General features: G+C 39.8%; 1 protein-coding gene across 3 annotated transcripts; it reads right to left on the reverse strand.

Annotated features, from left to right (window-relative positions):
* Nucleotides 1-64850: 64850 nt before the first annotated feature.
* TMCO5A (transmembrane and coiled-coil domains 5A) lies at nt 64851-121153 on the reverse strand. Of its 3 annotated transcripts, XM_030931136.1 has the most exons (14): nt 121066-121153; nt 120405-120496; nt 119293-119442; nt 118767-118890; nt 118341-118391; nt 117515-117586; nt 114696-114752; nt 114174-114233; nt 113647-113711; nt 112490-112547; nt 108239-108279; nt 104818-104884; nt 66404-66473; nt 64851-65315 (listed from the first exon to the last, which is right to left on the reverse strand). In XM_030931136.1, the coding sequence occupies exons 3-13, from the start codon at nt 119430-119432 to the stop codon at nt 66456-66458; spliced, it is 753 nt and encodes a 250-aa protein (XP_030786996.1). In that variant the 5' UTR covers nt 119433-119442; nt 120405-120496; nt 121066-121153; the 3' UTR covers nt 64851-65315; nt 66404-66455. The 3 variants fall into 3 exon arrangements, with proteins under 3 accessions (XP_030786996.1, XP_010356745.1, XP_030786995.1); XM_010358443.2 differs by lacking the exons at nt 64851-65315; nt 66404-66473; nt 104818-104884 and adding an exon at nt 86617-87715; XM_030931135.1 differs by lacking the exons at nt 64851-65315; nt 66404-66473 and having other exon boundaries at nt 104498-104884.
* Nucleotides 121154-127201: the final 6048 nt, after the last annotated feature.

Consider the following 127201-nt stretch of genomic DNA (forward strand, 5'->3'; position numbering starts at 1 on the left):
TGAGTATTGTTTTAAGATGCTAACTCTGTGGTAGTTTGTTATGCAGCAATAGAAAATGAATGTAAGGTCGGATGTGGTGGCTCATACTTGCAATCCCAGAACTTTGGGAGGCCAAGGTGGGCGGATCACCTGGGGCCAGATGTTGAAGACCAGCTTGGGCAATATGGCAAAACCTTGTCTCCAAAAAAAAAAAAAAAAAAAAAAAGATACTAGCCAAGCATGGTGGTACATGCCTGTAGTCTCAGTCTCAGCTACTGGGGAGGCTGAGGTGGGAGGATCACTTGAGCCCAAGAGGTCAAGGCTGCAGTGAGCCAAGATTGTGCCACTGCACTCTGTCTAGCCTGGGCAACAGAGTGAGACCCTGTGTCAAAAAAAGACAGACAGAAAGAAAGAAAGAGAGAAAGAGAGAGGGACAGAGGGAGAGAAGGAGAGAGAGAGAAGGAGAGGAAGGCAGGAAGGCAGGAAGGCAGGAAGGCAGGAAGGCAGGAAGGCAGGAAGGCAGGAAGGAAGGAAGGAAGGAAGGAAGGAAGGAAGGAAGGAAGGAAGGAAGGAAGGAAGGAAGGAAGGAAGGGGAGTATAGCTCATTTCCAGAGTTTCAGTGCAGCCCGTAGTTGTACTGTGCAATTTGCAGTGTCATAAGAAAAGGTTTATGAGGAGGCTTTATTTATTTTTAGTTTAAGTATTATTATTATTATTATTATTATTTTGGAGGCAAGATCTTGCTCTGTGACCCAGGCTGGAGTGCAGTGATGTGATCACAGCTCACTGCAGCCTCAATTTCCTGGGCTCAAGTGATCATCCCACCTCTCAGCCTCTCGAGTAGCTGGGATAACAGGTGTGAGCCACCATGCCTGGCTAAGTTTTTGTTGTGTGTGTGTGTGTGTGTGTGTGTGAGAGAGAGAGAGAGAGAGAGAGAGAGAGAGAGAGAGAGAGAGAGAGAGAGAGAGAGGACAGTGTTTTGTCATGTTGCCCAGGCTGGTCTTGAACTCCTGGGATCAAGTGATCCTCCCGCTTCGGCCTCCCAAAGTGCTGGGATGAGAGGAGTGAGCCACAATGCCCAGCCTTAGCTTAAGTTTTAAAAATTCCATTTGGGCTCCTGTCAGTTTTGTTGGGGACAGTCTGTGGCAGATACTGTTGACTGACTAATTATTCCTTGCTAAAGGGACCCTAATTTTTTTCCCCCAGTGCAGATCCTTTGATTCCATGGAAGGCATGCCCAAGTCTAAGGTGAGCAGGCTTATGATCCAATTCTGGCCAAAGAGATTTAAGTAAAAGACTGTTGAGGGGCTTTGGGAAAAATTTTATTTCTTGATATAAGACACAGAAGCTGAGAAGAAAAGCTCTGCATCGCACTGTCACCTGCTTCCTGCCTTCCAAGGTGATGTGATGATGTGCTGCAACCATCTTGTGACTATGAGCAGGAGGCCCTGAGAATCACAGAAATGCTGACTAAGGGCCTTGATGCCTTGGAACCAATGCTACTACTCACACCTAGATTAGAGAATTATATTTATTTGTTTATAATCTATATAATTAAAACTGGATAAAACTGGATATTTTTTAGCACAAAAACCTGATTGTGTGAGTTAAACACCAGAGGATTTAGAAGAGCACAGGATCTAGCTGCAGAGAGACAAGGATTCTTAGCCTCAAAGACTGTCTAGACGAGATCTTTAGCTGTGGTTACTAATGCAAGGAATTGACCAGACACACATAGACAGAATCTACTAAGTTTTTGAGAGGACCTTTATTGCTAAAGATACTCCAAGCCTCACCAACAACTGCATGTAATTATTGAACCCCAAAGGCAATCTTTAGCTATCTGAATTTGTACGAACATGCAGGGGTTGCTAACATTCGAGAACTTTCTCTTGAATGCTCATTTCAGAAACAGGCATTAAAAATAGTGATTAAGGAATATCTTTCTAGAGGGAAGAACCAGAGGCTATGGAAGAAAAATCTGGAGATTTTCATCAAGAAAAGAACCAGGAATTGTCAGATTGACTAATAAAAGACTGTCTTCATTGAGAGGGCAGGCATTTCTCACTATGCCTTCCTAACAGGATGAAGTATATGCTAGCAAATATTAAAAATTTAGTCTTTTCCAACAATTGTATATTAGATGTGTTGGAAGCAGGAAACCTGATTTTTGGAGAAAATTTCCAGACCTAAAAGAACTTATCTCTGGACCAAATGAAGATTGAACATTGCCTAGAGATACTACATTTGGAAGTGAATGTAGTAGTTAGAGGAATGTCGTAGTTTTCCTCCCTTGGGGAGAAGGGTAAGTACACCTAAAAACAGCATATGTAGGAAGAAGGATGTGTGTGGATGTCAGATTGCTAAAGGGCTGGACTGTGGCAGGCACTGTGAGCTGGCTACCTAAAAGCACTACTTACCCAGCTTTCTTCCATGTTAATGATCTTAGTCATCCACCTCCACACTCCCTGCTCACCATCCCAGCACTTTTTGGACAGAATTCCCTTGATTTCAGGAGCAGTGAACTTAGTCATAAAGCCTGGTGTGAGCATGTGATCCAAATCTAACCAATAATACAAAAGAAGATGCCTTCTAGAAGTTTCTGCAGGTAAATGGTCCCACTTTTGACATGTTATTAAATTGCTAAACTTACAACAGCAATCACCTAAGTCTAAATTTGTTATGTGAGATGAAAGAAATCCTTATTTAAGTCACTATTTTTGTTTATTTTTATTTCTTATAGGCAAATATTTCTGTTACAATTAAAAATTTATATTTTTGTCATTATGTAAATCAGGGAGTTGCCAAATTATAGTGTGTGCATCCAATCCAGTCCACTACCTGTTTTTGTAAATGGTTTTAGTAGAATATAGCCACTCCCATTCATCTATATAGTTGATGGCTGCTTTCACACTACCACAACAAGTTGAGTAGTTGCAACAGAAACCACACGGCCTGCAGAACCTAAACAAATTCCATCTGACCCATTATAGAAAAATTTGCCAACTCCTGCTCTAAAGAGTCATACGTAGAAGTCAGTTTAAGTGGAATAAAATATCACTTGTTTTAATAATATTTTAGTATAGTCTTTCCCAAACTTGCCAAGCATGTGAATCATCTGTAGCCTTGGTCATACTTACGTGTTTCAAGATCCTGACCTAAGTCTACTGAATCAAAATATTCAGTGGAGAAATCTGGGAATCTGTATTATTAACAATTTCCCCACAAGAATCTTTTGACCAGGCAAGTTTGGAAAATGCTGTTGTAGATTAGTGTCATGGGCAGCTGCTTATTTGGCCCACCATTGAATTTATAACTAGCTCCTGCCTGTAATTCACTGCAAGACTCCCAGTATGACCAGGGGACTGAATAAGATTCTCTGAGATCACAGAGACTTGCTTATGAAATGAAATACAGTGAATAGGAAGATTTTGATGTAGTAAAAGTTGCATCAGCTCTGGAAATGAGAAACCTGGGTTCAGGTTCTAAATCAGCCTCTAATTAATTATTTGATCTAGGGCAAGTTTCTCTCTAGAACCTAAGATTCTCAACTGTAAAAACCTCAGTAGGAGGGGATGTCTCCAGGTTGCCTTTTTGGAAATATGAATGTCAGACTCAGAAAGTAGGAAGTGCCTAAGGAAGAAAGACAAATATAGTTTCTCTGTTTCTTGAAATTCTTGTCTTCTTGATCAGGGTTCCTCAATCCTGGCTGAACATTAGAATCACCATAGAGCTTTAAAAACACCAGTGCTGTAGGTCTCACCCAGAGAGTCTAATTTCATCAGGCGGCAGGAGAGCCTAGCCATTAAAATATAAGCTTTCTAGGTGATTCCGTGTGTTCAGTCAGATGGAGAACCACCATCTAGATGGTAATAGATTCCTTTTTTCTATTTCCTAGTCAAGGGTTATATATACATACTAGTTTCACCATTTGTGAAACACAATAAATAAGAAGAGAAAACAAGATCAGTAGTTCTCAAATACTGGTGAGTCAGGAAGGCTGCAAAAAATTATGAGGAGAGCCTGTTAAAAAATATAGCTCTGTAGGCTCCACCATCAGATTCTGCTATAGCAGCTCCAGGGCAGGAAATCTATATATTTTTTATTTCCTCAGGTCCTCCTAATACTCAACTGGTTTGGGAACCATCGGGCACAGTGATCTCTGATGCTCCTTCCAACTTGTAGGATGTGAATTCCTGTGTTTAGTTATATAAGAGGTAAGTCACAATTTTAAGAATATTTTAAAAAGGCAATTGGTACTTCAAGATTAAGATATTATAAAAGGGATGTTATCAAGCAATAGGAATGGGCCTGAGTGAGGTACTAGTTGATAAAAATTTGCTTACCTGTTTTACTGTCACAGAAAGAGCCATAAGGATGTGTCCACACAGTTCAATTATTTGCCCTCGGGAATACTTGAAAAGGTTCTTCCTTTGGCCTCTTTATTTGCAACTGTAAGTTCTAGTTGAAAAGAACTAAAATGCTTCTCTCAAATGGGTTAGATGTAGTTTATCAAACTATATATTATATACAGCAAATTGCAAATGAAATAAAGTATGGCTACAATCTGGTCTTGTATTTACTACTAATCCCTTTAAATTCTGGCATTAATAATTCCCCGCACTCATTCATTCTTTTGTTCATTTATTCATTCACTCAATAACGAATTTAAAGTTCTAACTATGAGCCAGGAACTGCTCTAGGCCCTGGGGATACAGCCGCAAACATGAGTCTCCTTCCTTTCAAAGCTTACATTCTACTTGGGGAAGTTGTTAATAAATAACTAAAGTATTACATGGTGTTAATTGTTAAGGAACATAAGACAATGTAAGGCGATAGAAAGTGGCGGGAGCTGGAGGACAGTGTTATTTTATATAGGTAATCAGGGAACGCTGCTCTGTTATGGTAATATGTTAGCAGAGACCTGAAGAAAGTTAGAGAAAAGTCATGGTGATATCTGGGGAAAGAGTATTATACAGAGGAAACAGCCAGTGCAAAAGTCCTGTGGCAGGAAGGTACTGGGCATGATCTGGGATCAGCAAGTGGCTACAGTGGCTTGCATGAAGTGAGTAAGGGTGAGATGTTGGAGATGGGTCAGAGAGTAGCAAGCCGTCATCGTGGGGGCTTGACAGGCCAGTTTTAAAGGCTTTGTATTTAACTCTGAAAATCAAGGGTGGATCCTGCATTTGAAGCTTATAATCCTGAGGCTTTCTATAAGTAAAATAATACAAAATTAGCTACAAACCTAATATTTATTTGGAATGAAAAAAATCACAATAATATCAGTTTTAAAAGATACTACACATACCACAAAATCCAAAAAAAAAAAAAAGAACAAACCCAAACCATAATAATTTTACTGTGACACCTTTCTGTATTACTTTTTTCTCCTTTGTTTTTTCTTTAAAGGTATAAACAAAGCTAATTGCATTACTTTTTCCCTCTTCATTAGTTTACACTAAAATATCTTAGATTATTCATATTATTTTCTAACATCATTTTTGATAGGAAGAACTGAAGATAATTCAATCTTTCCTGTAGCTTGTTGGTACAAGATTTATCTTTTTATTGTTGATTTCATGGAAAAAATTTTCTTTAATTTTATAACTCATTATTGCTAATGATATGTATGTTTTTTAGAATTGTTGTCAATTTGAGAAAACTTTTCTCAACTTTCTTTCTTTATATGACCATAAGATTTGTAGGAATTTTCTGTGTACTAGCTTCTGGCTGCATGTATTTCAACCCCCTTTTTTCCTCTACTAGCCACATATTTCTGGTATGATGAAGACAAGTTCCTATCTTATAACCTCACGCTATGAACTTTAATGTCACAATGTAGATTGGTACAGAGGATGACAGAAATATTCCTGGAAGCCATTCCAACACCAGGAAAATTTTTACACTGAAGTAACTGTGAACCACAGTAATACATCCTACTAACCCAAACTAAATGCTTCTCTAATTCAACTTCTCCTTCCCTGGGCCTGCGAGTGTCTATGTCTATTCTCACACCACCTGACTTAAAGAGAAATGTGACAGAGGGAAATAAGAAATAAAGAGCTTTGGTAAAAATATCTCATGTTTGCAAATTAAAAAAAAAAAAAAAAAAAAGACCACATGAGCACATGGCCAGAGCCCCTTCCAGGGCCTTGGAAGAGCTCTGTGCAATGAGGGACCCTGAATCTGCAGATTTATTAGCTTCAAGAACGATCAATGTCCGGTGAAATGTGAAGTCACTGGAGGGTTTTGAGCAAAGTATTAACATGACCTAATTTCAGTGGTGAAAGGATAATTGTGTCTGGGGAGTAAAATATAGGGGAGCAAGCCCGAAAGCAGAGAGATCAGTCAGGAGCTGAAGTTTAGGTTGCAAAAGAAAAACAAAAACGCAGACATAACTCATTCTGTGTGTTCTAGGAAAGCTGACTCGATTACTCATTAAGCTATTGATGTGTTTCCTAACAATTCATGCCTGCCTGTGTCAGCACTGTTTCCTTTCTTAGCTATTGTTGAGTCAGCAATTGTAAAGCATTCTCTTGATCTTTTCTCTTCTCAATGTCTTTCAAGTTCAAGTTTTACCAACAATATTTTTGTTATTATGGCGGTTTCTCTTCCTATTTGCTGCTGCCTAGATGCCTACGGTGCTGGGTAAATGATAGGCCTTTACCTACACTATTTCAGTTCACCGTCTCAGTGCAATCTGTGTCTCTGGGTTGAGAACTTCCCAGGAGAACTCTTTCCTGTTATTTAGAAACCCTTTAGAACCTGCTAATTTATCACTTCATATTATTGTATATCCCTTTGCCTGATGAAGAAATATCCAACTCACATCTTCAAGACCTTTAGAGTTTAATTATTGTATTACATTTTGGGGGAAGTTAACTTTATGTTGTATTGCGTTAGAACAGGGATTGGCAAACCCGTCTTGTAAAGGGCCATCCAGAAAATATTTTAGACTTTGTGCACTGTATGGTCTCTGTCAGAACTACTTAACAATGCTATCATAGCAGTAAAGTAACTATAGACAATTATGCAAACAAACGAGAGCATGGCTGTATTCAATATACTTTTATTTACATAAACAGGCCTCAGGGCTGGATTTGGCTTGCAGGTTGCAGTTTGCTGACTCCTGCTTTAGAAATTTCCTCTAGCTGTTTCATGTTATGTGTCCCAAATCTTAATCTCACATCACCCCATGAGTCTAGAGTCTCCATCTTTAAAATAAGGACCCTAATATATGTCCTGTGTATTGTATAGCATTGTTATAAGGGTCAAATGAGACATTAGTTATAGAAATCTGCTAAAATTTTAAAGTGGCGTATGTCTGTGTATTTCTTTTTTCTTTTCTTTTCTTTCTTTTTTTTTTTTTTGAGACAGAGTCTCACTCTGTCACCCAGGCTGGAGTGCAGTGGTGTGATCTCAGCTCACTACAAGCTCCGCCTCCTGGGTTCATGCCATTCTCCTGCCTCGGCCTCCCAAGTAGCTGGTACTATAGTCATCCGCCACCACGCCTGGCTAATTTTTTGTATTTTTAGTAGAGACGGGGTTTCACCGTGGTCTTGATCTCCTGACCTTGTGATCTGCCTGCCTCGGCCTCCCAAAGTGCTGGGATTACAGGCGTGAGCCACTGTGCCTGGCCTGTGTGTGTATTTCTTTCTCTTCCCTACCACTCTACAACACATTTCCCTGCCTCCCACTGCACCTAAAACACATATATAAACCTTCAATCACAGAGGAAAATGATGGCTTGTTATCTTATTCTTCTCCTGAGCTTTATGGTGAAAACTGGCTTCCCCAAACATCGCCAAACTACCTGTAATGGCACAAAGCTGAGTTTGTACTTACCATGGTAAGAGAGTCCATAATCTAGATATAGTCTTAAAGGAGCCTCAGAAGAGGGAAGGCAAAGTCAGGAAATTTATTGAAATTTTAGGGACTCACCTAGATGAAAGTGGGTCTTTCAATGCAGGGCTTGGTTAGAGTTGGATATGGATTATGATATAACAGGTCAGGGTTAATGGACACAATGAGGTGAGGATTCTGAGGAGGGTTTCAAAGAATCTTGGGGTATATATTATCATTTAATGCTTTCTATTGAAGAATCGATTGGTATTTCAGGAAGTTGCTGGAATAAAAAATAAATTCATTTGTAGCTTTTATTTTTATGAGCAAATTTCCTGGAATAGTAAAATCATATTTATGAACACATTGAAGCAGTAAAGTCATGTTAATATAGTCAATAAGCTGTGTGGATGTAGATGATTTTGATTCTGTCTTAAAAAGAATATTGGAGACCTTCTGTGAGAAAAAGACAAGGAAACATAGATGGGATTGCAGGTTTTACTTAGAAAAGAGAAGAGAATAACTAGTAGAAAAGAAGACAATGCTATAGAGAAGAGGGGACGAGGGGGCCAGGATGTAAAGGGTTTCTCAGCCAAAGTTTAAAGAAAATTTTGAAACAGAAGAGAAACTTTGGGGGACTAGAAGCTAGGATGTAAGTTATGTCAATAATGTCAAAAGTCAGAGAAGAGAATACTAAAACCTATCAAATATAAATTGTTTTCAATTAGTTGTTCTGGCTGCACAGTTTTATTTTCATGTGCAAGTCTGTGTGAAGACTGAAAAATACGTGGACCTGCTTTTGAGGAGTTTACTTTTTTATTAAAAGAATACATTTTCTTAGTAGAAAATTTTAAATGTGTATATAAATAACTAGAAGAAAGACAGATAACTCTTAATTGGGAGGTGAAACTCCAATGAAAATGAATATTAGTAGTCAAAAGTCCAGAGAAATAAGAAACCTGACCTTCATTAAAAGTAAATAATAATTTCTTGGTGGAAGAGGAGTGGAGTGCAGACATGGGAGAGTGACAGAAGAGAAGGGAGAGGATAAATTAAGAGTGTGTTTGGAGGCTGTTGGCTGTTTTGTGGGAAATTGTCAAAGGCCATTGCATTTTTAGGAAACAAAATGTTGGTTTTAAATCTTAATTTTTTTTAGTTGCTGTGATATTTCAGAGTTTAGGTCAACAACAAAGTAGAGGGCGTAGTACCCAGGACTGTTCTCACTTCTGATACCAGCTAAAAGTTCAGGGGGTTCCCAAAACCATCCTCAGTTTTGATAATTTGCAAGAATGACTCACAGAACTCATTAAAGGCTATTCTACTCATAGTTCCGGTTAATTACAAGGAAAGGATACAGATTAAATCAGCCAAGGGAAGAACACATATGGCAGAATTTAGGAGAAGTAACAAATATGGCGCTTCTGTTGTTTTCAGCCCATGAAGGGAGGACATATCACTCTGCAGGCACTGATGTGTGGCAATACCCATGGAGAATTGCCAACCAGAGACTGATGTGTGGCAATACCCATGGAGAATTGCCAACCAGAGAAGCCCATCTGAGCCACAGTGACCAGAGTTATTACGGGGGCTCTATTTAGTAGACATGATTGAATGATTGCATACATATTTGATCTCAGTCTTCAGGTTGATTGTTACTGTGTTACCCACTTTAATGTCACATTGTTGATCTATTGCCAGCCCTTATCCTAGGACCTTATTGTTGTGGTCACCTCCTGCCGTAAATCCCATTGTTAGACCATCCAGTATGACCTAAGGCCACCAGGCAAACAAACACCCTCCCGTCAGGAGGGCCCATGGCATAGGCCAGATCATTTCTTTGAGAAAAGCCAAATTCTTTGTTATACAGATACAAATCCCTTTTATTACCCCTCCTTTGATAATGACTTCTTCACCCATACAAAGAAAAAAATCATTCACAATCCCATCAATTTGACTGAAACTTTGAGATGTTTTGGATTTGTGACCCCACCCAAGTCTCATGTCAAATTATAATCCCCATGTCGGAGGAGGGGCCTGGTGGGAGGTGACTGGATCATGGGGGTCAATTTTCCCCTTGCTGTTCTCATGATAGTGAGTTCTCATGAGATCTGGTTGTTTAAAAGTGTATAGCACCTCCCCCTTCCCTCTCTTCCTCCTGCTCCAGCCATGTAGGATGGCCTTCTTCCCTTTTGCCTTCCACCATGATTGTAAGTTTCCTAAGGCCTGCCCAACCATGCTTCCTGTACAACCTGTGGAACTGTGAGTCAATTAAACCTCTTTTCTTTATAAATTACCCAGTCTCGGGTAGTTCTTTATAGCAGTGCAAGATCAGACTAATACACACTTTAAATATTTTGGCATAGATTCTCCTAGATATATCTTAGGTAGTTTAGGTATAAAATGTTAACTCACCTTTTCTTTATTGCTCTGCAACTTAATGATAAAATGGATAGCTATTTACATGAGTTAGAAAATGAATCAGGAAAACACAATTGTCAAATAGGAGAGTTAGATGAGACCTTAGGCTTCATCTAGTCTTTTAGAAAGGTGAAGTGGTTTGTTCAAGACCAATGGAGTCAGTGAGACAGAGCTGAATCAAAATTTCAGGTTCAGTGACTTTTCTCTTACAACAAACGGACGCTCAAGAGACCTTGTTTTGGGACCAAAGGATGTTACTGAACGTTTTGAAAATAGGGTTGCTTTGTTGATAAATGGCAAGAAAACTCTAATGCCTTTTTGATTGATTTCATTTTACCCCAGAATTTAGGATGTTTTCCAGATCCATATGTTAAAGTTTGTCAAGAAGACAGCTACTCAACTGCTGGCATATTTTTCTGATTAGCTGAGTTACATATGCTGCTGAAATAGTCAACTAGATTTCATGTTGTTGATAGAAGCAGCATGGGATCTAAAATTAAACACTATCTGTACCTCTCTAGCACTTTGGAAAATTTTCCGTTCCGTTCAGTGCTTCCTTGTCCTTCTTAGGAAGCTATTACATTTTATGTTTTTCAGATTCAAATCTGGAACCTAGTTTTCAGCTGCTTTCTTATTCCCCATCTCCAAAATTTCTAAACACTTAATTGACTTCTTTGTATGTGGGTGTGTGTCAGGGTTGGAGATTGTCAATTAATGAAAAATGGTTTAAAAGGGGGCCAGGACTTACTCTTCTGTCACACAAGCCTGTGAGTTGCGAGGGGAAATAAGTGGATGCACTCATTTTCATGAGCCAGAGCAGCATTGTGGATAGATGTAGTAGGTAAAAGATTGCCAGGTCTCATCTCATCAGATGGAAATGACCTGCTGTTCCAAACCATTTCCACTCTATTGACTAGATTTGCCTTAGCTATGACATGAGCAATGAGCAAATCATTTCGGTTAACTGGAGATCTGTTTTAAAAATGCAAAATGCAAGCATCCCTTAGGGGAATTTTTGTAACTTAGAGCACTCTCAGTTTGATTTTGTCTTTTGTATACTTAACTAAAGTCAGCTGCAGTGAAGAGATACAATTCTGATGAAATACACTTGGAACTTGACGTGGGGTCAGGCATAGGGTAGGACATCTCAGGTATTCAGGAATGCCAGAGAAACTGGCGATCAAGGAGGAGGGTTAGGGAAATGGAGATGAGGAGGCCCTTCGTTTCTTCATTTAGTGTAGTTCTGAAGTGTGAGCTTAATGGAGCATAAAGATGGAGTATTTGCAGCGGGGTTGACACATGCCTTTTCAACTACTAAGAGGAAAAATGTTGTAAATATTGGTAAAGTGATAGAAAAGGCCAGAGAGAGAGAAATCAGTTATGTACATTATGATGTACAAGTTTTAATTTTATTGATTCTCTAAATGCATAGAAATAAATTTTAATCTAGAAATACACAAAATACAAAGAAACTTCAATGGTGGAAATTTTCAATGGGAAATTTTGGGGTGCTAGAAATTTCGCTTTACCTCATTGGGGTGTTGGTTACAGGAACGTGTGCATCGTCAGTAGTTACTGAAGTGGACCCTTAAGATATGTGTTTTTCTCCATGGAAAGTATTCCTCAATACAACTAGTTAACAGCAGCAACAATGACAAAGTAGTTGTGTCAGTCAGGATCTTGGCAGGAAACAGATATCCATTCAGTTGGGTAATTTGAAGAGTTTAATAAAAGGCCAATTTATAAAAGGGTCAGAAGGGTGTAGCACCCCAGGACTGGAAACCTGAGTTCCCAATAGGGAAGGGATCTGTCATCAGAATGTGAAGACAGAGAATACTGCATGAAGAAGACCATTTTGCAGAAGCTGGAACCTTTGGTCAGGGACTCAGCCAGTACCTAATAACCCTATGGTGAGAGAACTGGAGGAATAAAAACCCTAACCTCAGACTCTTTCCTCTTTCCTTCCTACCAATCTCCCCCTTAGATGAACCCAACTAGAAGCCTGAGAGCAAAGAGGCCCAAAGATATAGTCTATACAGATCAGCCTGGCAGGGCACAGAGCAGGGTGGAGAAGGATGGAGAGGAGATTGGAGGGACAATCAGAAGATATCTATCAGAATGTTTACCATTTTCCTGGAGTCACTTCACTCCAAGTGTGTATGGTAATTCTCCAAAGTGTAAATAATGTAAGTAAGACAAGATTGCAGTACTTAAAACATTATACTGAAAGTTTGGGGATAACAGGGTTTCCAATGACGCAAAAGCACATTTAAAGCCTCACACCAGCTATCAGAGATCCATTAGCCATGCTTCATGCAGGGAGTTCCCACTGCCTTCCTCTCTCTTCAGTCCCTAGTCATGTCATGGTGAAAGGGCCCGTCTACTTTACCAGTGGTAATTTTCTTGACCTCTCTTCCCAAGTCCAAAATCTGATCCACTGAATGGATCCCCAGTCAACTCCCCAACAGAGAGGGATTCTTTCCCTTTTTCCCCCCTGCCTTTTTTTCCCCGCCCCCAGGATGATCCATAGTGGCAATATCCATTTCATCTGGGGAAACCACTATCTTCACTATAGGCAGTGGTCTAGCCATAGTATATATAGCTTTTATCAGCTGTAGCGTGGTAGTGTCTTGTGGTCCAAATGAATTGGATCATAAGGAGTCATGTCAAGGCTGAGAACATCAAGAAAGCCAGGCAAGACTAGGGCCTAGAAGAAGGGAACATGGGCCAGGACTGTTATGCTAAAGGTCTTTGGGTAGGTATCCAGGGGCCTCTCAAAAGTCCCACATGGACTGAATTCCACTTGCCAGCTATGTGGCCTTGGGCAAGTGACTTAATTACTCTGAGCTGTAATTTGTCTCTCTTCCCTTCCTTTCTTCCCTCCGCTGCCCTCCCCTCCTTTTTTCCCTCCCTTCCCCTTCCCTCCCTCCCTTCCCCTTCCCTCCCTCCCTCCCTTCCTTCCTTTTTCTTTAAAAGTAGGGATATGAAATGTACATGAAAACACTTTGTAAAACTGTGTGGTCCAAATGAACATAAGTTCTTCCTTTCTAGTAATTGTCCATCTTTTTCTGTTGTCACAACATTCACATGTATAATGCAATGTCATGCAATAATTTCCAAAGGCAAAGCAAGGATTGGGGATTTGGGAATATGTGCCCAGAGATATATTGTAAGTGGGAGCTTGGTTAGTTGAAAAAGCTTCTCATAGAGATTTTAATGAGGCTGCTCACCACATCACCCTCAACTGGGTCATATGGAGTTGAGAGTTGCTTTTGAGACAGAGGTTACAAACTCGTGTGGGTTGAAAGGTCCAGAAGATATAGCTTGTTTGGCTTTCATAGAATTGTAAAGTTGCTGAATTAGTTGTCAAAATTTTAAAATCAGAAGATTTCACATGTACAAAAGCCTTATCGTATTTCTGCCTTCTCTTAATACAGAATTTCTGGCAAAACCAAGTCTAGATTCTTCAATGCCAGAAATCTACTGGAGCTAAATAGTGGCTCTCCCTTTAGATGCAGCATGAATCCTCCAGCTGGTGTCACCTATTTGTGTCACGTGCCCTCTTGGTAATTGGGTTTGCCATCCTTGGTGTACACTATCATGCAATTGTTGATACTGGAACTGAAGGGGACTTCAGAATGTCACAGGGCCCTGACTTTGCTTTTACTCAGGTCAGGATTTAGTTTCTCTGTTTAACAGCAAAAGCCTCCAGGCTTAAATGATCTCCCTGGCGGGGCTAAACGGGGACAAGCAGGCGGTGGAGGAAATGGATCAGATGGAGGTCAATTTTCTCCCAGTGAAGGGCTTTTGCCTACACTCATGTGTGCTCTCACCAGCAGATTATAATTTCTGAAGGCCCGCCGATGGATCCATTGTGAGGAAAGGGAATCCTTAGATGAGAGAGGCTCCTGGAACCTCCCTGCAAGGTTCCACCAATGGAACACACACCAGTGCTCTCGTGGGTGACCTTGAACCTGGACGCCCAGCACTGCCTATCAAGTGCTAGCCTCACAGGAAGGACTGTGAGCTGGGAGCCTCCAGCGTCCTTGACCCCCTGGCAGGGATCCCAGGCTGAAGAAACCCTCTGTGTTTTGTTGTGGGATGGGGAAGAAAGATAAGGCTGGGGAAGGAGGGAAGAAAGGGAAGAAAAGCAGGGATAGAGAGAATACCTTTTTTCTTTTCCTCCAGAAGTTGAATTTTTGTGTGTCTGTGCCACATGTGTGCAGTGAGATGTTCATTTTCTTTCTTGTTTTCCAGTTGTGGGATTGGTGTGTTGCCCTAATGCTGCTTGTTTTGGCTGCCAGAGGAAGTAGTGACAAAGGAAGTGGGAGAACAAACCATTTTGTAAGCAGTCAGCCTGAGAGGAACAATAAAGCAGAACTGGAGACAGGGTGTTGGGCTTGAGATTCTCTGAGACTGTTCGGCACCGGCATCCCTGAAGCTCTGGCCTGGGAGAAGGAGTGGGAACGTGGGGGTATTTTAGAGCTAGAAAAGGTTGCAGTGATCACTCCAGAGAGATGTGTCGAGCTATGCTTTGCGATTGTGACTGACCGGCTTTGGTTAGATACCTTCTCTGGGCTCAGCTTCCCCCTTGCTCCTCCTCTCCCATCCTTCCACTGTGTCAAATACTGGGGCAACAGGCATTTTCCAATGAGGAGATAGTCGACACCAGGAAAATGTCTTTGTTTAGTGGGGGAAGTTAAAAATAAGATTAGGATATATGACTATGAAGAGGACCCCATAATGCGAATGTTCCAGAAACATTGGGTTTTATCCTTGGTCATATCTTTAGGAATTTTAAAAACATATTAGCACCCAAAGATTGTTAAAATTCCTAGTGATTGTTCAGTGGAATCTGAAAAGAATCCTATTTCACTTTACGTTTTTCTCAAGACTAGCTAGGAGTGAAAGGAGACTTCACATACATTCAAGGGATGGTGCCAAAGAGCTGGAGCTCGATTGAGAATGGTCACTGCACAGATAGTATCCTAGGGATGTGGTTGGAGAAACCCCGTTTGCCATAGGTTTCTTAGAAATTGGGTCAAAGCATGTCAGAACTGGCTAAGGTGCAGTCCTTGCTCAAGACAGGACAGAATGGCTTACCCTTTCATTTTTCACCAAACGGCTAAGAAGATGGATAAAGTCCCTACTTTAGATGACTGCTGGGGACCAGGAAGCAGTAGGACCTTCACTTAAGCTTAACCTGCTCCCTGGGCCTCTGGGAATGAATGTGCCTAAAATGGTGATTTTTTTTAAAAAGGATATTCTGCCGCTAAGAAAAAGGCGTATCTTTTTCTCTGGTGAAACCTTAGGAAGTCACCCAGATATTAGGTAACAGCACTGAATGAAAAGGTGTATTGTTGTATTTGAAACCCTAGATTGCTTCGAGGGATATAACACACTTTTATTTTTTTCCTGCTTCCATTAAGTGATAAGGGATGGGAACAGAGCAGGCACCAACTAGAACACTAAAGAAGTTACAGGAAATACCACTGCCTTGTAAAACTGTAGCACGTCTGCAGCAGTTAAATGACTCAGATATGTAAAGCCTCTGGTTAGTTACTGTTTCTCAGGATAAAACCTTCTTTCCGTGTGGGTCTGGGCAGTGGGGTAGATGGAAGTGCTAGGTAGGTTGGATGGAAAGGGAACTTATAAATGGGCATGCCAATCTATGTGTAAAATACATCTCTGTACTAGTATCAGTTTAAATTTATCTGTAAACTGGTATTAGTAGGTGTCCTTGTCTGGCTAAGATTTTTGGCTATATTAGTTCTCTGGATCCCTGCTAAACCAGTATCTGGAGCTGTTGCCTATTACACTACACAGGAGAGGATAGCCTTAGTGCTGTCTGTTAAGCTTTCATATTCTAAAACCCAAAGTAATTTTGGAAGTTATTGTTTTAGCAAACCATACCAATACCTATTTAATATTTGAATTAATGAAGGAAAAAGAAGAGATCTTCATCAAAAAATGTGGAAATGGATTCTGGTCCATGTTATGGCAAAACTAAATTATTTTTGCTGGGCCGTTGGGAAAACCACTTGTCAGCTATGTACAGTACCTGATTTTCACCTCTCCATGTCTGTACTATGAAGGGATCTTCTTGCAGCATAGATTTTCTGAGATGATCCCAATTTTGGATATTTATAGTTCTCACACATCATTTAAATGCCAGAGAAATGTGAATATTTCAATATTTTAGTATCTAAGAAATATGTTTTAGATTTAATTTTTTCATGACAAAACTTGTGGGTCTTTTTTGTTTTTAAATAAAAAATATTTACTGAGATATAATTCACATGCCATAATAGTCACCCATTAAAAATTGTTAGTGTTTTCACAGAATTGTGCAACTATCACCACAATCTAAATATGGAACATTTTATTATCCCATAAAGAAAGCTCTTACCCGTTAGCATTGTTCCCCACTTTTCCCTTCCCACAGCCCTTGGCAATCACTGTTCTACTTTCAGTCTGTAGATTTGCCTATTCTGGACATTTTGTATAAACGGAATCATGCAAGCTGTGGTCCTTTGTGACTGGCTTCTTTCTTTTAGCATAATGTTTTTGAGGTTCATCCATGTTGTTGCATGTCTCAGCATTCCATTTCTTTTTATTTCTGTTTAATGTTCAATTGTAAGGCTATACCACATTTTATTTCTCCATTCATCAGTTGACAAACATTTGGCTTGTTTCCACCTTTTGGCTATTATGAATAACACTGCTACGAACACCCACATATACGTTTTTGCATGGACATATATTTTTACTTCTCTAGGGAATGTACCTAAGAGTAAACTTACTGAGTCATATGGCAACTCCCTTTGCTTGCAGAAAAATGGGACTGTGATTCCTAGAGAATGCCAGGACTTGCAGCCTGGTGACCTCTTCAGTGTCTATGGAGCCCTCATGATCAAGACACCATTGTGGAAGTTGTAGCTGGGATAATAAGTATCCCCATTATCCCAGCCTCCTGATGTTTACTTCTTTGTCCTATCTCCTCCCTCTGACCTGGGTGGGAACTGTAACTTGCTTCTGACCAGTTGAGTATGACAATAGTGATGGGATGTCACTTTGCTGATTATGTTACATTACATAGGGCTCTGGTAGGCTAGCGACTCTCCTTGTGTCTTGATGAAGTACACAGTTAGGCTGGAGAAATACATGTGGCAAGGAACTGTAGGTGGCCCCTGGAGCCTGAGGACAGTCAGTGAAGAGCTGAGGCTCCAGTCTTGTAGCTGCAAAGAGATGAATTCTGTCAACAACTGGGATGAACTTGGAAGTGGATTTTTCCCTAGCTGAACCTTTGATGAGAATGTGGCCCAGCTAATGCCTTGATTGCAGCCTTTGAAACTCTACGCAGAGGACCAGCTAATTCATGCCCAGACTTCTGGCCCATGTAGACTGAGATAATAATATGTGGTGTTTGTGTAGCTAAGTTTGTGGCAATTTGTTATGCAACATAAGAACAGTCATACCGAAGTCGAGGATTTGGTTCCATTATATAATCTGGGCTGGATGCCACTGGGTTTACTTGTCAAGGCAAATATTCTCTTTACTTATCAGTGTGATTAGCACAAAAGATAAACGGCCATAGAAGTTCAGGTATGTGCTTGGTTGCTATAGAGTAATCTATACCTGTGGGGTATACTCTAGAATGGGAAAATAAGGATGGCAGAAGTAAGAAACAGAGTTCCACTCTGTCTGCTTGAGTCATACAGGAATCTCTACAAATCCTGTTCCAAAAAGGGTCACTAAAAGATCAGAACACAAGAGGAATGATAACTTATATAATGAGAGCTACTGTTTATTAGGGACTATGGGACTGAGAGGATATGCATGAAATTGAGGCTGCGGCCTGATATAGCTTATGTTCTACTGTAGTTATAATTTACCTAGCTCGGTGTGAAGCTATAAGCTTGATCTTGACATTAGTTTTCTCTTACACTTCTTAGCCAAATAATAGCAAAACAAGCCCAGCCTAGTGAACAACACTTGTGTTTTTGGAACTTAGTTAGGATGATTCCATTTTTCTTAGTCATCCTTTTCTATATTTAACAGCCCTACACTCAGAATTTTAACTTATAACTTATTTACATCTATTAAATTAAATCTATTGTGTTAAAACCTGCATTTTTTCCACCTGCCTCTAGACAGATGGAAACAGCTGATGATGAGAATCTCTTGACTGTCTTTGCCATATCATTTCATCTTGTTACATTTAATTCCTGACTGACTTAAGTGAGGAGAGTAAGGTGGATCTTATCCTGTAGCACAGGAACACATGTGGAATGTCCTCCACTTCCTTGGTGATCTGACTTTAATTTCAAGCACTGTAGAGATGACTCAGTGTGCAGCAACTAATATGAAAAGTCGTGCTGCTTATCACATACAGTGAGTAACTACCCAGACTCACCTCAGATGACTTGGAAGTCTCCTAGTTGGGAGAATGAAGCAATTTACAATTGATGGGAAATGAATGTCTGAAACCCAGTAGAGTAAAAGTTTCAAGCATCACTGAAATTTTCATCTTCCATATCTCATACCAGTAGACACATAACAAAGCAAAATTTTGTTCTGCTGAGGATGGAATCAACTGTGGTTCCCTGTATATTTACAGCAGTGCCATCGTCCCATCATAGGAAACAGAGGCGAAATGGATCGAGTAACATCGTATGTGATGTTCTTCATAGAACATTTTTGCCAGGAAACAGGTAAAGATGACTTGGACACAGTAGGAAGAGACTTTTCCATGAACAGGGTCTCGTCACTTTTTTTCTATATCTATAAAAGAAAATGTATAATTACACTCTGATGGAGCAAATAGAATGGTGAGGAATGTTTATATTTACATAGTTGATTTCATTTACTTTTAACAATTATTATTATTATTTTTTTAAATTTTTTTTTTGAGACGGAGTCTCACTCTGTTGCCCAGGGTGGAGTGTGATGGCATGATCTCAGCTTATTGCAACCACTGCCTTCCGGGTTCAAGCGATTCTTCTGCCTCAGCCTCCTGAGTAGCTGGGACTACAGGCGTGTGCCACCATGCCAGGCTACTTTTTGTATTTTTAGTAAAGTTGGGGTTTCACCATATTGACCAGGCTGGTCTTGAACTTCTAACCTCATGATCTGCCTGCCTTGGCCTCCCAAGGTGCTGGAATTACAGGCGTGAGACACCGTGCCTGGCCAATAATTATTTTTATTTACTGTTGTCAGTAAAATATTTTCACCTCTCTGTGATGTGGGACATTGTGTGGTGATGTTGCCCTACTTCTCCGTTCTATTGCCCACATCTCTAGTTCTGCAATAGAAACCCTTGATTCTCTGCTTATTGGTCTGCACTTACTCCTCTTGGCTATTAGTAGGAATTTTCTGGATGGCAAGTACTATCTTGGCTGCTCTTCCTCTTGTCCAGGTCCTTGGCCCCCGTAACTTGGGAATTTCACTCTACTTACCCTTGGTTCTACTATCATAATTCCAAATGCTTCGCAGATCCTTTTCATAGAGGCAATATATGCTTGTTAATTTGGACCCAAACAGAAACGAGCTAATTTTACATTACAGCTATCAATTGTAAAATGTTCTGTAGATCAAGGTTTTAAATAAATAAGTGTAAATGCATACATTGTCATTAAGATTAAACCAACATAGAGTGGATTCTAAGCATTTTGCTGTTTATTTCTTCCTCTTAGGCTGCACTAAGTCGTTTTCATAGCATTAGCCCCACCTATTTCAGTTCAGTCAGTGCTGTTACTTGTTGTTCATGTGTTAAATACCACATTAACACCTCGTTGGTATTTCCACAAGTAACATCAATGACTGAGCTGATTTTCAGCCTAATTTACTTCTCAGACTTTGACTCTGTTCAGCACTATTTACCTTTTGAATTCCCCCTTTTAAGTGTCTCTGCAAATGCCTCTTAAATGAGAGGTATGTTAGGAGGTACATGCCCCAGTTGTTCTTAGTTTTACTCAGAAGTGCTCATTCTTGCATTCCTTTAACAATCATGCCACCTCGTTTTGTGCCAACCACTGTGGTGGGTACCGAGAATACAAAGATGAATAAAACTCTAGTCCCCAACCTGGAGGAGCTTCTAAGGATGGAGAGAGTCATGGAAGCACATAATTATACCATGATATAAGTCCTCTAGCAGGGATAGGAACACTGAATCAGCCTGCAGGAATAAGAAGGTGGCGTATTAGTTGGGTCTTGACGGATCCATGAGGATTTATCAGATCATTTAGGTACATATGAGGGGGTAGTGGCTGCAGAAATAATTTAGAGACTGAGAAACAACATGAACAACAGTATGGAGGCATGAAAGGAAATGGCTGGTTTGAGAATAGTGAGAAGTTGGGTGTGACTGAAATGTAGTGTGTAGTGTGTTTGTGTGAGAGAGGTAGAGAGAGAGAGAGAGACAAAAACAGAGAGAAAGACTCTGGGTGATGAGCTTGGAGTGGGAGAAGTTTGGAAAGAGAGAGAAGGATGTTGTAGGCTGGGTGTGGAATTCTGCCTTGATTTTGTACCAATAGGGAGTAGTGGAAGTCCTAAAACAGAATAGTTACATGATAAGAGATAGTACATGTAGCAGTGTATAGATGGGACTAGCATTGGAAGAGATGGAGCAGAGGGAGGCTCTATTAAAAGTCAGTTAAGGCTGTCTGCAGGAGACAGTTCCAAGAAATCCTCCACTAGTAGACCTGGGTATGAAGCTCTTGCAATTGAGCTGGAACTTAAACTAAGTCACTTGGAGGGGAATGCAGAGGAAGAGCTCCAACTGAGAAACACTTCCGAGGTCCAATTGTCAAGATTTTGTGACAGATTGGGTGATGGAGGGGAAGTGAGGCTGACTCCAGTATTCTCACCTTGGGAGACCCATTGGCTAGTGGCATTATTAATAAAAATTGAATACAGGAGAAGATAGAAGTTTGGCTGGGAGGGAGGAAGGGAAATAGGGTGGTACATCAAACATATCTGGTGTCTGATTCATATTCTTTTGGCATCCTCTCTGTTTTTGACCATGACTGGGGCAAACCATTCTAGGGCAGCTTCAATACACTTTGTGCTGAGAGCATCTTGCCTCCTGTGAGTGCCCTGGTCTTCATTTCATGCCTTGGGGCTTTCTGAACCCAAGCAAATCAAGTTTGAGGGGGTTAACACTCCCAGTACAACCATCAATCAATAGTAGAAGGAACTAAAGGATAAATCCTACCACTTCCATCCTTTGGGTGGTCAATCTCAAGGTATTCTGTACCTTTGCAGAAACTTTGGCAGAATCAAGCTTTCTTGCCCAGAGTGGAACTTCCATAATACACTTTTATGGTGGCTCTTCTTCTTCCCTGTCTCAGCCTCTCCACTCACGCAGTTCTGCTCCCTAGAATCACCTCTCAAGTTAATTACTTGTGTGTAAGTTCTTATTTTAGGTTCTACTTTTCAAGCACCCTAAGCTAAGACAGGTGGGGAGGAAAAGATTGGTTTGGTTTGGGATATGTTAAGTCTGTGGTGTCCAGGATCTCTGCTTATAGTTTAGGCACTTGATTAAATGGTACATACAGAGGCTCGCATCCTACATGTCTAAATATTAAAAAGTTATAAATCAAGCCAGCACATAGTTGAATAAAATGTTATATTCTCCCATGTACTTGCATGTGTTTGAATGTAGAATTCTTGGGCTCCTCTGAGCTTCATGCAAGAATGTAGCTATGTGAAAATGCTCCGACCCATGGCCTATCCTCCTTTCCTTTTCATCTCTGTCTCTATCATGCACTATGTATCAATACTCCAGTCTGCAAGCTCTATCCACACTCCCAACAAAGACCCACTCTCACACCTTGGGATGTGTACAAGGTGGTGCAGCTTGCCCTTAGGAGAATCAACCAAGGAAGGAGGACTGTGTAGGCTCTGGACGTGGATCCTGGGTACCTGGAACATGGTTTAGAAGTGAGGTCATGGACTCTGGGTGGGCAGGTTCTTTTGTCCCTTATGATCCTCATTATGTGGGGAGGGTCACACCCAGAGGAGAGCCACATGGGGTCACTTTAAAGTATGGAGTCCAGAGGACCCTTTTGGTCATATTTAGGCATGGTATATCCATTGGGTATCCTGGTGGAGCTGTCTGGTAGGCAATTGGTAACACAGATTTATGGCTTAAAGAAGTTGGAACTTCATATAAATATTTGGGAGTTGGTAGCATATGGATTGTCATTGAATGATGGGAGTAGATGGATGTAACTGGGAAGATAAGTTGGAATGAATAGAGAAGTTCTAAGGATAGAACTCTGGAGGTGGTTGGGGAGGTGCAGCCAGGGAAAGAGGCTAAGAAGCAATAGCCTCTGGGAGTAAGTTAGAATGCATCGTCTTGATATTTTAAAGGAATCCTATTCTTTATAAGTTAATCCTTAAAGCAGCATGATTAAACTTATGCATTTTCTCCTCTGTGCTCACTCAGTGTCCCAGGTATACAAATTCTTATTATATAGCTGCTCACAAGCAGTCTGAGACTTTGACGACAGGGATTTATTTTAGGACTCTGGTGCTCAATATCTTACCTGTTGCTGTGGCCTGAATGTGTCCCTTAAAATAAATATGTTGAAACTTAATTGGCAATGTGATATTAAGAGGTGGGGTCTTTAGGAGGTGATTATGTCATGAGGGTGGAGCTTTCATGAATGTGATTAGTGACTATATGAAAGAGCTGGAGGGAACTAGACAGGCCCTTTTTTGCCCTTCCATCTTTTCTGCCGCCTAAGGACACAGTGTTTGCCCTCGGTGGAATATGCAGCAACAAGGCACCATCTCAGAAACAGACAGCAACTTCCATGAGACACTGAATACAATGGTGCCTTGATCTTGGACTTTCAGACTTCAGAACTGTGAGAAATAAATTCTCATTCTTTATATTAATAAACTACTTAGTCTTGGGTATTTTGTTATATCAACATAAAATGGACTAAGACTTGGAGGGGGACCAGGTGCGGTAGCTCATGCCTGTAATACCAGCACTTTGGAAGGCTGAGGCGGGTGGATCACTGAGGTCAGGAGTTCGAGACCAGCCTGGCCAACATGGTAAAACCCTGTCTCTACTAAAAATACAAAAATTTGCTGGGCGTGGTGATGCACACTTGTAATCCCAGCTACTCGGGAGAATTGTTTGAACCCAAGAGGCAGAGGTTGCAGTGAGCTGAGATTTTGCCACTGCACTCTAGCCTGGGTGACAGAGCAAGACTCTCTCTCTACAAAAAAAAGAAAAAAAAGAAAAAAACCAAACAAACCAAACCAACCAACCAAACACAGACAAAAAAAAAAAAAAAAAAAAAAAGGAGGGATAAATATAGTGCTTTTGTGAAGCATGAATACAGTATTTAGAGAAAGGCTATTTTGTGATTAAGGAGGAAATATCTCAGATCTCAAATTCTCCTATGTTTCTAGGTGTCCATTTCTTTAACGGCAATATGAGGTAAATTATATCAGCATTAGTTTATTTTGAGAATCAAGTAAAATAACAGAATAGCACTTAGACAAAATTAAATGTTCTATATAAATGTAATTAGAAAGGCTGATTCTAATGCTTTAATTTTGAAGAATTTTAAATAGAAGCTCAGTGCTCTGGAAGGGCTTTCATAATCATCTTATCTGACTCATTTTTCACCTAAGGAAAGAGAGAGTGCAGAAGGGTAAGAGTCCAAATTTCACAGCAATTTTATGACGAAGATCGGCCAACACAGTCTACTTCCACTATTACAGCTCTTAAAGCATACCACTGAGTGCCCTCAGAGAGAGAAGAGGGAGGAAAAAGATCCACAAAGCATACAAAATGTGTGGCAAAACAGTCCATTAGGGAAGTAAGACAGAATGAGTTTTGTGATGATGTGGTTTCCTAACAGTGCTACCCTTGGTTTGCTGAGCAGTCCTCTGAGAATTACGGACATGGCCTCTGTTGTAGCCAGGTTCTGAATGAATTAATGCCTGGCTACCCACTGGGACACTCATGGAAACATCGAGGCATTGTCCCTATTGGATTTTATGTCAGTGGAAAAGACAGAAATTAACAAATAATTATAAATTACCAACTGCATGTTATTAAGTATATGATTAAGTATTAATAACTAAGTGAAGAATTACTGTAGATTATGAACTTTATGAGGACAGAATAATTCCTGTTTTGCCCCTTTATGTAGCAGAGCATTTGCCACACAGTTGGCATTCCACAGCTAGTTACTGAATGATATAATAGATGTAAAAAAATGCCAGGAAGGAAAAAATGCCTGCTGTCCGTAAAGCAGGTGAAAGATGACCTGATCTGGTGGGGCAGATGGAGAAATCTACTGAGGAAATGCTATTTATGCTGATATATAAAAGCAATTGTCTGCCGGGAGTGGTGACTCATGCCTGTAATCCCAGCACTTTGGGAGGCCAAGGCAGGCAGATCACCTGAGGTCAGGAGTTTGAGACCAGACTGACCAACATGGAGAAACCCTGTCTTTACTAAAAATACAAAATTAGCCAGGTGTGGTGGTGCATGCCTGTAACCCCAGCTACTCGGGAAGCTGAGGCAGGAGAATTGCTTGAACCTGGGAAGCAGAGGTTGTGGTGAGCCAAGATCACACCATTGCACTCCAGCATGGGCGACAAGAGCAAAACTCCGTCTCAAAAACAAAAGCAATTGTCCTGGTGAAGAAAGGCAAAGAAACAGCCTGTGAGAAGGGCCCCAAGCAAGAGGGAGCCTGGCATAGTTCTGGAATTGGGAAAAGCCTCACAAGGGGCAGTGGGCTATGGCAGGTCTAGAGTGCTATTTATTGCTGGATAATAAATTTTTCTAGAGCTCAGCTACTTAAGACAGAATCATCTATTATCTCGTCATTTCTGGAGTCTGCTATCCTGGAATGGCTTAGCTGGTCATTTTTGGCTCAGGGTCTCTCATGGGGTTGCAACCAAAATATTGTTTGGGGCTGTAGTAATTTGAAGGATTGACTGGGGTTGGATGATCTGCTTCCACAAAGGTTCCTGTGTATGACTGTTGGCCAGAGCCTTCAGTTCTTCACTGCTGTAGAGATTTGCTTCCTCACCACATGGGTGTCTCCATAGGGTTGCTCATGACGTGGCAGCTAACTTCCTGTAGAGTAAGCAGTACTCAAGAGAGAGAGGCGGAAGACATGATGGCTTTTATAACCTGAATGCAGGAGTTGTATGTCATCACCTCTACTGTGTGCTGTTGGTCACACAGACTAATACTGATACAATGTGAGAGGGACAAAGATGTGAAGACCAGGAGGTGGGGGTCATTGGGGGGCCATCTTGGAGGCTGGCTACCACAAGTGGTAATGGAACAGGGACCCAATGGAATTGAGTTTTTAGGTCATATTAAGGGATTTAGACTTTATTCTATGGTTAGGGAGAAGACATGGAAGGATTTTAAACAGAGTCCATCCACAGGACTGGAGATTAGGCAGGACTGCTATCTCTGAAGGGTGCAAGGGAAAGCAGAAAGATGGAGGCATGTCTTAATTTCTAAAGCCTGGGTGTTTATATGCTAATTCAGCCAATATTTATGGTGGTGCTTTGACATGGCAGGATATGTATTGGATGTGAGGATGCAGAGGTGATGAGATATACTTACACATTTACCTTCTGGGGCTTACTGTCCAAGGGCAGACAAAGGGAAGTAAGTGGGCAATTACAACCTCAGTACGATTTCCATCATAGGGTAAAGTACAGGTTTCTATGAGGTCATTTCGAAAGGCACATAACTCATTTTGGGCAATCAAAGGGTTCCTTGAGGAGGTGCCATGTAAACAGGGACCCAAAGGATGAGTGGGCAACAGGTTATGTTCTCAGCATGAACATAGGCCAAGAAGTGAGAAAGAGAAAGACTTGTTTGGGGGGAAGTGCAAGTAGTTGAATGTTTCTGGAGTGTAGATTGGAGGTGGGTGTGGGTGGAGGGGTAAGCAGTACAAAGTCAGTGTGGTCATCAGGGTCACATCAGGTTGAGCCCTTTATTCTTGTTAAGGAGTTTGAACTTTATTTGGGGAGCAGGAGGAAGTTACTAAAGGACTTTAAGAAGAGGGTGGATCATTTAGAATGATGATTACTCTGGCTGCAGCACAGAGAATAATTTGAGAGCAGCAAACCTGGAGGCTGGGAGAGGAATTTAGAGGCTATGATAATAAGACAGCTGTGAACTGATAATGGCTCAAACTGTGGTTAATGAGAATTGGATTCAAGTGAGGTTTAGGAATTAAAGTGAATAGAATCTGGTGATGATTCTGTTGGGAGATGAGGAAGTCTAGGGTAATGCCTAGGATCATGGTTTAATCTTTTTGAGTTCTGGACAGTGACCAGAACTGACACAAAATTTGTTAGACAGGGATAGAACGATCGGAATTGAGGTACAAAGTCTGGAATGAGTCTCTCTGATCCAGTTACTGGGAATCACCTACAGGGCTAGGAGATAATCAGTAAGGTAGATTTTACTTTTAGTCTTCTGAAAGTTATGTCACAGACACTGGAAAGAAGGGAGCCTACAAATGTAAAAGACTGCTTACCATGGAGCCTGGAGAACAGGAAATTAAACATTTCCTAAGACGTATGAACATTTTCTCTATCCATAATAGCCACAGCCTAGAAGGCAATGGAATGAATCTTATGAGGTTTTATGTGGTGGTGAAAGAAGAGTGTATTATCAGCTGCGATTTCTTACCATAACCATTGTGCAACAGCAAGTTTGCTGCCAAAAAACCCCAGTGCATCCTATTTAATGGTATGAAAGCCTCCTGTTTATAAGTGCATGCCACTTATCCTATACTTTTTCTCTTCAAGTTTCTCAGTTCTGAGAAAGTTGAATTAACAACATAATCCACTTTAAAATACTAATTTTGGTTGGGCATGGTGACTCACACCTGTAATCCCAGTACTTTGGGAAACCAAGGCAAGTGGATCACTTGAGCCCAGGAGTTTGAGGCAACATAGTGAGACCCTGCTTCTACAAAAATTTAAAAAATTAGCCAAGCATGGTAGTACATGTCTGTGGTCCCAGCTATTCTGGAGCCTGAAGTGGGAGAATTGCTTGAGCCCAGAAGTTCGAGGTTGCAGTGAGCCATGTTTGTGCCACCGCATTTCAGCCTGGAAGACACAGAGACCCTGTCTCAAGATAAGTAAAATAAAATACTGATTTTGTGGATTATGCTGCTTAGGATAATGAACTATCAGCAGTCAAACACAGTGTGTGTGTGTGTGTGTGTGTGTGTGTGTGGTGTATGCATGCACACGTTTGTGTGAACATGTGCACGTGTGTATGTGTGCCTGTATGTGTGAAAGTGTATACGTGTGTGTGAGTATATGTGTGTGTATGTGTGTGTGTGTGTGTAGACTGTATACTTAATAGCAGCCCTAATGACACCCAACCGGCACTGAGGGTCAAGAGTTAAAATTATGTTAAACACAGAGAGCCAAATAACTTTCCATGTGCCTCTTTTTGCTCTGCACTTTCTCCCAGATCGTCACTACTCCCACTGGCCTTTTTATACACCCAAGCTAGTCTGATTCATCTGCTTCTCTTTCCTCCTTGCCTCCTACAGAAACTGCTAAAATTATTTTCTATTGAGTTATAACAGCATTTCTCTAGAATCCCAAGCTCCACCTTTAGGTTCCATTGAGTATAGATTCAAAGTTGGGTCTTCATTTTAGATGATTTTTTGTGACTTTCTTGTTTTACTTTTTTGTTTGTTTTAATGAGGTCCTTTTTGGTCCTTTCTATGATCTCAAGGAAGTAGTTTTTAGAGTCTAGCAGGGCTCACTATTTGGCACCAAGTGCACTGGAGATCCTTTGCAGGCATACAAGGTGTTACCTTGAGCTGCTTGCTGCCCTGTCCTCTGCCCCTTACCTACTACCACTGCTGCTTTTCAGACACCATCTGCCCTTGATTGTTAATGCTTTTGGAGGAAGCCCTTTATGCAATTACAATTATCTTGACTTTTTTTTTTTTCTTTCAAAAGTCACCCTGGAAACAGACCCTGTGCTACACCCTTTCAAAATATTTGTGCTTGAGACATTTCATGGAGAAATTAATCTGTGAGCAAAAAGTGAGTTGGCACAGATAGATGCATTTGCTGAGAATGACTGAATGGAACATCAGCACCAACTGTGCCAGTCACCTAAGGCAGATTCTTGTTTCGGGGCAACTGCCATATAATGAGTCTTGAGATCAGCTGAATTAATGTGGAGCTAGTAAGTTACATCTGCACTCTTGAGGTCACTTGCACAGTCTGTTTCCTGTGAAACTGGTCACTTGAGACATCTTTAACAAAGACACAGACAAAACCAATTCTGTTAAACACCACATGGTCATAATCACCACCAATCTCAAATATATTTTACGTTGTCTACATATGATCATGTTTTATTCCCATGTTACTGATGAAGAAAATGAAAACAGGGGGCTAAGTGACTTCATCTAGTTACTACTATGTCATAGTAAGGAGCTGAGCTAGGACAAACCAATTTTCTTAATTTGTGGTTTCATATTGTGTCCTCTTAAAACACTCCAAATGTAAAATTTCTCTTTCTTCAACAACACGTTTATTAAGTACCTATTATATGCAAGACACCATGTGTATTAGTCTGTTTTCATGCTGCTAATAAAGACATACCCAAGACTGGGTAATTTATAAAGAAAAAGATGCTTAATGTACTTACAATTCCACATGTCTGGGGAGGCCTCACAATCATGGTGGAAGGTGAGGATGAGCAAAGGCACATCTTACATGGCAGTAGGCAGGAGAGAAATGAAAACCAAGCAAAGAGGGAAACTCCTTCTGAGCCCCGCCCAAACTGTTCTAACCCCTGCCTATTATCTAGTACCAAAGTCACTTCCACATTTTTGGGTATCTTTTCAGCAGCACTCCACTCTACCAGTACCAGTTTAGTGTATTAGTCCACTTTCATGCTGCTAATAAAGACATACCCAAGACTAGGTAATTTATAAGTAAAAGAGGCTTAACGGACTTACAGTTCACTATGGCTGCAGAGACCTCACAATCATGGTGGAAGGTAAAGGAAGAGCAAAAGTATGTCTTACATGGCGGCAGGCAAGAGAGAAATGAAAACCAAGCAGAGGGAAACCCCTTATAAAACCATCAGATCTGGTGAGAACTCACTCACTATCATGACAAGAGTATGGAGGAAACTGCTCCCATGATTCAATTATTTCCACCTGGTCCTGCCCTTGACCCATGGAGACTATTAAAATTCAAGGTGAGATTTGGGTGGGGACACAGAGCCAAACCATATCATTCTGCCCCTGGCCCTCCCAAGTCTCATATCCTTACATTTCAAAACACAATCATGCCCTTTGAACAGTCCCCCAAAGTATTAACTCATTCCAGCATTAACCCAAAAGTACAAGTCCAAAGTCTTCTCTGAGACAAGGCAAGTCTATGAGATTGTAAAATCAAAAGCAAGTTAGTTACTTCCTAGATACAATGGGGATACAGGTATTGGGTAAATACGCCCATTCCATATGGGAGAAATTGGCCTAAACAAAGGAGTTACAGGGCCCATGCAAGTCCAAAATCCAGTGGGGCAGTCAAATTTTAAAACTCCAAAATGATTTCCTTTAACTCCAGGTCTCACATCCAGGTCATGCTGATGCAAGAGGTGGGTTCCCATGGTCTTGGGCAGCTCTGCCTCTATGACAGGGTATACCCTCCCTCCTGGCTACTTTCAAGGGCTGGCATTGAGTGTCTGCAGTTTTTCAAGGCACATGGTGCAAGCTGTTGGTGGATCTACCATTCTGGGGTCTGGAGGATGGTGGCCCTCTTCTCACAGCTCCACTAGGCAGTGCTGCATTGGGGACTCTGTGTGGGGGATTCAATCCCATATTACCCTTCTGCACTGTCCTAGCAGAGGTTCTCCATGAGTGTCCTGTCCCTGCAGCAAACGTCTGCCTGGGCATCCAGGTGTTTCCATACATCCTCTGAAATCTAGGCGAAGGTTCCCAAACCTCAGTTATTGACTTCTATCCACCCATAGGCTCAATACCATGTGGATGCTGCCAAGGCTTTGGGTTTAAACCTTCTGAAGCCATGAACCGAGCTGTACTTTGGCCCCTCTTAGTCATGGCTAGAGTGGCTGGGACACAGGGCACCAAGTCCCTGGGCTGCTCACAGCAGAAGAGCCCTGGGCCCAGCCTATGAAACAATTCCTAGGCCTCCAGGCCTGTGATGGGAGGGGCTGCCGCAAAGGTTTCTGATATGCCCTGGAGACATTTTCCCCATTGTCTTGATGATTAACATTTGACTCCTTGTAACTTATGCAAATTTCTGTAGCCAGCTTGAATTTCTCCTCAGAAAATGGGTTTTTCTTTTTTAGCTCATTGTCAGGCTGCAATTTTTCTAAACTTTTATGCTCTGTTTCCCTTTTAAAACTGAATGCTTTTAACAGAAACCAAGTCACCTCTTGAATGCTTTGCTACTTAGAAATTTCTTCTGCTAGATACCCTAAATCATCTCCCTCAAGTTCAAAGTTCCACAAATCTCTAGGGCAGGAGCAAAATGCCACCAGTCTGTTTGCTAAAACATAGTGAGAGTTACTTTACTCCAGTTCCTAAAAAGTTCTTCATCTCCATCCAAGATCGCCTCAGCCTATATTTTATTGTCCATATCATTATCAGCATTTTGGTCAAAGCCATTTAACAAATCTCTAGGAAGTTCCAAACTTTCCCACATTTTTTTGTCTTCTTCTGAGACCCCCCAAACTGTTCTAACCTCTGCCTATTATCCAGTACCAAAGTCACTTCCACATTTTTGGATATCTTTTCAGCAGCACCCCACTCTACCAGTACCAGTTTAGTGTATTAGTCCGTTTTCATGCTGCTAATAAAGATATACCCAAGACTGGGTAATTTATAAGTAAAAGAGGCTTGATGGACTTACAGTTCCCTATAGCTGCAGAGGCCTCACAATCATGGTGGAAGGTAAAGGAAGAGCAAAAGTATGTCTTACATGGCAGCACACAAGAGAGAAATGAAAACCAAGTAGAGGGAAACCCCTTATAAAACCATCAGATCTCATGAGAACTCACTCACTATCACGACAACAGTATGGGGGAAACTGTCCCCATGATTCAGTTATCTCCACCTGGTCCTGCCCTTGACACATGGGGATTATTACAATGCAAGGTAAGATTTGGGTGGGGACACAAAGTCAAACCATATCATCATGCCATGTGTTAAGGTCAAAAGACATAGATCTTACTTGCATAACACTTATAGGTGTGAAGAGTCTGAGGATAATGATGAACTTAAGAAGAAATAAAACAAGACAGTATATATGGCAAAGATGAGTCCAATGCTCAAATACTATGGAAAAGTGTATCTGGGTGGTTAGAAGAAGGTTTATAGAGATAGTGAAGATGAGACACAAGATAAAATTCTTCTGCTTACACTGTCTTCCAGTCTGATTGTAGAAATGCAGGATGGTAGGAGAACCTGGAGACAAGGTGACTATTTTGGTTGAAGAAGACAATGATAATACGGTGGTTGGTGGGAGCTTCATTTCTAGAGGTTTGTAGGTCTGACTGCACAGTCTCCAATAACAGAGTGTGAACTTTCCTGTGAAAGTTACTGGAAAGCTTCTGAAGACTTTGACTAGGAAAATGATAGATTTTCTTTCTTTTTTAAAAATATTTTTGTTAATTTTTTTTTTTTTTTACACTCTACAGCTTAAGCTTTTCAAAATATATTAATTGAGTACCAATTATGTGTCAGACACTGTTCTAGGTGCTGTGGACTCAACACCAAGTGGAATGTCTACACTGTCAACAAGCTGGCAGTTTAATGCAGACAGACAAGTAGATGGCATTTACAAAACAGTATGCTAATCCTATACTGAGACTAATATAAGTGGATCTGGGAACACATAGAGTAACATAGAGGAAGGGGCCTGCATAAGTCCATTTTCACACTGCTGATAAGGACCTGAGACTGGGAAGAAAAAGAGGTTTAACTGGACTTACAGTTCCACATGGCTGGGGAGGCCTCAGAATCATAGTAGGGGGTGAAAGGCACTTCTTACATGGCGGCAGCAAGAGAAAATGGGAACGATGCAAAAGCAGAAACCCCTGATAAAACCGTCAGATCTCATGAGACTTATTCACTGCCATGAGAACAGTATGGGGAAAATTGACCACATGATTCAAGTTATCTCCCACCAGGTCCCTCCCACAATGTGTAGGAATTATGGGAGTACAATTCAAGATGAGATTTAGGTGAGGACACAGAGCCAAACCATATCATTCCACCCCTGGTCCCTCCAAATTTCATGTCCTCATATTTCAAAACCAATCATTCTTTCCCAACAGTCTCCCAAAGTCTTAACTCATTTCAGCATTAACCCAAAAGCCCACAGTTCAAAGTCTCATCTGACACAAAGCACGTCTCTTCCACCTATGAGCTTGTAAAGTCAAAAACAAGCTAGTTACTTCCCAGATACAATGCGAGTACAGGTATTTGGTAAATACAGCCATTCCGAATGGGAGAAATTGGCCTAAACAAAGGAGTTACAGGGCCCATGCAAGTCCAATATCCAGTGGGGCAGTCAAATTTTAAAACTCCAAAATGATTTCCTTTAACTCCAGGTCTCACATCCAAGTCATGCTGATGCAACAGGTGGGCTTCCATGGTCTTGGGCAGCTCCACCCCTGTGACTTTGCAGGGTATAGCCTCCCTCCTGGCTGCTTTCCTGGGCTGGCGTTGAGTGTCTGCAGATTTTCCAGGCAAGTGGTGCAAGCTGTCAGTGGATCTACCACTTTGGGGTCTGGAGGACGGTGGCCCTCTTCTCACAGCTCCACTAGGCAGTGCCCCAGGAGGGACTCTGTGTGGGGGATCTGACTCCACATTTCCCTTCCTTGCTGCCCTAGTAGAGGTTCTCCATGAACTCCTCACTCCTGCAGCAAACGTCTGCCTGGGCATCCAGGTGTTTCCATACATCTTCTAAAATGTAGGCAGAGGTTCCCAAACCCCAATTCTTGACTTCTGTGCACCCATAGACTCAACACCACATGGAAGCTGTCAAGGCTTGGAGCTTGATACCCTCCGAAGCCACAGCCTGAGCTCTATGTTGGCCTCTTTCAGCCATGGCTGGGGCAGCTGGGATGCAGGGCACCAAGTTCCTAGGTTGCACACAGCATGGGGACCCTGGGCCTGGCCCATGAAACCATTTCTCTCTCAGGCCTCCAGGCCTGTGACGGCAGGGGCTGTTGTGAAGACCTCTGACATGCCCTGGAGACATTTTCCCCATTGTCTTGGGGATGAACATTTGGCTTCTCATTACTTATGCAAATTTATGAGGCCAGCTTGAATTTCTCCTCGGAAATGAGGTTTTCTTTTCTATCATATTGTCAGGCTGCAAATTTTTCAAACTTTTATGCTCCGCTTCCCTTATAAAACTGAATGCCTTCAATAGCACCCAAGTCACATCTTGAATGCTTTGCTGCTTGGAAATTTCTTCTTCCAGATACCCTAAATCATCTCTCTCAAGTTCAAAGTTCCACAAATCTCTAGGTCAGGGGCAAAGTGCTGCCAGTCTCTTTGCTAAATCATGACTAGAGTCACCTTTGCTTCCAGTCCCCAACAAGCTCCTCATTTCCATTTGAGACCACCTCAGCCTGGACCTTATTGTCCATATCACTATCAGGCTTTTGGTCAAAGCCATTCAACAAATCTCTAGGAAGTTCCAAACTTTCCCATATTTTCCTTTCTTCTTCTGAGCCCTCGAAACTGTTCCAACCTCTACCTATCATCCAGTTTCAAAGTCTCTTCCATATTTTTGGGTATCTTTTCAGCAATACCCCACTCTACTGGTACCAATTTACTGACTGTATTAGTCCATTTTCATGCTGCTGATAAAGACATATCCAAGACTGGGAAGAAAAAGAGGTTCAATTGGACTTACAGTTCCACATGGCTGGGGAGGCCTCAGAATCACAGTGGAAGCGAAAGACAGTTCTTACATGACAGTGGCAAGAGAAAATGAGAAAGATGCAAAAGCAGAAACCCCTGATAAAACCATCAGATCTCGTGAGACTTATTCACTACCATATGAACAGTATGGGGGAACCACCCCCGTGATTCAAATTGTTTCCCACTGGGTCCCTCCCACAACACGTGGAAATTATGGAAATATAATTAAAGATGAGATTGGGATGGGGACATGTGGAAACTATGGGAGTACAATGAGTTTGGGGTGGGGACACAGAGCCAAACCATATCAGGGCCCTAACCCAAGACTGAGAGATTAGGAAAAACTTCCTGAATTAACTTAAGATTGAAATAAGTCTTTCAAAAAACATGTATTTTATCTGATTTAAAAAAATACATATTTTAAATATTAAACTGTTGCCAGGATGATAGGGTAGTTGTATTTTTCCCTATTCCTCCTGCTAAGTAAAATTTAAAACTCTAGATAATATATATAAACATAAAAATACCTTGAAAGATGGAGAGAAGAAGGCATACTATGAATTTAAGGAATGATATGGTGGTGAGGTCCCAGAGTTATCTTTGTGTACCTTTTTGGAGCTGTAGAAGCCAGCGACTTGAAAGCACCAATGGGCACTGACGAAAAAGACCCAACAAAAGGTTACTCCCGCTAGCCAAAAAACCACGAAAGGGGTAATCTATTATAATAAGAGAGAAAACATCTAGACAATACATTTTCTGCTTCCACCAAACACCACAGAAACACACACACACACACACACCCCGAAAAACTGTGGCCCTACCTCCACTTCCACCAGAAAAGTCCAAGAAGGGAACCACCTAAACTTACACCCTTGCCAGAATATAATGAGGCACCCTGCCTTAGTCTGTTCAGGTGGCCATAACAAACTATCATAAACTATGTGGCTTATGAACAACAGACATTTATTTCTTACAGTTTGTGAGGCTGGGAAGTCCAAGATCAAGATGCCAGTAGGTTCAGTGTCTGGTGAAGTTCCACTTCCCATTTCATAGCTGTCCTGGCAGGCCTCATGAAGAAAAGCTGTCCTTCCCACACTAGGCTTGGTGCACGGCCTGTGCATTGCAGTGTCTGAAGGGGGTTGCATTCAATGACTCAGGGCCCCTGGCCAGTCATGTTCTTTCACATATTTACATTCCTAGTCCAGGTGCCTTCATTCTTAGGTCTCTCTATATGAGGCCTTGGACTGAGGTGCTCTTCACCTTCTCCTTAAGGGGGAAAGAGGGGAGACATTGAAGACATTTTTCCCTACTCTGACTCAATAACTACTACTCTTCCCTTAGCCTTTGCCTTCCCTCTGGCCTCAGGATCTATAAATCTGCTGAAATCTTTTGTTTGGGGCTCCCTGAACAGTGAAACAACCCCAACATCTATGCTGATTCACCTGATTCTCCACCAGGGTACTATTCAATGGGGGAAAATGGAACTGGGTGAGTCAGCATTTTCTCTGCTTTTAGTCTCTTGCTTACACCATCACAGGGAGTGATTACAAGTTCAACTCTTGTTTTTTGCATGTTACTTTAATTAGCTACTCCAACACCTGACAGTTCAGCTCTCTCTTCTAACTCAGCTGAACTCTTGACACATCCAGCACTGAACTGACTGCCATGATGGGGGACATCAGAACAAGTATAACAGCACCAGTCCTTTCTTCTCATCCCTTTTCCTCTTCCTGGAGAAGCTCAGTGGCAGCATAGTGTGTGGCAGTAGAAGAAGTGGAAAGGCAAGAAAGAGGAAACTAAAACAAGAGACCATTGTCCCTTCTCTCCAGCTGATCAGGCCCAAGCTTGGAAAGCAGAAAAGTTGTACATTAGGATGTGAGATTAAAGTTTTGATTTTGATGAAATTGTGGTGTTGAATATCTGAAAATTGACACACTCTTTCCACAGGAGTCCCCATGTCCTAATGTCTGAAAAAGACTGGAAAAGCTCTGAGATCTTTCTGGAGTAGAATACAGAATTGGGAATGGTGATCTGGCAGAACCACTTTGAAGAGTGATAATATGAGGGAACAGAGCTATTTCACTATTTTATATTATGTAGTCCTTGAAACATACTAAATCCTTTTCTGTAAGTTATTTTTTTCGTTTACTTTTACTTTAAAAAATTAACCCAGGTGATAGTTATATTTGTGTATGGTGTGAGGTAGGGATCAATGTTTTCTCTCCTTCATTCGCCAAATGCTTTGCCAATTGTCACCTTGCACTCTCATATGTAGTAAATTAATACAAACTGTTTGCTACTCCTCCCATTGAGAGGTGGGACTTAATTCCTCTCCACTTAAATCTGATTGGCCATAGTGGTCTGCTTGACCATTGAAAGGTGTCAGAAATGACTGAGGCTAGGTCATAAAATGCCTTCAACTTCATCCCAGTCCTCTTAGAATGTTTACCTTTAAAATATTCTTGGATCCCTGATCAGCATGTAAGAGGTCAAACTACTCTGAGGTTGCTATGCTAAAAAGATCATGCAATAAAACATATTGAGAGGTCTTAAGACTAATAAAGAGAGAGATGTCTGGCCAGCTCTACTTGTTAGAGCCCCCAGGGCTCATATGGAGCAGACGAGTCATCTCTGCTAAGATTGCAGATTCAGGAGTGAAATATTCTTGTATTTTAAGCTACTGTGTTGTAGGGTGATTTATCACTAACTGACACTGCATATGTCTGCTTCTGGACTCTGTTTCATATCATGATCAATTTGTCTGTTTTTGTTACAGTGCTACACTGCTTCAATTACTGTTGTAAAGTTTGAGACGTAAAAATTTTGTTTCCCAAATTTTTCTTATTATTTTTGCACATTACATTTCCAGATGATCTTTAGACTCAAGTTTCAAACAGCATCAACAAAAGCCACTGGGATTTTTATTGGGATTGCATGGAACTTTTACAGTAATTTAAAATGAATTGGTTCCTTTATACAATGGAGTGTTTTCAAGAGGAAATAGAATAATTATATTATTCAAATCTATTTGTATCTAATATAGTTTCATACTTTCTTTATATTGATTTTATATATTATTTGTTATTTATTTCTAAAATATCATAGTTATTTTATTAAAGACTTTAAAAGAACAGTTTTACATTTACAACAAAGAGGAAGGTATAGAGATTTCCCATAGATCCCTGCCTCCACATATGCATAACCTCCCCCATTATCAACATCTCCCACCAAAGTGGTACATTTGTTACAATTGATCAACTACATTGACACATCATTATCACCTAAACCCCATAAAACTATGGATTTACATTAGGGTTCACTCTTGGTGTTGTACATTCTATGGGTCTGGACAAGTGTATAATGACATGTAGCCACCACTATAGTATCATATAGAGTCTTTTCAGTGCCCTAAAAATCCTCTGTGCTCTGCCTAGTCCTCTCTTCTCCCCCTCAAACCCCTGGCAACTACTGAGATTTTTACTTTTTCCATAGTTTTATATTTTCCAGAATGTCATGTAGTTGGAATCGTATCATATATAGCCTTTTCAAATTGACTGCTTTCACTTAGTGATGTCCATTTAGGTTTCCTCCATGTCTTTTCATGGCTTGCATTTCTTCTTTGCATTGAATAATATTCCACTATCTGGCTGTGCCAGAGTTTATCCATTTACCTACTGAAGGCCATCTTGGTTGCTTCCAAATTTTGGCAATTAAAAATAAATTCATACGCAGGTTTTTGTGTGGACATCGTTTTCAGCTCCTTCGGGTAAATACTAAGAAATACAACTGCTGAATGGTATGATAAGAGTATGATTAGTTTTGTAAGAAACTGGCCAGGCGCAGTGGCTCACACCTGTAATCCCAGCACTTTGGGAGGCCGAGGTGGGTGGATCATGAGGTCAGGAGATTGAGACCATCCTGGCCAACATGGTGAAACCCTGTCTCTACTAAAAACACAAAAAAATTAACTGGGCGTGGTGGCGCTTGCCTCTAGTTCCAGCTACTTGGGAGACTGAGGCAGGAGAATCGTTTGAACCCAGGAGGTGGAGGTAGCAGTGAGCCAAAGTCGGGCCTCTGCACTCCAGCCTGGTGACAGGATGAGACTCCATCTCAAAAAAAAAAAAAAAAAAAAAAAAAGAAACTGTCGAACTGCCTTCCAAAGATGTTATAGTTTTTTGCTACATTGAATTAAAAAGTTAATATTATATATTCTAATTGAGTAATCTGTAATAAAACACAATTGATTTTTAAATTTTATCTTTAGATTTTTATACTGATAAGCATTTGGATATTTCAAGTGGTTCTTGTGTGGAACACTGCTATTGTCAATCAAAACCTAGTCTCCCTTTCCTTCTGGACAAATAGCTAAAATATATTACTAAACACCCTGACTATTAGCTCTGGCCATGTGACCAAGTCAAATAATAGATTAAGAATACAAGCAATGGGGGTCACTTCTAAAAAATCCCCCACATGCACCCTGCTATGCATGTGATATTAAGTCCCCAGGGAATAATGGAACCACAAGGTGGAAACATGCTGAGTTTCTGAGTTACATCATGGAGAGCTGCACGCAGACCTGGAGCATTTTATCTAAATGAAAATAAACTTCTTTTTAAGCAATTGGAAACTTAGTGCTCATTTGTTATAATGGTTTAGCCTACCTTAATGAATGCTTTGGATTTTCTAGGAAGGATGATCATATCATCTGCAAACAGACTATTTTCCATTTATTATGATTTCTAAAACAATGCTGAATCAGGCATCTTAGTCTGTCCTTATTTTAATAGTAGTGTCCCATTAAAAAGTGCTGTTCTGGTAACTACTTAGTTGCTTTGGGTTTCTGATAAGTAGGAAGCATCCATTGTTTTATTGTTTACTAATACATTTTTTTTAAATACCCAGAATGCAAATTTGTCCAACACATTTTTGTTATCCATCTAATCATGTATTTTGTATTTTTTAATCTAGTAAACAATGTGAATACATTAACAGATTTCCTATTGCTGATCCATCCACAGTTTCCTGAAACCAACCTTACTAAATTAAATCAACAAAGTTTACTTTAAAATTGTATTTCTCTTAAACCAAAGAGCAATACTATGATTATATTATTTTTGTTTCTTCAGAATTTACTAGTTAACTTATTTTTATTTATTAATTTATTTTTATTTAAAATTTCCCCCAGCTTTATTGAGGTATAATTGACAAATAAAATTATACATATTTAAGATGTTTAATGTGATGCTTTGATACACATATAAATTGTGCATTGATTATCATAATTAAGCTAATTAGCATATTCAGCACAAAATTATTTTGAATTTGCTTGGCTTATTACGTATCCATTGCTATCTTTTGCAAGTCCAGCTGTCTGTAGTAGTCTCAATCACTGCCCTTTTTCCTACCTTACCTCTTAGCTCCCCTTGGGTGGTACCAAGTGCTTCTGAGTTGCAGATACTTCAGCGGGCTTGCTTCTTTTCAGGACTGGCTTCTACAGTGGTACTTACACTGTATATTTCTCTTCTTTCCCAAGTCAGTAACCGTACTTCCCTATATTTTCTTCCAAGGGTTCATTGAATTTTTCTCTATGAAGTTATGTCTTTCCTCCCCTCTCCCTAATCTTTTACCTCACGGTTTTTCCCTTTTAAAATACTTCCTGTGTTTTGAATGAAATTTAGAAAGAGAGGAGAACAATCTATTATTTAAAACTGAAGCTCTCAAGACCAGACTGGGCAACATAGGGAGACTCCATCTTTATAAAAAATATTAAAAAATTGAAAAAGTATATTAGCCAAGCATGGTGGTGCGTCTGTAGTCCTACCTACTCCAGAGGTTGAGGTGGGAGGATCACTTGATCTCAGGAGTTTGAGGCTGCAGTGAGTGATGGCTGTGTCACTGTGCTCCAAACTGGGTGACAGAGCAAGATCCTGTCTCTAAAAAAAGAAGAATTTAAAAATTTAATTTAATTTATAAAAAAAAAAAACCTCGAATGTTATACATGTCATTATACATTTGTCCAAATCCATAGAACTACAGCTGGGCCATGGTGGCTCAAACTTGTAATGCTAGTGCTTTGGGAGACAAAGCCTAGAGGATTGCTTGAAGCCAGGAATCCAAGACCAGCCTGGGTAACAAAGCAAGACTCCATCTCTATGAAATAATAATAATAATAAAAATTAGCCAGGCATGGTGGCACTGCCTGTAGTCCCAGCTACTCAGGAGGGTGAGGTGAGAGGACCACGCGAGTCCAGGAGTTCGAGGCTGCAATGAGCTATTATTTTACCACTGCACTCCAGCCTGGGTGACAGAGTGAAACCCTGTCTCTTAAAAAAATAAAGAGTGAACTCTAGTGTAATATACCACTCTAGTGGGGGATGCTTACTGTGGGGGAGGTTATGAATGTGAAGGGGTAGGAGGAATATGTGACTTCTCTGTACTTTCAACTCAATTTTGTTACAAACCTAAACCTGTTCTAAAATGTAAACTCTATTTTTTTTTTTTTTTAGAAAAAAGCAAAATTGAAACTTCTGATAAACTGACCCATATTTTCCTTAGAAGAATTAACCAGAATTTGTATTATCTCATCCATACAAGATAAATATTCTAGGTAGATTTTACTTCCTTTTTCCTTGTTACTTGAGCTTGAAATTAGTAGGAATTTTAGTTCCAGATTGCTTCAGTTTTAGAAGTATTATTAACTTCTATTTTAGTCATCTTTTTCCTAACAGCGCCATTAAGTTTCACAATATTATCTGCAATCATTCTGACTCAAAGATTTTACTGATTTCTTTGCCTGCTACTATTTTGTTGGTTTAGTTTCACATCTTCCTCTTTCTTGAATTCTTCACTATGATTTATTTTTCATTTTACAGAAGTCATTCTGGGGTTCTTTTATTTCTCTCTGAAAATATGTGGGTGGTATATGATCTGTGTCATTACACATCTGAAAGTATTCTTTACCTCCATACTTAGTGATAATTTTGATTGCATATAGAATTTAAGATTTAAACTACTTTTCCACAGAACTTCATAAACAGAGCTCCATTGTCTTTTAACATCTAGTATTGTATGTAAGAAGTTCCATGCTCATCTAATTTTCATTTCTTATGCATAAATTGTTGTGTTTCTCTGGAAAATTAAAATATTTTAATTTTAATCCTGGATTTTGAATTTTTAGTAGAGACGGGGTTTCACCATGTTGGTCAGGCTGGCCTCGAACTCCTGACCTCGAGTGAGCCACCTGCTTTGGCCTCCCAAAGTGCTGAGATTACTGGTGCAAGCCACCGCGCCCGGCAGGATTTTGAAATCTGTATTTAAAAAAATTAATATTCCTGCTCTTCACTTACTGAACCCTTTTAATCTGAAGATAGAAAACTTTAGGTCAGGGAAATTTTCTTTTATTATTTCTTTGATTATTGCTTTCATTCATTTTCTCTGTTTTTTTCCTTCTTCATCTCCTGTTACTAGATGTGGAATTTTTTAGACCTATCTTCCATGTCATTTATCTTTAATCATTTACATCTCTTTTTTTTTTTCCAGTTGTGTAGAATTATATTACTTGTTTTTACAAGCCAACAATTTTTATTAATCTATTTGCATTCTACTATTTTGCCTCCCACCAAAATTTTACCTTTATAATCATGTTGTTAATGTCTAGAATGCACTAGTTCTCCAACGGCTTTCTTTTATGAAATCTGATTTCTTCATTTTACTAAATCATGGCCACTTAACTCTCTCTGAGGACAATAATTTAAAAAATTTCTTACAGTTGTCTCCTATTTCTTGCTTTAACGCTCTTTACTTAGCAGTCAGGTCTTCAGCTTAGTTATGTTGGTACCCTTCTCTTAGCCTGTTGACTTTCTTCTTTGTTGTCTATAACTGTTTACCAGTAAAGACTTGCATTGATTAACAATGGTATCAAGTGTGGGTTTCTTCAGAATTTGTGAATGTCACTGATACACACCCCTAAGCAGGTGTATTAGTCCATTTTCGCACTGGTGTAAATAACTACCTGAGACTGGGTGACTTATGAAGAAAAGAGGTTTGACTTATAGTTCTGCATGGCTGGGGAGGCCTCACGAAACTTACAGTTGTGGCAAAAGGCAAAGGGGAAGCAAGGCGCATCTTCCCATGGCAGAGCAAGAGAGAGAGAGAGAGAGTGAAGGGGAAAGTGCCACACGCTTTCAAACAACCAGATCTCATGGAGCTCACTCACAGTCACAAGAACAACAAGGGGGAAGTCCACTCCCATGATTCAATCACCTCCCGCTAGGCCCTGCCCGCAACACACAGGGATTACAATTGGAGATAAGATTTGGGTGTGGACACAGAGACAAACCATACTTACAGGCCTCCTTGCTTTTCGGATGACTGCCTACAGTGCCCTCTGAGTACCCTTACCCAGATGCAGTCAGTAGGTGGGCACTTCTAAAAGCTGTGTTTTCCTCTAGGATGTTTTGATGGTGAGCAGACTGACAGAATAGGAGCCCCTCAACTGAGGAAGCAGGAACTTCTTATGATGAAGACAATGCTTTAAAAGCCTTTCCTGTTGCACTGAGTGTTTTTTTTTCCTTTTCCTTTTCTTCCATTATGCTGATCTAAATTTGAACAAGGCACAGCCATTTCTCTGGCTCCTCTCTGGCAGGCAGATTCCCATTTTTGTTATGGAGTTGCTTTGCTAACTGCAGTCGGGAGAGGCCATAGCCAGGCTTGAGAATGCACAGAGCAGGATTCTGGCCCAGCTCCTGCCATATTTCTAAGACCCCACCCACTCCCATGCTTCCATGACCCACTCCTGCTTCTTGGAGCTTAAACTTTTCTGAACTCTCTTAAGAAACCAAACTATGCACTCCTCCATCACCCCTCCTTCTTTACTTGTATTAGAAGGCAGAAGTTTTGGCAATTAACTTAAAAATTAATTTCATTCGATATGCTTTTATAATATCCAGAAATTCCTCAAGTTTCTGGTCATTTGCAGAAGCTTTCTTTGCTTTCACAGGTGCTGTATATTTATTAGTATTTTTTTTTTTTAATGTCAGTGAAATTTTAGTGGAAGCAATGCAAAGAAAAAAACATGAACTCAGTCCACTATCTTCAGTGGAAGACCCTTGGCCATATAAATACAGTCATATCTTCTCTCTCTCTGTCTGTCTCTCAGTCTCTCCTTCTGTGTCTCTTTTTCTTGCACTCTGTCTTTATGATCCAGGGTTCACAATCTGTTCCTTAGAGGTTTAAATAGTTGGGGGAAAAAAGCCTAGGTCAAAGTGTCTAACTCCTATGGTATGACAACAACAGCAACAACAAACTTTATTCTTTTATCCTACAAGTAGTCATGGGTGTGTGAATAAACCCAGATAAACTTTTTGATGGTGTTAAGGCAAGGGGCAGAGGACAGGGTGGTTAGAAAGGGAAGATTATAGGGTGATATTTCCAAAAATTTAAAGCAGGAATGTTCAATAATTTCCATTATAACTTAGGCCTTATTATATACCTTTCCTTTGTACTTGGGGGCTAGACTTTTTCCAGGCTGAAAGTATAACTGACCACTGCTAATTTCTGCAGCCCTGGAAGTTCGCATAGGTGCTTGATCTTGAGATTGCTCATATATTCACTGGTATTTGAACAGAGATTGCACTTCTTTGCCACTTAGTCTTGCACCATCAGCACCCCTCAAATCATCCATCTTTTCAGACTACTGGATTATCTCTCTTAGGCTGGTTAATTTACTTTCAAGTCATCTTGGGAGTTCATGAGGAGTCCCCATTGTCCACGGAGCCTGATACAGTGGCTACACTGACAGGTTTTCCATTACTCATAAATGGCACATCTGTTCTTACTGGTCTTAATCTTCACTTTCAACTGTTTTTGGCAATGGGCTAATATAAATTCCTTTTTCATTTCTTCATAATCCCATTAAAAAATAGACTTTATTTTTTAGAGCAGTTTTAGGTTCACAGCAACATTGAGCAGAAGGTGCAGAGATTTGCCATATAACCCCTGCCTCCATACACACATAGCCTCCCCCATTATCAACACGCCCCACCATAGGGGTGCATTTGTTACAACTGATGAACCTACATTGACATCTCAGTATCATCCGAAGTCCGTAGTTTACATTTGGGTTAACCCTTGGTGTTGTACATTCTATGGGTTTGGATGAATATATAATGACATACATCTCCTGTTATAGTATCATGCAGAATAATTTCACTGCCCTAAAAATCCTCTATGCTCTGCCTATTCGTTCCTTCCTTCCCCCAACCCTGGGCAGCCACTGATGCTTTTACTGTCTTCATAGTTTTGTTTTTTCTAGAATGTCATATACTTGAAATCATATAGTATATAGCCTTTTCAGTCAGGCTTCCTGCACTTAGTAATATATGTTTAAGATTCATCCATGTCTTTTTATGTCTTGATAGCTCATTTATTTTTGTCACTGAATAATAAATATTCCATTGTCTGGATGTACCATAGTTTATTTATACATTTACCTACTGAAGGCCATCTTGGTTGCTTCCAAGCTTTGGCTGTTAAGAATAATGCTGTGGCAAACATCTATGTGAAAACAGCTTTTGTGTGGACATAAGTGTTCGAATTTTTGAATAAATACCAAAGAATATGATTTCTAGATTGTATGATTAGGGTATGTTTAGTTTTGTAAGAAACTGCCAAAGTGTCTTCCAGAATGGCTCTACCATTTTGCATTCCCACCAGCAATGAATACAGTTCCTGTTGTTCCACATCTTTCAGTGCTTGGTGTTGTCAGTGTTTTGAGTTTTGGCAATTTTAATGGTATTAATTTAATATCATTAAATGGCACTTAGTGGGTATTGGTATCTTATTGTTTCCTAGTTACATTTGACTTTCTGTCCTCTAATTGAAAAGTATCTGTGATGGTTAATACTGTCAACTTGATTGGATTGAAGGATGCAGAGCATTGATCCTGGGTGTGTCTATGAGGGTGCTGCCAAAAGAGATTAACATTTGAGTCAGTGGGCTGGGGAAGGCAGATCCACCCTTAATCTGGTGGGCACCATCGAATCAGCTGCCAGCAAATATAAAGCAAGCAGAAAAACATGAAAAGGAGAGATGGGCCTAGCCTCCCAGCCTGCGTCTTTCTCTCGTACTGCGACGCTTCCTGTCCTGGAACATCGGACTCCAAGTTCTTCAGTTTTGGGACTTGGACTGACTGGCTTTCCTTGTTCCTCAGCTTGCAGATGGCCTATTGTGGGACCTTGCGGTTGTGTAAGTTAATACTTCATAAACTCATATATATATCTCTCCTATTAGTTCTGTCCCTCTAAGAGAACCTTGACCAATACAGTGTCTTTTCCTTTAGGATCTTTACGTGACTTAGAATTAATTATGCATCCCACTTTCTCTACTGCCATATACTGAGAGGCAGAAGGAGAGTAAAGGGAACATGGAAAGAAAGGGAAACACATTAAACAATTTTAGTCTTGTGGGGTAGAGCTTGCAGGGTAGAACATGTGTGCACGCACACACTGAATGCCATTTTCACCTCTCTCCATCAATTCAGAAATCCCTCTAACTCTTGGAAGACAACTGAAGTAGGTACAGAGAGGTTGGTATACCTAATGGCTTGCAGAAAGCTTATGTCATTCGGTCTAGCAAATTCATAAGCTAAAGTATTTCTATTTTATTTTTAAAGAAATTAGAAGGAGGGTTAAAATTGAGGAAACAAAATTTTCTTGAAATTAAGAATGGGGAGCTGAAGGGAAATCAAGTGTTCGTAATCTATGGTGTCTTGGTGTCTTGAGAGCCAGGGTCAGAGCAGGTAGGTTTTGAGATTCTTTTAAGTAGGAAAATATACACGAAGCAAAACTAGGTGATATCCAAAAGACTTTAATTTTAGGAAGGAGCATATGATAGAAAGAATAATGGCCTCCCAAAGATATCTATGCCTTAATATCCAGAACCTATGAATATATTACCTTACATGGCACAAAATATTTTGCAGCTATGATTAAGTTAACAATCTTGAGGTGGGGGAATTTTTCTAGATGATCCTCATGGACCCAATGTAATTGCAGCAGTCCTTCTTAGAGGGAGGCAAAATGAACAAAGTCAGATAATGTGAGGACAGAAGCAGGAGTCAGAGAACAGAGAAGATGATACACTGCTAGCTTTGGAGATGAAAGAAGGAGCCATGAGCCAAGAAATGCAGTTCACCTCTAGAAGATAAAAAGAGAAACGAATTCTTCCCTAGAGACTGCAGAAGGAATGCAGCCCAGCAGACCCATTTTAGATTTCTGACCTCCAGAGCTGTAGGAAAATAATTTTGTATGTAGTTTTCAGCCACTGAATTTACGATACTTTGCTATAGTAACAGTATAAATTGAATCCAGATTATCTTACTTAGTGATTGGTATGAGGAAAAATAAAATAGAAAAAATTATTTGCTATTTTAAATTATCACATGTTGAAGTAATAGAGTGGCTCATTGGGTCTATCAAACTCAAAATGTTCCATAGATTGGATTAAGAAAAGTGAAGCAATGCTAAGGTGTAAGGCAGGGAATCATCTGTTTAAGAAGTCCCTAGGTGCTAGCACATTAGCAGAGCTGAGATTAGAGCTCATGTCACATCACTGATGACAAGAGTGTGCCTGTTATTGAATTATTGTCTCTCAGCTCCAAATCCACCCTCCAATGTTATGCTTGATAGCCAAGATGGATCTCGTAAACATTTCTTCTTTACCTCTTGGCAGCACGTCAAGTTTTGTCAGTAGACAGCAATAGAGGAACACTAGAGGGGGAAGGGACTTCTTTTCCTGCTTTAGCTGTTCGTTTCCCTCCTTCCCATGGTGCTTGGCTGGCCTATGCAGGATACCCAGTTGAGATGACCCCTGGCAAGTTTGAATGGTATGAGCCACAGGCAGCTTCCTAAAAAGGTGGCTTCTTTGTGATCTTAGCAACATCTTTGTGGGTGGCTTCTGGATGAGTTCTGTAGGGAACTTCTGACAGCCTTCAGTGAATTCATTAGCAACCTCTGCTGACAGCTTCCTCGGGAGTTTCATTGGCACCCGTTGGTGGTTCTCTGCCTGCCACCCTTGGCCTGCAAACTATGGACCAACTGTGGCTTTTCTGTCATCCTACAGGCTGAAGCCACAGTCCTTTTATTGTGATCTGTATCCCAGTTCTGAGGAAGAGGCCCCCTTCCAAGTTTGTTCCATCTTTGAGTTCTCTCATTCAGACCTCGGGTAATCTTTAGATTATTATCTAATAAATCTATTATCCCCTCTTGGTAGCTAATCCCCTAAAGTTATTAATAATTCTTTACATTAATATTTCCTCTTAAAATTACTGTGTTCTTTCTGTCTCCTGACTGTTCTTTGACTGATACTACGACAGGAAGCCAAAGAAAGAATTAGTGTGCTGCATGGGACCAAGCTCACACATGAACATCCCTTCTCATCAGCCTCCTCATAACAATTTTATGATTCTTTTGGATATTATTTTTGTTCTAGCATGGATTTTGATGTTGCTTACAAACATTTCCTGAGTACATATTGTGTATTTGAGCATCTAAAAGCAGTGCATAACGAGCAACACCCGTACACATGTGTATGCACACACACACACACAACTACTCCTATTAGGAGTTGCTTCAACATCAATAGGCTTCAACATCAACTGTCCTTAACTAGCACTGAGAATATCAGAGAGAAAGCTCTCTGCGCTTTTCTTTTTGAGACTTGATTAGATAAATTGAAGACATTTTGTGCTCCAAAAATCTATAATATTTGATTTGAGTGGTGTGAATGTCAAATAGCAAAACGTTGGTGAAACGAAAGGACAGTTTTGAAGGCTACCCATGGATTGTGGGACTGATGAGAGGCATGGTGAGAGACATAAGGAGTGACCATTGAGAACTAGAAAAGATGTTCTGGGCTGGAAGTTGTTCTCCTTGTGCCAAATGCAGGGAAATCTACAAAAACCCTCTCACCATATAGAAGAAGCCATTTTTTTTTTTTTTTTTTTTTTTTTTTTTTCTGAGATGGAGTCTCATTCTGTAGCCCAGTCTGGAGTGCAGTGGTGCGATCTCAGCTCATTGCAAGCTCTGCCTCCCGGGTTCATGCCATTCTCATGCCTCAACCTCCTGAGTAGCTGGGACTACAGGCACCCCGCCACCACACTCCGCTAATTTTTTGTATTTTTAGTAGAGACAGGGTTTCACCATGTTATCCAGGATGGTCTCAATCTCCTGACCTTGTGGTCCACCCCCCTTGGCCTCCCAAAATGCTGGGATTACAGGCATGAGCCACCATGCCTGGCCAGAAGAAGCCATTCTTAGACACTACGTAGCAGACATATTTTTCAGAGCAGGAGAAGATACACAGAAACACATGGAAGCAGATGTAAAACCATAAATCTACATAGACATGGTAGATTTTTACTTTAAAGTCTGAATTTTGAGCATTTGCAGATTGAATGACTGGGAACTTTTTCCATTAACAGTCTTGCATTCTGTAATAAACAGACCAATGTGAATTAGATTAGGTTAGCATTCAAAAAAAGTCAGCCAGTGATAAAGAGCCAGGGCAGCTATCAAACGAAAAGACTTTGTGCAGGTAACTATTCTGGATAGTTAATGTCCTTAGACCTAGTGACTCACTTCTAACAAAGACACTGCAGCAAAAGTGATGGGGTGTCATTTCTAAGATTGTTTAAAAAGGTGTTGACTTCCACCAACACACACACTGTCTCTCTCTCTCTTGATCACTGTCATGCTCATTCTGATGAAGTCAGCTGCTGTGTTGTAAGCTGTTGTATGAAGGGGCATGTGTGACAAGAAACTGAGAGTAGCTTCTGTCCACACTCAGCAAGATTTGAGGCCCTCAGTCTACTATTATGCAGAACTGAATCTTCCTTAGTTCCTTCTTCACTCAAGCCTTCAGATGAGACCACAGCCTCTTCCAATATCTTGATTCCAACCTTGTGAGACACCTTGAGGCACAGACACCAAACTAAGCTGTGCCCAGGCTCCTGACCCACAGATACTGTGGGATAACACATTTGCTGTTTAAGTAACAAAGTTTTGTTACACTGCAATAGATAATCAGTGCAAATACATAAAAGATGCTGGGTGCAGTGGCTCACACCTGTAATCCCAGCACTTTGGGAGGATGAGGTGGGCAGATGACTTAAGGCCAGGAGTTTGAGACCAGCCTGGCTGAAAAGGCAAAACCCTGTCTCTAAAATCTCTAAAATAAAAAAATTAGCTGGGCATGGTGGCACATGCCTGTAATCCCAGCTACTTGGGAGGCTGAGGCACAAGAATCACGTGAACCCAGGAGATGGAGGTTGCAGTGAGCCAAGAATGAGCCACTGCACTCTAGCATGGGTGGCAGAGCGAGACTCTGTCTCAAAAATAAATAAGTAAATAAATAAATAAATAAATAAATAAATAAATAAAGAGTATTGTTACACTGGTTTTCTGTGGCTGCTGTAACAAACTACCACAAAGTTGGTGGGTTAAAACCACAGAAATTTATTTTCTTATGGTTATGGAGGCCAGATGTCCAAAATCAGTATCACGAGGCTGAAATCACAGTGTTAGCAGGACCACACTCCCTCTGAAGGTTCCCCCTGCCAGCTGCCGACATTCCTTGCCTTGTGATAGCATCATTGTAGCCTTCGTGAATGGCACTTATAAATCTGTCTACCCCCATCTTCACATGGCCCCTTTTCGTGTGTGTGTGTGTGTGTGTGATCTCCCTCTGCCTCCCTCTTAGAAAGATACCTGCAATTGCATTTAGGGTCCACTCTATTAATAATCCAGATCATCTCTTCATCTCAAGATCCTTACCTTCATCACATCTGCAGAGGTGCTTGTTCTATATAAGGTGACATTTACAGAGTCCAGGAGTTAGGACATGAATACTTTTGGTGGTGGGGGGTGGCAGGCATTCTCAGCCTACCATGCATACCTACTGTTTTAAAGCTCATTATGCTCCAGATACAATGCTAAACACTTATATATGCATTTTTACTTATGTGCATTTCACTTACATATGTTACCATGCCTCATTTATACATACAGAAATGGAGTCTCAGAGAGCTTGAGTGACTTGACTCAGGTCACACAGCTATTTAGTGGTGAAGCCAGGGTGAACCCAGGCAATCTGACCTCTGAGTTTGAATATCTAACTGCTCTGCTGTGTTACTTTTCCATTATATGCTTAAGCTAACTAATTAGCAAAGGGCATATCTATTTTCCTGGATATAATATATTTGGTGAGTTCTTACTAATGGTGTGACTTTTGGTATCTTTATAGTTTCCAAATTGAAAGGTCTTTTTAAGGAGAGGCACTTGAACTGGGAGGACCTTATCTAACATTTAGAATAAAAATTACTGTTGCCTAGAGAAGATAGACCAAGTAAATAACATTTCTCACATAATGGATCCTAGACAAGCACATCACATTTACATAAACCCAATCTCTGTTGTTGAGGGTCTAAAGAACTAGAATAGGCAAGCTGTGCTCTTTTGTGCAAAGCTCTTCACGGGAACTGATTGCTTTGAGCACTTAGAGGCACTTCTCTATAATTAGTTTTGGATGGATTTATTTGGCTTTCCTGGGAAAAGTAGATCTAGAGGTGAAATCTGAATGAGGTTAGAGAAGAGGTGATTCTTGTGTTGATCAAAGTTCAAAATGAGAAGATACGTAATGGATTCCAGATTAGGATCTGTTCAGCATTTGCTATGCTATTCCTTTAACAGCTTGCTGATTTTCCACATATGACCCGGTAGTCTAAAAATTCAGATCACACAGAAACTTCAGTCTTGTTTAGATTTAGGCTTTAGGCTTATGAATCTCTTTTTCCATATGTTTCTTCTTGGGGGCAGATTCTAAATTTAGGAAAGTAATGGTGTCGGAGGCCTAAGAGTGATTTCTTGAGCTTTTGTTTTATTGCTGTCGCATTATGATGGCGTGGCCATCCCTTCCTCAGTGTGACATGCCTGCACAGGTGTGCAGATGGCTAAAGGATTCAGGAGATGGGACTTGGATGGCAGATGGTCATGCCTTGTCCTGATTCCAACCACACTTTGAACATTCTGTCCCTCCTCTGACATGCCTCACTTCAGATGGCAACCTCATTTGGAGGTAAATTGTTTTTCACTGTGCTTTTCGTGTTGGAGTTGACCTCGTCCCTGGCACTGTGTGAAATGAATTGGCCTACTTTCTGCCCCACGGATATCAGAGGCTTATTGATATTTAGTGAATGCTTTGTCATTTTGATCCTAGAAAATAGAGCCTGAAGAGATCTTCTAATTTTACTAAGATCATCCCATCTCCCTTATTGCAGTATCTCCCTAAAGACAGATGCTTTATGAATGAAGGAGTTCTAGAGTCAACTAAGTTGGGATGCTTCACAGAAAGAAGAGTTTTGAGGCCAAATGACTTTAGAAAATGTTGATTTCCCTCTTCCTTCTATCATCCCTGTAGCTGAAATATTGACAACCACACCTTATCTCTTTAGCTCCCCTCTGAGTACCATGGAAGGTATTTCTGGCATTTTTGTAGTTTCTCACTTTCATCCAGGTTCTTTTCTTCTTTGCCTGAGGAATTTCTTCAGCAATCTGGGAGAGTCTGTGCTCCTGCTGGTAAAACCTGAAAGTGTGGGTGAATTTAGCCGGGTGCGGTGGCTCCCGCCTGTAATCCCAGCACTTTGGGAGGCCGAGGCAGGCGGATCACGAGGTCAGGAGATCGAGACCATCCTGGCTAACACCGTGAAACCCTATCTCTACTAAAAATACAAAAAATTAGCTGGGCATGGTGGCGGGCACCTCTAGTCCCAGCTGCTCAGGAGGCTGAGGCAGGAGAACGGTGTGAACCTGGGAGGCAGAGCTTGCAGTGAGCCAAGATTGCAGCACTGCACTCCAGCCTGGGCGACAGAGCGAGACTCCGTCTGGGAGGAAAAAAAAAAAAAGAAAGTATGGGTGAGTTTACACCCTCAGAGCAACCCTCAATCATGGAAAAACTGGACTTGATAGATAAAGGCCTCCCCACCCTCTGTGAAACAATTCCAAAGCCATGTCATAGTTTCTTAGACAGTTTCCAGCAGAACTGAGCTCTACTTACTCATGGCACTAACTTGTTCATTAACACAATCTTACTGTTTCCTCATTTCCCTATCAATTTTTCCTGTCTCATTTGTGTCTCTTATTTTTGCCTTTGACATTAACTACCTGCACCCAAGTCTTTGTCTAAGAGTGTGTTTTAGGGGATGTTCTCCATTTCTTTGGATAATCCTAATTTATAGTAGCTTTGAGAAGTACAGAAATGTCTCTTATCCTGTTTCCTAAACATCCTCCCACAGACCTTTTTTAACTTTAACATTCTGTGCATCTGATGTTTTTCACACTGTAGTTCCTGAATTGCTGTGGTTCCTGGAGATATTTCAGGTAGAAGTATTCTAAAGAGCTTCCCACAAAAGAGAGCCTACAGCCCATTTTTGTGTTTGAGTATCCTTTGCAAAAGCCTCAAGGCCACAGGTCCACAAGGGACCTTACAGTGTATTTATCTCATTTTATCAATGGAGAAATAAAGACCTGGAGTGTTGAACTCTCATTTGGCTCAATCATCTGAGATTACATAGGAAGTGTACACACAAATTCTTTAGCCCAAGGGTCAGTAAACTATGGTTCATGGGCAAAACTCAGCCTGCTGTCTTTGTATATAGCCCACAAGCTAAGAATAGTTATGGCATTTTTTAATGATTGAAAAGAAATTTTAAAATAATATTTTATGACATATGAAAATTAATATGAAATTTAAATTTTAGCATTACTGAATAAAGTTTTAGTGGGACATGGCCACACCCTTTTTTTTAATCCATTGTCTACAGCTGCTTTAGTGCTAAAATGGCAGATTTGAGTTGTGACAGAGACTATATGACTTGCAAATATTTACTAGGTGATTTGCTACAAAAATATTAATATAAATATAAATATTAGTATTAATAGAAAATATTTACTAGGTAATTTTTTACAAAAAAAAATTTGCTAATCCCCACTTTAGATTTCCAATACATGATGAATGGAATTGCATTATCTGCATAAGTCAATATAGTGTAGCCAAGAGATCACAGAATTGGGAATAGTGCATAGGGATTTTATTTTATGCAGCGTTGCTAGCAAGCTTCATTGGATTTTGGACAAATGAGGTCACATCTTTAAATATCAACTTCCTTATTCGTAAAATGAAGTGACTGGACTGAATGCTTCTCAGTGTTCACTTATGTTCTATGTTTTCTTCGATTCTGTATTTGTCTATTTGGCATTCGTTAATCACAGGGCCAAACCAGTGGGTAAAGTTGTTTACATATCCCCTGTGAACAAAATCCTATTACAAATTCTCCAACCAATCCTGAGTCCATAAGCTCAACCACCTCATTTCTCTAACTCCCACACACCATTTCAATACTTGCCCTGCTCTAAATCATACCAGGCAACTAGACACCACTCCTATGCTATATCAGAGCCCACAGACATTATTCCAACTAGCCAATACTAAGCTATTTCTCCTCTCCTGCCTTGCCTCTCACGAAGAAAATAGCATAAACGCTCTAGGCCATGCTCCTTCCTGCTTCTGCCTCCTGATCTACTCTGCTGCTTCCCTATGTGGCCTCGCATGGTGTGCTGGGCCTCTTGTTTCTAGGGGAACTGTGAGTAACAACAAATTGTTCTTTCAATGGCCTTGACCTCTTCATATCATCACTCACTCCCCTGCAATAAATTAAGACTGGACACAAATCACTTAAGTGCAAATAATTTATCATTCTGTGCAGTTATCTCAGATTTAATATATATAATACTGGAATAGGGTTTGTTCCTAATGTTCAGACTAAGCCAAACCTCCGTTATTGCCATTCAGTTCCTTCGGTCTTCATCCATGAACTGTGAGAAAGAAAGTACTTAAGGCTGCATCCCTGCTGCACAGGGAGACTTTGCCTATTTCTAAAGTTCATATGACCTGTAAAGAAGACTCCTGGTTTGCCTTCTTATAAATCAAAAACTGAGATTCAGGAAAACTTTTTCATCATACAGTTTTTCAATTGTCTTTTTTCTTCACACTGTTCTAAATCACCAAACTACTTGTACTTTCTACTTAGTCCAATATGAGCTGTACTGTATTAACTTTTCTCCAAGTTGTTTCCTTTTTAAATTTTTTATTTTTGATTAATTAATTTTTATTTTTTAATTAATTAATTTCTACTCTGTCACCCAGGCTAGAGTGCAGTGGTGTGATCATAGCTCACTACAGCCTCAAACTCCTGGGCTCGAGGGATCCTCCCCTGACTCCTGTCTCAGCCTCTTAAATAACTTGGACTACAGGTGTGTACCATCATGCCTAGCTTTTTTTTTTTTTTTGGTAGAGATGGGGTCTTGCTATGGTACTCAGGCTATTCTCAAACACCTAGGCTCAGCTTTTCAAAGAACTGGGATTATAGGAATAAGCCATTGTGCCCAGTCTGGTGTTTCCTTTTTTTTTTTTTTCCTGTCAAGTACAACTATACTTTTTTCCAAAAGTTTTCTGTCTTTCGGCACCTCCCCACACAATTGGCACTGTCATTTCCCTTTTAAGGATCCCCTCTCTAGGTGCCCTTAGGAATAAAGGTTGATTAGGACCTACAGGGGCATACTGGTGGCACAAATGAGTGAAATAACTGGGCATAATGCAGTAGGGGTGATGGAAACCATTGTAAAGAAACAGACCTATACTCTGTTAATAGCTGTTATTTCTGTTTAAGCAATTATTGTCACATGAGAATTCTGTCCAATGTTGACAAATCTTTTAACTTTTCAACAGAAGGGAGAGCAAGATGGCCAAATAGAAACCTCCAGCAATTATACCCCCCACAGGAACAACAAATTAAGCAACACAAACAAGAAAATCACCTTCATAAAATTGAAAAATCAGGTGAGTAATCACAATACCTGGTTTTAACTTCATATCACTGGAAGCCACCCATGTGGCTCAGAGAGAATCTGTGCACTTTGGAGAGGATGAATGCAGTAACCGTGGAATTTTGCATATGAGCTCAGGGCTGCCCTATCACAGTGGAAAGCAACAGAGGGCAGAACTCAGATGGCACCCGCAGAGGGAGCATTTAGTCCAGCCCTAGCCAGAGGAGAATCACTTATCCCGGCTGTTGGAACCTGAGTTCCAGCAAGCCTCACCACCACCACCGTTGGCTAAAGTGCTGTGGGGTTCAAAATAAACTTGAAAGGCAGTCTAAGCCACAAGCACTGCAATTCCTGGGCAAATCTCAGTGCTGTGCTTGGCTCAGAGCCAGTGGACTTGGGGCACACATGACCCAGTGAGCCACCAGCTGAGATGGCCAGGGGAGTGTCACCTCTCCCCCAACCCCAGGCAGCACTGAAAGAAACTTATTCCTTCTGCTTGAGGAGAGGAGAGGGAAGATTAAAGAGGACTTTGTCTTGGAACTTGGATATCCACTCAGCAACAGTAGAATGGGGCACAAGGCAGAGTCCTGAGGCCTCTTTTTTAGGCCCTAGCTCCCAGATGACTTTTCTAGACACACTCTGGGCTAGAAGGAAACCTGCTGTCTTGAAGGGAAGGACTCAGTCCTGGAAGAATTTTTCACCTACTGATTAAGGAGTCCTTGGGTTCTGAATAATCAGCAGTAGCAACCAAGCAGTATTCACCTTGGGCCTTGGGTGAGTCTCAGAGCCATGCTGGCTTCATGTGTGACCCAGCACATTCCCAACTGTGGGCCTTACAAAAGAGACTTCTTTTGCTTAAGGAAAGAAGAGGTAAGAAGAGTAAGGGGACTCTTTTGAAGCTTGGATACCACTAGCTCTACACAGCGATGTAGAGTACCAAGTGGGCTCCTGGGGTTCCTGATTCCAGGCTTTGGCTCCTGGACAGCATTTCTTGATCCTTCCTGGGCCATAGAGGAGCCTACTTCCATGAAAAGAGAATCCCAGGCCTGGTAGCATGCACACAAGCTGACTGAAGAGCCCTTGGGCCTTGAGTGAACATGGCGGTAGCCAGGTAGTGCTTACTGTGGGCCTGGGGCAGTGGTGGCCATGGGGAGAGACTCATCAGCTTGAGAAAAGGGGAGGGAAGAGTGAGAAGGACTTTGTCTTAAGGCTTGGGTGCCAGCCCAACAGTAGTAGAACAAAGCAGCAAGTAAATCCCTAAGGTTCTTGACTCCAGGTCCTGGCTCCTGGATGACATCTGTGTACCCACACCCACTATGGGCCAAGAAGAACTCACTGCACTGAAAGGAAGGACATGAACTTGGCTGTATTTGCCACCTGCGTTATAGAGGCCTTGATGAACATAGGTGATAGCCAAGCAGTGGTAACTGTGGGCCTTGGGTGAGACCCCAGTGCTGGCTTTGGGTCTGACCCAGCACAATCCCAGTTGTGGTGGCCACAGGGGTGCTTTAGTCACTCCTCCCCTAGCTTCAACTGGAGACAGAGAGATGGAGAGAGAGACAGAGAGAGAGAGAGAGAGAAAGGGAGAGACTCTGTTTGTTTGGGAGAAAGTCAGGGAAGAAAACAAGGGTCTCTGCTGGATAATCCAGATAATTCTCTCAGGTCATACTCAAGACATCAAGGAAGTACTTCTACAAGCCTGCAAGAGCCATGGCATCATTGGGCTTAGGGTGCCCCCTAATGCACATACAACCGCAGTGACCAAAGACATAGATCCCAGTGCCCGAATCTCTTTAAAAAGGGACTTGGAAAGCCTTCCCAAGAAGGATGGGCACAAACAAGCTCAGACTGAGAAGACTATAATAAATACCTAACTCTTCAACACCCAGAAACCCACAAACATCTACAAGCATCAAGACTACCCAGAAAATGGCTTCACCAAATGACTGAAATAAGCTCCTGTGACCAGTACCAAAGAGACAGAGATATGTGAACTTTCAGACAGAGAACACAAAATAGCTGTTTTGAGGAAGCTCAACAAAATTTGGGATAACGCAGAGAAAGAATTCAGAATCCTATCAGATGAAATTAATGAAGAGATTGAAATAATTAAAAAAAAAGATTCAAGCAGAAATTCTGGAGCTGAAAAATACAATTGCCATACTAAAGAATACATCAGAGCCTCTTAACAGTAGACTTGATCAAGCAGAAGAATTAGTGAGCTTGAAGACAGTCTATTTGAAAATACACAGCCAGAGGAGAAAAAAGAGAAAAAGAATAAAAAAGAATGAAGCATAAATGTAAGATCTAGAAAATCGCCTCAAAAGGGAAAACCTAAAGTTATTGGCCTTAAAGGGGGGGGAGAGAGAGAGAGAGAGAAAGAAAAAGAGAGAGAGAGAGAGATCAGGGTGGAAAATATATTTAAAGAGAAAACAACAGAGAACTTCCCAAACCTAGGGAAATATATCAATATTTAAGTACAAGAAGATGATAGAACACCAAGCAGATATAATCCAAATGAGACTACCTCAAGACATTTAATAATCAAGCTCCCAAAGGTCAATGATAAAGAAAGCAGCAAGAGAAAAGAAATGAATAACATGTGGAAGGAAAAAAAAACATCTTTTATCCTAAATTAGCATATCCTGTGAAAATATCCTTCAAACATGAAGGAGAAATAGACTTTCCCAGACAAACAAAAGTTGAGGTATTTCATCAATACTAAACCTGTCCTACAAGAAATTCTAAAGCCAGTTCTTTGGTCTGAAAGAAAAGGACATTAGTGAGCATTAGGAAATCTTCTGAAGGTACAAAACTCACTGGTAATAGTGGGTACACAGAAAGACAGAGAAAATTATAACACTATAATTGTGGTGTGTAAACTACTCATATCTTGAGTATAAATACTAAAAGATGAACCTATCAAAAATAGTAACTACAACAATTTTTCAAAACATAGACAATATAATAAGATATAAATAGGAACAACAAAAAGTTAAAAAGTGGGGGATGAATATAAAGTGTAGAGTTTGTATGAGTTTTCTTTTTGCTTGCTTGTTAGTTTGTTTAAGCAATCAGTGTTAAGTTGCACTTAGTCTAAAATAAGGAGTTATAAGATATTATTTGTAAGCTTCATGGTAACCTCAAATCAAAAAACATGCAACAGATATACACAAAATAAAAAGCAAGAAATTGAAACATACCACCAGAGAAAATTGCCTTCATGAAAAGGAAGACAGGAAAGAAGGAAGAGAAGACCACAAAACAATCAGGATACAAATTTTAAAATGACAGGAGTAAGTCTTTACTTATCAATAATAACATTGAATGTAAATGGACTAAAGTCTCCAACCAAAAGACATAGAGTGGCTAATTCATTTAAAAAAAAAAGATCCAATGATCTATTGCCTATAAAAAACACTCATCACCTATAAAGTGATGTTGACTGAACATAAAGGGATGGACAATTATATTCCATGCAAATGGAAATGAAATGAGCAGGAGTAGCCATACTGATATCACACAAAATAGATTTCAAGACAAAAACTATGAGAAGAGACAAAGAAGGTCACTATATATTGATGAAGGGGTCAATGCAGCAAGAGGATATATAAGAAGTTTAAATGTATTTAAATTTAATACACTGGGGCACCCAGATATAAATAACAAATATTATTAGAGCTAAAGAGAGATAGACCCCAGTACAATAATAGCCAGAGACTTCAACATCCAACTTTCAACATTGGACATATCTCCTAGACAGAAAATCAACAAAGAAATATCTGACTTAATTTGCACTATAGACCAAGTACACCTAATAGATATTTACAGAACATTTCACTCAATGGCTGCAGAATACACATTCTTTTACTCAGGATATGAATCATTTTCAAGGATAGGCCATATGTTAAGCCACAGAATGTCTTAAAAATTCAAAAAAAATTGAAATAATATCAAGTATCTTATCTAACTACAATGGAATAAAACTAGAAAACAATAACAAGAGGAATGCTGGAAACTTTACAAACACTGGTAAACAATATGCTCCTGAATGACCAGCGAGTCAATGAAGAAATTAAGAAGGAAACTGAAAGATTTCTTGAAACATATGATAATGGAAACATAACATAAAACTTTTGGGATACAGCAAAAGCAGTACTAAGAGGAAAGGATATGACAATAGGCACCTTCATCAGAAAAGTAGAAAAACTTCAAGTAAATAACACAATTATACATCTGAAAGAACTGGAAAAACAAGAGCAAATCAAATTCAAAATTAGTAGAAGAAAAGAAGTAATAAAAATCTTAACAGAAACTAATGAAATTTAAATAAAAATACACATAAGATCAATGAAATGAAAAGTTTGTTTTTTGAAAAGATAAACAAAACCAAGAAACTTTTAGCCAGGCTAAGAAAAAAAGAGAGAAGACCCTAATAAAAAAGAAATTCTGAGATTAAAAAGGAGACATTACAACCAATACCACAGAAATTCAAAGGATAATGACAGGCTACCATGAGCAACTTTATGCCAATAAATTTGGAAACCTAGAAGAAATGGGTAAATTCTTAGACAAATACAACCTACCCAGATTGAATCATGAGGAAATTCAAAACCTGAACAGACCAATAACAAGTAACAAGATCAAAACCATAATCAAAAATCTTCCAGCAAAGAAAAGTCTTGGACCTGATGCCATCATTGCTGAATTCTACCAAGCATTTAAAACCAATTCTACTCAAACTATTCTGAAAAATTGAGGAGGTGGGGATACTTCCAAACTCATTCTACAAGGCCAGTATTACCCTGATACCAAAATCAAAGACACATCAAAAAAAGAAAACTACAGGCCAATATTGCTGATGAACAGTGATGTAAAAATCCTCAACAAAATAGTAGCAAACCAAATTCAACAACACATTAGACAGATCATTCATTATGACCAAGTGGGATTTATCCCAGGGATGCAAAGATGATTCAACATATGCAAATCAATCAGCATGATACATTATATCAACAGAATGAAGGACAAAGTCATGATCATTTCAATTGATGCTGAAAAAGCATTTGATAAAATTCAACATCCCCTTATGAAAAAGACCCTTAAAAAAAACTGGGGATAGAAGAAAATACCTCAACACAATAAAAGCTGTATATGATAGATCCACAGCTAGTATAACACTGAATGAGGAAAAACTGAAATCTTCCTCTAAGATCTGGAATATGACAAGGATGTCGCATTCACTATTGTTATTCAACATAGTACTAGAAGTTCCTAGTTAGAGCCATCAGACAAGAGAAAGAAAGAAAAGGGCCTGCAAATTCGAAGGAAGAAGTCAAATTCTACTTGTTTGTGGATAATGTAATCTCATATTTGGAAAAACCTAAAAAATCTATTAGAACTGGAACAAATTCATTAAAGGTACAGACTACAAAATCAACATACAAGAATCAGTAACATCTCTATATGCCAACAGCGAACAATCTGAAAAGGAAATCAAGAAAGCAATCCCATTTACAATAGCTATAAATACAATACCTAGATATAAACTTAACCAAGGAAGTGAAAGATCTTAATAATGACAACTATACAATACTGATTGGGCTGGGCATGGTGGCTCACGTGTGTAATTCCAGCACTTTGCTAGGCCGAGGCAGGCAGATCACCTGAGGTCGGAAGGTCAAGACCAGCCTGACCAACATGGAGAAACCTCGTCTCTACTAAAAATACAAAATTAGATGGGTGTGGTGGTGCATGTCTATAATTCTAGCTACTAGGGAGCTTGAGACAGGAGAATCACTTGAACCTGGTAGGTGAAGGTTGCGGTGAGCTGAGATCACACCATTGCACTCCAGTCTGGGCAACAAGAGTGAAACTCCATCTAAAAAAAAACACACACACACACAAAAACAAAAAACTGTACAATACTGATTAAATTGAAGAGGACACAAAAAAATAGAAAGGTATTCCATGTTCATGGATTGGAAGAATCAATATTGTTAAAATGTCCATACTACCTAAAGCAATCTACAGATTCAATGCAATCTCTATCAAAATACCAATGACATTCACCACAGGAAAAAAAAAAAAATCCTAAAATTTGTATGGAACCACAAAAGACCCAGAATGGTCAAAGCCATCCTGAGCAAAAAGAACAAAACTGGAGGAATCCCATTACTTGACTTCAAATTAGAACTATAGTAACCAAAACTGTATGATACTGGCATAAAAACAGACACACAGAGCAATGGAACCAAATAGAGAACCCAGAAATATATCATACCTCTTACAGTGAACTCACTTTTGACAAAGGTGCCAAGAACATACACAGGGGAAGAGACAGTCTTTTCATAAATGGTGCTGGAAAAACTGGATATCCATATTCAGAAGAATAAAACTAGATCCCTATCTCTTGCTATTTGCAAAAATCAAATCAAAATGGATTAAGTCTTAAATCTAAAACCTCAAACTATGAAACTACTAAAAGAAAACATTAGGGAACTCTCCAGGACATTTGTCTGGGCAAAAATTTCTTGAGTAATATCCCACAAGCACATGCAACTAAAGCACAAGTGGACAAATGGGATCACATCAAGTTATAAAGCTTCTACAGAGCAAAGGAAAAATTCAACAAAGTGAAGAGACAATCCACGGAATGGGGGAAAACATTTGCAAACTACTCATGTGACAAGCGATTAACAGCTGGAATATATAAGGAGCTCAAAAAACTCTATAGGAAAAAATTTTAACAATCCAATTAAAAATGGGCAAAATATATGAATAAACATTTCTTAAAAGAAGACATACAAATGGCAAACAGGCCTATGAAAAGGTACTCAACATAACTGATCATCAGAGAACTGCAAATCAAAGCTACAATGAAATATAATCTCACCCCAGTTATCCAAATGACAGACAATAACAAATGCTGACGACGATATGGAGAAAAAAGAACCCTTGTACACTGTTGATGGGAATGTATATTAGTATATCCACTATGGAGAACAGTTTGGAAGTTTCTCAAAACACTAAAAATAGAACTACCATATGACCCAGTAATCCCACTGCTAGGTATATACCAAAAAGAAAAGGAATGAGTGTATTGAAGAAGTATCTATACTCTTACGTTTATTGCAACACTATTCACAATAGCCAAGATTTGGAAGCAGCCTAGGTGTCCATCCACAGACAAATTGATAAAATGTGATACATATATACTATGGAGTACTATTCAGCCATTAAAAGAATGAGATCTTGTCATTTTTAACAACATGGGTGAAACTCAAAGACATTAAGTGAAATAAGACAAACAGAGAAAGACAACAACATTTTCACTTATTTGGGGAGTTAAAAATTAAAACAATCGAACTTATGGGAATAAAAACCTTTTTACTTTTTAAAGAGAAGCCCTAAATCTGGGCTTTAAATGACATTTTCAGAATTTAAAATATTTGCAACAACTGCACATCAAAACAAAAAACCCAGTGTGAGCTGAAGTGAAATTTTTTGAACACGTGAACATCATTTTTATGTCTGATCTGTGATAAATAGAAAAATCCTTTCAAACTCATTGTTGCCATCTCCCAGGTCATTTTTCTCCCAGAACTTATGACTGTCAAACTGTTTGTTCTTTGTTGACATTTAGTTCTCCTACATGCCATCTCCTCACGTTCTACCTCCTTGTTATTCTGATAAATGAGCGAATCTAATGAACTCATTCATCCTAATGAGAAGTTTTTCCTTCAGTCGTTTCTTCCTTCTCAGTTAGAATGTATACTTTACAATAGAAGTTATAGAAATAATATTCTTAGCAGCTGGTCTAAAGTTGGAGGGTTTAAACATGTAAAAGCATCAAAAGTACACGGCAGGCCAGAGGGGGATGTTTGGGTGTAACGGTAAGTGGTGCCTTGTGCTAGTTCCCAAACCACAGGCATCATCAAGCTGCCATGTCCAGGGCCAGGTCTGAAGATATTTTGGACCCATATCACTGCTCCTGGCTATCATTGTTATTAGTATCAACTTCAGGTAAGGGCTTACTTGGAGCCATTGAAGAGCTTCAGTTGGTTCTCCCTTTCTAAAGTTGAGAGTGCTTTTTGGTTTTGACAGTTTTCAGACTTTTAAAAATTGTTTGTTTATACACCTGGTAATTGGTTCCATTTGGCATCTTAATGTTACCTAAACACTACTTAGCATGCTTAACAAGATTACCCTGAGCTTTTAAAACATTTAAGTGAAAGATTTAAATTCCATAAAAAGGAGAGGCAGCTGGTGAAACTTGGTCATTAGACAGGTGGAGAGCACAATTTTGAGTTGAGACGCCCAAAACAGACTTCCTAGTTTTCTTTGCCCATTAGCCTGGAAGGCGCCCACGTTGAATCCACTTTTTTCATTCAGTGACCCCGGTGAAATGTCTGGTGCTCCCATCTTCTTTCATTCCCAGCAGCACTTATTAGAACCCAATGAGGAGCCTTAGACTGCTGGTTGACTAGCACTCCCCCACACACTCCCAAGTCACTCAGCTCCCTCTGAGGCATAGTAAGGGTCTGTGCCAAGATTGCACACATCCAAAAGCCCAGCATGAATCACTCTTACGCCCCAGGGTTGCTAAAATGATTGAATCAGTGAGTTGAAAAGAAGAGTGATTTTGTTCCGTTTTATCTCCCTGGGAAGTGGGCTGAGGAAGGGGATTAGGATGAACCCATCTATTTTAGGTGCTTACTTACAGAATTAACGTCCCCCTAGAAAAGTGATGCCTTGGCTACAGTGTACAGCTTTGCCATTAATGAGAGGAAAGTGGAACTGTTTTCATTGTTCTTGCAAGACTGAGAAGGGCAATTTTTTTGAGGCTAGCACCATCGTGTGGATTAAGTGAATACAGGTCCTTTTTTCTTTTTTGGAGGGGATTACATAACAGGCCACTATAATATACCTCTGGAAACACAATTTTGTTATCTTCTCATCTATGTCTTATATATTTTCTGAGTCATCACAGAGCAGCCAGAGATAAAAATAATTTTTGCAGCAGTGCCATATACTGCTGGGATCCTAAGGATCATGTGCTTCTACAAAATGACTGACTGAACTGCAGGAACATGACAGTGGGAAATTCACAGAGCAGTTTTGGATCAGACAGAGCATAAATTAGAGAGCACATTTGGGATGAGCCACTGGGCTCTTCGGTGGAAGTTACCAATTTGGACTTCGTGAGAAATGCCAAGGCTTGTTACTGAGGCAACTGTCTAACCATTATTGTCCAGGAAACGAAAGCTAAATCGGAGGAAGAGAGGAGAAATCGAAATCTGATTGCAGGATGCAAAAGAATTTTACCAAACTGCACGGTTCATCTCCTGTGGAGTGAGAAAGTGAGGTGGAGTTTCTCTGATTATTTTGGAATCCGAATGAAAAGGGAAAAAGAACAATGTGGAGAAGCTCTGTTGACTTGTGGCTTTAAGTCTTAAGAGCATGATGGGGGGAGTGGATGGCAAAGTTAGGAGAAAGATTTTTTTTTTTTTTTTTAACTCTGTAGTGGCCTTTCCTTTGTAGCTGGCACCAAGGTCCCTAAAGAGGGACTGACTCTGCTTCTCCTCTTTTGTAGTGTTTTTTCTCATTTCCAGATTGGCTGATATGTGGGCGTAGGGAGGGCACAAATAGGTGGAGGTAGGGAGAGCTGTTGCTTATAAAGATGTAGCACCATTTAACACCTAACAAATCACTCTTCCAGTATTCTTCTTTCCTTTGCACAGTTCCCTAGCCCCAAGGGAAAAGGTTTTACCAGGACTTAAAACAAGAATCTGTAATTGTAGAAATTTGGGGTAGTCAAAACCAAATCAAGAAGTGCTGACGTTTGCCGTCTTTGATGAGCTACTAAAGTGATAGGAACATGTACAGAACAGCCCTCCCCACCCACCACTCACTCTTGTCTTCACCCATTCCCTTCCTTCCTTCCTTCCCAGAACTGGGCTGGCTTGTACAGCTGTAGATATTAATATATCCGGAGTTTCAGATTGAAAGACCTTCTTGTGATTGAATACGGGCTGATGACGATCTGGAGGGAGTTTTTAGGCACATGTGAAGCTTTCCTCTGTAGGCAGCCATTTATGGAACTGAAGTGTGACAGCAAGCTGTGTGGACCGGCTGACACGGTAAGTGCAGATGTAGGATCCCAGAGATTATCAAGCAGCTGGAATGAGAGGTTGAATCAAGAGCGCAACTAATTGCAATGACTATCAAGTCGTATATTTAATATCCTTTTAGCATAATCTTTTAAAACTCTTTCCTTACATCCATATCTGAGGGTAGGGGCACCAGGTAAAAAGTCATAAGAACAGTGAGACTCCAACTCAGGGAATATTTGAGCCTTGTTTCCTGCTAGCCACTGGAAAATCTTGTCATGCTTCTCCTTCTCTAGCTCCTTACTCCCTTAGCCGGGTCTTGCATTGTCCTTTTTAACTGAATACTGTTTTAATTTGGAAGCCTGCAAATGGTGGCCTGTGAGCCTCTTGGGCTCTTTTCTCTGGGGTCACTACTCTTTCACTGTAGACTTCTCCTTCTCTGTCACTGTATTACTTCCCTCACCTTCCAACTGGGCCACAGGGACACCAACAGTGGATCCTCTGCTCTGCAGAGGAAGACTCGATGGAGGAGAGGTTTAAATTCTTTTTTTGGGTTAGGGTTGGTTCCCCAGTTTTATAAAACTGGATTATGTTGAGGATTCTGGGAAGATGGTAAGGCAGGAAGCACCAGGAATCTGTCTTCCTACCCAGACAACAACTGCACTGGCAAAACCTATCTGATCTAACTTTTGGAACTTTAGAATCTATTTGAAGGCTTACAACTTCCAGGGGAAGGTTTGGATGACAAACTGTGGGTAAGTTCAGCTTTTAGCAGAGAAGCAGCTACCCATCTCCCACGCTCCACCCCAAGGGCAGGCAACACCTCCATACCCATTGTGGGAGCCAGGTAAGCCTCAAAGCCCTGTCCTTCATAAATTGGGGATCTATGATCTGATCCATGATTGCTATTTTCGATCTTGGAGATGCAGACACATACGTAGGCAGCCATTGTTACACCCTGCCCACTCCATTGCAAGGCTCTCCCCCAAAGATGAATCAACTTTCAGAGGATTTAAAGGGTCAGCACTCTTTTGATATTCTACCCTCAATGTGCTATCTCTTCATTGTAATCTGGGTTGGGGAGCCAGATATTTAAAATCTTAGACATTCAAAAGTAACCACATATACAGAGAAATTCAGAGAGTTACTGTCATGCCTAGGGACAGGTGCAGGCTCAAAAGACCTGAGAAAATGCTAACACCTCAGGCTCATCCCTCGCAGACGGTCTATAACAATCAAAAATAAAATAAAATAAAATAAAATAAACCGAAATTAGCAAACCCTGGGAAAGGAGGAGAAACTTCTTTTCAGAATTACTTCATTATAATCCAGATGTTCATTTTTCAACAAGAAACATCACCAAGCATATTAAAAAATGGGAAAATGTGGCTCCTATTTAAAAAAAAAAAAAAAAGAAACCCCGAGAAAATCCAGATGGTGAACTTGCTAGACAAATACTTTAAAGCAACTCTGACAAAGATGCTCAAGGACTTAAAAGAAGATCTAGGAAAAGTAAACACAACAATGTATGAACAGAATGAAAATATTGATAAATAGAAAATGTAAAAAAAAAAACTAAAAAATTTTGGAGCTAAAAAGTATCATAACTGAAATGAAAATACTTTAATTTTTAAAAAACTTCTATTTTAGGTTCAGGGGCACATGTACAATTTGTTATATAGGTAAATTCGTGTCATTGGGGTTTGTTGTACAGATTATTTTTTCACCCAGGTAATAAACCTAGTACAAAATAGTTATTTTTTTCTGCTCCTCTCCCTTTTCCCATCCTCCACTCTCAGGTAGTCCCCAGTGTCTGATGTTCCCCTCTTTTGTGTCTATCTGTTCTCATAATTTAGCTCCCACTTTTAAGTGAGAACATGCAGTATTTGGGTTTCTGTTCTTATGTTAGTTTGCCAAGGATAATGGCCTCTAACTCCATCCATGTTCCTCCGAAGAACATGACCTAGTTCTTTTTTATGGCTGCATAATATTCCACAGTGTTTATATACCACATCTTAAAAATCTAATCTCCCATTGATAGGCATTTAGATTGATTCCATGTCTTTGCTATTGTGAATAGTACTGCAGTGAACGTATACGTGCATGTGTCCTTATGATAGAATGATTTATATTTCTTTGGGTATATACCCAGTAATGGGATTTCTGGGTCAAATGGTAGTTCTGTTTTTAGTTCTTTGGGGAATCACCACTCTGCTTTCCACAATGGCTGAACGAATTTACACTCCCACCACTAGTGTATAAGTTTCTTTTCCTTTACAACCTCTGCAGCATCTGTTATTTTTTGACTTTTAATAATAACCATTCTGACTGGTGTGAGATGGTACCTTACTGTGGTTTTGATTTGCATTTCTCTAATGATCAGTGATAATGAACTTTAAAAAAATATACTTGTTGGCCCCAGGTATGTCTTCTTTAAAAAAGTATCTGTTCATGTCCTTTGCCCACTTTTTAATGAGGTTTTTTTATTCTTGTAAATTTGTTTAAGTTCTTTATAGATGCTGGATATTAGACCTTTGTCAGATGCATAGTTTGCAAATAATTTCTCACATTCTGTAGGCTGTCTGTTTATCGATAGTTTCTTTTGATGTGCAGAAACTCTTTGCATAAATCCCATTTGTCAAGTTTTGGTTTTGCTGCAGTTGCTTTTGGAGTCTTCATAATGAAATCTTTGCCAGTTCCTATGGCAAAAATACTATTGCCTAGGTTGTTTTCCAGGTTTTTTTTTTTTTTTTTTTTTTAATGTTTGGGTTTTACATTTAAGTCTTTAATCCATCTTAAGTTGGTTTTTGTACATGGTGTAAGCAAGGGGTTCAGTTTCAATCTTCTGCATATGGCTAGCCCAAAGTTATCCCAGCACCATTTATTGAATAGGGAGTCCTTTCCCCATTGCTTGTTTTTTGTCAGGTTTGTCAAAGATTGGATGAAATAAAAAATGTATTGAAGGGATTCAAAAACAGATTTGAGCAAGCCTAGTATGTACATTTCTACAAGTATGTACATTTCTACATTCATTTAATTTCTATTTGTTGAATGTTCACTATGTGCAAGCCTCTCTTTAAAAATGTATTTGAGAGACTGAACTGCCCTTCAAAATCTCATAAACCCAAGTTTTTCTGATACTGTGTGTTCTGCCTTCTATTACTAGTTATCTGTGTAACCCAAGGTGAGTCACTTAACTTCTCTAGAACTCAATTGTCTCAGTTGTTTTTTCTAGTTCCAAAATTCTACAGATTTTCAAAGCATAAGGATGATAATGGCATATTACTTTCTTCACTGGACCATTTATTTCTTGAGTGGAAAGGTTCCAACCAAGATATTAACTCTACGGAGAATATGGTACAAGTTCATTTAAAAAAAGCCAATATGAAAAAAAGCTAATATGAATTAGTAAGAAATTGAGTTTCAGAATTTTTAAAAAATAAATACAATCTCAAGAACATAACTTGATTTTAGAAAAGATAATAGAGTGTTTTCAATTAACAGCTAGGAATGACCAAGGCAAACTTCCATCTACTTGCATCAGAATGGAGATGCAGATGCAGACGATGAATTAAAGTGACTCAAGGAAGGTCACTATTCTGCCTTGAATTTGTTTTCATGGTTCTCCGAGAAGTGTCTAGAGGTGAGAAAGTCAATTTAACTGATTATTTTCTAAAAATAGAATAAACAGAAATTTTGTTTAAAAAATATTTTCTTAGCATAGTGAAGTACAACATTTTCTATAGTTATCCACAGTACTTTAAGAAATTTACAATGTACTGCTAGAACTTTGAGTGAAACTTAGGAATTTTATGTGCTTCGGATGAAAGATGACAGCAAAAAATTATACAATTTTAGTTCATTTGCATTAAAATATTCTTACAACAGAGCATGGAATCCAATAATAAAACCCAGGGAAAATCATTCTAATTTGAGAAGAAAAATTAACACCTACCTACCCTACAACCTCACAATTAAAATCTGGTGGAATTCTATAACCTTCCAAATGGTTTGCCTCTTGTGTGGTGGGAAAGTTACTGACTCCTCTGAGAGAATGAAGAGGAAAGAAGACAACACTGTTGAAGAATCTTCTATAATCTAGATGTCAGCAGAAGCCACCCCCTCTTTGATTCTAAGATTGCCTTTCTTCATCCCCCTTCTGTGTTCTGTTCTGTTGGGTTTTTTTTCCCCGAAAATTTCTACAAATAATTTCTCCTAGTATTTATTGAATACTTCATTCTGTAACTAATGGCTATTTGTTTATCTCTGATCCAGCGTTGACCTAAAGTTCAGACATAACTCTTTCTTTCTTCCAAAATTCACTTGTAAGAGTATCTTAGTCGATTTCTCCTGCTATAACAAAATACCATAGACAGGGTAAGTTATGAACAACAGAAATGTCTCACAGTTCTGAAGGGTGGGGAGTCCAAGATCAATGTGCTGGCAGATTTGATGTCTGGTGAGAGCTGCTTTCTGCTTCCAAGAGGGTACCTTGTTGCTGTGTCCTCACAAGGTAGAAGAGCAGAAAGGCAAAAAAAAGAAAAAGAAAAAAAAAAAAAAGACAAATGTTCTCTGCAGCCTCTTTTTTAAGGACATGAATCACCTCCCAAAGGCCCTGCCTTCTAATTCCGTTGTCTTGGTGTTAGGTTTCAATATATGAAATTTGAAAGTACACATGCATTCAAACCATAACAACGAGACAACAAGAAGCAACTTGCACAAGCAAATATCTACAACTATGTGTGACAGATTTTACTGAATATTGAAGTAATCATGTGCTCATGTTGCAGCGCTGTTTAGAAAATATTCTAACTTAAATACCAGCTTTTCTGGTCCTCTGAAAGTCCCTTCTCCATTTCCACCAACTTAGATTTCAGAGTCTCATGACATTGTTCAGCTTTCTCTCCTGCTGCTTCTCTGTCTCCCAGTTGTGATAAAAAAAAAAAATCCTGATATTATTATGAAGAGCATTTTAGCTCTAGCACTTACCACCTCCTCCCTCATTCACACTTTACACAGCTTAAGATTTATTAATGTGCTCTGCTAAAAAAAGCTTCATGTATTTCAAGTGTTATCCTTTCTTCTCTACCCTGCCCCCCTTACTTTCTCCAGAAGCAGGGAGAGGAATATGAAGTTTTATTTCCCCAGAGGCAACATTTAGAATACATAAGACTTAGAAGACTTAGATGAGCAACATGTATCCTCTCATGACCTCAGAAGACATAAGTGTAGTTGACAATCCCAGGACTTTGGGAGACCAAGGTGGGCAGATCACCTGAGGTCAGGAGTTCGAGACCAGCCTGACCAACATGGTGAAACCCTGTCTCTACTAAAAATACAAAAATTAGCTGGGTGTGGTGGCGCATGCCTGTAATCCCAGCTACTTGGGAGGCTGAGGCAGGAGAATCGCTTGTACCTGGGAAGCGGAAGTTGCAGTGAGCCAAGATCATGCCATTGCACTCCAGCCTGGCAACAAGAGCGAAACTCTGTCTCAAAAAAAAAAAAAAAAAAAGAAAAGAAAAAAAGGACTCACAAGACTGGATTCTTATTCTAGTTCTGTCACTAATTAATTGTGTTATCTTGGGAAAGTACCTCACGGTACCTGAGAAACATTCTCTGAATTTATTGCCAATTCCATGAGTCTGTGATCTGAGAGTCCCTCTGGTACCTAGTTCTTCTATAAATGTAGTCAACGTTGGGATTTCTCCCTTCACAGGTAGGTGAACTTTCGCCTACCCTGGGCTGTGCCCCAAGCATCTCCCTCGCTAGCCATCTGCTCAATGCCTGTTGTTAGAAGCAATAGAGGTTTTACAGACAGGCCAAGCTTTGGGGCCAGACACAGGCATATATCCTATTTTTTTCAACTCAGAACCTAGGTTGTGCTGTTTACTCTTAGAAGCTGTCTTATTTGTGAACTGAAACTGAGCATAATGATATCTACCTTAGAAGATTGTATAAAACAATGATGCACATGAAGCACTAAAGTGAAGTGCCTAGCACATGGTAAGTGCCCATAAATGGATCATTATCATGTCTATATAAGGGGGAGAGGTGAATGTCATGGCAAGCACATGACATGCTCTTTCTGGGTCTGCCGACACACTTGCATGTACATGGTAGAATGAACTCAGCTTACTGTACAGCTAGCTCCCAAACTTTAGTTTTACTCAGTAGAAAACATAAGTTAAGAGAGAGAGCTGAATGGTTCTAGGCAGCAGTTTTTTTCTAGGCTGTGATGAGGAAGGGAAAGGTAGATTGATTAAAGAGATGGGAAGAGAAAGGACTATGAATAGAAAAAATAAACATGTCCAAGGGGATGATTCAGTTTCTGCAGTATGATGACTGACAGGCATCCTTTGCCTTTGTCTCCATGAGTCATATATATATATACACTCACATATATGTGAAATATAATATCTATTATATGTGTCTGTTATATAATATAACTCAATATATTTATATATTATATATTTATTTATTATTTATATATCATATTTATATATTATAGACATTTATATAATTATAAATATATATTTATATATCATATAACATATGTGTTAATATATTATATCTGATATATAATATATCATCTACTATATATCTATATTATATATCAGATATGTAATTATTTTATATTATATAATAGTATATATAATATATAATATATGAAAAATATATATATAATATAATATCTATTATATAGAGATAATATATAATACATAAAATATCTATTGTATCATGGGTGTCATATATATGTATATAATTGTAATATATAAGATATAGAATTGTAAGGACATAAGATTATTGTAACCTAATATATGTGACATTGTGGAGTGAGAGCTATCTCTGGCACTTGTCAAAGTGTGAAGTCCTGCTTCAATGTGGGCATAGGTATAAGGACAGATACTTCGTAAAGAAATTCACTCAGGATGCATACTCTGAAGATTTAAGGTGGATTAAAATTGTAGGCAGTGACTCAGCCCTTGGGATTGATACTCAAATACTTTATCATCCACATCTGTGTTTTCCACACCTATTCTCTTGATGCTCAAATCTGGCAAGAGCTTATGAGCCTGTGAAAAATGGGACAAGTTTGCTGTTATCTTGGACCTTGGTCCATCTGTTCCGCATCTAGCAGGAATATAATTTACTTACATGAATGACTAGCTGCTGAGAGATCCTGCGTGTGTCATGGAATAGTGGCCTCTACTGTTCATGAGGGAAACAGGCTACCGTGGTCAAATCGTAAGGGAATACACTGCTTCAAAGGCCAATACAGGCTGCTCAGGTGTCTGTAATGATTAGGACACTGTTGGGAAGGCCAGCTGCTGGCATCTATAGCCAGTCTCTGCTGTAAATATTTATCAGGAGAAGCAAGCTAGCCAGCCAACAGCTGTTTATCTCCCCTACAATAGTTTCTAGTCAGGCTGTGACCTCATGCTACATAAAAATGTTACCTTCCCAGATCTGCACTGTAAACACAGAAAAGCAGCTATTAGTTTTGCTTCTTATCAGAAATGTATTTTGTTTTTTATATTTTCAGAGACAGGGTGCTGCCATGCTTCCCTGGCTAGCCTTGACTCCTGGGCTCAAGTGATCCTCCCACCCCAGTCTCCTGGGTAGCTGAGACTACATGCGCTTGTGACTGTGCCCAGCTAGAAAGGTATTTTTAAAGCAATGATTTTAACCATTGGGTGTTGCCTTTAAGACCTGAGTTTCTGAGTATTATAAAATCAAAAACTTTAAATCATTTTAAGGAAGCACAGTTAATAGGTGCAGTAAAATAAAAGCACATAAAGTGGCAGCTGTTCATTGTCAAAAGTTTATACTGGCAAGGAATCTTTCTCTCCTCCTTTCTTCCTTTCTTATCTTTTAAAATAAAACCATTTAAAATACCAGTGAATCTCCTTCTACAGTAATACTGTTACATGGCAAAACTATTTTGCTGGCTTGCTCCGCCTTCTGGGACCAGTTTTTTTTTTTTTTTTTCCTGCTGGCTTTCTTTACCTTCTGAGCAGACATTTGTACATTGTATTCTCACCCTCAGCCACTATATTCTGGGGATGATTCCAAAGAATGCAGTCAACATTTACCTTTACTTTAAACAACAAAAGGGAAAATTTTGTAGATTTTAAGCTGCCAGTGGAGATTTGAATCCTCTACAATAACTTTTGAACTGTTTTCTCAGCACTATTCTGCTTAGCTACAGCAGAGAAAATAGAGTGATGAATAATGAAATATTCATGAAAGAAAAATTTAAAAAGAAGTTTTCTTAAAATAAATAGATTCTAAAACCACAATGTGTGAAAGTACTTTTTTATGATGCCAACTTTCAGATTCATGGGTTTAGAGGGTGTGGATTTGTTGCACTATCATGTGGTGGGGTGCTGGTAAATGCGAGCCTACCACATTTTGCCAAGAATGAAGTCCAGTTTGATGTAGCATTGGCCACCCAGTGGGAACAAACTGCCAGGTCCCACTGAATCTTAGAGTTCCACTGCCATTCAGTGTAGAAAGAAACTAGAATTTTTTTTTTTTTTTTTTGCCAAGATGGCCGACTAGAAGCAGCTGGTGTGCGCCACTCTCACAGAGAAGAGAAAGAGTGGCGAATAAACATTAGCTCTTCAACTGGATCATCCAGGTGGACAAGTTGGGATTCATCGGGGAAGCAACACAACTTGTGGAGAAGGGAGAAGAGAGAGACCGGACAGCTACCCACACCCCCCCCCCCCCCCCCCCCCCCAGGATCGGCACGGAGCCAGGAGAGGCTCCCCACTGCCGGGAACGGGCCTCCAGACTGACATGAAGAGCTGCTTAGAGGCTGGGCAGAGCCACCACTCAGGCGCACATGGCTTCCTGAGGACCTTAGACCCCTGGGCACCCTGGCACCAGCTATTGCAGCTCTGGCAATGGGGGAAGCAAGACTCCTTCACACGTCTGTGGGGTAGAGGCTGAATCGACAGGGCTGAGGAGTGGACGGACTGCAGGCCTTACCTCCACTGTACCCCACCCTCCTAGGCCCACTGGCCTAGGACCCTAGTGCGGCCCCCAGTACCGCGTGAGCTCTCTGGCTTCTGCACTTCCCTGGGATGGAGCTCCCAGTGGTGGCAGGCAGGCCGCTTAGTTTTCCTGCTCTGCAGCTCCCAGCTCCCGCTGCCCTCAGGCTCAGGAGGCAGCAAAGCGATTAAAGACTAACACAGCCCCCAGCACAGTGCAGCTGTCTTATGAAAAAGGGGCCAGACTGTTTTCCATGTGGGTCACTGCCCCCACTTACCCTCAGTGGGCAGGGCCTCCCAACATGGGACCCCAGCCACCTCACCCCTCCTGGGGTGCTGGTAGCAGCTCTGCACGGCTCTGCGATGGAGCTCCCAGTGGTGGCAGACAGGCCTGCCATTTTTGCTGCTCTGGAGCGCCTGTCCTTGCTGTCCTCAGGCTTGGGAGACAGTGAAAAGATGAAGGACTAATGCAGCCCTCCACCGAGCATAGCCCCCTTAAAGAAAAGTGGCCACTCTGTTTTCTTCATGGTTCTCTGTCCCTGCTACTCTTATTGAGCAGGGCCTCATAACCTGGGTCCCCACCCACCCCACCCCTACTTGGGTGCTCGGGCAGGTTCTAAACCCACAATGTGTGAAAGTACTTTTTTATGATGCCAATTTTCAGATTCATGGGCTTAGAGGGTGTGGATTTCTTGATCCATTGTGTGGCAGGGTGCTGGTAAATGGGAGCCTACCACATTCTGCCAAGAATGACGTCCACTTTCATGTAGCATTGGCAGCCCTGCACTGCCCTGGGACAGAACTCCCAGCGAGAGTGGGCAGACCTGCTCTTTTTGTTCTCTACAGCTCCTGCTCCTGCTGCCCTCAGGCTTGGGAGGGAGCAAAAAGACTCAAGACTAAGGACTAAGAAGGACCTCCAACACAGCACCGCTGCCTTATGGAAAAGCAACTGGACTGTGTTCCGGGCAGGTCCTGTTCCTCCTCACTGGGCGGGGCCTTTGACATAGTTAGGATCTGTGTCCCTGCCCAAATCTTATGTTAAATTATAATCCCCAGTATTGGAGGTGGGGCCTGGTGGGAGGAGATTGCATCATGGGGGTGGATTTCCCCGTTGGTACTCTGTCATGATAGTGAGTTCTCACTAGATCTGGTTTTTAAAAAGTGTGTGGCACTGTCCCCCCACCCACCTTGGTCTTGCTCCTGCCGTTAAGATGCCTGCTCCTGCTTTGCTTTCCACCGTGAGTCAAAGCTCCCTGAAGCATCCCCAGAAGCAGACGCTGCCATGCTTCCTGTACGGCCGGCAGAATCGTGACCCAGTTAAACCTCTTTTCTTTCTAAATTACCCAATCTCAGGTATTTCTTTATAGCAGTACAAGAATAGACTAATACAGCCTCTCAAACAGGTCACCCAGCACAACCACCTTGCCTCTGCCTGAACACGTCAGCCGGTGGTGGCTCTGCATTTCCCTGGAAAGGAAATCCCAGCGACAACCCTCAGACCCTCTCGCATTGCGGCTGCAGTGGTACCACCCTTACTAGGCAAGGGGTGGAGGAACAAAGGGCCTGGTCACATTGCTGGCACCTCCAGCATGTCACAGCCACCCTATGGAGAGGAGCTCAGTTTCTCTTTCCTGTGAGCCCCCACCCCCTAGTCTTCACCAGGCAGGGTCCTCGGCTGGGGACCACAGAGCAGCTGCCCCGTCCCCGACTGAGTGCTCCCACTGGTAGTGGCTCTGTGTTTCCCTAGGATCCAGCTCAAAGTGGCAACTGACTATCTCTCTGCCATTGCCATTGCAGCAGTTTTGCCCGTGTTCCTCTTGGACTGGGGAAGGAACAAAGAGTCTGAGGGCTTTATTTGTGCCCCAGCATGCGACACTTACCATAAGGAAAGGAGCTCATTCTCTCTTCCCTGTGAGCCCTGACACCCTGCTCTTTATCAAGGAGGGCCCCTGGCTCAGGCCCACAGTATAGTTGTCCCAACCCCTGGCTTAACATTCTCGTTGGCAGTGGCTGTTCTCTGGGGTAGAACTCCCAGAGGCAACTGAGAGCACCTCTGCTACTGCTACTGCCACTGTAGGGGTACTGCCCTCGCTGACTTCAGACTGAGAAGGAACAAAGACCCTGAGTGCCTTATACCTCTAGCATGCTGCAGCTGCCATAAGGAGACGAGGCCAGTCTGTCTACCCCATGAGCTCCCTGCCCCGACTATTTGTTGCCAGACGGGGCCTCCAGTTTGAGCCCACACAACTGCCCCACTCCAGGCCAATCGCCCAGATTGGTAAGGGCCCTGCATTTCTCTGAAGGTAGAGCCGTAAGAGACAAGTGAAAGATCCTTTGCCATTGCCACTGCTGAGATCCCTGCCCCCAAGCCAGGCAGGCAACATAAAGGCTGAGCTTGCCCCAGGGCTGTGGTGTGCAACCCAGGAGTGCCAAACTGAGATCTGTAGTCAACACTTGAGGGGGAGAGGAGCCCACACTCTCAAAGCACTGAGATGGAGCATGGCTGCAAACACAAGGAAATACAGAGGAGCCACGTGGATGAGCAAGAACCTATCTACTGGCCATTACACTTAAGTGCTGTTTACCAACCCAAAACTTCAACACCAAAAATACTTTGCTAATATACACCCCATGAAACCAAGGACAAGAATTCAGCTACGAGAGACCCTGCACGAAGCCTCGGCCTGCTGAAAATGTCCAGAAATGAAGACAACAGACTATACTCAGATTACACCACAGTTAAAGGAACATTATCCCACACAAATAAGAACCAGCACAAGAACTCTGGCAGCTGAAAATCCCAGAGTATCTTCTTACCTCCAAACAACTGCACTCATTCCCCAACAATGGTTCTTCACCAGGTTGAAATGGCTGAAATGACAGAAATAGAATTCAGAATATGGATAGGAACAAAGATCATCAATATTCAGGAGAAAGTTGAAACCCAATCCAAGGAATCTAAGGAATACAATGAAATGATAGAGGAGATAAAAGGCAAAATGGCAATTTTAAGAAAGAACCAGGCTGGATGAAGTGGCTCATGCCTGTAAGCCCAGCACTTTGGGAGGCCAAGGTGGGCAGGTCACTTTAAGACAGGGGTCTGAGACCAGCCTGGTCAACATGGTGAAACCCTGTTTCTATTAAAAATGTGCAAGGTGGTAGGCACTGTAATCCTAGCTACTCGAGAGGCTGAGGCAGAAGAATCATTTGAACCTCGGAGGCGGAGGTTGTAATGTGCCGAGATTGTGCCATTGCCTGGGTGACAGAGTAAGACTCTGTCAAAAAAAAAAAAAAAAAAAAAAAAAAGAACCAAACTGATCTGATAGAGCTGAAAAACTCACTTCAAGAATTTCATAGTACAATTACAAGTATTAACAGCAGAATCAACCAAGCTGAGGAAAGAATCTCAGAGCTCCAAAACCAGTTCTCTGAAGTAACTCAATTAGACAAAAGTAAAGAAGAAACAAAAAAGAATTGACAAAACTTCTGAGATACGTGGGATTATGAAAAGAGACCAAATCTATGACTCATTGGCTAGCCTGAAAGAGAAGGAGAGAAAGCAAGCAACTTGGGAAACACAGTTACGGACATCATCCACAAAAATTTCCCTAACCTTGTTAGAGAGGCCAACATTCAAATTCAAGAAATGCAGAGAACCCCTGTGAGATACGGTACAAGATGACTATCCCCAAGACACACAGTAATCAGATTTCCAAGTCTGAAATGAAAAACAAAATGTTAAAGGCATCTAGAAAGAAGGAGCAGATCACTAAAAAGGGAATTGCACCAGACTAACGTGAAGGAAAAATAAGATTTTTTTTTTAAACCAAGATGGAGTCTTGCTCTGTCACCCAGGCTGGAGTGCAGTGGTGCGATCTCAGCTCACCGCAACTTCCACCTCCCAGGTTCAAGCGATTCTCCTGCCTCAGCCTCCTGAGTAGCTGGGATTACAGGCGTGTGCCACCATGCCTGGCTAAGTTTTGTATTATTGATAGACACAGGATTTCACCATGTTGGCCAAGCTAGTCTCAAACTCCTGACCTCAGGTGATCCACCCACCTCGGTCTCCCAAAGTGCTGGGATTACAGGCGTAAGCCCCCACGCCTGACCAAGATCTTTTTCAGACAAGCAAATGCTAAGGGAATTCTTACCAGTAGACTGTCTTACAAGAGGTCCCTAAGGGAGTGCTAAATATGGAAAGGAAAGACTAATATTGGCCACCACAAAAACACACTTAAGTACATAGACCTTTAACACTATAAAGCAATCAAGCCATCAAATCTGAATAATAACCAGCTAACAACATGATGACAAAATCAAACCTCAACTGATCAATATTAACGTTGAATGTAAATTGGCTAAATGTTCCAATTAAAAGGCAAAGAATGGCAGGTGGAATAAAGAAAGCAAGACCCAACTCTATGCTGTCTTCAAGAGAATCATCTGACATGTAATGACACCCATAGACTTAAAGTAAAGGGATGGAGAAAAATCTACCAAGTAAATGGAAAACAGGAAAAAGCAGGGGTTGCTGTTCTAATTTCAGACAAAACAGACTTTAAACCAATGGTAATCAAAAAAGACACAGAAGGACATTATATAATGGCAAAGATTTTAATTCAACAAGAAGATCTGACTGTCCTAAATATATATGCATGCAACATAGGAACACCCAGATTTATAAAGAAATTTCTTAAAAACATACAAAGAGACTTAGATAACCAAACAGTAATAGTGGGAGACTTCAACACCCCACTGACAGTATTAGATAATTGAGGCAGAAAACTAATAAAGATATTTGGGACCTGAACTCAACATTTGACAAAATGGACCTAATATACACCTACAGAACTCTCTATCCAAAAACAACAGAATATACATTTTCCTCCTTTGCGTGGGCACATACACCAAAATTGACCACACAATTGGCTATAAAATAATCCTCAGCAAATTAAAAAAACCCAAATTATACCAAACACATTCTTGGATCACAGTACAATAAAAATAGAAATCAATACTAAGAAAACTGCTCAAAAGCACACAGTTACATGGAAATTAAACAACCTGCTCCTAAGTAACTTTTGCATAAACAATGAAACTAAGGTAGACATCAAGAAATACTTTGAAACTAATGAGAACAAAGATAAAACATACCAGAATATCTGGGACACAGCTATAGCTGTGTTAAGAGAAAAGTTTACAGCATTAAATGCCCACATCAAATAGAAAGATCTTAAATTAGCAACTAACATATCACCTAGAGGAACTAGAGAAACAAGAGCAAACCAACCCCAGAGCTAGCAGAAGACAAGAAATAACCAAAATCAGAGGTAAGCTCAAGGAAATTGAGATGTGAAAAACCATACAAAAGATCAACACATCAGGAGTTGGTTTTTTGAAAGAATAAATAAGATGAGTAGATCACTAGCTAGACAAATAAAGAAAAAAAGAGAGAAGATCCAAATAAACACAATCAGAAATAACAAAGAGGGCATTACCACCAATCCACAGAAATAAAAAAAAAAATGCTCAGAGACTACTACTAATACCTTTAAGCACAAAAAGACTAGAAAACCTAGAATAAATGGATAAATTCTTGGAAACCTACACCTCCTAAGATTGAACCAGGAAGAAATGGAATCCCTGAACAAACCAATAATGAGTTCTGAAATTGAATCAGTAATCAAAAGTCTACCAATCATAAAAAGCCCAGGATCAGATGAAGTCACAACTAAATTCTATCACATGTATAAAGGAAAACTGGTACCATCCCTATTGAAACTATTTCAAAAAATTGAGGAGGAGGGACTCCTCCCTAACTCATTCTATGAGTCCAGTATCTTCCTGATACCAAAACCTGGCACAGACAGAACAAAAGGAAAGCCTCAGGACAATATTCTTGATAAATATAGATGCAAAATTCCTCAACGAAATACCAGCAAACAAAATCCAGCAAGACATCAAAAAATTAATCCACCACAATCCACTCACAAGTAGGATTTATCTCTGGGATGCAAGGTTTGTTCAACATACATGAATCAATAAATATGATTCATCACATAAACAGAACTAAAACCAAAACCACATGATCATCTCAATAGACACAGAAAAGGCCTTTGATAAAATGCAAAATCTTTTCATGTTAAAAACCCTTGATACACTAGGCAATGAAGGAACATACCTCAAAATAATCAGAGCCATGTGTAACAAACCCACGCCAACATCATACTGAATGGGCAAAAACTTGAAACATTTGAGAACTGGAACAAGACAAGGATGCCCACTTTCACCACTCACATTCAACATTGTACTGGATATCCTAGCCAGAGCAATCAGGCAAGAGAAAGAAACTAAAGACATCCAAATAGGAAAAGAGGAAGTCAAACTATCTCCGTTTGTAGACAACATAATTCTCTATCTGGAAAACCCCATAGTCTCAGCCAAGAAGCTCCTTCAGTTGATAAACAACTTCATCAAAGTTTCAGGATACAAATCAATGCACAGAAATCACTGGCATTTCTATACACCAACAATAGCCAAGTCGAGAGCCAAATGAGGAATGAATCACATTCACAAGTGCCAGGAAAGAAACAAAATACCTGGGAATATGGCTAACCAAGGAGGTGAAAAATTTCTACAATGAGAATTACAAAACCCTGCTCAAATAAATCAGAGATGACACAAAGATTCAATGCTTATGGATAGGAAGAATCAATATTGTTAAAATGGCCATACTGCCTGAAGCAATTTATAGATTCAATGCTATTCCTATAAACTATCAATGGCATTCTTCACATAATTGTAAAATACTATTTTAAAATTCATGTGGAAGCAAAACAAGTGCCAATAGCCAAAGCAATACTAAGCACAAAGAACAAAGCTGGAGACACCACATTACCTGACTTCAAACTATTCTACAAGGTTACGGTAACCAAAACAGCATGGTACAAAAAAAAAAAAAAAAAAAGGAAAAAACCCCACATAGATTGATGGAACAGAATAGAGAGCCTAGAAATAAAACCACACATCTACAACAGTCTGATCTTTGACAAAGTCAACAAAGCAGGCAATGGGGAAAGGACACCCTATTCAATAAATGGAACTGGAATAATTGGTTAGCTCTATGAAGAAGATTAAAACTGAACTCCTTCCTTACACCATATACAAAAATCAATGCAAGCTAGGTTACAGACTTATATGTAAAACCTACAACTATAAAAACCCAGAAGACAACCTAAAAAATGTTACTGTAGACATACGTTCTGGCAAAGATTTTGTGATGAAGCTGCCAAACACAATTGCAATAAAACCCAAAAATTGTCAAATGGAATCTGATTACACTGAAGAGCTTCTGCACAGCAAAAGAAATTATCAACAGAGTAAACAGCCTACAGAATGGGAGAAGATATATGCAAGCTATATATCCAATAAATGTTCAATATCCAGAATCTATAAGGAACTTAAACAAATTTACAAGAAAAAACCAAACAACCCCATTAAAACATGCCCAAAGAACATGAACAGACACTTTTCAAAAGAAGATGTACATGTGCTCAAGAAGCATATGAAAAAATGCTCAACATCACTAATCATCACAGAAATGCAAATCAAAACCACAATGAGATAACATCTCACAGCACTCAGAATGGCTATTATTAAAAGCTCAAAAAGTAACAAATGCTGACTAACTTGTAGAGAAAAGAAAATGCATATACATTGTCGGTGGGACGGTGATATGGTTTGGCTGTGTCCTCACCCAAATCTTATCTTGAATTCCCACGTGTTGTGGAAGGGACCTGGTGGGAGGTAATTGAATCATGGGGGCAGGTCTTTTCCATGCTGTCCTCATGATAGTGAGTAAGTCTCACGAGATGGTTTTAAAAATGGGAGTTTCCCTGAACAAGCTTTCTTCTCTTGTCTGCTGTGATGTGAGATGTGCCTTTTGGCTTCTGCCATAATTATGAGGCCTCCCCAGTTTATTGGAATAAACGTCTTTCTTTTGTAATTGTCCAGTCTCAGGTATGTCTTCATCAGCAGCGTGAAAACAAACTAATACAGTAAATTGGTACCAGTAGAGTGGGGCACTGCTGAAAGATACTCAAAAATGTAGAAGCAACTTTGGAACTTGGTAACAGGCAGAGGTTGGAACAGTTTGGAGAGCTCAGAAAAAGACAGGAAAATGTGGGGAAGTTTGGAATTCCCTAGAGACTTGTTAAATGGCTTTGATCAAAATGCTGATAATGATATGAACAATGAAATCCAGGCTGAGGTGGTCTCAGATGGAGATGAGGAACTTGTTGGGAAGTGGAGCAAAAGTAACTCTTGTTACCTTTTAGCAAAGATACTGGCAGCATTTTGCCCCTGCCCTAGAGATTTGTGGAACTTTGAACTTGAGAAAGAGGATTTAGGGTATCTGGTGGAAGAAATTTCTAGGCAGCAAAGCTTTAAAGATATGACTTGGGTGCTGTTAAAAACATTGTTTTAAAAAGGAAACAGCATAAAAGTTGGGAAATTTTGTAGCCTGACAATGTAATAGAAAAGCAAATCCCATTTTCTGAGGAGAAATTCAAGGCAGCTGCAGAAATTTACATAAGTAATGAGGAGCTGAATGTTAATCCCCAAGACAATGGGGAAAATGTCTCCAGGGCATGTCAGAGGTCTTCATGGCAGCCCCTCCCATCACAACCTGGAGGCTTAGAAGGAAAAATGGTTTTGTGGGCTGGGCCCAGAGTCTCTTTGCTGTGTGCAGTCTAGCGACTTGGTGCCTTGTGTTCCATCCACTCTAGCTGTGACTAAAAGGGGCCAAGGTGCAGCTCAGGCTGTTGCTTCAGAGGGTGGAAGCCCCAAGCCTTGTCAGCTTCCACATGGTGTTGGGCCTACAGGTGCAGAGAAGTCAAGAATTGAGGTTTGAGAATGTCTGCCTAGATTTCAGAGGATATATGGAAATGCCTGGATGCCCAGGCAGAAGTTTGCTGCAGGAGAACCTCTGCTAGGGCAGTATGAAAGGGAAATGTGGGATCAGAGCCCCTCCTGGGGCACTGCCTAGTGGAGCTGTGAGAAGCAGGCAACTATCATCCAGACCCTAGAATGGTAGATCCACCAACAGCTTGCACAAGGTGCCTGGAAAAGTCACAGGCACTCAATGCCAGGCCATGACAGCACCCAGGAGGGGTGCTATATCCTGCAAAACCACAGGGGCAGAGCTGCCTAAGACCATGGGAACCCACCTCTTGCATCAGCATGACCTGGATGTGAGACATGGAGACAAAGGAGATCATTTTGGAGCTTTAAAATTTGACTGCCCCACTGGATTTTGGACTTGCAGGGGGCCTGTAGCCCCTTCGTTTTGGTTAATTTTTCCTTTTGAAATGTCCATATTTACCCAATACCTGTACCCCCGTTATCTCTAGGAAGTAACCAAATTGCTTTTGATTTTACAGTCTCATAGGCAGAAGGGACTTGCCTTGTCTCCAATGAGACTTTGGACTGTGGACTTTTGAGTTAATGCAGAAATGAGTTAAGACTTTGAGAGAGCTGTAGGAAAGGCATGATTGGTTTTAAAATGTGAGGAAATAAGATTTGGGAGGGGCCAGAGGCAGAATGATATGGTTTGGCTGTGTCCCCACCCAAATCTCATCTTGAATGCCCATGTGTTGTGGGAGGGACCTGGTGGGAGAGAATTGAATTGTGGGGGCAGGTGTTTCCTGTGCTGTTCTTGTGATAGTGAATAAGTCTTATGAGCTGATGGTTTTAAAAATGGGAGTTTTCCTACACAAGCTCTCTTGTCTGCCACCATATGAGACATGCCTTTCACCTTCCATTATGATTGTGAGGCCTCCCTAGCCATGTGGAACTGTAAGTCCAATAAACCTCTTTCTTTTGTAAATTGCCCAGTCTCAGGTATATCTTTATCAGCAGTGTGAAAACAGCATAACACAGACTGTAAATTAGTTTAGTCATAGTGGAAAGCAGTGTGGCAATTTCTCAAAGAACTTAAAACAGAATTACCACTCAACCCAGCAGTCCCATGATTGGGTGTATACCCAAAGGAATATGAGCCATTTTACTATAAAGACACATACATGCATATACTCATCATAGCACTATTCACAATAGCAAAGACATGGAATCAACCTCCTAAATGCCCATCAATAGTAGACTGGATAAATAAAATGTGGTATATATACACTATGGAATACTATGCAACCATAAAAAAGAACAAGATTATGTCCTTTGCAGCAACATGAATGGAGTTTGAGGCCATTATCATAAGCAAACTAATTCAGGAACAGAAAACCAAATACTGTATGTTCTTGCTTATAAATGGGAGCAAACATTGACTACACATGAACACATGTGTACTTGAGGGTGGAAGGTAGAGGAGGGAGAGGACCTAAAAACCACCTATTGGATAGTAAGATTATTACCTAGGTGATGAGATAATCTGTACAGCAAACCCCTGTGACATGCAATTTACCTATATAACAAACTAGCACATGTACCCCTGAACCTAAAAGAAAAGTTTTATAAAAAGCTGTACACAAAATTCAGACTTTATTGGAAACCCTCAAGGCAGTGACATCGTGTTGGGTATTTCCATTGAGGGTGGTGGGGTCTTGAGTAAATATCTCAGCGTTACTTGTATTATCAGAATGTGGGTATTTGTGCACTACTCTAATAATTGCCAGTAGAAGAGGATTTGGTTTTCTCTGAAGGCTGGTGTTATAAAGAATTTACCAACTCCAGACAACTTGAAAGATTAAGTTGCTCATTTTTGGGGGTACTTCTATCTGGTACTTCCATTTAAGATATTCACCTAAGATGGAAAATGTTTTTAGTACTCCAGTAAAGAATGGCTTTGCTAACACATGGTCAGCTTATTTAATATGTGGCATTTCATGTTTCTTCTAAGTCTAGCATAATTCAGATTTAATGTCACCTCTTATTGGATGTAGACATGGAGACTTACTCCTTCTTCTATGTTTCTGTTATAGGGGTTATCATATACACATGTATTATATCTGTCTCTCCTTCCCACCTTCTCAAAACCAGATATTACGTCTTCTTCATCCATATATTCCCAACACTACACAGTGCTAGGGATTTAGCAAATATTCTTTTTCTTCCTTTCCCTTTTCTCCTCAAATCATGAGCAATATGAACTCATTCTGATAATTATTTTGAAATGTAGAAGTAGGCCGGGTGCAGTGGCTCTTGCCTGTAATCCCAGCACTTTGGGAGGCCGAGGTGGGCAGATCATGAGGTCAGGAGTTCGAGACCAGCCTGGGCAACGTGGTGAAACCCCATCTCTACTAGAAATACAAAAATTAGCTGGGCGTGGTGGTGGGCGTCTGTAACTCCAGTTACTTGGGAGGCTGAGGCAGGAGAATCATTTGAACCTGGGAGGTTGAAGTTGCAGTGAGCTGAGAGCATGTCATTGTACTCCAGCCTGGGCAACAGGGTGAGACTCCATTAAAAAAAAAAAAAAGAAATGTAGAAGTATAGAGATGTTGCCTAAACAGGCCAGTTGATAACAGCTTAGAAAACTCAGGTTTGACCATAGAAATGAATGGTGTCTCTAACACTGGCTTTTAGTCAACTTTTTCTCTTCTCCAGATGCAGAAGCTTCAAAGGAGTGTGGAAAGTGTCTGGAAGGAAAGGTGTGCACCTTGGAGCTTTCCTTGGAGTATATCATTGAGCTCAATGTGTTTGGGTGGTGGGTCTTTGGAAGGTAAGACTTCTGACTTCTGAGGGGGCGGATCTCCAGAGAGTAGCCTCACTTCCTGAAGGGCATCCTGGAGAGGCAAGGGTGAGGAAGGCAGAAACCAGAGTTCATCTTGATTCTCTAGGAACTTGACCTTGAAGCAGAGGGCTGAGTAGGGCTGAGTATTTGAATGGAAGAAGAGGTGCACCTTGAGTGTGGCACTGAGATTCTAAGCATGGAACACTGTTATCTGCACTTAACACTGAAGAATGAAATCCACCTGCCTCAGCAAACCACATAGGGTGAACAAGATCTTGAATTACACAGAAGATAACCATACATCCTGGTTTTCTAAAACAGTCCTGGCTAATGTCTCTTTGTCCTGGCATAATTATTAACAGCATTCCTTTCTATTATCAAAAGTGTCTCAATTTGTACAATAAATTACTTGATCACTTTATGTGGGATCAGTTTTCAATAGTGACATTATGTGTTCTCACAAAGCAATGGCAGTGGACCAAGGTATCCCAGGTTGACTCCTGGCTGGTGTGAATGCTAGAATGACCCCTCCCTGCCCTTGGACTTAAGAGCTGTAAAGACTCCTGACAATTTAGGTGGGAGAAATAACTTCAAGAAGGAGTTCAAATATATCCTGTTTTTTTTTTTTTAAATTTAATACATGGTATATTATTCAATTTTATGCAACTCTCTGAAAAGATATACTTCACTGCAGTGAATAGTACCTGTATGTGACCAGAATTTCTGTTTTCATCTAATACTAAGCTAATAGGGTAGAATTTTTTACCTTAAATTAAGAAAGTGGCAGCCTCTGGGAACCATTCTACTCTCTATGCTTCCCCCTTAGCATGTAACTGACCCTATAAAAGTAATCTCAGTTTGGATTTTCCATTTAATCCAGAAGTTAATTAAAAGGATCTTTTATAAAATTTGCATGTGGCTGGATATTACTGGTTGGTTACACATTTTCATAATTTCTGTAGTCATTGCACAGTGCCTAGAAAATATGACCTGCTTGATATCAGCTTTCTTAAAGTTAATGACATTTTTAGACCTAAAACCTTATCATTCAAAATAATTTTCTCTTGTACTGGAAAATAATGTAGAGTATATCCTATTAGTAAGGCATGTGAGTATTTCAGCAATTAATTGGAAAAATAAGAGGTATGATATATATGCTACTTTGAGTTGGTGAAGCAATTTATACCAGTCATGTTCTAGTTGTTTTAGAATTGTTGCTTACTTTAGCCCTAGTGACCTGATTATTTACATGGTTCTTAAACTGAGCTCTTTGTAGTAGCTTTCGCCACCTTAACCTACAATCTTTAGAAGTTATAATTTTTGCTTATAGGAAGACACAGAGTTTAACAATGAAGTAGACCTCTGCTTTTGCATGTCTAGCATCCCTTTTCTCTTCCATAGGAACTGAGCCCGTTTTACTGGGAGAAATACATTCCACATAGTTTAGGTGATTCCCTTACTTTGTTCCTCTTCTTTTACCACTCTTAATCCTTAATAAGGGGCTGAACATATGACATAAGCTTGACCAATCAGAGTACTCCATCCCTCTGGCCACATTGACTGTGGGACAGGGTAGGCAATTGACCTCAGATAGGCCAGTTTATGACCTTTTCTGGACTTTACTGCTGAACCTATTGGAAAATACTTTTATTCTGCAAAGACTGCTAATCTGGTAGTACGAGATTTAGGTTGTTGGCAGCCATCTTGTCACTAAAAGGAGAAGACCCATCTGAAGAGAGAAGAAAAAGAAATGGTGTCTCAAAGACATTGTTTTGAGGTTTCTTGCTCTAGCCCTGTCTAAAGCCCCAAATCTATTCATGCACTTAAAAAAAATTTGTGGGTACATAGTAGGTGTGTATATTTATGGGGTATATGAGATGTTTTGATACAGGTATGCAATGAGTAGTAATCACATCATGTAAAATGATGTACCCATCTCCTCAAGCATTTATCCATTGTGTTTACAAACCAATTATACTCTTTTAGTTATTTAAAAATGTACAATTAAATTATTATTGATGATAGTCACCCTATTTTGCTATAAAATACTAGGTCTTACTTTAAAAAAAAAATCCACTAAGCATTCTCACCTCCCTGCCATCACCCTTCACAACCTCTGGTAACCGTTGTTCTACTCTCTATCTTCATGAGTTCAATTATTTTGATTTTTAGATTTTACAAATAAATGAGAACATGTGATGTGTGTCTTTCTATGCATGGCTTATTTCACTTAGCATGATGGCCTCCAGTTCCAATGCAAATGACAGAATCTCATTTTCTTTTTATGGCTGAATAGCACTCTATTGTATAAATGTACCATATTTTCTTTATTCATTCATCTGTTGATGGGCACTTAGGTTGATTCCAAATTTTGGCTATTGTGAACAGTGCTCCAATGAACATGAAAGTGTAGATGGCTCCTCAGTGTACTGATTTCCTTTGAGTATATACCCAGCAGTGGGATTGCTGGATCATATGGTAGCTCTATTTTTAGTTTTTGAGGAACCTCCAAACTGTTCTCCATGGTGTTTGTACTAACTTACATTCCCACCAACAATGTATGAGCATTCCCTTTTCTCTCTATCTTTGCCAGCATTTGTTATTCTGTTTTTGGATATAAGCCATTTTAACTGGGGTGAGATGATATCTCATTGTAGTTTTGATTTGCATTTCTCTGATGATCAGTGATGTCAAGTACCTTTCACATGCCTGTTTGCCATTTGTATGTATTCTTTTAGAAATGTCTATTCAAATCTTTTGCCCATTTTAAATCAGATTATTAGATTTATTTCCTATAGAGTTGTTTGAGCTCCTTATGTATCCTGGTTATTAATCCCTTGTTAGAAGAGTAGTTTGCAAATATTTTCCCCCATTCTGTGATGTGTCTCTTAACTTTGTTGATTGTTTCATTTGCTATGCAGAAGCTTTTTAACTTGATGAGAACTCATTTGTCCATTTTTGTCTTGGTTGCCTGTGCTTGTAAGGTATTACTCAAGAAATTTTTGCTCAGATCAATGTACATTTGTACAGAGGGTTTCTCTGATGTTTTCTTGTGCTAGTTGCTAGTTTCATAGGTTGAGGACTTAGATTTAAGACTTTAATCTATTTTGATTTGACTTTTGTATATGGTGAGAGACAGGGATTTAGTTTCATTTTTCTGCATATGGATATCCAGTTTTCTCAGTATCATTTATTGAAGAGACTGTCTTTTCTCCCATGTTTGTTCTTGGCACCTCTGTAGGTGCCAAGGTGTGTAGATTTGTTTCTGGGTTCTCTATTATGTTCCATTGGTGTATGTGTCTGTTTTTATGCCAGTACCATGCTGCTTTGGTCACTATAGCTCTGTAGTATAATTTGAAGTCAAGTAATGTGATTCCTCCTGTTTTATTCTTTTTGCTTAGAATAGTTTTGGCTATTCTGGGTCATTAGTGGCTCCCTATAAATTTTAGAGTAGTTTTTTTTTTTTAAATTTATGTGAAGAGCCGGGCGCGGTGGCTCAAGCCTGTAATCCCAGCACTTTGGGAGGCCGAGACGGGCGGATCACGAGGTCAGGAGATCGAGACCATCCTGGCTAACACAGTGAAACCCCGTCTCTACTAAAAATACAAAAACTAGCCGGGCGAGGTGGCGGGCGCCTGTAGTCCCAGCTACTCGGGAGGCTGAGGCGGGAGAATGGCACAAACCCGGGAGGCGGAGTTTGCAGTGAGCTGAGATCCGGCCACTGCACTCCAGTCCGGGCGGCAGAGCGAGACTCCGCCTCAAAAAAAAAAAAAAAAAAAAAAAAAATTTATGTGAAGAATGTCATTGGTGTTTTGATAAAAATTGTACTAAATCTGTAGATTGCTTTGGGTAGTATGGATATTTTAACAATATTAATTCTTCCAATCCATGAACTTGGAATAACTTTCCATTTTTTGGTGTCCTCTTCAATTTCCTTCGTCAGTGTTTTACATTTTTCATTATAAAGATCTTTCACTTCCTTGGTTAATTCCTAGACATTTAATTTTATTTGTGGCTATGATAAGTGGAATTATTTTTTATTTTTTTCAGATTGTTCACTGTTGGCATATAGAAATCCTCCTGATTTTCACAAAGTGGGGACAGGTCATCATAGTGGATGCGAGGCAGGACTAGATTGCAGCTCCAACTCAGACAGAGAGAGAAGCATGCAGAGGCTCGCATTTTGAATTGTAGCTCCAGATCAACTTCAAGAACAAACCAGCAATTCTGAGAGGACTCCCAGACCCTCTGAAGGAAGTGGACTGCTCCTGCAGGACCCAGAAGACACCCCAAATACTGTGTTGGTATTAGTGGCTGAGAGACCCATAGACAGTTCACATGACAGGACTCTGTGCAGACAACCCCCAGTACCAGCCTGGCACCTGGTAGACTTGCTGGGTGGCTAGACCCAGAAGAGAGGCAACAATCACTGCAGTTCAGGTCACAGGAATCCACATTCTTAGGAAAAGGGGAGAGTACTACATCAAGGGAACACCCCATGGGACAAAATAACCTGAACAACAGCCTTCAGCCCTAGACTTTCCCTCTAACAGGGCCTACCCAAATGAGAAGGAACCAGAAAACCAACTCTGGTAATACAACAAAACAAGGCTCTTTAACACCTCCCCAAAATCACACTACTTCACCAGCAGTGGATTCAAACCAAGAAAAGAAACCCTGATTTACCTGAAAAAGAATTCAGGAGGTTAGTTATTAAGTTAATCAGGGAGGCACCAGAGAAAGGCAAAGCCCAATGCAAGGGAATCCAAAAAATGAAACAAGAAGTGAAGGGATAAATATTCAAGGAGGAGGTAGCTATTCTTATATCAGACAAAACAAACTTTAAAGCAATAGCAGTTAAAAAAGACAAAGAGGGACATTATACAATGGTAAAAGGCCTTGTCCAATAGGAAAATATCACAATCCTAAACATATATGCACCTAACATTTGAGCTCCATAATTTATAAGACAATTACTAATAGACCTAAGAAATGAGATAGACAGCAACTTGATAATGGTGGGGAACTTCCATACTCCACTGACAGCAGTAGATAGGTAATCAAGACAGAAAGTCAATAAAGAAACGATGGATTTAAATTGTATCTTGAAACAAATGGACTTAGCAAATACATATAGAACATTTTATCCAACAACTGCAGAATATACATTCTATTCAACAGCACATGGAACTTTCTCCAATATATACCATATGATACGCCATAAAATGAGCCTCAATAAATTTAAGAAAATTTAAATTACATCTAGCACTCTCTCAGACCGCAGTGGAATAAAACTGGAAATCAACACCAAAAGGAACCTTCAAAACGATGGAAATACATGGAAATTATATAACCTGCTCCTGAATGAGCAATGGGTCAAAAATGAAATGAAGATGGAAATTAAAAAATTCTTCTAACTGAAGGACAATAATGACACAACCTATCAAAACATCTGGGATACAGCAAAGGCAGTGCTAAGAGGAAAGTTTATAGCCCTTAACACCTACATCAAAAAGACTGACAGAGCACAAGCTGACATTCTAAGGTCACACCTCAAGGAACTACGGAAACAAGAACGTACCACACCAAACCCAGCAGAAGAAAGGAAATAACAAAGATTAGAACAAAACTAAATATAATTGAAACAAACAACAACAACAAAAGAAATGCAAAAGATAAATGAAACAAAAAGCTGGTTCTTTGAAAAGAGTGATAAAATTGATAGATCATTAGCAAGATAAACAAAGAAAAGAAGAGAGAAAATCCAAATAACCTCATTAAGAAATGAAACAGGAGATATCACAACTGACACCACAGAAATACAAAAGATTATTAAAGGTTATTATGAACACCTTTACACACATAAATGATAAAACCTAGAAAAGATGGATAAATTCCTGGAAAGATACAACCCTCCTACCTTAAATTGGGAAGAATTAGATACCCTGAACAGACCAATAACAAGCAGTGAGATAGAAATGGCAATTTAAAAATTACCACCAACAAAAAAAGTCCAGGACTGAATGGATTCACAGAAGAATTCTACAAGACATTCAAAGAAGAATTGGTACCAATCATTTTGACACTATTCCACAAGATAGAGAAAGAGGGAACCCCACACCCCCCAATTCATTCTGTGAAGCCAGTATCACCCTGATACCAAAACCAAGAAAGGACACAACCAAAAAAGAAAACTACAGATTAATATCCTTGATGAACATAGATACTAAAATCCTTAACAAAATACTAGCTAACTGAATTCAACAACATATCAAAAAGATAATCCACCATGATCAAGTGGGTTTCATAGCAGGGATGCAGGGATGGTTTAACATACACGAGTCAACAAATGTCATATACCACATAAACAGAATTAAAACCAAAATCATGTGATCATCTCAATAGATGAAGAAAAAGCATTTGACAAAATCCAGCATCGCTTTGTGGTTAAAACTCTCAGCAAAATTGGCATACAAGGGAGATACTTCAATGTAATAAAAGCCATCTATGACAAATCACCAGCCAACATGATACCGAATAAGGAAAAGTTGAAAGCATTCCCCCTGAGAATCGGAACAAGACAAGGATGCCCACTCTCACTACTCCTGTTCAACATAGTAGTGTAAGTCTTAGCCAGAGCAATCAGACAAGAGGAAAAAAAAGGGCATCCAAATCAGTAAAGAGGAAGTCAAACTGCAACTATTTGCTGATGATATGATCGTTTACCTTGAAAACCCTAAAGACTCCTCCAGAAGGCTCCTAGAACTGATAGAAGAATTCAGCAAAGTTTCCGGATACAGGATTAATGTACACAAATCAGTAGCTCTTCTATATACCAACAGTGACCAAGGGGAGAATCAAATCAAGAATTCAACCCCTTTTACAGCAGCTGCAAACATAAAATAAAATACTTAGGAATTTACCTAAACAAGAAGACGAAAGACCTCTACAAGGAAAACTAAAAAATATTGCTGAAAGAAATCATAGTTGACACAAACAAATGGAAACACATCCTATGCTCACTGATGGGTAGAATCAGTATTGTGAAAATGACATACTGCCAAAAGCAATCTACAAATTCAACACAATCCCCATCAAAATACAACCATCATTCTTTGCAGAATTAGAAAAAACAATTCTAAAATTGATGTAAAACAAAAAAAGAGCCCACATAGCTAAAGCAAGACTAAGCAAAAAGAACAAATCTGGAGGCATGACACTACCTGATTTCAAACTAATCTGTAAGGCCATAGTCACCAAAACAGCATGGTACTGGTGTAAAAATAGGCAAATAGACCAATGGAACAGAATAGAGAACTCAGAAATAAACCCAAATACTTATAGCCAACTGATCTTCAATAAAGCAAACAAAAACATAATGTGGGGAAAGGACACCCTTTTCAACAAATAGTGCTGGGATAACTGGATAGCCACATGTAGGAGAATGAAAGTGGATCCTCATCTCTTGCCTTATACAAAAATCAACTCAAGACGGATTAAGGGCTTAAATCTAAGACCTGAAACTATAAAAATTCTAGAAGATGACGTTGGAAAAATCCTTTTAGACATTGGCTTAGGCAAGGATTTCATGACCAAGAACCCAAAAACAAATGCAATAAAAACAAAGATAAATAGCTGGGACTTAATTAAACTAAAGAACTTTTGTCTGGCGAAAGGAATAGTCAGTAGAGGAAACAGACAGTCCACAGAGTGGCAGAAAATCTTCACAATCTATACATCTGACAAGGGACTATTTGGAATCTATATTCAGAATCTACAACAAACTCAAACAAGTCAGCAAGAAAAACCAAACAATCCCATCAAAAAGTAGGCTAAGGACATGAATAGACAATTCTCAAAAGAAGATATACAAACGACCAACAAACATATGAAAAAACGCTCAATATCACTAATGATCAAAGAAATGCAAATCAAAACCACAATGTGATACCACCTTCCTCTTGCAAGAATGGCCATAATAAAATAAATAAATAAATAAACAGTAGATATTGACGTGGATGTGGTGAAGAGGGAACACTTCTACACTGCTGGTGGGAATGTAAACCAGTACAAATACTATAGAAAACAGTGTAGAGATTCTTTAAACAACTAAAAGAACTACCATTTGATCCAGCAATCCCACTACTGGATATCTACCAGGAGGAGAAGAAGTTATCATACAAAAAAGATATTTGCACACTCATGTTTATAGCAGCACAATTTGCAATTGCAAAATCATGGAACCAGCCCAAATGCCCATCAACCAACTAATGGATAAACAAATTGTGGTATATTTATATGATGAAATACTACTCAGTCATAAAAAGAAATGAAATAATGGCATTTGCAGCGACCTGGATGAGATTGGAAGCCATTATTCTAAGGGAAGTAACTCGGGAATGGAAAACCAAATATCATATGTTATTATTGGTATGTGGGAGCTAAACTATGAAGACGCAAAGGCATACGAATGATACAATGAACTTTGGGGACTTGTGGGGAAGAGTGGTAGGGGGTGAGGGACAAAAATATAGGGACAAAAATATTTTTAAAAAGACTACAAATATAGTACAGTGTATACTGCTGGGGTGATGGGTGCACCAGAATCTCACAAATCACCACTAAAGAACTTACTCATGTAACCAAATACCAACTGCACCCCAATAACTTACAAAAAAAGGTTACTGATTTTTGTATATTGATTTTGTATCCTGCAACTTTACTGAATTTGTTTATCAGTTCTAAATAGCCTTTGTTGGTGTATTCTTTATTTTTTTCCAAATATAATATCATCTGAAAACAAGCAGAATTTGACTTCTTTCTTTTCAATTTGGACGTTCTTTATTTCTCTATCTTTTCTGATTGCTCTAGCTAGGATTTCCAGTACTATATTGAATAACAGTCATGAAAGTGGACATGTTCCAGAAAATAGAGGAAAGGCCTTCAGTTTTTCCTCGTTCAGTATGATACTAGCTGTGAGTCTGTCATATATGGCTTTTATTATGTTGAGATATGTTCTTTCTATCTCCAGTTCTTTGAGGGCTTTTATCATGAAACGTTGTTGAATTTTATCAATTGCTTTTTCAGCATCAATTGAAATGATCATATGGATTTTGTCCTTCATTCTGTACATATAATGAATCACATTGATTGATTTGTATATGTTGAACTATCCCTGCATCCCAGGTCATGATATATGATCTTTTTAGTGTATTGTTGAATTTGGTTTGCTGGTATTTTGTGGAGGATTTTGCACCAATATTCATAGGATATTTTGGCCTGTAGTTTTCTTTTTTGATGTGTTTTTGTCTGGTTTTGGTGTCGGGGTAATATTGACCTTATAGAATGCATTTGGAAGTATTCAATCCTCTTCTGCATTTTGGAATAGTTTGAATAGAATTGATATTGTTCATCTTTATTTATTTTTTAATTATACTTTAAGTTCTGAGGTACATGTGCAGAATGTGCAGTTTTGCTACATAGATAAACATGTGCCATGGTGGTTTGCTGCACCCATCAACCCATCATCTACATTAGGTATTTCTCCTAATGCTATCCCTCCCCTAACCTCCCACCCCCTCCATGTTCCCCTCCATGTTCATGTGTTCTCTTATTCAACTCCCACTTATGAGTGAGAACATGTGGTGTTTGGTTTTCAGTTCTTGTGTTAGTTTGCTGAGAATGATAGTTTCAAGCTTCATCTGTTGCACTGCAAAGTACATGAACTCATCCTTTTTTATCGCTGCATGGTATTCCATGGTGTATACGTGTCACATTTTCTTTATCTAGTCTATCATTGATGAGCATTTGGGTTGGTTCCAAGTCTTTGCTATTGTGAACAGTGCCACAATAAATGTACGTGTGTGTATGTCTTTTTAGTAGAATGATTTATAATCCGTTGGGGATATACCTGGTAATGGGATGGATGGGTCAAATGGTATTGCTAGTTCTAGATCCTTGAGGAAATGCCACACTATCTTCCACAATGGTTGAACTAATTTACACTCCCACCAACAGTGTAAAAGCATTCCTATTTCTCCACTTTCTCCCCAGCATCTGTTGTTTCCTGACATTTTAATGATTGCCATTCTAACTGGTGTGAGATGGCATCTCATTGTGGTTTTGATTTGCATTTGTCTAATGACCAGTGATGATGAGCTTTTTTTCATGTTTGTTGGCTGCATAAATGTCTTCTTTTGGAAAGTATCTGTCCATATCCTTTGCCCACTTTTTGTTGGGTTTTTTTCTTGTGAATTTGTTTAAGTTCTTTGTAAATTCTGGATATTAGCCCTTTGCCAGATTGATAGATTGCAAAAATTTTCTCCCATTCTGTAGGTTGCCTGTTCACTCTGATGATTGTTTCTTTTGCTGTGCAGAAGCTCTTTAGTTTAAGTATATCCCATTTGTCTATTTTGGCTTTTGTTGCCATTGCTTTTTGGTCTTAGTCATGAAGTATTTGCTCATGCCTATGTCCTGAATGGTATTGCCTAGGTTTTCTTCTAGGGTTTTTATGGTTTTAGGTCTTTAATCTGTCTTGAGTTAATTTTTGTATAAGGTGTAAGGAAGGGATCCAGTTTCAGCTTTCTACATATGGCTAGCCAGTTTTCTCAACACCATTTATTAAATAGGGAATCCTTTCCCCATTGCTTGTTTTTGTCAGGTTTATCAAAGATCAGATGGTTGTATATGTGTGGCATTACTTCTGAGGCCTCTGTTCTGTTCCGTTAGTCTATAAGTATGTTTTGGTACCAGTACCATGTTGTTTTGGTTACTGTAGCCTTGTAGTATAGTTTGAAGTCAGGTAGTGTGATGCCTCCAGCTTTGTTCTTTTTGCTTAGCAGGATTGTCTTTGCTATATGGGATCTTTTTTAGTTCCATATGAAATTTAAAGTAGTTTTTTCCAATTCTTTGAAGACAGTCAATGGTAGCTTGATGGGGATAGCACTGAATCTACAAATTACTTTGGGCAGTATGGCCATTTTCACTATATTGATTACTCCTATCTGTGAGCATGGAATATTTTTCCATTTGTTTGTGTCCTCTCTTATTTCCTTGAGGAGTGGTTTGTAGTTCTCCTTGAAGAGGTCCTTCACTTCCCTTGTAAGTTGTATTCCTAGGTATATTATTCTCTTCGTAGCAATTGTGAATGGGAGTTCACTCATGATTTGGCTCTCTGTTTGTCTATTATTGGTGTATAGGAATGCTTGTGATTTTGGCACATTGATTTTGTATCCTGAGACTTTGCTGAAGTTGCTTATCAGCTTAAGGAGATTTGAGGCTGAGACGATGGGGTTTTCTAAATATACAATCATGTCATCTGCAAACAGGGACAATTTGACTTCCTCTTTTCCGAATTGAATACCTTTTATTTCTTTCTCTTGCCTGATTGCCCTGGCCAGAACTTCCAATACTATGTTGAATAGGAGTGAGAGAGAGCATCCTTGTCTTGTGCTGGTATTCATAGGGAATGCCTCCAGTTTTTTACAATTCAGTATGATACTGGCTGTGGGTTTGTCATAAATAGCACTCATTATTTTGAGAAATGTTCCATCAATACCTAGTTTATTGAGAGTTTTTAGCATGAAGAGCTGTTGAATTTTGTTGAAGGCCTTTTCTGCATCTATTAAGATAATCATGTGGTTTTTGTCATTGGTTCTGTTTATATGAAGGATTACGTTTATTGATTTGTATATGTTGAACCAGCCTCACATCCCAGGGATGAAGCCAACTTGATCGTGGTGGATGTGCTGCTGGATTCGGTTTGCCAGTGTTTTATTGAGGATTTTCAAATCGATGTTCATTAGGAATATTGGCCTGGAATTTTCTTTTTTTGTTGTGTCTCTGCCAGGTTTTGGTATCAGGATAATGCTGGCCTCATAAAATGAGTTAGGGAGGAGTCCCTCTTTTTCTGTTGCTTGGAATACTTTCAGAAGGAATGGTGCCAGCTCCTCTTTGTACCTCTGGTAGAATTCGGCTAGGAATTCAACTGGTCCTGGACTTTTTTCGGTTGATAGGCTATTAATTGCTGTCTCAATTTCAGAACTTGTTATTGGTCTATTCAGGATTCGACTTCATCCTGGTTTAGTCTTGGGAGGGTGTATGTATCCAAGAACTTATCCATTTCTTCTAGATTTTCTGGTTTATTTGCATAGAGGTTATTCTTTGATGTAGTTTGTATTTCTGTGGGATCAGTGGTGATATCCCCTTTATCATTTTTTATTGCATCTATTTGATTCTTCTCTGTTTTCTTCTTTATTAGTCTGGCTAGTGGTCTATCTATTTTGTTGATCTTTTCAAAAAACCAGCTCCTGTATTCACTGATTTTTTGAAGAGTTTTTCGTGTCTCTCTCCTTCAGTTCTGTTCTGAGTTATTTCTTGCCTTCTGCTTGCTTTTGAATTTGTTTACTCTTGCTTCTCTAGTTCTTTTAATTGTAGTGTTAGGGTGTTGATTTTAGATCTTTCCTGGTTCTCTTGTGGGCATTTAGTTCCATAAATTTCCCTCTACACAGTGCTTTAAATGTGTCCTCGAGATTCTGGTACATTGTGTCTTTGTTCTCATTGGTTTCAAATAACTTATTTATTTCTGCCTTTATTTCGTTATTTACCCAGTAGTCATTCAAGAGCAGGTTGTTTAGTTTCCATGTAGTTGTGTGGTTTTGAGTGACTTTCTTAATCCTGAGTTCCAATTTGATTGCACTGTGGTCTCAGAGACTCTTTGTTATGATTTCCATTCTTTTGCATTTGCTGAGGAGTGTTTTACTTTCAAATATGTGGTCAATTTTGGAATAAGTGCAATGTGGTGCTGAGAAGAATGTATATTCTGTTGATTTGGGGTGGAGAGTTCTGTAGATGTCTATTAGATCGGCTTGGTCCAGAGCTGAGTTCAAGTCCTGGATAGTCTTACTAATTTTCTGCCTTGTTGATCCATCTAATATTGACAGTGGGTGTTAGTCTTCCACTATTATAGTGTGGGAGTCTAAGTGTTAAAGTCTTCCATTTTTTTTTTTTTTTTTTTTTTGAGATGGAGTCTGGCTCTGTCACCCAGGCTGGAGTGCAGTGGGGTGATCTCGGCTCACTGCAAGCTCCGCCTCCCGTGTTCACGCCATTCTCCTGCCTCAGCCTCCCAAGTAGCTGGGACTACAGGCGCCCGTCACCACGCCCGGCTAATTTTTTGTATTTTTAGTAGAGACGGAGTTTCACCGTGTTAACCAGGATGGTCTCGATCTCCTGACGATTTGCCCGCCTCTGCCTCCCAGAGTGCTGGGATTACAGGCATGAGTCACCTCGCCTGGCTGTCTTCCACTATTATAGTGTGGGAGTCTAAGTCTCTTTGTAGGTCTCCGAGAACTTGCTTTATGAATCTGGGTGCTCCTGTATTGGGTGCACATATATTTAGGATATTTAGCTTTTCTTGTTGCATGGATCCCTTTACCATTATGTAATGCCCTTCTTTGTCTCTTTTGATATTTGTTGGTTTAAAGTTCGTTTTATCAGAGACTAGGATTGCAACCCCTGTAGTTCATCTTGAAATGTTTGGTAGAATTCAGGAGTGAAACCATCAGGTCCTGGGTTTTTCTTTACGGGGAGACCATTTATTACAGCTTTGATCTCATTACTTGCTATTGGTCTTTTCAGGTTTGGATTTCTTCATGGTTCAATCTTGTTGTTTTTGTCTAGGAATTTGTCAATTTCTTCTAGATTGTCCAATTTATTGGCCTATAGTTGCTCATAGTGACCCCTGATAAATCCTTTGAATTTCTGCAGGACCAGTTGCAAGTCTACTTTTTTCACCTCTGATTTCATTTATTTGGATTGTCTCTCTTTTTTTCTTAGTCTGGCTGCAGGTTTTTCAATGTTGTTTAAATTTTCAATAAAGAAAATTTTTGTTTCATTGATCTTTTGTATTGTTTTCTTCATTTTGATTTCATTTATTTCTGCTCTGATCTTTATGTTTCTCTTCTACTAATTTTGCATTTGTTTTGCTCTTGCTTTTCTAGTTCTTCAAGATGCATCATTTTGTTGTTTATTTAAAGTTTTTCTTCTTTCTTGATATAGGCACTTATAGCTATAAGTTTTTTTAGTACTACTTTTGCTGTATCCTGTAGGTTTTGTTACATTGTGTTTCAATTATCATTTGTTTCAAGAAATTTTTAAATTTCCTTCTTAATGTCTTCATTGACCTACTAGTCATTCAGGAGCATATGGTTTAATTTCCATGTATTTCTATACTTTCCCAAATTCCTCATTATTGATTTCTAGCTTTATTCCATTGTGGTCAGAGAAGATGGTTGATATTATTTCAATTTTTGAGAATGCTGTTTTGTGACCTAAAATATGGTCTATTCTTGAGAGTGATCCATGTGCTAAGGAAAATAATGTGTATTCTGAAGCCGCTGGATGAAATGTTCTGTAAGTATCCATTAGGTTTATTTGGACTGTAGTGCTACATCCAATGTTTGTTTGTTGATTTTCTGTCTAGGAGATCTGTCCAAAGCTGAAGGTATGGTGTTAAAGCCTCCAGGTATTATCGTATTAAGGTCTATCTCTCTCTTTAGTTTTAATAATATTTGCTATATATATCTGGGTGCTCCAGTGTTGGGTGCATATATATTTAAAATTGTTGTATCCTCTTGCTGAATTAACCCCTTTATCATTTTGTAGTGACCTTATCTCTTATATTTTTACTCGTTAAATCTATTTTGTCTTATGTAAGAATAGTTATTCTTGCCTAAAGTGTGTTTCTTTTAGACAACAGATCTTTGGGTCCTGTTCATAAATTCATTCAGCCAGTCTATGTCCTTTGATTGGAGAGTTTAGTCCACTTACATTCAATGTTATTATTGATAAGTAAAGACATACTTCTGCCATTTTGTTATTTGTTTTCTTGTTGTTTTGTGGTCTTCTCTTTCTTCTTCCTTTTCTTCCTGTCTTCCTTCTAGTAAAGGTGATTCTGTCTGGTGATATAATTTAGTTTTTTTTTTTTTTTTTTTTTTTTTTGCATTTTTTTGTGTATTCATTGTATGTTTTTTGAGATTACCATGAGGTTAGCAAATACTATCTTATAACCCATTATTTTAAGCTAATAACAACATTACTTGCATAAACAAACATGAATATTTCTTAACTTTGTACCCCCACTTTTTAACTTCTTGTTGTTTCTATTCATATCTTGTTATACTGTCTATGTTCTGAAAAGTTGTAGTTATTTTTGATTGGATCATTGTTTAGTTTTCCTACTTAAGAGTAGTTTATATACCACAGTTACTATGTTATAATATTGTGTTTTTCTGTGTACTTACTATTAGCAGTAGTTTTGTACCTTCCGATAATTTCCTATTGCTCATTAACGTCCTTTTCTTTCTGATTAATGTACTCCCATTAGCATTTCTTGTAGGATAGGTCTGGTGTTGATGAAGTCCCTCAGATTTTGTTTGTCTGGGAAAGTCTATTTCTCCTTCATGTTCGAAGGACATTTTCACCAGAATCCTATAGCAGGATAAATGTTTATTTCCTCTAGCACTTCGAATATATCATGCCACTCTTTCCTGGTCTGTAAGATTTTCATTGAAATGTCTGCTGCCAGACATATTAGAGCTCCATTGTATGTCATTTGTTTCTTTTCTCTTGTTGCATTTGTGATCCTTTCTTTATCCTTGACCTTTGGGAGTTTTGATTATTAAATGCCTTGACATAGTCTTCTTCGGGTTAAATCTGTTGGTGTTTTATATTTGGATATTGATATCTTTCTCTAAGTTTGGGAAGTTCTTTGTTATTATTCCTTTGAATAAACTTTCTATGCCTATCTCTTTACCTCCCCTTTGAGGCCAGTAACTCTTAGATTTTTTTCTTTTGAGGTTACTTTCTAGATCCTGTAGGTGTGCTTTGTTGGTTTTCATTTTATTTTTTCCTTTTGTGTCTTCTGTGTATTTTCCATTAGCCTGTCTTTAACCTCACCAATTCTTTCTTCTGCTTGATCAATTCTGCTATTAAAAGACTGATGTATTCTTCAGTATGCTAAATGCATTTTAACTCCAGAATTTCTGCTTGATCTTGATTCTTTTAAATTATTTTCATCTCTGTGTTAAATTTATCTGATAGAATTCTGAGTTTCTTCTCTGTGTTATCTTGAATTTGAGTTTCCTCAAAACAGGTATTTTACTTTTCTGCCTGAAAGGTCACATATCTCTGTTTCTCCAGGATTGGTCCCTGGTGCCTTACTTAGTTTGGTGAGGTCATGTTTTCCTGAATGTTGTTGATGCTTGTAGGTGTTTGGTGTTGGGGCATTGAAGAGTTAGGCATTTATTGTAGTCTTCTCAGTCTGGGCTTGTTGGTATCCATTCTTCTTGGGAAGGCCTTCCAGATATTCAAAAGGACTTTGATGTTGTGATCTAAGCCATTACCTGCCGCAGGGGCCACCCTAAGCCCAGTAATACTGTGGTTCTTGCCAACTTGTAGAGGTGCTGCCTTGATGGTTTTGAGCAAAATCTGGAAGAATTCTCTGGATTATCAGGCAGAAGTTCTTATTCTCTTTCCCTACTTTCCCCCAAATGAATGGCGTCTCTCTCTTTTCTGAGTCACCTGGAGCTCTGGGTAGTGTAACACAAGTACCTCTGTGGCTAAAACCACTAGAATTGTGCTGGGTTAGACCTGAAGCCAGCACAGCACTAGGTCTTACCCAAAGTCTGCTGTAATCACTCCCTGGCTATGTCCTATGTTCACTCAAGGCCCTGGGGCTCTACAATCAGCAGGTGGCAAAGCAACCAGGCCTGTGTCCTTCCCTTCATGGTGGTGAGTTCCCCCTGGCCCTGTGCATGTCCAGAGGTGCTGTTAGGGGCCAGGGTCTAGAGTCAAGAACTTTAGAAGTCTACCTGATATTCTGTTGTACTGCAGATGAGCTGGGTTTCAAACCAAAAGTCTCAGTTCTTCCCACCCTTCCCTCCCCTTTCCAAAAGCAGAGATGTCTCACACCATGGCCACTGCCACCATAGGCCTATGGGGAGTACTGCGAGACTACCACTAATGTTTCTTTAAAGAAAGCCCAAAGGCTCTTCGGTCAGCGTGTAGTGAATGCTGCCTGGCCTGGGACTCACCCTTCAGGGCAGTGCGATGCCCTCTGGCCTAGGGCAGTTCCAGAAATGTATTCCAAGAGCCAAGTCCTGAAACTGGTGACCCAAGGGCTCACTCTGTACTCTACCCTGCTGTGTCCAAGCTGGAAGACAACGTCCCCTTTGCTTTTTTCCTCTGCTTTTCTCAAGTAGAAGGAATCTTGACCCATAGCCACAATAGCTGGGACTATGCTGAGTCTCACCTGAAGCCAGAAATTCTCAGGGTCTCACCTAAAGCCCCCCATATAGTACCTAAGTATTGCTGCTGGTTATTCAGGGCCCAAAGGCTTTTCAGTTAGCAGATGATGAGTCCTTCCAGGACTAAGTCCTCTTCAAAGTAGCAGGGTCCTTTCTGGCCCAGTGTGTGTCTAGAAATATCATCTGGGAGCTAGGGCCTGGAAAGGCGGCTTCATGACTCTGACTGGTACCCTATCTTGCAGTGGCTGAACTGCTATTCAAGATGCAAGACAAAGTCCTCCCAACTTGAGTCCTCCTTGAGCAGACGGAAACGGTCTCTTTTGGAGTCATGAGCTGTGCTGCCTGGGATTAGGGGAGGGGTAATTCCAGCACTCCCTTAGCCACTCTGTGACCACCCCCGCTCCCCACCAAGTCCACTGTGTCTGGGCCTAGTGCAGCACTAGGACTCACCTAGGAATTTCAACTTTATTTAAGCCTCCAAAGTACTTTAGCTTGGCAGTGGCGAGGCTTTCAGAAACTTAAATTCCGACAGCTGGGATCAGCAATTCTTCACTAGCTAGGGCTGGTTTAAATTATCCCTCTGTGGCAGGTGTCACATGAGTTTGGTCTGGTTTTGTTTTCTGTTATAATAGGGAAGCACTGAGTTCAATGTCTCACAGATGCTGCAATCTTTCTCTCCCCAGCACACAGAAATGCTCTCCACACCACACCCCTGCTGCTGGAGGATGGGGAAGGGGTGGCGTTGGCGATTCCAGACTCTTTTTCCTATCTCTTCAGTGCCTCTTTCAGCAATATGAAGTTAAAACTACGGACTGTGAGTGCTCACCTGATTTTTGGTTCTTATAAAGGTGCTTTCTTTATGTAGATAGTTGTTAAATTGTTGTCCTTGAAAGACGGATAATTGATGGAGTCTTCTGATTTCTTGCCTGGCTTATTTATTCATAGGCTTTTTATTTTATGTTTAAATATGTAAATATAAATATTTATGGATTTGCTATAAATTACGTCAAGCTAAGGTCACTTACAACCTATGAGTTCTAATATAAGTAGTAAGTAATCTTCTGTATTTCAGGAATCCAGTGTGTCAGATTTTTGAGATTCACTAGAATAATTTATCAATTAACTTTTCTTAGCATCTATGTAATTCCCCAAGGTCAGATTTGTTTACTATCAGGTACTAATTCAGCCGATCCATAGAGCCACATAAATCTATTACAGAGCTTTTTACTGGGCAAGGTTAATCCTGGAAAGATGATGTGGTGACGAAAGGTAGTCAAGTAGGCAAACGATGAGGAAAAAACTGAAGCAAATCTCTTTCCTCCACAAGTTTCATGCCTCCCTTCTACACGCTCGGATCCCACTTCCCTTCTGTTGCTCAAGGATATTTCTTGAGGAATCAGTGGGGTAACATGTCCTCTGTCTCAAGTGTGAGAGATGGAAAGAAGAAGCATCTGAGCTTCCACAAGGTGCTCCTGCTCAGCATCTTGGGCAGTACATTGACGAGGAGATCTGGATTTATGAATCTTACATGAAAAAACAGGTAGCTCAGCAGTCTGATGAAAAATAGGGTGATGAAAAAGAGACAGCAAAAAATCCTAAAAAGAGAATGCCATGAAACTGTTAACCAGAAGGTTAGAAAACTTGGAACAAAAAATAAATCATACCTGAATGCATATCTGTCTCCTAATTGATACTCTAATGTCTCTCATGGATTATCACCCCCTTTCCTGACAACCCTTTATAATGGCAGCTCCCCTCTCCCATGTTCTGGCCTATTGGTTATTCTCTGTCCTTTACCATGTTTTATTTTCTTGGTAGCATTTATCACTAAAATAGTTTTGTTCTCTTATTTTTTGTTTTGTTTATTTTTGGTTTTGTTTTGGCAAGTTGTTTTTCAAAACAGTTTCATTGGTTTATAACCCTCTAACAAGGTATAGGTTTTGTGGACCCATGTCCTCGCCAACACTTGATTATCAGATGTAAACACTTTTGCTGATCAAATGGGTGTAAAATAATCTCTCACTGTGGCCTCAATATGCATTTCCCTGAGGAACAGTGATGCTGAACATCTGTTGATAGGTTTATTGGTTTCACATGTTTCTTCTTGCCCATTTATCTATAAGGTAGTTTGAGCTTTTCTTATTGATTTGTAAGAGTTTGTTTTATGTTGTTGGTATGAATCCTTTTCCATTGTGTGTAGTGTTATGTAGCCTCCCAACTTTATAACTTTCACTTGCTCTAAGATGTTAAAGAAAAAAATTCTCAATTTTAATAGGGTATAGTTTGTCAATCTTTTCTTTAATTAGAATCAATGCTTTCTGTGTCCTTTTTACAAAAATTCCCTATCCCAAGACCTGAAAGATACCCATATTTTCTATTAAAAGTCTATGTTTGTTTATAAATATGTCTACAGATTCTTTGTTACTCCTCCTTTCAAGAGAATTCCCCTCGATTGGAGTGTGGACTGGACTTAATAACTTACTTCTAAAGAATGGAATATGGTGGAAGTCACAGTATGTAGTGTAGCTTCCTAGATTACATCATAAAGGTATTGCAGTTTTCTCCACATACTGTGGAGGAAGCCAGCAGTCATGTTGTGAGGACACTCAAGAGGCCTTATGGGAGGGTCTGTGCAGTGAGGAACTGAGACTTGGTGTCAACAACCAGAAAAAGCTTGCCAGATACGCAAGTTAGTTACCTTGGGAATATAACTTCTAGCTCCAGCCAAACCTTCTAATGACTGCAATTTTGGTCAACATCCTAACTGCAACTTCTTGACAGATATTAGCTAGAACCACTTGGCTAGTACCACCTGGCCCACAGAAAACTGCTAATAATTGTTTGTTCTTTGAAGTCACTAAGTTTTGGGGGTAATTTATTATGTAGCATAGAAAATAATACAGGGTTTTGAAGATTTTTTTTTTTTTAAGCATTTACATCTTTAACACATCTGGGCTTGCCTTTTGTACATACTGCATTTAGTGATCCAATCTCATATAGATAACCATTTTTTTTCCTGCTGTTCTTATTAAACAGTTCGTTCTTCCTTTTCCTTTGACATGCAGTCACTGTCACATACCAAAGTTTGCTATATGCACAATTTCTGAACTCTTTGTTCCATTCCACTAGGCAGTTTTCCTATTCCTTTCCCAATACCACACCATAATGATTACTATAACGTCATAGTAAGTGCTGATATCTGGAAGGGCGTATTCCCCACTCCCTGCTCTTTAAAACTGTCCAGGTTATTCTTGACCCTTTATTCTCCATATAGAGTATATTTTAGAATTGTTTTATTAAATTCCATGAAAAACCCTTTGGAGAGTTTGATTGAAATTTGGTTGAATTTATCAATCATTTGGAGGCAATTCTTACTGTTTTGATATGAGTTTCTATCCACGATTATGTTGTCTTCTTTCATTCATGTTATCCGTAACATTTTGTAATGATTTTTTATAAACCTCCCTATGGTGGTCTTGATTTGTTTTTTTCTTTCAACTGATGAGTTATTTAGGCCTTATGGCTTTGTTATGATTTGCATGAGCAAACCTTCACCATTTCTTTCCTGTATTATCCTTACCCAGCTGTTTTGGGGGTGCCTCTGCCCCTGGACAAATTCACTATTCACCTTTAAAGGTCAAAAACAGCCCCTTCCCTTCCACTTTTCTCAAGTTTGCTGCTATGGTTGATCTTGGTAACAGGAGCCAGCACTCATTATAGCACAACACCTTGTTCAAAATTAGAATCAGAAGCCCTTGACAAATCTTCCCACCACTCTCCATGAAATTTGAGCCAATACACATGAGAAGGTTCTGGGATTGCATTCTCAGGGAAAATCCTAGGAATAGCCTAGCTTTCTTGTCTCTTGAGTTAGTGTCCAGTGTACCAGTGCCCCACAAGATGTTGAAGCAGAATAAGAAAAAAGACATTTATAGTTTGACATGATTAGCTAGACTTTCAGGATCTCTTTTCTAAGATTTCCTTCAGGATGCCAAGTCTGTTTAGGCAGACAGTCCTTATTCTAGAAGTCCACACAGTCAATTCAGTGGTGGGCCCTTGTGTTGGAGTATAAGAGAACAAAGTAGGAGTTCTAGAGAAAATTCTTCTAGTTGTTTCAGGAATATTGTATCTAGGAATATTGAAGGATGTAATATTTCATTTATCTGGTATGAAGGGGTATTCTACTTAAGCAAATTTTCTAGACAATTGGAACTGACCTTTAAGCATCAAAAATTTTACGTTAAACATTTTGATGGAACTCTCTCTAAATCATATCTCATACCATTTTGAATATCTATTTCTTTATGCCTTCTTAAACAGACTATATTGAATATAATTTGACCTTTTCTTGCAAATGTAGGAGCTTCATGAATACCAATTTTACTTTGTTATCACAGTGTTTCCCTTAGGATGAATATCTACTCAGGTGTTTGAATCTTAAATTCTTTTCAATTTAACGAGTATTTTCAAGCAACCGTTATGTGTTAGATGCTCTTTCTCATAATGCTTGTCTCTCTTCTATCTCTTATTTGTCAGTGGTATACTAGCATGTGACAGGCTTCATTCTACTCTACCAATGCTACTAGGAAACCAGATACATGAAGCAAATCCAAATTGTTAAAGGGAAAAGGCAGTAAATAAGAGATTTGCCACATCTCTTTTACATAATCAAATTTCTATTTCTTAATACCACAAGGCTGTTGATTTTTAATAACGGAAAGTTGAGATTATTAATTACCTTTAAACAAGTAAGTCATAACATTAGAATTGAGAAATACAGTCAAAGACATTAGTTTGCTGACTTGTGTGTGTGTGTGTGTGTGTGTGTGTGTGTGTGCACGCGCGCACGCATGTACAAGGTTCTCCTTGTCTAGACTTTTCTCTCTGTCAGGATGGCTAAATAGGGCTCCCAAATTTATAGGAAGTTTACTTGAAGATATTTTACTTACTTCCTACTGAAAAATGTTGCTGTCTTTTGGGTAGGAGTACCCTGGAAGAAGAAGAAAAGATATTGATAAATGAGCAATTTCTGGAGGCTATTATCATTGTCCAATAATATTTAGTGAGCCATTAGTTATATGTTATTTAGATAACTTTAACAAATTCTTTTTATATGCGTAAGCACATATAATTTTCATGCCAAAAATTTTAAATATATTTATTATTATTGTTATTTGTCCTACCTTTTTACATATTTATATGACTAAACTAAGGCACAGAAAGTCAAAGTATGCTGCCCAAGGTCACATAGTTAGTTAGTGGCAGGATCGGACCTGGAAGCTACATTCTCTGACCCCACATTCTTGGCTCTCTCAACTGTACCATTCTATCTTCTGCTTAACCAGTGACCCTTAGAGAAGCTTATAGGCTAAGAAAACTACATAAACATATCTTAAGAGATAAGTCTTAAAAGCTATAAAAATCTAAAGATGAGTGATCAAGTTTGGCTTCATCCCTGGGATGCAAGGTTGGTTCAACATACACAAATAGATAAATATAATCAATCACATAAACAGAACTAAAAACAAAAACCACATGATTATCTCAAGATGCAGAACAGGCCTCTGATAAAATTCAACATCCCTTAATGTTAAAAACTCTCAGTAACCTAGGTATTAAAAGAACATACGTCAAAATAATAAGAGCCATATATGACAAATCCACAGCCAATATCATACTAAATACAGAAGCTGGAAGCATTCCCCTTGAAAAATGGCATAAGACAAGGATGCCCTCTCTCACCACTCCTATTCAACATAGCATTGGAAGTTCTGGCCAGGGCAGTCAGTAAAGAGAAAGAAATAAAGGGTATTCAGATAGGAAAAGAGGAAGTCAGACTATCTTTGTTTGCAGGTGGCATGATCCTGTACCTAGAAAACCCCATCATCTCAGCCCAAAGGCCTCTTCAGCAACTTCAGCAAAGTCTCCGGCTACAGACTCAATGTGCAGAAGTCACAGCATTCCTATACACCAACAACAGTCAAGCAGAGAGCCAAATGATGAAAGAACTCCCATTCACAATTGCTACACAAAATAAAATACCTAGGAATATAGCTAACAAGGGAAATGAAAGACTCCTTCAAGGAGAACTACAAACTACTCTGAAAGAAATCAGAGAGGACTCAAACAAATGGAAAAACATTCCATGTTCCTGGATAGAAAGAATCAATATCATGAAAATGGCCATACTGTCCAAAGTAATTTCTAGATTCAATGCTATTCACATTAACCTACCGTTGACATTTTTCACAGAATTAGAAAAAAATGATTTTAAAATTCAGGTGGAACCAAAACAGAGCCCTAATAACCAAGACAATCCTCAGCAAAAAGAACAAAGCTAGAGGCATCACACTACCTGACTTCAAACTATACTACAAGGCTACAGTAACCAAAACAGCATGGTACTAGTACAAAAACAGACACATAGACCAATGAAATAGAATAGAAAACTCAGAAATAAGACTGCTTGCCTACAGCCATCTGATCTTTAACAAACCTGACAAAAACAAACAATGGAGAAAGGACTCCCTATTCAATAAATGGTGCTGGGAAAACTGGCTACCATATGCAGAAAATTGAAACTGGACTGCTTCCTTACATAATATACAAAAATTAACTCAAGATGGATTATAGACTTAAATGTAAAACCCAAAACTGTTAAAACCCTAGAAGAAAATCTAGGCAATACCGTGGACATAGGCATGGGCAAAGATTTCATGACGAAAATGCCAAAAGCAATTGCAACAAAAGCAAAAATTGACAAATGGGATCTAGTTAAACTAAAGAGCTTCTGCACAGGAAAATAAACTATCATAAGAGTGAGCAGACAACCTACAGAATAGGAGATAATTTTTGAAAACTCTATGTCTGACAAAGATCTAACACCCAGAGTCTACAAGGAACTTAAACAAATTTACAAGAAAAAACCAACCTCATTAAAAAGTGGGCAAAGAACATGAACAGACACTTCTCAAAAGAAAACATACATATAGCCAACAAACGTACAAAAAAAAGTTCAACATTACTGATCATTAGAGAAATGCAAATCAAAGCAACAATGAAATACCATCTCATACCAATCAGAATTGCTGTTACTTAAAAGTCAAACAACAACAGATACTGGCGAGGTCGCAGAGAAAAAGGCATGCTTTTACACTGTTGATGGGTGTATAAATTTGTTCAACCATTGTGGAAGAAGTGTGGCAATTCCTCAGAAACCTAGAGGCAGAAATACCATTTGATACAGCAATGTCAATACTGGGTATATACCCAAAGGAATATAAATCATTCTATCATAGAGATACATGCACACAAATATCATTGCAGCACTGTTCACAATAGCAAAGACATGGAATCAACCTAAGTGCCATCAATGATAGACTGAATAAAGAATATGTGATGCATATACATATTGCAGGGACATGGGTGGTATTGGAAGCCATTTTCCTCAGCCAACTAACCCAAGAACAGAAACCCAAACACTGCATGTTCTCACTTATAAGTGGGAGACGAATGATGAGAACACATGGACACATGCAGGGGAACAACACACACTGGAGCTTGTCAGTGGGGGTGAGGTAGTGGGAGGGAGAGCATCAGGAAGAATAGCTAATAGCTGCTGGACTTAATACCTGGGTGATGGGATGATCTGTGCAGCAAACCATCATGGAACACATTTACCTATGTAACAAACCTGCACATCCTGCACATGTACCCCTGAACTTTAAAAGTTGAAGAAAAAAAATCTAAAGATGAGGCTATGTCCTGTATTTCTGTGTCATTCTTGTTTCAAAATATTTTCTGTTATTTCATTGTCCTTTAACCTTCCTTGTGAGATAAAAAGAGGAATTATGATCACATTTTAGAGCAAGCCAGGCATGGTGGTGGGTGCCTGTAGTCCTAGCTACTTGGGAGGCGAAGGTGGGAGGAACCATTGAGCCCAGGAGTTGAAGACCAGCCTGAACAACATAGTGAGAATTCATCTTTCTACTAAAAAAAATTAGAGCTGTGGAAATGAGGCTCACAGAATTGGAATTACAAAGAAACTTTCAGGATTACAAATTTTGTTCTATAGTTTGAGTAAGATTACATGTCATGCCAAACAGTCAGTTCTCAGGCATCCTCTCTCTAAAGTTGCTCAGACAACATTAGGTTACTGAACCATCATGGGACCCTGATGAGCTTGATGTAGACAACTTTATTTTCTTCCTCTCACACATAGTTAGAAGGAATATTTTGATGAGCTGTGGGGAGAGATGGTAGGACACATTGGAGATGTCAAAACCTTGGTTCTACAGAAGTAGGTCGAGTTAATTTCAAGGATTTTGTTTACTAAGCAGAATATGCAAGCTTCAGGGCCAGAATGACTTGTTCAGTACTCTAAGAAACACAGACATGGCCTAACATATATCCAAACATTTGGATGACCCAAGCACAATGACCAATATTTGATATTTGCTTTTAAGGAAGTGATTAGTTCTCTTTTCTGAGAATTTATCTTGACTATATGTAATTTCTGATGATTGTTAACCTGGACTCTAAAGTCAATATAAATTACAAAATTAAAACCCAACCCAAGTTTAACCTTTTATCCTTGCTGCCACAAGACATCAAGCAGGCCAAGAGGATTGGTTCTCTGTATGAAATTGTTCTGTTTCCTTCAGACCTTTACATGTGTGCTGGTGGGTTCACAATGTTAAATATGAACAGACACTGAAACTCTGTCATAAAGAAGCAATAGCTTTCTATGTTTTAACTCTCAGGCCAACTCTGACTAGATGATGACAGATGGTGGGTGCTCTGTGTTGTGAGAGATTAGGGACCATGTCGAGATCATGAGGAAAGAGTAATGTGATTGCAGGAGATGGAAGAGGTGGTGTATGTGCCCTATACTGGCCTCTTTCTATAGAGCATACCCTCAATTAAAGTTGCTTCTTGCCTCCATTCTGAGTTCTCTTAGGTCTTCGGCTAGTTTTTTAAGAGCCTGTTATTTGTATGGCTGAATGAGAAGAAAGTAGATTGTTCCTTAGAGTCTAGTTTGTTTGTTTAGGGTTGGAATGCTCTGTAATTATAGCTGGTACTGCTCTTGGAAAATGCACATGGCAAGACTGGGTATACATTTGGTGCCTTAGAGTTTGCTGGAGATGTCTTTGAAAGGCAATGACAACTGTGAGGAGCTGAAGAGAGAGTGGAGTGTTTACCTCATTATTTTGCCTGGTATGCTCTTTTTCCACAGAGTTCATGCTCACAAGTTTTGATCTATGAAGATAAGAGCCAGGACAGAAATTGAACAAAGTGCACTAAAATATTCATACTACACCATGGTTATTTTAAAAAAGCTTTATATTCTAAATCTGTACTGTCCAATATTGTAACTACTGGCTTCCTATAGCTATTTAAATTAATTAAAGTTAAAATTCATTTCCTCAGTTGAGTACATCTTTTATGTACTCAATTGCCATATGTAGTTAGTTTTACCTACTAACTAGCACAGAAAATTCTGCTGGGCAACCTGTTCTAGAATCTTGGCTTAACAGTCAAGCCATAAACCAATGTTCAGCAGGGATCTTGAGTGACTTGAAGGTGTCCTTTAGGAGCAAGGACCGACAAGTCCTAGGACCCTGGCCCCTAGACCACAGTTTGTATTTGGCCTATATAGAAGCTATATGCAGTTTTGATATCTTGTTCTTGATCTACGGATTTAAAAATATTTCATAAATAGAAATACTTCTTGACTGCGTTAAGATTTAACTTACAAAGGGGGTCAAGAAATGAAGATGAGGTTTTTGGTAATTTCTCACCATTTAGACTCTTGACAAACTCAGTGTATTTTGAGAAGTGCTTTCCCTTTATAATTTCTAATTTTAAATGTTCGTAGTTCAATACAGTGTACAGTTCTGATTTATGTAATGTGGTAGCTGTAGTGTGAGTCTAGAGATTAGTTTCATGCCTATGCAATATGGTTGGGTGTCCATATATTTGGGGGAAGTGAGGATGATATTAATTAAAAGGCCTTTCTGTGATATATAAGGAATAGCCTGCTTATCAAGGTGACTGACCACCAACTCTTTTTAAAGTACATGTTTCTAAATATCAACCCACATAATAATGTGATAATGTGATAAACTTAGGAAGGGAGATGTGTTTCTGAGGTCTTTTTAGAAGGATGGGAGAATGACTGGAAGTTTTAAGTTGGTGTGATCTACTGGGGTCAACCAGATCACTAACAGAGGGCAAAGATATGTGACGTCGGAACTCATTCAATTCCACATAGAAATTGGTCTGAGAACTGTTTGCTCTGACTCAGGCTGAGACGGAGTTTCTACCAAAACCAGGATGTTCCTTTGCCAAAGCTCACACTTCTCTCTCAAGGAACCGAGCCTCTAGTTCTTCTTCTATTTTCTTCAATGTTTCCTGGTACTTCTTCAAAGAGAAACAAAGGAAGCCCCAGTTACTACTTAGGAGGTTTTTAATTTTTCTAAGCATAATGAGCACTTGTTATTTTACATGATACCATGAATGCTTGGTATTTCCACTGCCACTTTCTCTGCTTTCATTAACCTCACCCCACCACTACTCTTGATCTCTCACTATGCCTTACCACCGGATAGGTTTCTGAGCATCATTGACATTATAAATAGCAGAAGTGTGAATTATTAACTTAACAGGACAGAGAGTGGGAGAGCAGGGCAGGAATTCCCAGGGAGACAAAGACAAATAGAGTGATATTGGTAGTGAGGTGGGGTGCTGATGACCTTAAAGTCTCCCAGTAGTGCCACCTTGAAGTGTTGAAATTGCTCTGGATAGTGTTCTTTGAAAATCCTGGTTCTATTTCATCCTGTATCTTAATAAACCCTTCGCTAGCCCTTTACCAAGAAACTCTACCTTTATGTAGAGGGCTTGATCTTCACAGAGTTGGGTCACAAATGCATACTCCTTCATTACCTGGGAAATCAAAATTTGGTTATAAATATATTTCAGTAAATTGCTGTAAGAACACAAGCAGACTTGCTTCCTCCTGTGTCCCAGCTCCTAAATGTGGTTTTCTAATTATTCTAAATATGTTTTCTTTTTTGCTGTACAGATAAATGGATTTCCCTTTTCAAGGGTAAATGAGCTAAATGGGAGTTATTGGTCAAAGGTGGAATTTGGGGGCAGTTGGGAGAGGAATAGATAGATACTAATATTTGCAAGATACAAACTGTTGAGTGTATTCTGTAAAAAAACGTTGAAGAGAAGGTTACCTCAGGGATTGTGTTTATCTTCCTTTTTTTACCCCTCCCTAGCCCCATCATGGTCTTAGATCTGGAACCTTTATGTAAATCAATCATTTGAGAAATAGATTATCTGACCAAAGATCACATTTCCCTTTTCGGGGAGAAGTCACACTGAAGTTCCTGCTGTTACCTTGAGCAGCTCCTTCTCTTGGCGTGCATAGGAAGCTTCCAGCTGTTGTAACTTAACCTAAAGAAAGCAAAAGAGACTGCCAACTCGGCAAGGTGAAAGCTGTACAGGAATGGAATGCTGTCACCAAGGTGGTCTCACGCGCCATGAGGAGCCTCAGGGCCACGAATTCACACGTTTCCTGATGGAGGAGTTAAACCACCCAGCACCCTTTGCAGCTGCTTGGTAAACTTGCTCTTTTATACTCTTTATCTTTTAGTCTTCATCTGATGCTACCTTCACCCCTAAACTTCAGTTCTGAGCTTCCTACTCTTACTTAGCCATTTCTCTTAAAAACAATACCAGTTTTGAAAAACTTCACTCTTCCTTTTCCTTTAATATAGTCGGTCAGACTCTAAGGTGTTTGTTCACTCCTTTCTCCCTCCCTGTATGCCTTGCTCGCCCTTTTATTTCCTTCAATACTTGGAAAAAGACTGTTCTACATCAGCTGCTATGCTGGAGTGAAGCATGTGTGTGTCGGGGGGCAGGGGGTAGTACTTAGGATACAGCAGTAGACAGGATGGACCAGCTCTCCACCCTTGCAGAGCTGGCATTCTAGTAGGAAGACAACAAATACATCTACATGATAATGGTATGTGCTATGAAGGAAACAAAAACATTAATGTTTAAAGATAGTGATGGTAGTGGTGGTGTGAGAGGTAGGTGGTTGGCAAAGGCCTCTCTGATGTGATGATACCTGAGCTAAAGCCTAAATGATAAATGCTAGCTAAATGGAGATCTGGAATAAATACGTTCTCTGTGAAGGGTATGGCGAGGGCCAACACTATGAGGTTATCACATATTTAGCTTGTATGAAACAGTTGTGTGACCAGAGCATAAGGAAAATTGGTAGGTAGGAGGCAAGGTGGGATAAGGTAGACAGGGGCTAGATTGTGTAGGGCCTTGTGGCTTCTAAAAGGATTTCGGTTCTTTGTTCTAATTGCAGTGAGAAGGCAGGAGAGGCTTGGAGCCTAAAGACACAATCTGATTAATGTTTTTAGAGAATAGCCTTTTCTGTGTCTGAAAAAAAAGATCGTTTGGGCGTGAGAGTAGAAGCAGGGAGACTGGTTGAGAGGTGACTCCTTTTGTCCAGGTAAGGGGTTATGGTGGCTTGCAAAAGGATAGTAGTAACAGAAGTGGTAGAGAGGAATGGATACATTTGGGAGATAATTTGGTGGAAGAGCAGACATGTCCATTCTTCCTTCCCTTTTTGGCTCTGCTGTTCCCACTTTCACCTCGCTGCCATTATTTCACATCCAGATTCTTCTGAGAGTTGCTTCACTCTTCAGTTAGTTACATCCAGGACCGGTTATCCAAATGTGCTAAGGGATATATAGTTTCAAGCCAATGGTGTGAGTCACAAAGGGTTGAATTAGACACTCCATTAAAGCTGCTGCACTGATGACTAGCATGTCAGAGGAACAGAAGCAAAAGAGATTCTGTACATTTCACAGAATTAGAGAGATCACCTGATAATTCAATAAAATACGTGGGCAAAGAGTGGTTCAAAGGATTAAACAATACTCTAGAACTCTTTAGGGCTAGCCAGCAAAATAATGGCCATTATTCTGACTAACACTAGACTCTATTCTCTGTTACCTGACATAGTGAGCACAGCCAGACTTAAAGTGTCACCACTCAATTCTGACTGGGCTTATTTTCTGGGAAAAATAAGTGATTTTGTAAGAAAATCAGTGTCCTGACCACTGGAATCATATGGCAAGTGCAGTCAGGGGTCTTTATAGCTCTTCCTAATTTGGGCTCCAATTTCTTCCAGATTTCTCTTTCCAGATAACTTACCTGAATGAGCACAGCCAAGCAAGCTTATTTGGTGGCTTTGGACTTCCTATTTTTGTGGTCATCAAAACTAAATTGGCCAGGAGAAGATAGGGGAGTAATTCTCCATATTTTCATTTTCTATTTATATTTTCTATGTATCCAAATCTTCAGAGGCTTCATACACACAACCAAGTGTAGGCTTTAGAGGGTAAAGAGAAGTTAGATAAGGCAAGGACAAAGATGTAATTCTAGAGAAGGTGTCAAAAAATTTTATCTGTTCTCTGAAGAAAAAGTCTCCACAACACAACATGTCCATGTTAGCAAAATGGCACTTGTACCCCCTGAATATATACAAAAAATTTTTCTCTTTCTCTTATCAAATAGGTTGTGGTTGGTCTCAGGTTCTTAGCTCTGAAACACAATTAGAGACATGCCAAGCAGAGTATGATGTGCTTAGCAGGTAGTGGTCACATTAAATACTTGAGTGACTAATTGAATCCTTTTCTAGATTGGAAACCATGACAGGGTACATAAATTGCCGAGCACTCAGTAGACTTACAAATCCTAGTTCTGCCTCTCTGAATTCATACATGCACCTCAGCAAGACTTTTAAATAATTATGTAAAACTTAAAGGAGAGAATATTTTATATACACATTTTCATTTAATCTTGAAACTGAGGCTAAGAGGGAGTAATTAAATTATCCAACTTCATACACCAATTTATGTGCTGTGGCTTTAAACTGGGGACTTTAACTGCCCCACATGTTACATATGCATTTGTGCCCTCCTCTTCCTAACAGAAGAGAGAACAATAAATAAGACTTAAGAGTGACATTCCTTACTAAGGGCAGAGAAGAATTCAGCACTCAGTGGCTCAAGCTTAAGCTTGATATGGGGGAAAACTACCAAGAATTTGTCACAACATTGACAATGATTTCCAACTTAACAGCTTGTTTCCTGGTTACATAGCCCAACCACATTTAGGATTGCTTTTTCATTTACCTTTGTCTCTTCTAGGGCTCCATCTGGACTGCTTTGTTCACAATTGGTTATCTTTTGTGATTTCCTTGTAAGCTATAGTTTCAAATAAAAAATGTACTAAATTAAAAGGTGTAGAAGGCAAAGACTTTCTCTGGTGTGTGGAGATTGGTAACTATGGCCTCGATAAAACTTTCCAGGACATAGTCCTTTGGTAGATACTTGGTGACCTGTGGAAAACATCTTTGTTCTACCTCCATCTTCTTCTCGCTAGTCTTGGCCACTGATGAGTGGCCTCTCAAGGCAGGAGTACTTTCCTTAACCCCTAATTCATGCTGGGTTATTCAGGGATACAGCCCTCTATAGTAGAGGGCTACTCTCTACTCATGGGTCAGAGACTAGGGTAGTCATTGGAAGCCCACTGTATTCTGAGGAGGTATTGAGGTATTGGAAATGGCTAGGTAAGAAAAAGGAAATCCTTGGGGATTAAGTTAATTATTGTTGTTTAAAAGGTCTCTTTTGAAAGTAAAATTAACCTCTCACCACAAAGGTTCCAGTCAATGACTTCAACAGAGTATCTGTTGGAATCCATTTTCTGGCGAGAGAATGAAGAACCCATGAGATTACTAAATATTCCATCCATTCCTTTCCCCTCATACTTACAGAGAAAATCCATAACATTTAGGTCATGAACCTTGGCCTCAGGAGAGTGGATTAGAAAGTAGTATGCACTCCCCATACAGGCCTCTCTGACTTATGGGTTCCTCTATGATCACTTCCCCCCAGCCTTGCCTCTTTGATGAGTGGGGCTGTTGTGGGGGCACTGGAGAACACAAGAACCCCACCTCACCTTTTGTTGAAGTTCTGTTATACTGTGAACCAATGTCTTATTCTTCCTTTCCTGTGAGAGAGAAATAACAGTGTAAGTCTGCCTCTGTATTCCATCTATTCTTATTCAGTTGATTGCTGTCCATTTCACCCCAGCTATATTTTCCTGCAGTAACTTGACCTTATTTGCATAATGTCATGTGTATATTGAAATCAAACGACAGGTAAAATACAGGGATATAGATGCCCATCTGCAGGGCTTCCCAATTATTAAACATTGCCCAAGAAGCCAAACACATCCCCTTCCATGCATGGACAAATTCTGTCATGACTTTTGAGGTGGCTACTCTTCATGTATAAAAAGGAGAGACAAGCTTATCTGATAATTGATGAAGGATGGAATGAGGAATGCAACCTATTAAACGGCTCTTCCCAACTTCTTGCTTACAAGTCTGGCTGTTTCTTCCTCCAGCTCCTGCAAGGCTCTTTCCCTTTCCATCGTGGTGCGGTTCTCCTTCTCCCACTCTTCATCTTCCACCAGGTCCCCTGTCTGAATGATCTCACTTTCCAGCCTGGACAACACAAGCACATGCCATGAAGACCCATGCTTGGCAGTTTCAGAACTGATAAAACACAGATATCCGATATAAGGGAACTTTAGGGACAGTGTACATGAATCTCAAGCTGAAAACTCTTCCTTACTGAATCCACAGGATCATGATCACTTCAGTATTATAAGAAGGAAGACCTGCCTGATTCCTAAGCCAAACATCCCAATGTTCTCTCAACTCCATCTTGTAGGAATCTATTTGAAACTTGCTGTGCATCAGTATTCAAATGTCAAAGAATGAAGAAGTAACTTCCTACCACACAAGATAGAGATCTCTAGAACAAGCAGGAAAATTCAGTTTTGGTTTTGATCCTCCACCCCTTCTTTGGATTGGGACTTTCCCTCATGAAACCTTAATACTCACCTCTGAATCTTATCTTCTCTCTCTTGGATTTTGAGAAGAAGTTTCTGATTTGCTTCATCCATTCTCTGCATATCCCTTTCAAGGTCCGTGTTCAAACTGATAATGTTTCTTTTTGACTGAGCCAATCTTAAGATTTCCATTTTCTCCGACCTATAGACTCAGCCCCCAAAATGAACAAGGGCCAGTTATCTCAAGATCAATAATCATTGGGCCAAAAAGGATATTTAGAAGACATCTAGTTTATTAACCTTGCTCTCTCTGGGAGCATACCATTTTCATTCTTGAAAAATTACATTTCTTGATCATGCTCTACAACTGTTTCAATAATTCTCAGCTCAGTTAGCAAGGGTCTTTCCCAGGCTTTCTCCTCCAAAGTGCTCAATCTAATAGTGCACCTCCACTCTGGTTTCATGAGAAGCTTTGCTTCCTTAAATAACCCCTAGCATTGAAGAGAAATGCTTCTCTTGGAGATCTTTTCTTAAACTATTCACAAAACCTGCTCATACAATACACATCTGTTGAACACTTTTATCTAAGCACCTGGCACATCACTTCTGGTTGGGCCTGGCATTCTGCAGAGCCACAGGGGGTTTCCACCAGCATGACAGGGCTTCAGTCTTTCCCTTCCTTCTCCCACCTCAACAACTCTCCCTCACTTGTCTGCTACGAAGTTTGAAATTTTTACCATGAGAGTCATTCCATTGAGCACACACACACATAGGCTCTAGGCATAGCTTTAAAAAATGCAAACATCTTTTCTGAAGTAAATTTAAATGAAATAATGGTAACTCTAGAGTATTTTAGAAAGGGTACGTGGGAGGCTCTTGATATATTTTTCTTTTTCTTCTAATGTAAATTAATTCATTGGTTTTGTTTGAATTGATTAACCACAACTAGTGTAGTGAGGCACCAGGGCTTTTGTTTTAGATAGGAATGAAGGATAATATTGGAAAGTTAAGTCCTACCTTGGAAGGGCTTGCTTGGATGGGGGATTTACAGTAATCACTTCAGGAGGGTATGGCATGCTTGGGGTCGGGTGCGGAGGTGGGTGCATAACAGGAGTAGAAGGGGAGAAGAAGGCTGGAAGATGAGGGAAGGGGTCAATAGCAAACCTGTTTTATGCCTTGGTCTCTGGATATGGCTTTGCATAATCATGACTACTTAATCCAGTTGATTTTTCTTGTGTCCTTCCATTGTAGATTCCCTAAAATGCCAACAGAGATGTATCTAATGAATTGGAAAAATGGGTTCATTTATCAAGAACAGAGTAACTGGGGAGGATTCCTAAAAAGTAGAAACCAAATTAAGTTAACTTGTTTTCTCCCTCTAATCCTCACATTTTAACCATGACAAAACTCAGCCCTTTGATTCTTCTGCCCGTGATCTGATTATACCCTAGTAAAGATACAGTCAGGATACAGAGATAATGCTGGAATATACATCCTATTACTAGACATAGTCAGAGATGGTTTATCAACATAAAACCCTGTGGAAGTTTATACAAGACAATATAAAGAAATAGAGGTAATCAATATTTAAATCTCTTTTTGCTCTAGGCCAGTTGCTTTCCATAAAGCACCATGGGCATGGATGTAGGTTTACAACTGCCCTGAAAAATAATCTTTGCTCTCTATCTTGGCGTATGCCAGAATTTCCAGATAATAAGATCTTTAGTATTAAAGAGGGCTCAGAAAACCAAGTACATGTAAATCATTTGTTTCTCTCTTCCCCTTAGTTTCTTTTTTTCCCCTTTATTTCTTCTACAAACTCTACCTCTCTCTTTTGGTGTATCTTGTCTCCCTGATCCTTCCCTAGTCAATTAGCTTCTGAGGAGTCTAATCTTTCTCCACTGGAACTATCCAGTAGAATCTCAGAACATTCTGAGAGGTCATGACTCTTCTTTTGACATAGGATGGGTGGGGCAACATGTCATAGTGGGGTGGGTGGCAATGGTTTCTCATCATTTGTGTAGAGTCTAGAGCCTAGATAAGTGTATGGATTTCATGGCCAAGTCTGCCCTAAGTAGCAGTAGGTTCAACAGATTTGATTTCTGGGTAATTTGAAGGGTCAGCCTCTATCTTTTATTTCTCTGGCAGATAAAGCTCTCTTCCTGCCCCAGTGTGACTAAAATGGAAAGTCTAGGTCCTTTGGCCAGCAGTCTAATTTCATCATATAGCCAACTAACTACTAACTACTCATTCATTCAACAAACAGTGAAACACTGAATAAGCACGATGTGTGTCTTCTAGACTCTGTTCTAAGCACTGGAGAGAAAGAGTGAACAAAGCAGCCAAAAGCCTTTGACCTCATGAAGTTTATATTCTAAGATGTGTATGTGTGTGTGTGTGTGTGTGTGTGCATGTGTGTGTGGGGGACTGGTAACACAATCAATAAAATAAATAAAACTAGTTTTACTTGACATGATAAAAGAGGAGACTGCTGAAACCATACCCCAAAGAGTTGAAGAAACCAGTGACTAACAGAAATTCTTGAGCTTGCAGAATAGCAGATAAGAAAATAAACAACTTGCAGAAATGCTGAAACTCCCTCTATTTGAGAGATTTTAAAACAAAAAACCTGGCTGAAATTGGTTGGAACCAATAAGGCCAACTGGAGTCTGTACAGAACAAGCTTACTAATGTCACAGCTTGAGTTTCCACTGCATGTTTCATACTAATTTCCTCTAAATTTGCACATGGGACCCATAAGGAGGCATGAAGAGATAATTGTGCATGCCCGAGGACTTTTCAGACCTCCCCTTTTCTTCTACCAGTCATTTGCTAATTCCAGAATCCATTTCCTAAACCTTTTCTAATAAAGGAACTGCCTGAAAGCCAGCGCAAGTAGATAGATTTTAGTTGGATTCCTGTCTCCTTGTTGGTAGACTTACAGTAAAAAGCTTTTTATTTTTTTTAACCTCAAAAACCTTACGTCATAGTACTGGCTTCCAGCACATTGGGCAGTGAGCCTGTTTTGCTTGGGAACACTGCCGTGAGGAAACAGAAACAGGTGAAGGAGGTAAGAGTGAATGCAGTGTGTATATGCGTTTTGTGTATGGTGGGGAGGTTGTTGCAAGTATAACTAGGGTGGTGCAGAAAAAGCAACTGAGCATTCTCAGACCTGGAAGTGGTCTGTAGATGTGGTAAGAGGTTGGGTGGACAAGAGAAACCCTCCAGTTGTGCTGAGGTGGACACAGAGTCCAGCAGATCTAGGAGCATGAAGGGGAAGCATGAAAACCCAAATCTTTTCCTGTGATGCTTCCTGGGTACATAGCTTTTCCTTGTACCTGCCGCCATCTTAGGAAAGAGCAGCACTCTGGAGAGGGAGAATCTCCTTAAAAGACTGAGAAATTACCTGAAAGAGATTTTTAAATTGGAAAATTTTATGATATCTCAAACTGACTTTAGTGAGTCTTTCCTGCCAACTTTAGGAACAGGAGCTGGAGGGGAAGGTATGATCAGTTGCAGAATCTAAAGCATATATTTCTGCATACCTGAAGGTATGTTCCTTTGATAAGATTCTGTACCATTTGTAACTTTTTGTGTATGCGAGTCACGGAAACTTGTGAAGTTTTGGATCTCTACTTAGTAAGGACCACATTGAGTTGATTTGTGAGCCAGAGTGACTTCTTAACATACTGTAGTTTCCAATAAACTATTTGTAAAATTAATGGCCTCTGATGACCCCCATTACCATCTCCCTTCTTCCTGAAAGAAGGCATTTCATTGCTTTATGAAGCTGTACACAGAAGAGTAATTAAGTAACAATTCAGGCCAATGGCCTCTCCCAGGAATTAATGGTAGGGAGAGTTCATTAACCCCAGCTGGTTATAGCTTCTGCAGGAAATGCCCTGGACCAAGGTTATCGCAGCTGTTAATGGATTGGACAGGGACTTTAACTGGGATAAAAATAAAGCTCTATCTCCTTCCTGGGGAGCTTTTCTCCTTGAGGGGCTACCGAAGGCAAGCTGGTATGAGCAGCAGAACCCCAAGCTTGAGGCCTTGTGTGGGACGAGGACAACAGATTGCTATCATTGGGAATTGTTAAATCAAGGAAAAGACAGGGCCTTGGGGGCAAATTAAGGTGTTTGATATAAGCCTTCCTGCTATTCAGGAGATGGTTTGATCAGCACAGAGTGCAGCTTTAGAGCAGCTGCTTTTACCTTGTTAGCTTTTCAGTGCCATGCCTTGCCCCGTTCTGCTGGGAGACCCCATCCCTATAAAAGCATTCAAAGATTTTATTTGTATAATCATTATAATTTTCAGTATAAGCAAAATATAAAACAGCTTATATTTTGACCCTTTATAAATCAGTATTCAAAATAAAAAATATAAGAAAAGTAAGGACAAGAAGGAATAACTCTCTTGCTGGGATTAAAAGTCAATATTGGAAGATCTCCCCCATGTATGACTATACCCGGAACATTTTCTGACTCATTCTTCTGGAAGCCCGGAAAAGTGCAACAGGAAAAGGGAATTTTCTTGATTATCACATGGTGATGCTACCATGGAGCAGTGATTTATGTATGCTTCATATTAGTAACAGTTTTTTTGTTTGTTTTTAGTGAGGTCATTTCATAAGAGGTAACCAATGCTTGGTAGCTGCTTTCATCATCCTTTGCTCTATTTTAAATTTGTTTCCCTAACTTTTATCTTGAAAATTTGCAATTAGTTAGTGATAATTAAATGGAGGATTCCTAAAAAAGAATAACTGGAATAACTTACATCCAAAGTCTTATAAACAATTTACACTGACTTCCAACGTAACTGCATACTCTTTTCTCAAGTCTTCCAGCTCTGTGTTCTTTCTGCCATATATGGAAAACACAAACATTTAATTTTTTAATTAGTCTTATTTGATAATTGTAGAGAATATTCCATACATGGAGACTTTGGAGCATCTTTGGTTTAACCGAAGTAATATTGTGCTGAGATAGTCATGCTATAAATGACATCATTAACTTGGCTTTGGCTACATACCTATCATTCTTTCTTTGTTTAACAAATTTTTTATTGAGCATCTATTATGTACTGACCTAGATCATGGGATAACCCATGGATGACTACTCAGTTTCATAAGGCAGACAGACATGTACATAGTATGGCCCTCCCTACAATGTAATAAATGTCATACTGAAGAAAGGTAGAAAGTAGGTAGAAAGTGCTTTGGAATACAGAGAAGAAACATCTAGCTTTAAGTGATTTGGGGAAGCGTCCATGGGAAGGTAACTTTGGGTTAAGTTAATCCTAAAGGAAGGGAATAACTTTACCAGGTAATGCAAAAGGGCTTGGTAAGAGGAGGAAAACAATAGTTTCAAAGGCACAGTATGCTCAGTGTACAACAAAGACGTCACTGTAGTTTCTGTCTAGAGCAGTGCATACCAACGTGTGTTACATGAACAACTGGTGGTGTAACACGACACAGAGAGCAACTTTTTAATTTTAAAAGGTTAATTTCAAGAGTAATGGTCAAATATTTAGTAAAATTGAAAGTGGCACATTAAAACTTGACTAAAAGACACTGCTTAGCATGAGGATAATTTTAAGTAGAAACATTACTTGGTTTATAGAAAACTATTAAGTTGATAGCAATTCTGGGGGAACGTGAATGTAGCAAACACTGTGAAGGTGGTGTGTGAGTGACTGAAGTCTGGGAAACAGAGCTCTAAGAGTGTATGTGGCATGGAATGGTGGGGAAGAAACAGCTATGTTGGCTGAGGAGCACCATGTGCGTGTGCTGCAGACTTTGGGTTTCACCTTGAAACCTCCTGAAGAGGCATTTGAAACTTCTAAGCAAAGAGTGATAAAATCATTATCTTTGAGAAAGATAACTCAGGGGCAGTGAAGGATGGATGTAAGGAAGGAGTCCCCTCCTTATCCCCGTGCTTGTCTATGCTATGCACTCAGATGAGATGTCTGAGGGGAGATGTATTACATATATTTCCATTTATAACAGAGGCTCAAGTTGTTTTCTTTCCTCCAACCAAAAAGAGTACATTTGGAAATTTATTTTTGTTTGTTATCTTTTCTTTTTTTCTTTGTTTTTAATTGACACTTAATAATTCTATACATGTATACAAGTTTTTACCATGGATTTTTTTCCTATTGAAAATAATATATTGGAAGTTTTTCCCTTTTATATTATTTATACTCTGGTTAGTTTTTAAAGGCAATACTGAGTGTTTTTCTACATGCACAAGGTCTGTCAAACTGGCAGTGAGAGGTTTTATCTCTGACTCCCTAACTTTGACCTGATTAGATAATCATTGGCTGAACAAGAGCTCATCCATAGATGGTTTGGTCTCCTGTTGTTCCTTACATTTATTTATTTTTTCCACTGGGACTAATTCTTCCTCCAAATGGAAACTTGGAAATCCCACGACATTTTCTGGTTGCTTCCAGTCACACAGCAATGTTCCAGTTCAGTAATCAAGACATCTGATATCATGCAGTAATCAAAACTCTGAACTTGGTATAGAGTTGAGTATTCAACCCTCTGGCAGCTGAGGTCTACTGTAGGCAGAAAAGCTGGAACTGAGGAAAGGGGCTTTGTTTACTTATCTCTTTCCACATGGAGCATGTCTGCTCTTCCCTCCCACCAAGCTGGCTATGATGGTGAACATACACCTAGTACACAGGAGAGGGAAGGGGACTTAAAAAGTTCTTACTTGCTCTTATAGATGTTTTGGAGGTTGCCCGACCAGTATCGTGGTGTAACTGGGATCTGTAGCCCTGACCTGGACAGTAGCATGTCTAATCTGGCTCTTCACTTGCTTCTCTACTAACTGCAAGACTTTTGTCATTTTTGTCAGGATCTCTTTGCTGGTCTCTTGTCCTTTTAGGTGACCATGATTGGCCACATAATTTTCAAGACTCAGTGCAAAACAAAATTGCAGGGCCCCTTGCTCAGAAATGATTAAGAATTTCAAGCCAGGGAAAACAGAACATTAAATTAAGCAGATTCCTCTTGAATGTAGGTCCCTGTATAGCTGCACAAGTCCCATGTCCATGAAGTTGGCCCCGCAGATGGGCTTCGTAAATAAGACCTTGACAGTCCTTTGCAGGAAAGGCACACTCACATATTCTTTGTCTCTCAACAGGCTCTGGAACGCAGGCCAATTCCCAGTTGTTCACTCTGATGTCAAAGCTGTTAGCTAATCTGTATTAAGCCCTTGGACTTTCCAGAGGAGAGTCAGATAGCAGTACCCAGTGTTCACTGGGATTTAGAAGAAATATAGTAAGATGTCCTAGTGGGCTTTCTAAAACCTTTTCTCTTGTATTAGTTTTCTATGCCACTATGACAAATTACCACAAATCTTGTGACTTAGCACAATGCAAATCTACTATTGTACAGTTTTGGAGGTCAGAAGTCTGAGATGACTGTCACTGGGTGATATGGTTAGGCTTTTTGTCCCCACCAGAATTTCATCTTGAATTGTAATCCCCATAATGCCCACGTGTCAAGCGAGAGAATGAGTGGAGGTAATTGAGTCATAGGGGCTATCTCCCCCATGCTGTTCTTGTGATAGTGAGGGAGTTCTCATGAGATCTGATGGTTTTACAAGGGGTTCTTGCCTCTTCACTCAGCACTTCTTCCTCCCGCCTGTGAAGAAGGCGCCTTGCTTCCCCTTTGCCTTCTGCCATGATTGTAAGTTCCTGACGCCTCCCCAGCCATGCTGGACTGTGAGTCAATTAAACCTCTATCCTTTATAATTTACCCAGTCTCAGGCAGTTTTTAATAGCAGTGTGAAAACAGACTCATACACTGGGGTAAAATCAAGGTGTTGGCAGAGCTGCCTTCCTTCTGGAGGCTCTAGGAAAGAATCTATTTTCTTGCCAGTTATAGCTTCTAAAGCCCACCAGCATTCCTAGTGTGTGGCCCTGTCATTCATCTTTGCAGCCAGGAGTAT

Source organism: Rhinopithecus roxellana, chromosome 5, assembly GCF_007565055.1.
Source record: "Rhinopithecus roxellana isolate Shanxi Qingling chromosome 5, ASM756505v1, whole genome shotgun sequence".
In the NCBI taxonomy this organism is placed as follows: domain Eukaryota; kingdom Metazoa; phylum Chordata; class Mammalia; order Primates; family Cercopithecidae; genus Rhinopithecus; species Rhinopithecus roxellana.

What these genes read in the sequence shown, in the direction of transcription:
- TMCO5A (XM_030931135.1), bottom strand. Translation starts at nt 119,432, where the DNA reads ATGGAAATCTTAAGATTGGCTCAGTCAAAAAGAAACATTATCAGTTTG. An exon ending in ATCAAGCCCTCTACATAAAG is followed by an intron (nt 113,712 to 114,173) that starts GTAGAGTTTCTT and finishes TTCTCTTTGAAG; the next exon opens with AAGTACCAGGAAACATTGAA. An exon ending in ATACCAGGCAAAATAATGAG is followed by an intron (nt 108,280 to 112,489) that starts GTAAACACTCCA and finishes TTCTTCTTCCAG; the next exon opens with GGTACTCCTACCCAAAAGAC.